This window comes from Mustela erminea, chromosome 9, assembly GCF_009829155.1.
Source record: "Mustela erminea isolate mMusErm1 chromosome 9, mMusErm1.Pri, whole genome shotgun sequence".
In the NCBI taxonomy this organism is placed as follows: domain Eukaryota; kingdom Metazoa; phylum Chordata; class Mammalia; order Carnivora; family Mustelidae; genus Mustela; species Mustela erminea.
Genome location: NC_045622.1, coordinates 55,022,410 through 55,165,826, shown reverse-complemented (window position 1 = coordinate 55,165,826; position 143,417 = coordinate 55,022,410). Strand labels below are relative to the sequence as shown.

Genomic DNA, 143,417 nt, shown 5'->3' with positions numbered 1-143,417 from the left:
TTGTACCAGAAGAGTTCAGGAGAGACATCAAGGGGCTCCCAATGCTCCCACACTTGGAGCTTCCCCAGTTTTTTCTTATGAAAAATAGCAACGACCTTTGCCCCGGCCCCACCTGCACTCCACCCTTGGTGCTTCCTGCCCTGGATGTGCAGCTGGGGACCTGACTTGGCCCTTCTCCCACAGCCTTCCCCACCGGTAGGACCAGCGTGTTCTCCAACCTCCCTCTCTGCCTCCACCTCTCCCTTTTCTCCCACTCAGTCTTCTCCTTTCTGTCTCTTCCCTTGTCACCCCCATCTCTCCTGTGGGGCACCTCTCCTCATCGAGGCCCCTGGCCCTCGTCTCTGTGTTACTCAGCCAGGCCCAGCAGCTGCCCCGGGGAAGAGAGCAGCCAGTGCCAGAGGCCCTGCTGCCCAAGGACTGTAAGGCCTGCCCCCCAGCATCCCCTGTCCATGCCTGGAATTCCTCTGCAGCCGCTACCTCTTTCATTGTCAGGACTGGAAGCATGCTTAGAGACTAGGCACCCCCACCCCCACCCGCAGCTGAGGAGACAGGCGGAGAAGAGAGCTGGTCTGCCCGACATCACCAGGCAGAGTGGACGACAGAGTGGAACCAGAACCGGGGGGCCCGCCTCGCATTCCACTGCTCTTGAGACCCTTCCCACAGCAGTGCACCCACTAGGCTGGACCCCTTCCCGCTTCCAGAGAACTGTGTATTGTGTGGGTGACGGGAGCGTTGGTCAGTGCCACTGCGAGAGAGCGTCCCTGGCAGGAGCATGAGCAGGATGGGTGACGGCCCCGCAACAGCCATTCAGGGGCAGAGCGTGGGAACTGGCGAGGCCTCCTGAGCCCACTCCTTCTAGTGAGGGGTGAGGCGGGGAGCAGCTCCGAGAGACTGTGCTCTTTGCCCAGGGTATGACATTTAGTCTGTGGCACTCAGTCAACTGATGGTACTGACTGTCTGCCCAAGTGGCATGCAGAAGGGGAGAAAGAAACCCACTGGGTCCTGAGGAGATGCTGGCCTCTTTTCCTGTGTCTGTGTGTCCCATCTTTCTTGGTTTTGGTCCCTTCCCTCCCCTCCTAACTCTCCTCAGTCTCCACCCCCCCATCTTTATGTCCTTGGGAAGGGGAGGGCTCTGGGGGGTGACGGGTATGAACAGGTGTTGAGGGGGAAGGAGCAGGCCTGCATGGGGATAGTGAGGGGGGCACCCTTCTTGTTGATGGTTTTGAGGTCATCCTGCTCAAAGTTTTAAATGCCAGAGGGAAAATTTGATCTTTACCCAAAAGGCTGCTGTTGGACTTACAGAGTCAGGTGACAAGATCGAGGCCTGGCTCTGTCATTTACTAGTTAGTAGTGTGATCTTGGGCAAGTCCCTAAACTTCTGTAAGCCTCCATTTCCACATCTGTACAACCGGACTGTAAGAGCATTTCACGTGCAGATTGAAGACAGTGTGGGGCAAGGACCCAGCACAGCGTTTGGCACACACATTTAACCACAGTAAATGGCAGCTGTGTGACTCCTACAAATATACTAGGCAAGACCCTGAGCTGCACCCCATCCCTTGGACCTGGGAGCTTGACCCCACAGAGGGTCAAAGGTGAGGGAGATTCGTTCTCTGTAACCGGCCAAAGAGCTCCCAGTCTTTCTGGGGCGCTAGCCGCACACACACCCAGGAGCTGCTGCAGTTCTTACTGGTGAGGGAGTCACATGTGCCAGGGTAGGGGTGGGTACCCTGGGAGGTTGACACACAGTTCTGGCCAGACCATGTGTTTTTCAGTAAAAGCTCAAAATTCTGTCACAGATGCCAGGACCCAGCCCTGGGCCAGGCCAGAGCAGGCTTCAGGGAGTGACCATAGGCAACACCTCCCCCTGCTCACAGACCCCTCTCAGCAGCAGCCCCAGGCAGCCAGGGAGACTGTCAGGACCGCAGTGCCAATGCCTCCCCTCCCCTGATGATTTGGAGTTGGACCAGCCTCCCCTGCAGCGGCCCTGAATCTCAGGTTCCCCTTTTGTGGACAGAGGTTCATACCACCCACCTGACGGGGTGAGCTGTTCAATGAGACATCATGTATGGAACACACTGCCCAGTGTGGGCAGAGAGGGCTCCCCAAGATGGTGATTAGGTCTTGTGCGGACCTCACCTTCTAGACAGACTGTGAGCCCTCGGAGGGCTACGCCAGGGTCGTGTGTGTGCGCGCATGCGCGGGCGCACACCCCTCTCAAGACCCGAATGGTACCAGGCACCCAAGTGGGGCTTTTTCTGTATCTATTGACCAAATGACTGAATCATCTGCTAACCTGAGTGAGGGAAGAAGGCGAGGATTTGCCATTTGGTGTTTTCACGCGGGTGAGGTCATAAACGATGAATCACGTGTAATTGGATGCCACGTCTCGGTGTGGTTTCCAATTTGTGATCTCATTGTATTCACACAACGCCTGCCCCCTGCCAACCTCATGTCTTGTGGGAGGATTTGGAGAAACTGGGATTGGTCTCCCCAATTTCCAGATGGGAAAACTGAGTTTGGGAGAGAGCGAGTGACTTATCTGGTTCACCTGGCCGTTAATGGCAGGGTTGGGCTTTTCACTTCCAGCCCCAGGGTTTCTGCGGCAGTCTGGTGGTTAAGTCTGGGCTGCTTGGGTTGCAAGGAATAGCGAGCCACTGAGGTACTGTGGGGAGATGGGAGACGGCAAGAGGATTTTGATGTCAGGGTCTAAACTGTACGTCTGCCGGCCTGGCAGGCCCTCCGGAGCCCTCTCCAGGCGCATCCCCAGCTCCCAGCTCAGGCCCTCCTAGTCCCATGGCTCAGCCTTCTGCTCATCTGTACTCTTTTCTGCCCACCCTCTGGGCCTCCCATGTAAGCCCCAACAAAACAAAATCAATTACATCAACAAGCATTTTGGTTGCAGGGACCACGGGCTCTCTCTCAGACCATCTTAGGAGTCCTTCTCTGGGGTGCGGAGGTGGGCCAGAGGAGAAATGCATGGCCTGGAACTGGGAAGGGCTCAGACACCAAGGTCACTCCACACGGCCTGTCCTCCTCCGCTTTCATCCATTCATTACCATGATGGGGCCCAAGCCAGACCCCTGGAGGGAGCATTCAGACAGACTGAGCTATTCACCACTGGTGAGCTGATCACCTCATAGACAGACTCTTTCCAGAGGCCACCTCAGGGCTCCAGGGAAGCCGTGAGCTGGTGCTCTTCCTACCTCTAGTCTCATCGGTGGCCTCCCCAGTGCAAACACTTGCCCAGCAGTGAGTCTTTGAAGGGGGGGTGGGGTAACATAATTGTTTCACCAGAAGGAAATGTTGGGCAGAGAAGGTAGGGCTGTGAATATCCTTAGTGCCTTCAGATTGGGTTTGCCTCTACTGACCATGGAGTCCCCCTTGGGGGCAGTATTCCTGAGCCAGGCCACCTCTTAGGGCAATTAGTCTCCCTTAGGTCTAGCCTAGAGTTGGGTGTCTTTGTCTTAAGTGTGGCTAGGATGGAAGGGGCATATAATTCAAGACTGGCAAGTTATGGGTCCAAAGTGGCCATTTTCATCAGAAGGCACTATACAGGTAGCAGCTCTCTGAGGCAGGGGATGCCTCTCTTTTGCAGATGGATCTCAGAGTCTGTGGGCAGAATGGAACAGCCAGTTTTTCCCTGGGCCCACGGTCAGAGCCCTGTCAGAGCACAAGGTGTGTGATAAATGGGGACTCAGGCAAGCATTGCATCATGGAAAGTTCTGGGCAGCAAGTGGAAAGATGTAGATGTGGTGAGGCAGCACTGTGGGTGTGGGGGAAATGGCTGGAGTGAATGGGCAGGCCCCAGATAAACTCATCTGGAATGAGCCCACTGCAGAGTAGAACTCACTGGGACATCAAAAGAGGAAGAAATGGTAGCCAGGTCCATACCCAGGGTGAGCTTGGGGATCTAGATCGTAGGGGGACAATGCCCCAAGGGCTGTTGTGAGTGACCCAGCACAGCCAGACTCCTTGGAAGGAGGTCACGTGTCTTCATATCTGCTGAGCACCATGACCCCTCCCCGCTATGAAACCTGAATAGGGCCTGTGTGAAGGCCAGGAAGATGACAGCTCTGGCCTTACCTTCCCATTCCAGGAATAAGCATTTGTATGCAGCTCGATGCATCCATGGGGAGAGCTATGGAGAACAGGGTAGAAGCTACCCAGTAGGGAGTAGCCAGCCTTCCCATACCCTCCAGGATCTACCTATGTCATGTGTTCCAGGGGATGCCACTGAGTCTCTTCAGAAACAAAACACAGCAGGGTAATGTGGTGATTCTGGTCATGGGGCCTCCTGGTGCCCTCTTAGCTCTCATCCATGGGGGCATCCAGAAGAGGAGGTTTCCAGGAGTGAGTGACTGGCCTCCTTCAAGCCATCCCCACTGATTTAGAAAGAATCCAAGGCCTCCTGAGGCAACATAGGGAAGCCCCAGTCCCAAATCTACTGGGTGACCTCAGGAAAGTTATTACCGCCTGAGCCTCAGTTTCCTCAACTACAGCCTGGAGAACACAATATGTGTTGTTTTGTGAGTTTATGTGAAAGCACCCTGAACACAGCAGAGTTCCGTGCATACCTGAGCAGTTCTTGCCATTAGACTGGAATAGAGGTTACCAAAAATCAGGGCCTGCCTGTCCAGTTTACCATTGCATACCCAGTGTCTGGCACAAAAGAGGTACTCAGAAAATCTTTTCTAAATAAACCAGCAATGGAAAAGGAGCATTTTGAGCCTCATTATTAATGACAGTCATTCCATCAGCCAGCAGAAAGGCAGGCCTCTGAAAAGGGCAGGAGGTCAGAAGACCCAAGTTTCAGCCCAGTCTTGCCACTGACTTGCTGAGGAATCCAGAACAAGTCATGTCACCAGGCCAGGCCTCAGCCTCCTCATTTGGTCAGTGAAAGGGTTGGATAAGAGGAGTTCTCAGGTAGGTTCTTGGTGCTCTAGTCCTGAGGATTTGCTGGGGGTAACCACGTACTCACCAGTCTGGATTCAAGGTGACCATAGGACCACTCCCCTGGCCCTGCCCTTCTCCCCTTGTGTTTCCTTTCTTCTTCTTGGTATTTTTTACTCTGATGGGGCTATCTTTACTCATAAGAGTTTAAATGCTTCTTTGGCCTTTTGTGCGTATGTACCCTACCACCCCCATCCCCAGTTGGGGGAATCTAACTATGGGCAGTACTGTCTCCCCCACCCACCTTAGGTAAGACTGTCTTCCTCCTCTGCCTGCACGTCCCACCCCATTTAGATTGGGACAGGCCTCATCTCTCTGGGTCTCTCTCCCTAGGACTGGACCCAGAGCCGCAGCCACCCTCACGATGGGTTGGGGAGGGCAGAGTGACATGCTTGCTGACAGACTGAGGCGGTGCTCTGAGGAGAGCAGGCCAAAAGCCGCAAAGGTGCAGCCAGTGCCAGGTGGGCCTTGCCAGCCAGAGCTATTTTTAGAAGACATGTTTGCAAATTTTGTGTTAATAGTGTCTCTGTCCAAGCTCTGGCTCCCAGGACTTAGAGAGGGAGAGAGTCTTAGAGAAACCTTCCCTCCTTGTCTCCCCGCCACCCCCGCCCCGTTCGTGCTCTCCTCCTCACAGGTGGCTGGGATTAGGAGGGAATAGCCATCTGTGTGCAGACCCGTGCACATGGTGGGGAGGGCTGGGGTAGGGGTGGAAGAAGACGCAGGCTTAGAACGCAGGTTGCTAGGGTCCAGTCTTAGAGGGGTGGCAGGATATCCGGCCACAGGTCACCTCTGTCAGTGCCCACGTCCCAAATGGGCACTGTCAATTGCCTGGTCTGTCAGTTCACTGTTAAGCAGTGAACTTGAGCCCCCACCAGGGTTCTGTATCTCTCTGACGACACCCACCATCACCCCATGTTCTCCAGACAGGACTAAACTGAGCCTGTTCTGACCTAGGCTGAGCTCTGATCCCAGTGCATCTTCCTGGCCCACTCCATCAAGGGAGGGGACTGGCAGGTGGCAAAGAGGGAAGCGAGGCCCATAGAGCACCCCCCTGAGAGGCCATGATCTGACCAGGATGGCAAGGACATCGAGCACATTATTACCCCTGTGATGGGTATTCTGAAGGACTAATTGGGTGGGCACTGAGAGAGTAGAACTTGCTCTGAACTGACAGCGGAAGTATGAGCAGCAGTCAGGTGAAAAGTGGGTGGAAGAGAGATCCCTGTGGCCAGAGCAGACTCTTGTCACAGGAGGATGGAGTGTACCCGCCCAGAGCCGGAACCTCAGGTTCAGTGATTCTGTGACCATGGAGGCAGGGCATCCCTCCAACCACATAGTACTTCCAAGAAGGAGGCTCCCCTCTTTTCCTGGTCCTCTCCCATCCACATAGACCTGAACCCCACCCCATCCCCAGTGCCCCAGACAGCCCAGTATGGAAGGGGCCACTGTGGCTAGCCTTTAGAACCAGGACTGGAAGGGACCTGAGAGAGCCACCAGTGGTTGTGTTAGCACTCTGCTTGAATACCCCCGTGCTGGAGATCTCATTCTCATAGACTTCATAAGAGGGTGAGCAAGCTCCGATTAGGAAAATTCCTCCTTACCTGTGAGTTCCCAGCTGGCCCTAGCCTTGCTCTGCTGGGAGACGGCCTCCTATAACTTCTGGAGTCACAGGCTTGGATCATTTGCTTGCACATTTAGAGCTGTGTGACTGTGGGCAAGGCGCTTAACCTCCCCAGGCTTCATCTGTAAAATGGGGATATTAATTAAGTTGGGAGGACTAAAAACAACGAAGTGGGGGGGAGGGAGCCTCAGCTGGGGGCTTGGAACACAGTAAGCGCACAATAAACCTTAATTCTCAGGAATTACTAGGGTAGCATCATGACCACGTGATCCACGGGGACACTGAGGCCCGGAACGGGACGGGACCCGTGGGCAGGGGTGGCCCCACGGGGGCGAGGGCAGCCGAGAGGGGAGCAGCGCGCAGCCGGGCCGAGTGGTGGCGAACGGCCGTGGCCTCAGGGGCCCTCTCCCGGCTCCGGCCCCCCTCGCCGCCCGGGCACCGTTCGGCTGCCGCGCTTTACGAGCAAAAACAAACACGTCCCACAAGCGGCCCCTGTGCGGCGCGGCCCCGCGCCCGCCAGCGCCGCCGCCGCCCGGTCAAAGCCGGCTTTGTGCCCGCCCCGCCGCCCCCGCGGCCCAGGCGATTTTAATTAGTGTCTGGGTCTGCGCCGGGAGATGGAAATCAAAGCCCCCGTTCTTCCAGCGCCCCAGCCCCGACCCCCACCTCCTGCCAGCGGATCCCCAGACTCCGCGTACCCCTGCTGGCAGCCGCGGGAAGTGGAGCCCTCCCGGAGCCACCGCCTCGAGTTCGAATCGCGCCTTCTACAGCGCACGCGCGTGGGGCACGTTGTGGGCGCCCTCAGTTTCCCCCGTAATCATAGCTCTCGTCTCCGGCAGCGGGCACCTAGAATGTTGTTGGGAGGGCTGATGAGGTCTGACTCTGCCGAGCAGCCACCGGAGGCACGGGGAGAAGAAGGCCTTGAGAGGGAAGGCTGCACGTGGACAGCGCTCTAAGTCCGAATTTTTGACCCATATGCTCTTCAGGGCTTCTTAAAGGGGTAGTCCGGTCAGACCTTCCGTTCTGCCTTATTTAAATAAGGTGCCTATTTAAAATGCCAAAACTCGGCCACACTCCACAGAATCAGAATTTTGGGGCTTGAAGCCTCAAAGCCCACAATTTGAATAATCCCTGTGTTGCTTCTGGTACATTAATGTGGGATGTGCAAAGGATGAAGGAGCCATCTCCTGTAAGAAAAAAAATCCTTCCCACCTCCTCAGCAACACAACTGAAGTGGGACATTTGAGCCTACCACTTAGCCTCATTCTGCTCACAGAGAGTCCTCCAGAACCTCAGTGTCCTTGCTCCCAAAATGGGTACAATCTCACTCATCCACCCTCCTTCCTTGGGGTTTGGGAGAATCAAAGATGTTCTTGAGTGAAAAAGGCCATTAGAAGCAGGAAAACTCCTAACAGACCCCTGTCCCACACTCTACCATTAATACCTCTCAAGGCATTTTGGTGCAGGGCTGCTGCTGCTCAACACCCTGCTGTGGTTCCCAGTTGCCTTCAAACTAAGACTCGGACTCCTTATCCGAGTCCGATAAGGACTCGGTGGTGTTGCAAAGTGGGTCCTGGCCACACCTCCTGCCTGCTTTCTCAAGGTACCTGTCTTGGTCTGAAGCTGCCCCCCATTCCCACCTCATCTCAGACACCTGCACTTTCTTGCTTCCTTGAGTTTGCCCAAGCTGTCCCGTCCTTGGAAATATACCTCCTCCCTACTACCCCGCCATTTCAAATAGCCAAATTTTGTCATTTCCTTATGACCCTGTTGAAAAGCTACCTCTTCTATTCCTGCCCCACCCCTGCCCCAGCAGAGTGTTCTTCATCTCCCACGAACTTTTTCAGCACCCTACTCCTCCGATAAGCTTGGGCTTGGAAGTTTGATGTACCTGGTTTGTTACTCCGACTCCACCACTGTGTGACTTTGTGTGGGTCTCTTAATCTCTCCGAGTCTCTTTTTCCTTCTAGCAATAATTGAGGGGATTCGGGGACATAAGGAAAGGGAAGGTACTTGGGGAAGAGGCTGGTCAGTGCAAGGTCATGGTGAAGAGTACAGGCTCTGAACTGGAGTGCACAGGTTTGAAACCACATTCTTTTTTTTTTTTTTCTTTTAAAGATTTTATTTATTTATTTGACAGATCACAAGTAGGCAGAGAGGCAGGCAGAGAGAGGGAGGGGGGAAACAGGCTCCCCGCTGAGCAGAGAGCCTGATGCGGGGCTCAATCCCAGGACCCTGGGATCATGGCCTGAGCTGAAGGCAGAGGCTTTAACCCACTGAGTCACCCAGGTGCTCCTTGAAACCACATTCTACGTCTAGTCATTGGCAGTATGACTAGGTAGGGTTGCGAAACTCTTTGCCTCAGTTTCCCCAGCTATGTAATTTGGAATAATAGTGTGGCAGACAGTCCCTAGCCACCCCCCCCCCCGTGATGTTCACACCTTGTATAATCCTTCTCTTTGAGTGTGGGTGGAACCTGTTACTTGCTTCTGGCAGTGGAATAGGACAAAGGTAAAGGGTTTTTGCAGAATTAGGGTCCCAAATCAGTTGATTTTGAGTCACTCAAAAGGGAGATGATCTTGGGTGGCCTGATTTAATCAAGTACAACCCTTAAAAGAGGAACTGGACCCTCCCTGGAGTCAGAGACTCTAGCCCTTACTTTGAAGAAGTAAACTGCTCTTGTAAGACCAGCTGGTGGGGTCTAGGAACTGAAAGTGGCCCCTGGCTGGCAGCCAGTGAGAAAACAGGGACTTTAGTCCCGTAACCACAAGGAGATGATTTTGCCAAAAACCCGAGGAAGCTCGGAAGTGGGTCTTTTCCCCAGTTGGGTCTCAGATGAGGACCACACCCCTATGGATACCTAGATCATGGACTGTTGAGACCCTAGCAGAGAACCCAGCTAAGTTGTGCCCAGACTTCTGACCTGTATAAACTGAGATAATAAATGTGTTTTAAGCAGATACATTTGTGCTAGTTTGTTACCCAGCTTAGAAAACAAATACAAATAGTACCCCCCTAATAGGGTTCTGGTAAAGATTAAATGAGTTCACTGAGGCAAAGCTAAGGGCTTGGTTCTGGGTCATGGGAGAGACTCAGTGGTAATTAGGTGCCATTGTTATATTTACAATACAGCACTTTACAATAATAAATTACAATAATAACAAATTTTAATCATACTAATTTTAATTAGTGTATTTACAAAAAAAGAAAAAAAAAACCCATAGGATTTGCAAGCCAGAAAACTACATTTGAGCAAACTTTCTAGGAGACCTTCCCCTTGCTGGGTTAAGTCTGTTAGGATGCTCTGGCTGCAAGTACCAGACCTGACTAATAGTGGCGGTCTTGGCTTGGGATTCTTAGAAGCAGAACTTAAGGCAAGGAATCATGTGAAAATAATGTATTAGGAAGTGTTTCCAAGACAAACCAGTAGTAGGGAAGTAGAGAGGTGGGACTGGAGGGGGAACGTGATATCAGGCCAAGTCCCGCAAAGAGGAACTTTGATTCCATCCTACTGAGGAGCTCTGGGGACAATGCAGAGCTCCTCAGAGCTGGCCAGATGAGTGAGTGCAAGGCAGCTGGAGGACTAACACCTCCATACCCATTTGTCATTGGTTAAGGGCCTCTCTTCGGGTAGGGCAGGGGTGTAAATTCCCAGGCTCTTCTGCCTTTCCATGCTCGTAAAGTGGGCTCCAGCAGCTTGAAGGCCATCCTGTGACAAGGAGTAGCAGGTGCTGGATGTTGGGAGGGAAAGCACAGTGGGAGCCGGTGTGTATGAAAATGTTGAAGGGATGAGAGGGTCATTGGCAGCGCTGCTGCGGTGGCATAAGCTATAAGGACATCTGTTGTTTGCTTAACAAGAAACGTAGGTGGTCCCCAGCTTGGCTCAGTGTGAGTCATTGATGTCATGGAGGACTCAGCTCCTTACAGTCTTCCTCAGCACTGCTGGCTTTCATACCCTCAGCCTCATGGTCACAGTATGGCTGCAGCAGCCCCATATCTCATATCCTTAGCTGATAGCATCTGAACTAGGAAGCAAAAGAGGGCAAGCTTAAAGGCTTTCTCCTCATGTGACTTTCTCTTTTGAGGAGGAAAATCCTCCCTTCAACACCACATCAGAACTGGATTACATGCCCAGTCCTAGACCAGTCATCAGCAGAGGAGAGTTGGGTTGCTAAGGCTGGTTTAGATTGGTCAGTGGTTCACCCCGGCTGCTGAGCCCCCATCCAGATGGGGTCCTGTGAGTAAGAAGAAGGTAGGAAAATGGCTGCTGGAAGGGCACCAAGTGTATCTGCCACAGGTCATCACTTTTCCTCATTTGCAAAAGGGAAATATTGGTACCTGCCTCTGAGATTCAGGGTGAGGATGAAATGAATGGATTTTAATTGCTGCATTTGTCCACACTGTTTTTTCTCTGTTGCACTGAGCTCGCTGAAGGCAGGGGCCATCTCTGGCTCACCCTTGCTTCTGTTGATTCTACCCTCTAAATAGTAACCCTATCTGTTTCTCTCCCTGTGTTGCCACACCCTGGTATGGACTGCCACCACCTCTCTCACGGGTAGCTGGGACGGCTTACTCATGGACCGCTCAGCTTCCGTTCTTGGCTCCCTCTAAGGGCTTTCTCCCACAGAAGCCTGACAGATCTTTGTAAAACACAAATCCGATTGAGTTATATTCCTGCTGAAAATCCTTCCAGGCTCAAGAAAAAGGGCGGATATGGGCCGGTAGTGATAACTCTTTGTAAATACTGACTTGGAACAGGCCCTGGGCAGTCAGAATAGGCACCAGCATTGACAGCCATGTCGGCACATCCACCCTGAGCATCAGTCCTGTTTGAAGGGCCCTAGGAGAGCTGGCCTCTGCCTACTTCTCTTGGCTTCTCTGGAGACTGTCTTTCCCACCCCCCCACCTCCCTGCCTGCACTGGGCCAGCACAGCCCTCCTGCTGGCCTCATCTGCTTGCCCTTCCCCAAATGTACCACTTGTCTCCAGGCTTCTGAACGTGCTGTTTCCCAGGATCAGAACGTGACTTCTCCGCATCTCCTGGCTACTTCTTTCAAGCCTCTATTTGGATGCCCACTCTTCCAGGAGGCTTTCTCTGACTCTCCTCTCGCGTGGCCTCATGGCCACTGTGCTTTCTTCTGGCAGAGCGCTTGTCAGTCCGTTGTCATTGTGGATCTCTCTTTCTCCCTCACCGGAAGGGGATCTTCCTGAGGGCCCAGTGGGATGCACAGGACAGCTGCATCCCCTGTGCTGGTAGTAGTAGGTGGTGGGAGTGATGGTAGTGACAGTGGAGGGCGGGACCACTCTCAGACCCACGCCCCACTCTGACCTTCTTTCAGCTGCACCCTGACCCACAGCACAAGGAGTCCATGGGCTTCAAGGAGATGTGTGCCCCCACCCTCTTTCCCCACATTCTGTAAACCCAGGATCCTGGAATTCTCTGCCCCAACAGCCCAAGTCTGTGTCCGGGACAGCATAGTCCTCTTCTCTAGGTCTGTCCATTAAGCCAGAAGGGATAGTTTATCCAGGGGGGAGGAGTGGGGTGGCCTTGGATGCAGCTTGGACGTTGTTTCAGCTGGTATCACTAGGTAACAAATTACCTCCAAGCCGAGCAGCTTATGACAGCTGTTTTTTAATGCTCATGAGTTGTGTGGGTCAGGAACTGGAGCAGGGCACAATGGGAATGGTCCATCTCTGCTCCACTATGTCTGGGCCTCCACTGGGAAGACTCAGTGTCGGGGGCTGGAATCATCTGGAAGGGTGATCAGATGGATGATGCCAGTAGCTGGCTGGGAGCTCAACTCTGTGGCTGTCCACTGGCATATCTCTCCGTGGCCTCTCTGGGTGCATGGGCTTCCTCACGGCATGGCCACCACAGAGTTCCTTAGCCCTCTTACATACTGGTTTAGATGCCAAGGGCAAGTAGCTGATTAAGCAGAGCAGTAGCTTTATTACCCTTTGTGCTCTAGCCTTGGAAATCACCCAGTGTAATTTCTGCTTCATTCTACTGGCTAAAATGAATCACAGCCCACCCAGATTTAGGGAGAGAGGACAGGGGCCAGAGTTTTCAATGTGAGGAGTATAAAAGCATCCTGGACATGTAAAAAAATATTTTATTTATTTATTTGTCAGAAAGAGAGAGACCCCAAGCAGTGTGGGTGGCAGGCAGAGGGAGAAGCAGGTTTCCTCCCGAGCAAGGAACCTGATGCAGGGCTCCATCCTAGGACCCTGGGATCATGACCTAAGCCAAAGGCAGACACTTAACTGGGCATCCCTATTTTGGACATGTTTTAAAAACCACCAAAGACATGCAGATTGGGGTGTCTACTTGTGTGTGTACTGAGGCCCTTCACATTCTAGGACATAGCTGAAATGAGAAGAGAGGTGGACCAAGAACAGGAAGTCAGGAGCCACCGGTTTAGCTGTCTGTATGTTTCCATGTTCTGGCAAAGAAGAAGTCAGAAAATTTAAGTTTGAACTTGGCCTTCTGAGTCATTAAGAAGGTACATCTGTCAAGGTAGGAAGATAGAACATGTTTATTTAATAGTTTGTTAGTTTGATTCATAACTTTTAAATATTTAGGTTATGATGTGCAGGCTCCATTGGTTTTCTAGCCTGGGCCCTGCAGTGCGAGGGGTGGTCCTGGTAGTGGAGGATGGTAGTGGCAATGGTGGGGAGGGGAGTAGCAGTGATCATTCAAGGCTCAGTAACTACTTACTGAGCATCTACTCTGTGTCAGCAACCAACCACATCTCACCGCTGTTGTCTTCACCATCCACATCGTACCTCCTTCCGTCATGTCCTTCTTCAATAAGCATGCAGTGAATACTGCCTGTGGGCGAGGGGCTGGGAATGCAAAGATGACCGCCATTTGGTCTTTGGCCCAAGAAGCTTACTGTCCAGTGGGAGAAAGATCATTGAAATCCAAAAGCATGTGTTTGGTTACAGAAAAGCAAATAACACTGGGGCAGCAGAGAGGCTCGGGGAGGGATTTTTCTGAGGAGGACTTGGAGCATAAGCCGGAGTACTACAGGAAGAGGCGAGGGAAAGACATTCCAAAAAGAGGGAGCAGCATGTTTAGGGTGTGGAAGGGAGGACACTGGTTTCAGAAGCTGTCTGAAGTTGTAGCGATGGTAGCTGGGAAGGGGGGGGTCCCGTTACTGACCATGTGTGTGCTGTCTGCCTCCTTATTTGAGGAATCTGCTCCTCACACTTCAATCTTGGTTCTAATACCTTGTTCCTGACCGCCTAGGATGGATTATGTACCCAAGATGGACCAACCAGTGTCATGCCCCAGAATCTTTCCATGGGAATTAGAAGGGCCAGAAGGGCAGCTCCTTTGTGCCCTGTCTGACTAGAGCTGTTAGGAGCCCGAGCAGTTGGGACCTGGAAGAGTTGGTTGGAAAGAACAGACTGGTATGCAGGGTACAACAGAGAATGTCTTGATGGAGTTGGATCCCATGATCAAGGTCTTCCCAGAGCCTGGTCCATCCCACTTGGTGAGGCAGAGCAGCAAACTGGATCTCAGAGTGCTGCTGGGAAAGACGATGGGGGAGTTGGACCAAAGAGGCAGGAGGAGCCAGATCCTGAGAGGCCAGGAGGGAAAGCATCGAGGAAAGGGCTTGATGAGGGGAAGCAGGGTAAGATTTGTATTTCTGAAAGATCACTCTGAGTTGACAGACAAGACTTACTGGGAAGTGGAGGGGCATGGGGCGGGGGTGACAGCAGAGGAGCGGTGAGAAGGCTGATTTCATCCCTAGCCCCAGACATCTTAGGGCACAGAGAGGGCATGGACGTGGAAGTCAGACCCTGCAGGCTCTGTAAGGGTTCAACTCTAGATCATGTTGGACCTTGGACAAATCTTGTGGCTCTGTTTTGTGCTGGAGGTGAAAAGGTAGGACTGGGGAGAGACATCAGATATCATATGGTCCTTCAAGCAGCCCTGAGTTGGAGCAGAGATCCAGGTCCTAATTCCCACTCTAGAAGGTCGGAGATAACTCCCTGTCTGCAGAAATGCAGGCCACCCCACCCCCTTCCAACCTCAGTTAGCGTCGTGCAGCACCTCCTGTTCACCTTTCACGATGGCCTTGTGGCAGGGGAAGGCAGGCAGGGTGTCTTCCAGGGACCAGGGTGAGGGGAAGGGGGGTGGGCCTGCCTTGCAGAGAGATGCCAGTGTGCCTGATGGGGCCCCAGGCCTTCCCTTACCCCCAGGACAGCCCCAAACCACAGGCCACGTCCTGTTTCTCAGAAATAATGACATTTCCCAGAGCCCAGGGTTCGTGGAGGGACAGGGGGAGGTGGCTTCTTAGCTGCTGAAGGAGGAGGAAGAAGCCTCCCCAGGAAACCCGGAGGGCAGGCTTGGCATCAAAATAGGAATCTCATGTTTGGGGGCCAGGAAGCTACCTGGGGAGGGGGAGGCTATGAGCCCAGGTTGGTTGCACCTGCCCCAGCCCGGGACCTGGCACCTTCAGTGTTCTAGGAGCCATCAGGGTACGGAATCGCCAACCTTAGCTGGAATCCAACCCCTCCAGTTACCAGTACGTGATCTTGATCTCTCCCTGTGCCTCAGTTTCCTCATTTCTTAATGTGGTGGACAGTCCCCATCTCACATATTATCCTATTGGATCAGACAAGAGAAAAGACTTGGATATGCCTTGTTAGCTAATGGCCAGCCTGTGTGAGGGGATGCCGCCACTCCTACTCCAGCCTGTGCTTCCTGGCCACCACGTAGGACTCCCTGCTGGAGTCTTGGGGAGCCCTGTGAGTGGAAGAACAGGGCAGCCTTGGGAGACCACCCCTTCCTTCTCCCTCATCACACTCATGGGGAGAACAGCAGGCTTACACAGGGAGTTAGTGGCTGAGGAAGAATGGATTTCAACTTGTCCTTAAACTTCCCCTCTTCCACCCACACTCCTGTTCTACTTTCCTTGGCCTGTGAGGTCTCCTCATCCTCATCACTAGGACTTGCTTACATCTCTCCCATCTGAAAAGCCCTCTTCTTCCATCCAGCTCCGCCACCAGTCACTATCCTGTCTCTCCCCTCTCCTTGACCAACAAAGTTCTTCAAAGACTTGTCTGTTTCCTCACGTCTTTGATACCACCTCAGCCCCCCAAAACCTCTTCCTGCCTCCCCGCTCCCCTGACATTGCCCATTGCCACAGGCACCGGAAGCCCCCTGGTCCCTGGGGAGGACCCTTCCCAGGCTGTGTGTTACAGGACCCTCAGCCGCCACACCCTCCTGGCTTATCTCTTGCCTCCACAGGGAGTCATTTGCTGAGGCTCTGGGGTTCGCTGTACAGTCTCTCCCAGGCAGTGTCACCCATCTTCTGGCTTCAGTAACCATCTGTAGGCCAACAGCCCCCAAACCCCTACCTCCAGCCTGGCCTTCTCCCCAGACCCATAATGTACCCCCAAGAGCCAGGGTATCTCCTGAGACTCAACGTGTACTCAACTGAAACTTCTGGGTTCTCTCTGTAGTCACCACGTGAGACACTACACACTTTCCCTCTCGCTTTCCCTCAGCCCTGTATGCCGTCTGTCATCTGTGCTGCCTTCCCTCCGGGCCCCATTGCCTCTCTCCTGCCCCAGCCATTGTCACAAGCTACCAGGCCATTCTTCACCCAGCAGGCAGGGCTAGCTCCCTGACCCACAGATCTGACCAAAGCACTGAAACCCTTCCAGGGCTCGAGGCTGCTGTTGGGATGAGGCCAGAGCTTCTCAGCTGGGGGTTCAGCCTCACCTCCCTTTGCTCTTTGCCTCGGATTATACCAGCTGGCAACAGTGAGGTATTTGTGATTCCCCCTAGAACATGCTCTGTTTCATCTCCCATGTACCGTCTCTTCCTGTGCCATCTCTGTCCCCCCTTTTCTTGTGATCCTTCTCACCCTTCAGATCCTGCTGAAGTTATCCTCCATATTGGCAGGCCCGTGCTCCACATAGCCCTGCTGTCACAGCCCCTGGCACTCATGGCGTTATGATGCCCTTTCTCCCCCTCCAGACTTTGGCTCCTTCAGGCAGAGCTGTATTGGGTGCTTACACTGTGTTGGTCATCTAGCATAAGGCCTGTCCCAGAGCAGCTGAGAAAGTGTTTTATGAGTGAATACATGAAAGGGGAAGATGAGTCTAAGAGGTATAAGCCCATGGGAAAGCTGCTGAGAGGTTCCCAAGGCAAGCCTTATGTGTACATCCTCAGAAATGTCCAGATCAAAAGGAGGGGGTGCTGATACACCAGAGGTGCCTCCCATGATGGAGAAGTTTGGGATGAACATCACGGCTTCAGATAAGTCCATCTATAAGACAAGGAAGGCAGCTGGCCCTCGACACCAGGAGAAGGACACAGGGAAGTCCACTCCCATCCTGAGGCCTCAACGCCATTTCTGATTACCTAGTCCTGCCTCCGACCCCGTTCTCCAGCAGAGGGGAGGAGCTGTTGGGCAGGGACAGGGCTGGGGGTGTCCAGGAAAGCTTTACTGAGAAGGGACATCAGAGCTAAGTTGGACGATGACCGGAGTTCCCCAAGTGAATGGCGAGTGTTCAGATTCCTGTGCTTTGAATGTGAGATGCTCAGAACTCATCCAGTTAGTAGGGTTAACTCATGCTTAACCCTACGTGGTGAGCAAGCCAGGCCAGAGTGTTGTGTCTTCTCTCACAGCCACAGGTAGAAGCTGTGAAGAGCTGATGTCTTCTGCCTCAGGGGAGGAAGGGGAGGTTCTAGCCACATTCCTCAAACCCCAGCCTCTCATACCAGGCCCCTGGGAGTTGGTGGGGGCGTGGGGGGGGCGTTTGGGGAGAGTGGCACTCATCCCTGCTCAGGGAGGGTGGCACTGGTAGGCAGCTTCACAGACTTCCCAGACTTCTCAGACACCCAGGTACAAGAGACCAAGGCTCAGGGGACAGTCATCAGAGCCCGTTAGTGGCTGGAGGTGGCAGAACTAGAGCCCTTAGGCCATCTTACACTACCTCTCCACAACTTCCGCTCCAGCTTGGGGAGGAGGGCAGTGCTGCACTGGAGGGGAACCATTGGTCTGGGAGGTGGTGGGCCTGAGTTCTAGCCTGGGCCTCCCTCACTGTCACTGTGAGGCTTTGGGGAAGACAGTGGCCCATCCTGATCTTCTGTTTCATATTCTCTAAAGTTTGGGTAATTCCTACACTATTCATTTTACATGGAATCGTGAGCATTAAAACATCTTTGAAATTGCACGTAATTGTACATGTAGGGCAGGACAAATTATTAATGTTGTCTTTAATTGTAACTGTTAGGCTCTCTTCCCAGATTGTGGTGCTGGGGTTGGCAATGTGACTGCCAAGTCTTGGAAATCCTCAGAGGTGAGACTCTTTGGGCTTATGCCATGGGTCACGGGTCTGGGCAGACCAGGGGGAGGAGTGCTAGCCTGGAACAGCTCGCCCCCAGCTCGGCCTCCGCTCCTGCCCTGCCCCCCAGCTCCCAGCAAATTACCGCTCCTCACAAAATTCAGTGTCCTCATTGTAGAGCGTGCCTGACATTTGTAAGGATCCCTGGAAGATTTGCTGGGGGAAGTGCCTTGAGGCTCTCTTTACCCCTCCACTGGCTAACTGGAGTCAGTCCCTTTCCTAGGCTCAGTGCCAGTGAGCTCCAGGAGGTGGCGGGCGCATAAAAGCAGGAGGAGCCATAGCAGTGGGGCAGGGCAGGGACAAAAAGCAGTGCAGTGCAGGGGAGAGGCCCCCGAGGCAGACAAGGACCTGGGCAGGGAGGCTGGGGGAACTAGCCCTGACTCTGGTAACAATTACTCTCAAGGACAGGGGCCAGTCTCTACCCCTGCTGCACCTCAGTCTCTAGCCCTGTAAAATGGGCATAACCAGGCCTGCCTTGCAGTCCCTGTGGGAACACGCGGAGACTGGACAGGAACTCAGCAGACAGGGTTGAGGGGTAATGCAACTTATCATTTATTAATATATAACAACAAAAATTATAAAGCTCATATCTGCAACTGTTTAGGTCTTTGTTATAGGGTCTTGGTTGCTTTGTCTGGACTGGCTGTGACCTTCAGCTCCGGGGTCTGGGCTAGGAAAACATTCCAGTGACCTGCATAGAGGAAAGCAAAAGAGGGGTGTGGGGTGTGCGTGTGTGCATGCGTGTGCACAGTGAGGCAGTGACTGGGGTAGGAAAAACTTAAGAAAGATGGTGAGAGCCTGGGTTTGGAGTCCACAGGAGGTAGGAGATGGGTATTTCCATCATACCCCCATCCCAGTCACTTCTTGGCACATGACCCCACCTTCAACCAAGCAGCATTTGGGCCTAGGCTGGTTTCCTAACACCTGTTGGTGACACTCCCATCTGTGACTTCCTTCCCCATCTGAAACCCCACCTGGGTCCATCTTCCTCAGTATAGGGTAGGGCAAATAAGGGGCATCCGAAGGAAAGTGGTTAGGAGGGTTTCAGTAGGAAATGTTCCAATAGAGAGGGGGTAGGCAGCATGAGGGTTTGGGGGCTCAGGCTTCCCTCCTCCACAGCCCTGTCTCCCCCACTCCCAGGACCAAATCCAGATGGTTCTGCTTCACCTTCCCAATCCCAAGTGCCCTAAATTGAGAAATCTCTGGCCCAGACGCCCACTGGATTCCTGTGCCGGGAACTGACGTCTGTGGCCGACAGCCACCCTGCCCCCCTCCCAGCACCAGCAGCCGGGAGCTCCCCGAGAGGGCCTGGCCTCTGGCCCGGCTTTCTTCCCAGGCCCCAGTCCTCAGCCTAATGTCCCACCTTCATGGGTGCCAGTGAGGAGCCGGAAGTTCTGTGCCTCTTTCTGGAAGTCTTGCTTCCTGACTTTCTTGATCTGAATCAAGTGGAAGATTCCTGAAGGCAGAGGCAAGGGCATGAGCAGGAAAGGTGAGGCCATGCAGTCAACGGAACAGGATAACTTAGAGATGCGACCTAGTCACCCCTCCCCTCCCCTGTCCCAACCAGACACCAAACCCTGTGGACTAAATTTCCTCAGTATTTTGAACCTACCCTCCCATCTCCACTGCCAGTTTCTCCATTCTTGCCTGGTCACATCTTGCCAGGGTCACTACACTAGACTTCTGACCCCTCTTACGCCCCCTGCAGTCTGTGATCCTAACTGCAGTCATTTAAAACCATACATGACCTGTCACTCTCTTTCCCTGATCTCTCATCCCCTCTCTGCTGACCCTCTCACACTACTCACCTGTCCACAGTGTGGGGGTGGGGGAGGAAGCCCATATGGACTGGTCGTGCTTTTTTTCTGGTTATAGAGTATATGATAAGAATCGGTAGGTGTGCTTATCAGACTCCCAAGGAACGTCAAGTGTCAGAGTGGTAGGACCCGTTTCAGAACGAGGCTCTTCACCCAGCCCCTAGTGGCTTTCCTGTGCTCCAGCCCTAATGGATTACTTAAAGTACCCTGAGGTCCCCAGCCTTTACATAGCCACCCCCGCTGCTCCAACTCCTTCTCCCGTTGACTTCTGTTTCTCCTGCGGCCACCAGATGAACTCCTATGCATCCTCTAAGCTTTGGCTGGGAAGTCTTCCTTGATCTCCCCTCCCTGGGGCACCCACAGTTCTTAGCTTCTGTTGGTGATTAGACCTATTGCCAGTGTGCTCTCATCGTGTCTGTCCTTGCCTCTTCTGGTTACTCCTGCAGGGTTTTCCTCTCTGGCTCCCCTGAGCCTGACCCACATTAGTCATGTGGGACAAGTGAGTGAATGAACAAATGAGTGAATGATCCCTCAATGAATGGATGGGTAAGGAAACATATGAGTACCCCGTCTAGCCCGGGCCCTAAAGGGAACGAGGCATTAGCTGGATCTCCTGATGTTTGTGTCCCATGGGAAGCTGACCACAGGCACCACACCTGGCCCTGAGGTCCCAAGCACATGGGCTATGAAGTTGCACCAGCTGTGACTGCCAGGGTCTGTGGCCAGAAAGAACAGATGTGACAGCAAGGCCTCTGCTAGGCCAGCACAGCTCTCAAGAAAACTAAGAACTGGCCTTGCTTACGGAAATCTGAGTAGGATGCCACTGAGGAGAACGTTCAGCACTAAGGTCCAGGAGGCTGGGAATGTCTAGTGTCATTCTCAGGACCCCTAGTCCAGATGCCAAGGACCAGGCTATGGGAGAGACTTGCTCTGGAGGCCCAGGCTACATCACAAGCCCGAGATAGCAATAGGTCCTTCTGCCCAGGCCTGCTGCTGCACACACCCCGGAACACAGATTGGAGAGGAGGTGATTGGGATGAGGGGAAGTCTTCACACTGTAGCCTATAAAGCATGAGCGTAAGAACTGAGCTCTTGGATCTGGAATCGAGAGCTGGCCTGAGGAGCATGGCCATGCCATTGGAGGGTGGGCCAGGTCTGAGGGCAGCTGGACTCTGAACGCCCAGAGCAGAGATGGTACCGGCAGGCGAGGCTCAGCTCAATGTGAAGACAAACCCTTTATAGGTGGGGACAGGGGCTGGAGACCATCCGGGAGGCCGTAGGGGGCTTCCTTCCTAGACAGGGGGTGGAATCAGGATCCCTGAGGTCCCTCTACTCTGAAACTCCAGAATCGAAAGGCTCTTCACAATAAGCCAGTTTCTGGGGCCTGAGGCTGGCCCCATGGTGGCCTGGCCTCCCTGAGTCTGGGTGTCGACATCTCCAGGCCAGTTCACCTCTGGGTGAAGAAACAGGGTTTCCCACTGACGGGCCTCAGGAGTGTTTGCTTTGACCCCCACAGTGTGGGGTAGAGAGGTGACTGGTGAGGCACTTAGGCCCCCAGGAGATGGGGGTTGGGGGTGTTTGCCAGTGACAGGAGGGTAGAGCCTGGCACGGTGAAGCTCAGGAGTTCCTGCCCCCTACTCCTTTTCTGCTGGGTCTGGTGGTAGTGAGATTGGCCTTGAGCTACAACGCTCTAGTCTACACCATCCTGGGCACATCTTGACCTTCCTTAGGCACCTCTCTGAAAGCATTAGGTCACCTCTGTGGAGAGTCAGACCTGGGTTTGAATCTTTGCTTGACCGCTTAAACTGTGTGACTTTGAGCAAGTGGTTTTACCTTTCAGACTCAGTTTTATCTGCAGGATGGTACATTCATACATATCCCTCAGGTTTCTTAGATGGATGAAAATGAAACACATTAGCAAAGGGCCTACTACACCCTACTACACTGCAGGGGAGAGCAGAGCGCATGGAACCCGAGGCTCTGGGGCCTGAGGCTCTCGCTGCCACCCTTGCCTGCATTGTGCTCCTCTTGCCTTCCTAATGCCTCCTTCTCCACGAAGCCTTCCAGCCTGACCAGCCCAGCTCCCGGGGAGTTCCTGCTGCATCCAAATCACTAAGTCCTGGGTTCCTACGGACAGAGACTGGGGTCTGTTGCTCTTTGTGGTCCCAGTACCTTGTGGGGTTGGGGGAAGGTCTGAAGTAAACCTGCACCTATCCAGGGATTGAGGGGACCTCAAGGCACAAAACAATGATAAGTGTTCCTGAATCTAACTCCTCGGCTGTGGCAAAGCCCCCACCAGCTGCTGCTTGCACACCCCTGTGAATTGAGCTTGCTCCCTCCCTTCTTTGACAGAAAGGGTCTAAGTATGAGAAAGTGCTTCCCCTCATCGGTAGAAATATGCTTCTCTGTAATTCTGAGTAGGTGGGATGAAGGTACTAATGTTGTTAGCACCTACTATAGGTCAGGACTGTACCCATGTTATTTCATTTAATCCTCCAAAAACCCTCCTTCCCAATTAACAGAAGAAAAATTGAGGCCCAGGGAGGTCAAGTGATTACCCAAGGCCACACAGCTAAGAAAGAGCAGAGCCGGGATTCAAACTCAAGGCTGTCTGATTCTCAAAGCCCCTGCTTGTTGTTCTGACCCTTGCAGTCACTCAGAACCCAACTGCTCCCCCTGCCTGGGTCAGTCCTTCAGAGCCTGGAAGCCAATGGTCCTGTCCCCCTGAGTCTTCTCTTCTCCAGGCTGAACGGCTCCGCTTTCTTCGTCCATTCCTCCTAGGACAGGAGGCAGAGTAGAGCAGGGAAAGAGCCGCATCTGACGCCACAAGACACAGGCTCTAGCTCCCGTCCTCCACTTACTGGCTGTGTGGCCTTGGGCCAGGTACTTCACCTCTCTGAGCCTCAGTTTCCTCATCTGTAAAATGGGGATAATAATACCTAACTCTCAGGATCGTTGAGGATCAAATGAGATCATGAATGTGAAGCACTTTGTAAACTCTGAAGTGCTCCACACATCGGTTATCCTCCTGACCATCAGTATGACCATCCCCTCGCCCACCCCCACCCACTCCAGCCAGACCCAGCGGGAGAGAAAGGTGACCTTACAGCTAACTCACACTTAAAGGTTTGGTTTGTTTTACTCCACCCAGGGCATCTATGTTTGGCAAGAGGAACCTAAAAGCCCAACTCTCAGCAATTTTCTTCTCAATGACAACGCCTCTTGACCTTCAGCTGGTGATCTGAGCATCCCGGTGCCGCCGGTGAGTTTCTCACAGAACGAGAACTATGTTTTGACGTCAACTTATTGGAAGGCTAGAATCCCCCATACGGAAAAGGCTGAATGAGACTAGCCTTCAGGCAGGCCCTCTTGCCTTGCGGACAGTGTGAAGGCCTTTCTGCCTGAAAAACTCTCCCCTCACTGTGTGCTAACCCTCTACCAGGAAATGTGCCTCTTTGCTCCCCCACCCCGCCATAGGCATCACCCTTTTCCTGGCTTCCTTGCAAGTGCAACAACCCCTTCCACCCAGGAGAGGGAGCACTTCGAGTCCCTGGCCTTGGCAAGTGGATGAGCTTATCAGAACTGTCAGAGAATCACAGGCCCAATCTCTGTCTCTCTCTCTCTCTTGGAATTGGAGACTTAAATCTAGAAGGGTAGCCAGAGGCGGGTCTTCCTGCGCTGGAGGGCCCTTGATCCACAAAATGCTCCTAAGGCGCCTGGTAAGGGGGACAGGCCAGAGGTAAGCCCAGCTGGGAGGGGGCCAATGCTCACCTTTTACCAGCTTCCAGAGGTAGATCTCCACCTGCTCAGAGGTCTCATGCTCGAGGGCAAAGCGATATAGGTTGTCTGGGCTTGGAGCTATTGATGTGTGGACGAGGACATGGCCTGGCACCTTCGGACACCTGGTAGCACTGATGTCACTGGGGCCAGGGTCTGCCTTGTCCTCTGGGGAAGACAAGGAGATCATGAACACTCTGCCCCCTCCCCACCCCTGCCTGGTGAGCCCAGGAAGCCAGGCCACTGGTCCCACTTCCCCTTCAGGTCTTTAAAGTTCTGGTGCCTCTGGCACCAGATTGACTGATTCTGTGTATACGTGCTAGAGTCTCTGAATTGGTTCTCTAAGGCCAGTATTTTGTGAGCCAGGCATTTTCCGCTCCTGTATGTCTAAAGCCCCTGCAGCCTGACTCCTCGTGTTGGAGATGTTCCAAGTACCTGTGCCCCGGGGAGAGGGACTCTGCACCCACTGCCTTCCCTGTCCGCAGCATCTCTTTGTACCTGGGCAAATCTTGCAACACTTCCCGGCCACTTTCTCAGGGCGATGGCAGGGGTACTCCGTGGGACAGGTCACCCGTTGGCAGTCCTGGCGGCCATCCTGACAGGTGCACAAGATGCAGGGCAGGGGTCCAAAGGAGCGGAAAGCTGGGTGCCACACCTCCCCATGGGAGTATGTCTTCCCACTGTGCACACAGGCTGGGCCAAGGAGGGCGGGAAGGGAGGAGGGTCAGTGCCACGGACCTGGGCCAGAGTCCCAGGAATGGATGGGGCCAGGAACTTGGGGAGCCCCTGCTCCACCGGACTGGCCCAGCCACACTGCCTGCAAAGTTGAGGCCGGGTATAAAACTGGTCACTGGTCCCTGCCTTCTCCCCTGCTGCAGCACTCAGGGCTGACCCCAGCCCAGTATGGGCCCAGTGTGTTCTTGCTGAAGAAGGAGAGTTCTCCCCCTGCCCTTCCCAGGCACCTCTGGCAGGGGGAGTTCTTAGACCCAGTTCTGTTCCTACCTGGCAGTGTGAGCTCGGGCAGGTCCCTTTTATTTCTTAGCCTCAGTGTCCCATGAGTCCGGGGCTGTGACAGGTAGCTCCACAGCTGTGCCCGCTGCCCCAGTGGGAGCCCTGCACTGAGCCTGCTTTCCTCCCCTTCTGCTGCTCCTTCTCTACACCATTCTGCCCATCTGCCTGCAGCTTCCCTCCGCTCCCTCCTTCCTGTGTCTTTCTCTCACAGCTTCCTTCTACTATATTTATTTCCATGTCTGAAGCCCCTCCAGGACAAGGACCTCTTTTCATTTCTCTCTTCTGTGCCCTCGATTCCCAGCAAAGACATGGCAGAGGCTCAGAAAATACTGTTGTGCTGCCCCATGGTCTTGGTTCTAGGGATGGTTCTGTGTCTCACTCAGTACTCTGAACCTCAGTGCCCTTTCAGGACACTCCAGTTTTGATATTTTAGGAATCTACAAGTTCCTTGCCAAGTTGAGATCAGGGAAGCACTGAGCTAGGGTCGGGGGGCTGCAGGGCTGGAAGGCAGGAACAGTCGGGGCCCCCTTTTCCCACCTTAGGGATCAGAGGAAGTTCCCATCCCCACCTTTCTTATGTTTCTCCTTCAGGACAATCTTGACTGTCGTGCTGCCTGCCCCCTTCGGTCGGAAGTGGCGAGAGATGAAGCCCAGAGGAGAGCTGAGACCAGTGGGGGCTGGGGTGCCCAGGCCTCTCTTTCTCCCACTGTCCCCTGAACACGGATCCTGGGAATGTCTCTGCAAATGGCAGGAGGGATAAGGATCACTGCTGGGCCCGTGCCCGCAGAGGAGCAGCAAGACAGGCTGTGGTGAGGCCTACTACAGTGGACACCACCATCACTTCCTAGTAAAGAGAGGCACACACTAGGGATGAAAAGATCTGGATGTGGCCCAAGATGTTCTCAGATGGTGAATCTTTGAAAACTCTCAGAGGACGGTGGTTTGGAAATCCAGCCTCCACCAAGCCCTTCTCAGGCCTGTCAGAGCCAGGGCCTTGGGGCTGGAGTGAACACAGTGTGCTGAGGTCTTGATCTGGGAGACACCTTGATCAGGGACCTGGGAAGCTTCATATTTAAGAAATGGAAGGTGTGGCTGTGTTGAGTCAAGAGTCGGGGAATTCTTTGAGGAGATTTTGTTGATTGGGGAAAGGATGGGCCTCTGAAGATCTCACCAGGCCCCAGAATCCCACAGGGTGGAAGACTTAAAGCAGGCCCCACCTGGAGACCCTTGGTCCCCAGAGCCTGATTTCTTGAGCCCCTGGAACCTAAGATCCTGAGACCCCGCCCCTCCAGACCAGATCTTGGGCAGACTGGCAGTGATAGCAAAGGGTCTGTGGTGAGGGCTGTGTAATGAGGCAGGAGCAGCACAGCTCATGGTTAGAGGACTGGGCAGCTCCAGGCCAAGGCAGAGGACCAAGTGGGCTTACTACCCCCCTCACTGATACCGAGTCATTCATATTCCTTCTTCTACAGCCCCTTTCTGCCCACATGATCTCTGAGTCAGAGACTGGCCAGACAGCCTACAGGAGTTCCCAGGAAACTATCTCAGGCCCGAGAACAGGCACAGGTACATAGGAGGCTCCCAGGAAATGCTTGTCAAGTGGAATAGTGGCAAGACGGAATCGAGGAGCCCAGCCCTCTAATGGGACTTGCTCACGTCATGCAGTAAGTAGCTAATCAGGGCCTGGAACCAAGCCTAGGTAGGCTTCTCTTAGCATTTTGCCTCCTAGGGAGAGGATGGAATGGCAGAGGTAAAGGGGGAGCTCGTTAGTTCAGACCCCTGGGGAGTCCCCAAGCATGGAAGGCCAGCCTCCAGTCCCCCAGGGTCCAGGTGACCCAGGCTGAGAGAGGAGGTGGAGTTGTTCCCCTTGTAGACACAGCGCAGAGGGCGGCTGGGGACTTCAGTCAGTGTAGAAGCCCATCCTCCTACCCCTTTCCTCTCTGACCAGAGAAAGCGGGCCAGTTTAGCTCATCCTAACTCCAGACAGAGATGGAGAGGGGCCAAGACAGAAGGGAGGACAGAGAGGTAGCCACCAAACAAAGAACCAGTACCTCAGGGGCTGGGTGGGGAAGGCTGGAGAGGCCATTTCCTTGGGGGAATGTGCTGCCCAGAGGCAGCCTGAACTAAGGACAGACACAAGGTTATCTAGCCTCCGAAAAAACAGTGACACAGTGTTTCTTAGGAGGGAAATCGGGCAGTTTGGGGCCTGCTCTTGTACGGCATGGTACTTTCTCCCAGGCCCCTGTTGACCCAGCAGCCATGATGGGAGACTGGGGAGAGGGGCTGGAACATGGTGGACCTCATGTTGCTGACCTAGGGGACAAATGAAAAATGAGGACAGTAATGGTACCGCCTGCCCCAGAGTCCTGGGCTTTAGGCCGTGGCTACCAGCCGCCCTCACCCCCTCTCCCCACCTTGTGCACTCACCACCCCATGCTGCGACTGCGTAGTGTCCTCTTCAGCTGATCTCTCACCTGACCCATCTGGAAACCCAAAGGGAAGTTGGGTCAGCCTCTACCTCCTCAGCCTTGCAGACCAGAGCCCTGCAGGCCTTCAGCCCCCCAGGCCTCACGCCACTTCTGCAGTCCCTGCACACCAGCAGGTCCCTCTGCTCCTCTGGGGCCTCATTCCTACTTCCCATTACAACCTCTCCTCACCCTCGGGTTGACCCATTCCCCACAACTGGGTTACTGCCTCAGTTTCCCCACACTGACCTCCTGGTCACCATTAGGACTGAACTTGTTGGCTGGGCCGGCGCATCTTATTCAGTGCCCATCATGGATGGCCCACGGGCCCACGGGCCCAGCATCACATCCCTGCAGCCTTGCTTGGTGCAGCCCCCTGGGAAGCCACCCTATCCAGCCATGCTTGAAGTCACCAGGCCTTGGTATACTATCCACTCTCAGGCACTGACCTCCAGCCCCTCTGTCCTTTCAGTTGGAACACCCCAGGACTCTATCTTCCACTCTGCGGGGTCTCACAAGGCCCTGAGAGGGATTCTCTCTATCCAGCCCCAGCCTCACATACAGTCTGGTATTCTTGGTTCAAAGACCAAGAACACTGGAATCAGACAGTCCATTAGGAATCACCGAGGTCAGCCTCTCAGTGCATATGTGACACTGCTGAGGCCCAAAGAGGGGAAAGAATGGGCAGGAATTAGCTGGAGGAACCGGGACTAAACTGGAGTCACCTGATTCCTGGTCCAGTGCCCTTCCACAATACCAACATCTGGAGAAGCGTTCTACTATGAAGCCCTCCCTTCCCCCAGTGCTGCCTCCTCCAGGAAGATTTCCTGAACTACCTCAACCCACAGGGTACAGTGTGACCATCTGTGCACTTGTTTGTGCGCAAGCCATTTGCCCTTCACTAGCTGAGGTTCCTCCGCCTCTGACAGTCCATGGCTAGGGCCCTGGGGTGGGCTGGGTGGACACTCAGATCTAGGGACAGACTCACCTTTGCAGGCCTGGCAACAGGAGGCGGGCAGTGGTAGAGGTGCAGGGCAGCCTGGTTCTGGGCAGGTCATGAGACCGCAGTAGATCTGGCCTTCCTGACAGAGCAAAGGGGAGATGAGCTCCAATGAGGAATAGCCTCAGGGTTAGGAGAGACCCTGCCCTGGGGGCAAATGGCCTTGAGGTGTCCTTTGAAGTGGGTGAAGAAAGGAGCAGCAGAGCCTCCTGGGCAAGGCCCAGCCAGCTCAGAGGAGGGTCCCCTGTACCCTCCCCAGATGGTCCCCGGCCCTGAGGTAACATACATCCTTCAGCTTCTAAAGGGTTTTCAGACCCTGTCTCTCCCACAGCTCTTATAGCAACCTGGTGAGGTGGGATTCTTCCATCCTACAGATAAGGAGGGCCCGAAGAGGGGCCCGAACTGCCTGAAACCAGAAACCAGAGACGCAGCCCAGAAGAGCCGACTGGAGCCCAAGCCTGTTGACTTTCTGCTGAAGTCAACACCCTCCTCCCCTGACCTGGGACAGGGGATCCAGAGAGAGGAGGGAGATCCATGGGACACCCGTCGAGCTGATCTTGCTCTTACTGAAAACCCTAGGTCCCCAGCTTCAGGACCCAGCCTGGAGAGGCAGCACTGCTGAGGAAAAGGCCTTCTGGGAATCATTTGGTGAGTCACTTCTCTTCTCTGGGCCTCACTTTTCTGCTCAGTGGAACGGGAGCCCTCCCATCTGGGTTGTAAAGAGCAACTGGGCGGGTAGTTGTGAAAACCCTTTTCAAATCGGAAGGCATGATGTCCCTGGCAGGAAGTGATATCACCTCGAGTCCTTTCCCTATGCCTTTTGCAGTGAGGCTCAGAAGTAGGCCAGGAGTCAAGCCAGTTCTATTTAAACAAGGGAGAGAAGAAGGAAGGGGAGACCCCAGTGTCCAAGGAGAAGGGACAAGGAATCATAAGAATGTTCTCACTACCCCACCGCCATGCCATCATTCTGTCTCCTCCCACAGACTCCTCCTCATCCAGGCCCTTGTCCTTTACAGGAAGCAGCACAATACAGGGAAGAAGGGAACGTGAATTTTGGAGTCTTGCGGCTCTCCTCTGAACTCTGGCTCTGCCACTTAACTAACTGTGTGACCTTAGGCAAGTTACTTAACTGATCTGTACCTCAGTTTCCTCATCTGAAAAATAAAAACGGTGATTGCCTGCTCCTAGGGCCTTGGGGTGCTGTATGGAAATACAAGGCATCTCCATGAACCAGCAGATACGATATATTAGACTGCTGGAAGAGGCTCATGCCCTATAAAAAATAATTGCCCTCTACGTTGATTTGTAAGTGACCACTTTTTAGTATTTGGAAGTTGTTTGCTCTGCTGCACAGATACCTGAAGATTCAGAATCTCAGACGAATAGGATGGCTGAAAGCCACCTGTCAGCCTAAAGCAGGGCCACACTTGAGCCCACCAAGGAGGAGGGTGGAGAATTTCCAGATCAGGCCCTGCTTGGTTTCAGTCTCTGTCCCCAGGGAACACTGCAGGGTCCGTTCTTCCTGGGCCTAGACCCAACTCTGACCACAGAAGGAGGAGCTTAAGCGAGTTCAGATTAAATCCATTTGCAACGAGCAGTCTGAACCTGTCTCTGTACCCCAGCACTGATCATTCACTCATTCACTTATTCATTCAGCAGTCATTATAGACACCTGTGTGCCAGGCCCTGAGCCGGTAGCAGCAGAAGATACAAAAAGGAACTGGGCATGGTCCCTCCATTCGAGGAGTGCAGAGTCTAGCGGGGAACACAGAGATGGGCAAATGCGAGTATACAAGGTAAGCGTGCGGCATCAGGCAGCTCATGGGGATGCAGAAGGTCAGAGACAGGCAGGACATTCTGAAGCCCAGATGTTCCCTTCCCCCGGAGCCCATCTACTCTCACTTGGCTTTGACCAGGAGGAACGCTATTGCCCCCACACCACACCACCGTGTCTTTCAGGCCTCTCTGTGCCGGCCTGTGCTTAAGAGAACGCAAAAGGACTTACGGTACAGCTGCAGAGGACACACTGGTTGGGCAGGCGGGACGGGAGTAGCTCGTGGGCACTGAAGATCTCTCCGTGTTGGTACAGGGTCCCATTGTGCTGGCAGGACTTTGGGGGGGCCCGGAGCCCAGATGGGGTGTGAGGTTCTGCAGTTAGGGGAGGGGAGAAGAAAATGAAGTTTTGCATTGCTCCAAACGCTTTGTCAAAATTCACCGGGCCACTTTCCTGAAGATTCAGCATCTTATTCTATCTTGGCACTTCAACGAAGTTCTGGCCTCAGCCTTCCCAGCCAGTCTTCATATTAACCAATCGAGAGGTCTCGCTGATACCTACATCTGACCATGTCACTCCCTCTCATGGGTCCCCACCATGGCCTTTCAGCCCCTCAGTGTCTGAGCTGGCCCTGACAAGAGCAAGAAGGCAAGGCCAGAAGCCTCAGCTCCACCGAGCCCAACTTGGTGGGGACCTTTGTTGTTAGTTCATTGCCTTTTCAGGGAGCATATCCAGGAATCCCCTGTAGTGCCAGGCACTGTTCTAGGTGGTGGGGATACAGCAGTGAGCAAATTAAGGTCCCATGCTGAGTTAGAGCCTAGTGGATTCAGCTGGAATGATCTGGACTGGCCCTGTGCTTGGTGTAAGCTCCATCATTCACTGGCTGCCACAACCCCACTCCTCAGCACCTGCCAGTTAGCCTGTACTCATCCTGCCAGGTTGTGGGGTTTAAGTTTCCAGTCCTGAGAGAACCCACTCATTCTCTCGAGACACCTTTACTAAGTGCCTTCTGTGTACCAGACACCAGGCTAGGCATTGGGAATGGAGTGCAGAGTAAGACCCAGGCCCTCCCACCTAGAAACTCACAATCTAATTGGGTAGAGAGATGCTCTACAGACAGTGACACTGGTATGGTAAGGGCTAGGGCAGATGGAAGCATCAGTTGTCAGCTCAGACAAGGAGCTCTTAACTCAGGAGCTGGGAGCAGGGGCTGGGGGCTGGTCAGGGAAGGCTTCCTGAAGGAGCCGATGGCTGAGCTGAGTCCTGGAGAAGCACTGAGCCAGGCAGGCAAAGGGACAGGGTAGGGACAGGGAGAAGGAGAGAGGAGCATGGAAGAGGTAAGGGGCCAAGGCACAAAGTAAGCAAGGGGAGGTCAGGATTCCTGGAGTGAGCCTCTACCAGAGAGGAAACATGATACCCCCCTCACCAGCCAGGATGAAGCTCAGAGCTCCTGCTCCCCGAGGGAAGCCAGACCCAAGGACATCTATGACCCAAGTCAGAACCATGGTGAGATCCCTACTGGGCTCCCGCATGGAAAATGAGTCCCTTTACACACATACGCCACGCAGGTCCCTAGCTCACCAGGAGAGCCCTGGTTGCAGAGCCTGGAGACCATAGTCTGGAGCCATGTTTGATCACCTTCCTGATGTTTCTAAGCACTGATTTTCCTCTTGAAATGGTCCCCACTGGGTGCCCCTCGTTGGCCATTTGGTTACCTATACACTCAGTTATGCCAATTCCTTCTCAGACTGCCTCTCTTCTCCTCTCTTTTACCTCTGTTTCCTAGAATTCCAGTCTCAGATGCTCTTAGAATCTTAAAATCATAGACATTTAGCATGAAGACGTGTAGAGTACCTGAACCTCAGCACTGCGGGGGTTGTCCGGGGACATGCGCTCCAAACTCCTTGGGTCATTCCCAGCCCCAGGGTGGAAATCCTGGCATCTCCCTACAGGGCCTGCCAGCCCTGGCTCCCTCGTGCACTGACACAGGACACGTCGACTCCCTCTAGCTCTGGTCAGCCAGAGAGGGTTGGGGCCCAAGCGTGCCATCCTTGGGCCAACCACACCCCTGTTGCCTTAAGTCACTTTCTACATTTTCTCCCTCCTCCTGCTAAGCCCAGTTACTTAGGAATGAGAAGTTTGCTGCTACCCCAGCCCTCCTTGGGGATCCAGGATGTTTCTTCCCCTGAGTACCTTTGTAGCCTCCAGACCTCTGATGGCTACAGTCTGCCCCCGCTCATTCCAGGAGCCCCCCTCAGCCAGAAGCCCACACTGGGATAGAGATAAGGGTCAGTGAGCAAGGGGGAGGAAGGAGGCTACTTACCCACACACCGGGGACAGCACTGCTGTGGCTCGGTCACAGGCTGGGGACAGTGGACAGGTGGGCAGTGGAGGCGGTAACAGCTCACATGGGCACTCTGAAGGGGACACAGGGGGGTGGTCCTGATTCCAAAGAACCGTGGCCTCCCACAAGAACCCATCCTCTCCCCAAACCCCATCCCAGCTGTGGAACACTATGCTCATTTTAAACCTGTGACAGGAGAAAAGCAATCTACTCGATTTGTGCAGTCCCTCCCCTTCCCCTACTCACATGCCCCACCATGGAGGGGACTGCAGTGTGCATGGATTTGCACAGAATCTGTGTCCCCTTCCTGGTGTTTGAGAAGTATGAGTAAAAGGCTGGAGTTAGTTTGACTTTGATCTTGACTGTTGTTGTTTTAGCTCGGGGACTTCATTCTTTTCCCTCTGGCCTGAGCTTCATGGTTAAGAGAGGGCAGGTGACAGGGATGGGGACATGACTAGAAACCTGATGTGGAGAAGACTCAGGGATTCGTGAATCTCTGAAGAATCTCCCTGAATCTCTGGGAAGTTTGGGTAACTTTATGCGAAGCTTCAGAGCCGGCACCAGCGAAGGAGGGGCCCAAAGTTATGCTTTTTCACATACAACAAACAGAAGAGACTGGGGCAGAGAAACAGAGAGCTAGAGAGAGAGAGGGATGAGCAGAAAGAGAAGAGCTGAAGAGAGAGAGGCTACTGCCCCTGATAGCCAGGGTCTGTCAGCCCAACCACCTGACTCTCCCCTCTGTGTTGCAATGAATCATTTTCATCAGTCTTGTCTATTCAACTGCGGATTCCCAAGAACAAGGGTCAGTCCTGGTCTCTTCATCTCTGAATCGTCAGCTCAGGGCCTTGTTCCAAACCAGTGCCTGTTACAGTCTGGATGAAGGAGGGAGTGAATAAATGAGAGCCAGGAGAGGAGTGGTAGAGGGCCTCTTTGTTAGATGGAGGGCGCCAGCTTTGTCCAGCTGTGAAGTTGACAGGTTTGCTTCCAGGCCCCCTGCCCACCGAGGTTCCCCCCAGCACCTCTTGCCCCATGGAAAATCCTGGACCAGACGCCAGGCCCTCTGGAGTCACTGCTACTCAAGATGGCCAGATCGCAAGGACTCATCAGCACTAAGGGGCATCTCAGAGTCTGTAGAATTAGTCTGAGCCCCAAAAGGGGCCTTCTAGAGTCTGAGCCCCTCAATTGAGTAACTAGAGTGGAATTCAAGGAACTGTGTGACCTGAAGAGTTAGAATCTCTCTCTCGATTATGGTCTTAGAGGAGCCAAGGGGTAGAGACAATCAGGAACATACAGCCGGAAATAAGGCAGAGACAGGCAAAAGGTTGAATGGGCAGGGGACCAGCCAGGAGGCCTTGCAGCTAGATCAACTCTCAGAGAAGTCATAACTACCATGTACTGAGTGGGCATTAAGTAGAGGCTTTGTCTTATATATAAATATATGACCTCTCTTTATCTTCTCAGCAATCCTCAGGGTAGGAACAGCTCTCCACACTTCCACAATGAGAGAAGAGCCTCTGTCCTAGAGGTTAAGTTGCCTAAGACCCCACAACTGATGAGCACTCTCTCCAGGATCTAGGTCCTTTCCGTGATGCTGAGCTACCTCTGATGGCTGGGCGGGGCGAGGGGTGGGGAGTGGCACTTGTAGGCTCAGTATCTACAGTGTGACTGCTGGGTGCCAGGCCCTCTTCTAAGCTCTGGGGACATAGCAATGAGACCAACAGTTTCTGCTCTCCCAGAACTTGCATTCCTAGGAGTAGGAGAAAGTCTCTAAAAAAATAAACAAGTAGGAACAAGATCATTTCAGATGTTAAATTTATGGTAATAATAAAAACAGGGTGGTGGGATTGAGTTAACAAAGTTAGACTCTTTCAATAACAGCTATCAAAGAAAGCCTCATAAGGGGTCATGTGTATGTGACGGATGGCAAGTGGAAGGGACCGTTCCTGAGAAGATCTCATGGGAGAAACATCGAGGGCAGGAACAACCAGGTAGGACTGAGATTGAAGTGTTGGTGCAGGTGGGAGACGCGGTCTGAGAAAAGGGCAGAAGGTAGCTCCTGCAGTGCCCAAAGCAGGAAATTTAAAATTTTATTTTAGGAGCAATGAGAAGCTATTAGAGGGTTTTAAGAGTAGAAGAACGTGGTCAGTTTTATGTGCAGAAAAAAATCATCCTAGCTGCTGTGTGGAGGACAGACTTAGAGAGGGAACAGGGAGAGCCCTTGGGAGGCTGGTGTAGCAGCCCAAGGAGAGATGAAGGTGGCTTTCATTAGGGGAGCAGTGATGGTGGAGAGAAGTGGAGGGACTCAGGGTATATCTTGGAGATACCCACACAGCCCCTTGGGTTGGAGAAATGGTGTGTGTATGAATTCCGCGGAGGGAGAAATGAATTAATGCCAGTGGATCACAGAACTTGGACTTTGTCAACTGGACCGCATGATATGTCTGGAATTTTCTGTTATGGTTTTCTTTCTGCTCTCTGGCTATATTTCATAAAGTTCTTTTTGTAAAGGCTGATTGGCCTCATATGTGCTAAGGAGAACCAAGGGGAGGCAGTTGTGGGGGGGTTGTGTCCACGCTGGAACCAGTGTTCTGCCTCGGGCCAACACAGGAGAAGGAGTGGAGAATCTGTGGGACAGATCCCAGGAGGAATGAGACCCCAGTGATCAGAAGCAGGAGAGGGGCTGGTCCGCCCACCTTCATTTCCTAGTGTCTTCTCAGAAGCTCTTCTCTGCTCTCACATTGAGGATTGTCTTAACAATCTTAAGAGACCTCCTGCAGTCCTCTCTTGGCTTTGTGCAGGGAAAGACAGGCACCAAGGGGCTGGCTCCAGGTAGGTACCCTGTCCCTCCCTCCCCACCCCCAGTACCAGCATCCAGACAGAGAGAGCTGAGGATCTCACACCAACCAGGTTGGGCCCCGGGCAGCTGGACTAGAGCTATGGGTGTTGCAAGCCCCCCAAATCACTCCCCCTCCATCCTTACTCCCCCACCCTCATACCTGGCCTGAGAATTCTGGACCACATGGGGGTCTTAGTTATTCTGCCTAGTTGGTAGTACAAGGCTCTATGGAGGGTGCTGGGATGGGATCATGGGGGGTGGGGGGGCTGAGGGGAGGTGAGCCAGAGGATCTGGTCTCTGTCCCCGTTCATTCAGCCTCTGGCAGCAAACTGGGCCTGAGTGAGCACCAAGGAAGGTCTGCCCTCAGGGACTCCATGTAAGGAGGGTCGGTGACTGACAGGCATGGATAACTGTTATCCTCGGCCAATAGTGATCAGGAGGAAGGGACTGAGAAACTTATGTGGCATCCCAGAAGAAGACACCCTTGCGGGTGAGGCATCAAATAAGGTTGTTGGTGGGGGTGACTTGCAGGTGAAGCCTTGAAGGACCAATATTCGAGCTAGTGGCCTTGGGAGGACACATCCTAAGGCCGGGCGCAAGAGAGATGGCTGGAGAAAAGGGCACAAGGAAAGAGAGGTCAGGGCAGAGAGGCTCTTGTCCTGGGACACAGGTGAGGCTGGCAGCCGCAAAGGGGAAGGAAGGCTGGCTGAAAGGTGGAGGGCCCCAGCTCCCCAGCCAGGTCCCGCCACTGACACGCAGTGTGACTTACCTCTGGCAGGTGCACAGAAGCTCCCATGTATTGAGTACTCGCTGGTGAAGCGGCATGGCCCCCCCTCCCTCTGGGCCGGCATACCCGTCACAGGGGGCCGAGGGGCCAGAGGAACTTACCTCAGAACAGGTACAGCGCAGGCAGTACATCAGGCCCTGTGGCTCCAGGTAGGGGTGCCAGCTCTCACCAGGGGCGTATCTTTTCCCATGGAAAAGGCAGAACATGTCTGGACCTGGCAGACCAACCCGTGCTTTGTCAGTCCCGGGAGGCTCCAGCCCAAAGACCCCGCTTCGTGCCTCCTTGTCTCTGGCTCTGGAAAGGCTGTCATCTGGACCAGATAGGCAAAAGAGAACCCACCAGACATGCTCTCCCAGTCAGGGGCCCAGAATAGCTGTCCATCAACTTGATTACACACTTGCTGTGTGACTTTGGGTATGTCACTGCCCCTTTCTGAACCTTAACACTTCTCTCATAGGGCAGTTAGGAAGGTCAAACTGCGAAAGTACTTACAGATTTAAATTGTGGTATAAATGTTATTAGATGAATGATCTAAGGCCCATAGAGGGTAAATTACACCTTTAAGGTCACAAAGGAAGTCCGTCACTGAGCAGGATGGTAGCCCACGCCTCCTGAATCTCAGCTCAGTGCTCCTTCTGCCCTCATAATCACTTTGGCTTCCTCTCCCTTGGTCCCATGTTGCTTATTTATTTACTACATCTCTGCATGTGTACACACACACACACACACACAAACACACACACACACACACACACACACACACGCGTCTTCTCTCTGGGTCCTGTGACCCACCTTTTCAATAAAGCCCCTCACAGCAGCTTTCCTGTTTTTACAGTCTACTGTGTCCTTATTCACTGTGATGAAAGGGTTTGAATTGGGAAAACAAGGGCTGCCTAGGGCAAGGTTCTTAGAAAGCCGAGTTTTAAATATCATTGAAAATAGTCATTGTTACTTCTATGACTGCACGTCAATTGGTTATTTTTGTGATCTGCATCTCAGTTGTTAGTCTGCAAGGGATTGCTTCCAAGGACGATTGAGGAAAGATTGTCTCATTAGGTTAGATACCTCTCCTGCAAGGCTGCTTTCCAGAAACCACCTCTCTCTAACTTCTCACAGCCCATCTGCCGTCCAGCACCCCCCCTTACCCATCAACACCCAGCCTGGCTCCAGGTCGGACTTCCAGCCCCACGCCCCACCCTGCCGCCCCTCCTCCTCACAGGTAGGGTGACTTTTACAAGCTGGAAGGGATGCTACCAGTGCTACAGGAAAACTCTCCATTACCTAAAGGATAATCTGAGCTCTTTTAGGGTGGAAGTGGGCTGCCCAGCACAAACTGGCCAAGAGTTTTGTGGAATTAAATGAGATCAAGGTATGGAAAAAGGAGCCAACATTTACTGACTCTCTTCCCTTTATATAAATTACTTAATTACTCCATTGACATTATTGTTTTGAGCGTTAAATTGGATAATGCTTGTCAAGTGCCTACTTAGCCCAGTTCCTGACACTTGTTGAATGTTATTGTTATGAAATTGTGGTTACAATGACCTGGCTAGATGGGTCTTCTTGAATAGATGAGCCAGTCCCTCTCAGCTGGGTTATTGAGATTGTTACCATCCTTATGAGAAAACCAGATGGAAAACTGAGGATGCAGAGCCTGAGTGACTTGCCTGGGCCAACCAGCTAGCGATTAGAACCCAGAACTCCACCCCCAGGCAGAACTCCTGCAGTTTACCTCCCTTCTTGGCTTTGCTCCCCATCCCAGGGCCCGGGGGCACCTCTGTCTGCCTCAGAGACCACCATACCCTATTCCCTATTTTCTTTCCTCGTCCCCTAGCAGTCTAGAATCTACAGTTGGCCTTTCCCACCTCCTCCTGCCCACTTTCTAGATCTTTCTCTTAGATCTTTTCTCTAAGTTTGAACTCATAGAGTCGCAGAGGGCTGAAAGCAGCACACTAGCTGGACAGCTGGGCAGGAATTCCCTCTCAAGGAGAGGAGCTCCAGGGCTAGTCCTAACCTTTAGAAAGCTTCCCTTGTAAGAAGCTGGAACTGGCCTGCCCCTGGCTCCCTGCACGGCTCCTCCTGCTCAGCCTCTTGGACTCCCAGAACAAAGATTTGAGGCCACAGTCATGATACCTCCAGAGTCTGTGCTTCTGTGGCCGCTGGGGACCCTAAGAGTGCATGGCTTAGCTTCCTCCCTGCCCCCTTCCCAGCTCCCCAAAGTAGAGGGGGGAATCAGACAGCAGATCCCTTTCCCAGCAAGGCCCCAGCAAGGCCCCGAGTGGGGCTGGCCGGCTGGCCCGTATCAAATGAGCTGTGTTTATCTCTCGGGCCTCCACTGGCAGAGAGGGCGGGACACAGCCCCGGCTGGGGTGCTTGTCAGAGCCAGCCCAACTCTCCAAGGACTGAATAATGTCTTTCTTCCTCAGTCCCCTCCCCCCACCAGGGAGGGGCCGATTGCGACACTACCGCAGCTTTAGGTCTCAGCCTTGTTGCTGAAGAAACCCTCTCCCACCTTCCTTGGGGCAGCCCTGCAGCCTGGCTCCTGTGCCAGTTGGCACCCCACCCCCTCACTGCCTGCTCAGAGCATGGAGACAGAGAAAATGTCTCAGCCTGTGCCCAGGCCGCCCCACCAAAAGACCTGGCAGCGGCTGAGAACATGGGGGACCTGGCAGGCCTGTCCTGCACCCCAGGAGGCTTCCTGTGGCCACAACCCCACCCCACCACACCCTCCAAGGTGAGAGGCATTGCCTGGAGCTCCCCCTTATACTAGTGAGGTGAGTGACCAAGTCCATGCCAAAGCCAGGCAGAGGGAGGAATGGCCAGGCCGCAGCCACCTCCATCCCAGCAGTCCTGGCATTAGCTCTGATCCTTGCTAATGGCTGGTGGAAGGAGCTGTAGCTCCTTATGCCACAGATTCACTGTGTGACAATGAGGAAGACTCTTCCTTCTCTGAGCCTCAGTTTCTCCTCTGCAAATAAGGGGGAAGGTGAACTTTGATCTGCAAAGATTTCTGCCCAGGTACTGCTTATGAATGCATGATTTCACAGTTAAAGACCCCAAGGCTCTAGGTGTCAAAGATTTAAGATTTGAGAGTTCTGTGCTTCCAAGAGTCTACGTTTCATGAGAACATGAAGCTTCTAGAATTGTACATTTTGTGGCTCTAAGATCTGATCATTTGAAGTTTCCATGGTTTAGGATGTATTGATGGTCTCATACACCCAGGTGCTCAGGGGTTCTGACATGGGCTAGGATAAGATTCAGGGAGCCAGTGGGGCTGATCCTGGATAGCACAAAGCAGGGGCCAAAGTTTGCTTCTCACATCCACTCCTTTCCTATCTATTCCTTTTGGTCTTCTGTGACCTTCCCATACCTACCTTAGCCTTGATCCTGACATGTTTCCCTCTCCATCCACCACCACGCGTCATCCCAGCCTCCCTCTGCCCAACTCGGGGGCACTAGGCCTTCTCTCAGGGATCTTTAGGAGTTAATGGCCCCCAGCAGTGATGTTTAATCCAGGAAAAAAAGACAGGAGTGGAGGAAGTTTTCATTTGAAAAGAACAATTGGCCCTCATCCAGGCTTGAGATAGAGAAAAATTAAAGTTGGACAGGTCTCATACTCCCTCAGTGGCAGTGTGTGTATCGTCCAAAGACCCTGGCTTTGGAATCAGATAAGTGGGGGTTCAAATTAGATTTGGCCTTTTTGGGGGGAGAGGGGCCGAGGGAAAGGGAGACAGAGACTCTTAAGCAGGGTCCACACCCAGTGGGGAGACCAACAAGGGCTCTGTCTCACAACCCTGAGATCATGACCCCGAGCTCATGACTGGAGTCCTGAAATCAAGAGTGAGACACTTAACCAACTGAGCCACCCAGATGCCCTGGATTTGGGTTTTATCTGCAGCCTGAGTTTAGACAAGTGACTTAATCACTCTAGGCCCCAGTTTCCATAGCTGTTAAATGGGATTCATAATAATCTCTACCGCTCAGGGTTATTGTAGAATTAGATCAGACAATATATGTAGTATGCCTGGTGCTTGACACATATTAGATGCTCAATTACATGGTAGGTCATAAACAAAAAGCAGATCTAGGTGCTGACCCCCTACCTCCCTAGCAGTCTCTTTCTCACAATATTCCTTTTACTTCCGCAACTCTGTGGGCAGCCCTCAGGCACCCATTAGGGCATGAATGTCATGGTACCTGCCACCGAGGTCAAACCTCCCAGGTATCATTTCCAACCTTACCAACCCTGTTCCCTATGGCTCCGTACCCTCTTCTAGCCACTCACAAGCCAGGCTCTCCAATACCTACTCTGCTTACCCAGACCTCAAGGCTGGGATACAGAGATCAAACTGGTCAGGACAGGCAAGAGCCTGGAGATCAGTCCCCAGAGGGAGGGAGAGGCTCATGAGGGTCCTTGAGAGCCCAGAGGGCAAAAAAAAGCCCTGGAAAAGTTTTAAACCTTTAAACCGGGGCATGCCTGTGGTCAGGTTTGCACTTTACCATTATCACTGTGGCCATGGGAGTAGAGAATGGGTCAGAGGGGTTGGAGGGCAAAACTGGAGGTAGAGGCCAGGAGAGGCTGTTGCAGTTGCTGGTTTTGAGAGCATGCTGGCCTGGACCAAGACAGAAGCACAAGGGCAGATTTGGGGAATATCTGGGGAATACAGTGGGTGGGCTGTAGGGCAGGATGGATATGGGTGGGGAGGGAAAAGGAGTAGTCCAAGATTGCAGCTTCAGGCCTGAACAACAGGTGGACGTGGGGCATCTGACCCACGAAGTAGGGACTGTTATTATCATTCATTATGACTTCTTATTATTATTTGGAATAGCGATGTCACTGTCTACTCTCCACTCAGTTAGTGAGCTTCTGTGTTTCAGGTCTTCTGCCCAGTGGGCCGGGGGCATGAGTAGGCAAGACACAATCCCTGTCCTCGAGGAGCTCCCAGCCTAATGCAGAAGATGGATAGAGGAAATACATTTGACCCCAAACAACGTGGGTCTGAACTGTCCAGGTCCTCTTACTAGTGGATTTTTTACAGTACAGTATGTGTATTTTCTCTTCCTTATGATTTTCTTAGTAACGTTTTCTCTAGCTTCTTTGATTGTAAGCTTACGCTGTAGAATACATATAACATACAAGAGATGGATTCGTCGACTGTTTATGTTACTACTAAGGCTTCAAGTCAGAGTGGGCTATCTGCTATCTGTAAAGTGTTGGGGGAGCCAAAAGTTCTATGCAGATGTTTGACTGCCCCAACCCCCACCTTGTTCAGGGGTGAGCTGTGTCTACAGTGGGACAAGTTCTATGACAGTGGAAGCCCAGAGGCTTTTAGGGAAGGCATCCCCGAGAAGATGCCGGAGCTGGCTGTTGCAGGAGTTAACAAGGTGCGGACCAGACACAGGGGAAGGGCTGTCAGCCCACAGGTGGAGTGACCGTGATTCATGCGAGGAGCCCACCCACTACAGGTGGCTGACATGGGCTGGGGGCTAGCTTCCCTTCTTGCCTAAAGCATCCACTTGGATAGGCTGCAGCCAAAGCTCTTCCCTAGCTTTATACTGGTTGGACTGAAAGTGGTTGGATTTAGCTGATCTAATCTGAGAGGGCAGCAGTGTTTACTAGGCGTACTCTCCATGTTCTTGGGTCCCTCTAGCCCATCGTGAGCTGGTTCTTGTCTGCTTTTCCGACAGTGCTCACAGCGGTGGCCTCGTGCTGAATTTCTCTTGCTGAATTTCTCACTCCTCCACCACCCCACTGGGCTCTTTCACACTCCCGTGCCTTCCCAGGCTGTTTCCTCTACTTGGAATGTGATTCTCCATCTCTGTGTTGGGCCGCTCAGTCTCGTTCTATAAACGCCTGTCCAGATACCATCCTTCTCTGGGAAGCTGCCCCACCCTGCCAGGCCAGCAGCCAGTCCTTCCTCGGGGGTCCCACAGAACTGAGTTCAGCCCTCTCTGACAGCTCTTGCCACTGGATTAGAAGTACTGATCAACTGCATTCTTCTTTCTTACTAAACTGTGAACATCTTGAGAACAGGGATTGTATCTCATGAATTTGTGTTATCTCTGAGGGCTCTGTACAGACCCCACACTGCGTTGGGTGCTCGACTAATGAGTGCATCATGAAAGCATGGAGTCGATGGAGAGGGAAGGTTCTGGAAAAAGAGGTGACTGATGGTCCTTAATCCTGGAAACCTCTTTTTCACAAAAAGAACACTTCATCCTCTGATAAGATAGCCAAATCCCTCTTAGCACTACGACCTTGCTACCTACCAGGAATTAACCTTTGACCTTCCCTTTCCAGGTCTCACCATCTGCCATCTGAACTCACAAACCATACACCATGTACAAAAAGGTCAGGTGCCTGGGCAGGTAAGGGGATGAACAATTCCATGATCTTCATATGTAAGTAAAAAGTTCCAATCTGTCCCATCCAAGGCCATCCCATGTTCTGCCTTGAAACCCTCATTTATGCTAAAGGCCTCTGAGGGGATAGTTAGGAGTGGGTAACGTGATTGAGAATTCTTCCAACTGGAAGCAGAAAAGACACCCAGAAAGAAACTGGGATACAGGGGAAGCTGGAGGGGACCAGGGGGTGTGGGGTGTGAGAAAAGAGCCCCGGGACTGTGGCGGGCTTGTCCCCAGCCAGCAAGGACCGGAGCGAGCCAGCTATGCAGGAACTTGAGAACGTTCCCATCTTTCCCTTGCATCCACACAACCATACTTTATTTATTTATAGTTCCCTCTCACACAAACAAACTTGCTTCCCTCTCAGACATAAGCTTTGCTCTGGGCTCTGGCACTCAGTGGAGAAGGGAATCAGAAGTGAAACCTCAGGTCTTCAGCGGCGAAGCTGGGCGACCAAGGGAAAAAGCCCTCACTTCTCTGAACCTGACTCCTCTTCTCTGGCACATGACAGATGTTCAGGAGCACAGCAGTACCTCAAAGGAGAGCACTTTCTTTTCTTTTTTTTTTTTTTTTTAAAGATTTTATTTATTTATTTGTCAGAGAGAGAGAGAGTGAGAGCAAGCACAGGCAGACAGAGTGGAAGGCAGAGGCAGAGGGAGAAGCAGGCTCCCTGCACAGCAAGGAGCCCGATGTGGGACTCGATCCCAGGACACTGGGATCATGACCTGAGCCGAAGGCAGCTGCTTAACCAACTGAGCCATCCAGGTGTCCCAGGAGAGCACTTTCAAACCAGGAAAGGCAGCTCTGTTACTGGCAAGGGTCGGGGGGGTGGGGGGAGGACAGAGACGAGACTATTTACATTCTTTTATGCCTTGGACACATGCATTTAGATTCAGAGTATCTTAGAAAGTTAGGGACTGAGAGATGATGTCCAATCCTTTATTTTACAGATGTGGAAACAGTCCTAGAAGAGGGTCAGGAGTCGCCTAAGACATTGATTTATGCCAGCACAAACTCGAATGGCAGTCTTTGGATCTTTGGGGGGCTGCTTATGGGAATATCTTCCCCCTAAAGGGGCAGGACTGGAAGAAAAGCCTTTAAATTGCAAACGGAAGGATCCAGGTGAGCCCTAAGGAAGAATCCTGACTATAAGAATGGGTATCAGAAGAGACTGGAACGGCCTTCCCTGGTATGAGATAGGATCCTGTCTAGGGGCTTGTCTGAAATGATCTCGGCACTGCACCTCCCAGGGGCACCGCGCTCACGCCAGTCCTTCTCTTTGGGAGTCCAAAGGATTCAGGATCCCTCTCCCAGAGGCCGGCGCCGTGGCTAGTGGCTGGGGGAACTTGAGAGGGCAGTCCTGGAACAGGTGCAACGGCTGGAACAACTGTGCAGCTGTTGCCCGGCTCCAGCTCGGCGAGTGAGTGAGACAGAGACCTCTACTGGTGGGAGAGAGGAGGTGCAGAACCACCTAGACCCACCCAGGGAGGGGCCTGCCTGGAGCCAGATGCCAAGACTTTACCCAGGTGCCCCCCTACCCACCATGTACATCTGGACAGGTAGATGCGGACGCAACTAAGCTGAACCCCACTGGGTTCTTTCACACTCCCGTGCCTTCCCAGGCTGTTTCCTCCACTTGGAATGTGATTCTCCATCTCTGTGTTGGGCCGCTCAGTCTCGTTCTATAAACGCCTGTCCAGATACCACCCTTCTCTGGGAAGCCGCCCCACCCTGCCAGGCCAGCAGCCAGTCCTTCCTCGGGGGTCCCACAGAACTGAGTTCAGCCCTCTCTGACAGCTCTTGCCACTGGATTAGAAGTACTGATCAACTGCATTCTTCTTTCTTACTAAACTGTGAACATCTTGAGAACAGGGATTGTATCTCATGAATCTGTGTTATCTCTGAGGGCTCTGTACAGACCCCACACAGCGTTGGGTGCTTGACTAATGAGTGCAAGGGTCCCTACTGGTGGGTCTCCCTCCACACTCACTATTCTAGGCCTTCTAGGTATGCTGTCTGGTGTCTGAGGAGAGGAGGACAAGGCTCTAGATCAAAACGCCCCCCAATTCCTTTTCCAAAGTCCATAGCAGACTCAGAATCAAGGCAACAGCATCTCTGGATCTTAGAGTCTTAGAAGCACAAGATGTTAAAGCCAGACCGGTCCTCAACAGTGATCTGTTTGGGTCAACCAGCTCTATTAACAGCTGGGAAAACTGAGAGGCAGAGCATGACAACTTGTCTGGTGTCACAGTTGGAATGAGTAGCAGAGCCAGACCGAAGCCCGGACCTTCTGATTCCAGTTTGTCCACCGTCTGTGCCACCTCACACAATGGGAGTTCCCTTCCTGCCCCATCTCTACTTCTGCAGTCTGGCATCCTGTCACCTGAGGACAGAATCTTCGATTCCTACCGTACACATGATCCTTGGAGAGAACATAGAGATTGATGTTTTTACTTGATAACTGTCTCGTGAAAGCAGGAACGGACAACCAGAGGGAAGAGAAAGCTGAAGCATGTCGGACACTTTAAGGATGGGGGTGGGAGGGACCAATTAGTAAGGGAAGCGCACAATAGAGAGGCACTGACATAGGGGCAGAGCACTGGAGAGGGAGTCAAGATACTCCGCAGGTTCTCATTCCAGAGGGATGGGTGCCCAGACTGATGAACATCACACATGTCCGTGGCTCTGCCTGGGGCTGGGATCAGTATCAGTCAGTGACCAGGTCATGGACCCGGAATCAGGGTTGGATCTATGGTCAGAGTTTTGAGGATCGGGACTCAGTCTATGGCCAGAGTTGAGACTCCGTCCAGGTTGAACTCAGTCTGTGGCTGGAAACGGAGACAAGGACAGAATAACCTTTGCTGGAACAGCTTCTCGCTGTAACCGAGGAGCAGACGGCTCTGTGTGCTCGCAGGCCTTCAAATCCTGCAGGGCTGAGCCCTCGGGAGTCTGACAAGATATAGACCTGCGAACTCCCATCTGGGGGCACCACTTCTGAAAGCACCTGAGGTTTCACCAGGAGATTTCTTAGGCAAGACAGGCCTGGGATCTTACTTGAACTAAGACAAGGACCTTCCTAAGAGACCCCCAAATAGGACCCTGGCAAGTGATGCTAGAATAGGATTGTTCCTAGATTCATAGAGAGTTAGCACTAGACAAAGTGAAGCTCAGAGAGGGAAGTGATTTGTCCCAGTGGGCACAACCAGTAAGTGACACATCTCTTGATTCTTTTCATTAATACATCTGCAGTATGAACTTGGGCAAGTCTCTCCCACTTCCTGGGCTTGAGTTTAACTCTAAGGATAGCAAAATTGCAGGTAGAAGCAGATGATTTTCAAAGGCTCTTTCAGCACGGACATCCCAGAATCTGAACACGCCCCTCTGAATGCCAGTCCACCTCCCCTTAATCCAAGTCTGCTCTGAGTTGTTTTCTCACGTGTGTGGAGCTAAGCTCCAGGCTGGAGGGGAGATAGAATTCTGGCAGCACCTGGTGAAAGGTGGCCTGAAGGCCAGTGGAGGCACGGAGGAAGGAGATGGAAGGGGCGTGAGTGGTCAGGGAGAGTTAGCTGGAAGAAGTGTGACCCAGCAGGGTGATGAAGGGCTGGCAAGATGTGGGAGGTTGACAAGACGGGTGTGGGTAGGACATCAGCAATCATGCACAATGATCTGATTCTGGGACATCTTTCACAGATGCAGCCAGGGCAACAATGCCTGGAGAAAAGCCTTGGGGGCTAAGAAGGCTGTGCCAAGAGGAAGGGAGGCAGGTGTGGAGGGCATTCTGTGGTAAGTCCCTTTCAAGAAACAACGGGTAAGTGTTAGGAGGAAACCTTCAGGGCCCAAGGAAGGGGAGGAGACATTTACTGAGTACTAGGCATTGTGCTGGCTAATTTAGCACGGTCACCTCCTTGAATCCTCCCAAGAACCCTTTGGGTTCCAGGTGCATCTGTGTCTCAGATGAAGAAACTGAGGCTCAGAGAAGTTGTGATGTATGAAAAGTCACACAGCTGCTGAGGGCCAGAGGCAGGACTTGAACCCAAAACTGAGTTCTTTCCATTACTCGTTAACTAAGGACTTCTATGAGTCTCATGCTGCTGGCAGCCCAGAGACGACCAGACACGCAGCCTGCCCTCACAAGCAGAGACAGGAATGAAACAGAATCCAGCCCCGCCAGCTCCAGAAAGTCACGTGCAAAAGAAAGGCAGCAAAAGAAAGGGGGAGGTGGGCTGTGGAGAGGACAGAGTGCTAGGCTGGAACTTGGGAAACCAGGGTCTTCATCCCAGGCCCCGTGCTGTGTAACCTAGAGCAGACCCCTACCCCTCCTTGTCCTCCGTTTCTTTATCAGGTATTTTAAGATTTGAACTTAGCTCCTTCCTTCTCATTAAGTGAGTTTTTGGTTTTGTTTTCCATCCTCACAGCATTCCAAGAGACTGGGGATGGGGAGGGCATCCACCAGCCTTTTGCAGGGGCGGGGGAAACTGAGGTTCAGAGAGATGATTTAAACTGTTTGAGGTTACAGGGCATCTAAGTGGAGGAGTGTGAATTAGGAGACTGATATTTTTAATGACACTACCATGAACCAGCTAGTTGCTGGTGCTAGTTGCTTCACTTATTTTCTCCAATTTAATTCTTACAACAGTCCTGGGATTTTAACTCCCATTTTAAAGATTAGGAAACTGAGGCTTAGAGAGGTACCCTCCACTTGCTGGTGGTATTAAAAAGATGAGGGATAGGGCGACTGGGTGGCTCAGTGGGTTAAGCATCTGCCTTCGGCTCAGGTCATGATCTCAGGGTCCTGGGATGGAACCCTGCATCAGGCTCTCTGCTCAGCAGGGAGCCTGCGTCCCCCCTCCTCTCTGCCTGCCTCTGCCTACTTGTGCTCCCTCTCTGTCAAATACATAAATAAGATCTTAAAAAAAAATAAAATAAAAAAAGATCAGGGATTGTGAAGACTGGTCTATCTCCCTGTGCCTTTGTTGCCTCCCAGAGTCTTACAACTCCAAATCAGGGTTCCTTCCAGATGCTGAGGGGCAGGGGAGAAAAGCAGAGGATTTGGAATTGGAGAGCTCAGGCTTTGGATGGCTTACTAGCTCTGAAAACTTCAGCAAGTTTCTTCTATCAACCTGTTTTCTCATCTGTAAAATGCAAATGACAGTACCCACCTCATGGGAGTGTTGCGAGGATCACAGGGGGTAACAGAATGAGGTTATCTAGTTAGCTCTTCTGTCTTTCCATGGGCTTCTTTTTGAAAGCAGTAGTCTACATCTCCATCACTTCCATCACACCCGTGTAGGCAGACATGCCCAGCTCTCTCTTGAGAATGTGAAGCACCACCAGCAGCCAACACACACACACACACACACACACACACCCAGTGTCCTGTCCTCTCTCCCACCGCCCTCAGTACCCCCATCCTCAGGTCCAGGGCAGCAGTCCCCCACTCTGAGTTTTGCCAGCCCCCCCCAGTCCCCCCAGTATCCCACACTCATCAGCCCCATACTGGTCGGCAGAGGAGTCGCCACTCTCCCCACACAGGTGCTGCCCGCATGGCTATCAGAACAGTTTCGGGTCTCGAGTCCTGGCACTTTCCCCGCACATCCCAGGGGCTCAAATCCCTCCTCTGCCTACCCAGCCCCACCACCACCCCTACTTACGAGCTCGAGCGTGGGAGTCCAAGGGGAACCAGAGTAGCGCGAGTCCCAGCAAGGAGGAGAGGACCCTTACCTCGGGAACCATCCTTCCTTCCCCCAGGGCCAGGCCGCCAGGCACTGAGCCAGGAGGGGCGTTGGGAGAAAGTGAGATGAAGACACTGAGGCACTGGGGCACAAAGCAGCCCGCAGACCCAGGGAGGGCTGCCTCTATACTGGAGAGTCAGAGAAGGGTGGAGTAGGTGGTGAGGACAGCAAGGGAGGTCCAAGGTGGGAATAAGAGGAAGGTGGAAAGAGAACAAGGGAAGAGGAGAGAGAGAGATGGAGAGATGGAGGAAGGTGCGGCAAGAAGGGAAAACAATAAAAGCAAAGAAGGTGAGATGGAGGGGAGGTGGAGAAAGACGGGGAGGACAGGGGTCTGCAGAGCGCGCAGCTTTGGGCGAGGCGCGCGGGACCAGCGGGCGGATCCGGGCGCGCCGGCTACAAGCGCCCGGCGCCCTCTGCTCGGTGGGCTCGGGGTAAGGCTGCGGGGTTCTGGGGCCCGGCTGGGCGGCGGTACCGGCGGCGGCGACGGCGCGGCGGCCGCGGGGGCTGGCTGAGCACGGGCCGGCTGTGCACGCCAAGGGCGCCAGGCGCCGCGCTCGGGCGCATTTGTACTTTGCCGCGGGAAGCAGGCAGCCCCGGCCTGGCGCTGGCCTAGCACTGGCGCCTCCTCTGGGGCACCGCGGGCTCGGTGGATTGGCCACCCGAGAATCAGGCCCACTTTTCCCCTCCTCTCTCGTGCGGGTCTCCGGGACGCACGCTCCAGGCGCGGCGCCGAGAGGAGGCGAGAGGGCTGGGGAGGGGGAAGGGGCCACCCGGACCACGGGCTTTAACCCCTGACTCTCCGCGGCGCCCAGGGCGCAGGAGGGCGCAACCCAGTTAGGCTTCAGGTGGAACTTTCGCGTGGGGAAGGATGAGGTGTCGTGGTGGGAGAGGGGAATCGGGCTGCGGGAACCGCAAGGCGCTCAGGGCTGGGCGGTGCGTGCACATAACTGGGGATGAAATCAGGACACTTGCCATTCTTAACTCTGTGGTCTTGGACATGCCACCTCGGAATCTAAAATGGGGATCTTAATATGTTCCACATTTTTTCCGAAGATGAAATGAGATAATGAACGTCAAAGTACTCGCATCTCAAAAAAGAGGGGGTCATAATTCCAGGCAGCTGGAATGACCTTACCAGTTCCCCCTTGATACCCTTTTATGCGCTCCGTGCCTACGTTGAAATCCAGTCCAGCGGGATTCTTGGCCCTTCCTCTGGAAGTCTTCCTCTGCTATTCCCCCTCTCACTCCTGAAGCAGGATATGATCTCTCCTTGGTCTCTGCATGTAAGGTCTGCACCTCCCTGAGAGCGATGGCCAAGTTCAGTTCTCTCCCCTGAGAGCTGGTTGTCAAAGTGTCATCACCAGAAGGTGAGCTCCCTGTGGTACAGCCCCACAACCCCATGATTAGTGCTCTATTCCTTGTGTCGAATGAGTGCATGAATTAGTAGGACTCCTGAGCCTTCCTGATAAGAAACACCCAGGCTCTGAAGTCAAAAGGGCAGGGTCCTTCTCTCAGCTCTCTCCCTAACTTGCTGGGCCATTTTGATTAAGTTCATCCATGTGGCTTTGGACCTCACCTTCCCGCCCAGCTTCTCTTGCAGGGGAGGGGAGAGGATGAGAAGAAGAGGTACGATGGGATACTGAGGCACATGCCCTCCCCCCATCCTTTTCAGCTTCTCACACTTCTGGCTGGCTGGTTGTAAAGAGATCTTCTTACAATAAGGCTGGGCTTGCCACTCCCCTGTGCTGCCAGGCTAGCCCCCCCAGAACAAAGGGCACTGGGAAGAACCAGGGGTCCCCAGAGATGGAGCTTCCCCAGGGCTCTCAGAATCAGGGACAACCATGATCTACCCCCAGGGGCCCTCCAGACTTAATTTCTCCCACTTCAATCTGGCCAGTCTCTTTGTCTTTCCTGAGTATACTTGATTCTAACCAATAATGACAGCTATAAGGAAGCATGTCATCATGCTTCCCTTTTTTGCCTTGGATTTCACGGAGCTCTGACTTGAGTGTAAGGCTTCATTGCAGAGATAATCTCATCCCAAGGATCTGGGACAGAGATCTTTCCTTTCTCCATCTTTGGTTTAAGTCTTCTGTTCACATATATTCATGTCTTAGATGGGCGAGGTGAATTAAGATTGGCCTGTCCTATGTCCTGGCTGTTCTACATAAGGAAATATCTCTACCCTGAAACCCAAACACACCTCAGTCCTTCTCTCCATCCTCACTGCTGTCAGAGTTGGGGCCATTGTCATCCCTTACCTGGGCTTTGCCAGCAGCTTCTAAGCGAGGCTTCCACTAATCTGGATCCCTCCAATGTATTTTCCTCACATGTGCCCTAAGAATTCTGCTGAATGTTTCTACTGACAAATCTGATCACATCACTTTCTCCTTAAAATCCATCATTGGAGGGGCCCCTGGGAGGCTCAGTTGGTTAAGCAATAGACTTTTGGTTTCGGTTCAGGTCATGATCTCAGGGTCTTGAGATCTAGTCCCGTGTAGTGTCCCGCTCCGTGCTCAGTAGGGAGTCGGCTTCTCTTCCTCTCCCTCTGCCCCCACTCTTGCTCTTGTGTGTGCAAGCATAAGCACTCTCTCAAATAAATAAATATCTTTAAAAAAATCCATTATTGGAAGCAAATAAATAAATACATAAATCACATTAAATGCGATGTGGTATCCTAGACCAGATTCTGGGACAGTCAAAGGACATTAGCGGAAAAACTGGTGAACCAAGTCTATAGTTTAGTTGATAGTTATTACCAATCTTGGTTTCTTCGTCTGGGAAGAGGTTCCTTGGCTATGTAAGATGTTAGCATTGGGGAAAGCAGGGTGGAGGATATAGGCTTCTTAGATAAGAACTCAGTACTCTGTCACTTTTCTATCAATCTAAAAGATTTCCAAAATGGAAAAAAAAAGTTTATTGAATAAATAACAGAAAAAAAAATGATAGGCTTCCTATCATTTACAGACTAAAATCCCAAATTGGTAGCATTGGATTCAAGGCTGCACATTTTGCTTCCTACTTCTCAGTCCCATCCACCCTGCACTCCACTCGCTCACTTCCCCAAACCGTCTGTGCATTTTCGCACCTTCCTATGTTTGTATGTGTTTTCCTTCTGCCTGCACCATCTCCTTCCTCCTCTAGCTAGTGAATTCCTTTTAACTCTTCAAAAGTCAGCTCTGAGTGATTTTCTCTCTGAGGCCTTCCCAGAGTCCCTCGAATCAAAACAGATTTTTTGTCTTTGTGTTTCCCAGAGCACTTTGTATAGCAACTACTGGGGTGTAAATATGTATTTGCATTTTGGAGTAAATATTTCTTTATGTTTCTACTCAGTACTGTGGGGAGCAGGGTCTTTTTTCCCTTCATATCTGTACTTAGCACTTAGCAAGGTCCCTGACACACAAAGAAATAATTGCTTCATGAATGAGTAGAGACCTCAGTGGTTTAAAAAGATATTATTCTTCAATGGGGGAGACTTCCAAGTGCCTACTGCTGTCGGTTTTAATCAATGATTGACATAAGAAACAAGCCCTTGAGGGAAATATCTGCATCTTCTGTGGAATTGTTGTTGAAATGGTTGTTCATTAAGATAGTTGTCCTTTTATTTTATTTTTTTGAAGATTTGTATCTACTTATTTGACAGACAGAGATCACAAGTAGGCAGAGAGGCAGACAGAGGTGGGGGGAGGCAGGCTCCTCGCTGAGCAGAGAGCCTGACGTGAGGCTCGATCCCAGGACCCTGGGACCATGACCTGAGCCAAAGGCAGAGAGGCTTTAACCCACTGAGCCATCCAGGTACTCCAAGATGGTTGTCCTTTTAGAAAGGAGATTTGATAGATTCTTCCAAAATCTAATTTAAAAAAAAAAGGTATCTACCCATAATAATTTGTTGCACCAAGTTTGGTACCTGTTACTTCCCTCTTAGGAACTTGCTCGTTGCCTGCCAAGGCAGCCAGCCAATTGCATTATTGGACATCTCTTTTAGAAAGTTCTTTAACTGATTATCTGATTCTCTGTGACTCCCCACATTGCACCCATCTCCCCACCCCCCCCCAGGGCTGGGCAGAACAAGCCAACTCTTTTTGTCTCTTCAGAGCTCTGCAGAGACTTGAGACAGAGAAACCCTCTTCCATACTCGCATCCTTACGGGTTCCAGCCCCTGGACTCCTCGCACTACATTAAACTTTGTCTTTCTTCAAATGCACTGAGCTCTTTGGCCCTCCCGCCCCCATACTTCCGCATGTACTTCACTAATGCCCCCCCTCCACCCACTCTTATCTGGCAGCTTTATTTTCCCAGGATCAAAATCGTTACCTCCTTCGTTCATCCAACCCTGTGCCAGGCACTGTGCTAGGTGCTAGGGACACAGTAGAGAACAAGACAGACACTGGTGCTTGTGGGCCAAGTTCTTACTGAAGTCTCTTTTGTGGTGTCTGAGTTAGCTGTCTCCTCCATGCTTCTGTATCTCCATTAGAGCAGTAACCACTTACCACACTGCATCATCAACGGTTTCCGGTCACCTCCTCTAAAGGGAGTTCCTGTCTTCCGTAGCCTTCACCCAGCTTTGCCCACATTACCTGCTAAATAAAGGTTTGTTGAAGAAGATCCTTCTTCCTTCAAATAGTCCTCTTGCCACAGGTTATTTGTGGCTCAGGCCTCCTTTTGGGCCCAGTCTGCTTGATTATGTAAAATTAGTGTAGTGATAAAGATCAGAGAGATTAGTGTCAAGGAAAGACTTATTAACCCAGTCCACTTAATTCTGTAGGTAAAATTCTAAAAGCAGATTCAGCTAAGAGTTGAAGAGTTTGAATGTTTTGAATATAACTTATTGGCGCGTTTATGTAATTTAAAGTTCAGAATGATCATGTTTAACAACCAGCTTGCAAAATTCCCGAGAACTTAACACTCAGCTCCCCTGAGTCCTTGGAGCCAGCTGGAGGACATAGCTTTTACTTGATGATGCCCTGAACGGTGTGAACAGATTTGAGTCTTTGAAGCCTGGTCCAGTTTGCGGACACTGGGAGGAAAGTCTTGTTTAAAGAAGCTGCCAAAGTTAATTTTCTTATGAACTGAACAATCCCCATTGTGCTCGCACTTTTCAGCCAGGTTGGAGTTACTTATCCGTATAACAAATATTTACTTAAAACCTATTACTTTAGGACACATTCCTTTGGATCTCCAGATATTGTGGATACAGTTGGCCTAAATAAATGTTTGCAGAATGAATGTGAGGTTCACCTGTATTTATTTGTATGGGCTTTTAATGTGGCTTTGTGAACATTTCTAAGTCTTTTTTTCCATCTCAGTGGCTCTTCTCTTCCCAGAACAGCCTGCAAACAGAGATTCTGATGGAGGGGAGCGCTGGGAAACCAGATGGGGGGAAGACATAGCCTTTAATTTCACAGGCTCTCATGAGGGAAATAGTGTGGACAAGTGTCTTCGGAAGCCACAAGCGGGATCAACCTTCGTCCAGATCCTAAACTCTGATACCGACCGGAAGCCTCCTATCTGGTAGGTGCCCTCACTAACCTAGCATGGAGGACTATGGGACTTATGCTACTGCCTTCTCCATGCACAGGTGGACATTTGCAAAGCAGTTTGTCCTCAGAGACTTCTCCCCGTGGGTCTGTGATGATGTGACTAGGGTACCTGAGGACAGTGCCATCTAACTGGCTCTTACAGCCAGATGGTGACAGGCCTTGTGTCCACCCCGAGGCCGGAATGTGTGAGCTATGCTCAAGCACGCTGGACTTCTTTTGCTTCCTGGGATACACGGGGCTGCCTGGACACCTGAAGGGGGTCTGCTTGAACTTTCGGCTTGAAGTTTCTCCTGCTCCAAATGCTTTTTCCCTCAGCTTTTTCTCTGACACTTCATTCAGCTCAAAAATGAGTGAGGTTTCCCTGGTCTGCCCTATCTATGGCTGGCTCCTACCAGTCAGTCATTTTCTATTCTACAGCCTGGTTTTATTTCCTTTGTGTCGCTTATCATTATCTGAAATGTATTTCTTTCTTTCTTTAAAAGATTTTATGTATTTATTTGACAGAGAGACACAGCAAGAGAGGAACACAAGCATGGGCAGTGGGAGAGGGAGAGCAGGCTTCCCACAGAGTGGGGGGCCCAGTGTAGCGCTCGATCCCAGGACCTCTGGGATCATGACTAGAGCCAAAGGCAGACGCTTAACAACTGAGCCACCCAAGTGCTCCTAAGATGTATTTCTTCACTTGTCTGTGTCTGCCTCCTCCATGAGCATGAAAGCTCTGTGGCAGTCAAGGCTTTAATTCTTGGTCACTGCTATAATTCCTAGCTCCTCAGGATAGTGCCCACACATAGTAGAGTCTTACTGAATCTATAATTAATTAATTAACTAATTAATTAAAAATAAGCTCTACATTCAACGTGGGGCTTAAACTCATGACCCCAAGATCAAGAGTCAGCATGCTCCACCCACTAAGCCAGCCAGGTGAGGTGCCCCTGAATGGTTTTTTAAATTGTTGTTTGTTTTAAAAAAGATTTTATTTATTTATTTGACAGAGAGAGACACAGTAAGAGAGGTAACACAGGCAGGGAAAGTGGGAGAGGGAGAAGCAGGCTTCTCACTGAGCAGGGAGCCCGATGCAGGGCTCGAACCCAGGACCCTGGGATCATGACCCTAGCAGAAGGCAAATGCTTAATGACTGAGCCACCCAGGCACCCCCTGCTGAATTTTTTTTTAAATAAATGAAAATAAATGGAAGATAGAATACTAGCCTAGATTATCTGATTCATGTCCTAGACTTAAGACTCCAAGTCCTTGGAATTTAACCACATAAATATTTTTGTCATTATTATTATTACTTCATTTATTATCATCATCCCACCATCATCATTATCTACAACAGTGCTGCGTGGCACATGTGGGTTCTTACCGTTTATCGAATGAATGAATGAATGAATGAGTATACATCAATGCTATAGATAGTCTTAAACTAACTTTCTAGTCTTATTTACTATTCCCACTCCCCCTGTTCTAACTTCTTACACTCCTCCTGCTACTCAGAAGCAATCATTTTCACTTAGCACACCATGTCTTCACATTCCGTGTGTTGGCGTATTCTGCTGTTCCTTCTATTTGGAACTCCATTCCTTTTTGATGAGTTCTCATTCTTCTTTAGGACCCAATTTTGCATCCCATTCAGATAGTTGCTCTCTCTTCTGTGCTTCCCTGTTGCTTTGCCTGCACCACTGTTAAAAACTCATCCCCTGAGTTACAGTTGTGTATTGACATAGCTGCCTTCTCCTTTACGTAGAGAGCTCCTTGAGGGCAGGGACAGTAAATTTTCCTCTCTGTATTCTCAGGCATCATTGCTGGCCCTGGCCTATCACACAGCAGTTTCACAGTATTTGTTGAAATCCGTCCGTGGGTGTAGGCTACCCGCACAGCCACGTGCTAGGTGCTGGAGGAGATGTTCATACTGGTCCAAAACACAGTCCCTGGCCCCGAGAGCTTACAGTCTCATTGGAGATACAAGTCCTTCTCATAGGAAAAAATATTAAAAACCAGTGTATTCTAGAATTAAATACGAGACAGGAGAAAGCTTTGTGTGGTGGAGCAGTAATAGGACTGGACTTCTTTTCTGGTTCCGACTCTACTGTGAACTCATCATGTGGCCTTGACACATTATTTCTCTTCTTTAGACCTTGGTTTTCTTCTCTGTAAACGAATTTATTTGATCAGAAGCCTTGGATGATATCTGGAGCCAGATTCCAGCTCTGACATTCTGAATTTGGCTCCATGGAAACTAGATGAAGCGATGTGGCCAGAGCTCAGTAGTCTCGGTTTGCCCCCTGGTGGTCACTCAGCAACATCACAGTTGGGGAGACAGCGGTAGGTTTTTCCGAGGGAGAGATATGGCCGAGCTCAGAGCCTAGTAAACAAAGAACTGTGGAACAATGATCATTCTAGAAGAGAGCCAGTCAGGTTTCTCACTGGTCACTGGTATATTGGTATAGAATCCTATCCTTCTTCAATATAGGGGAACAAGGGAGATCATGCTCTCTGATCTCAGCCTCCAGCTGAACCCACTTCATTATCTGTTTCTTTACAAACCAGCCAATCTTTGGGAGGCTGCTTTGTAGTCCCCTGACTTCTTCTGCTCCCATCACAGTGCTCTTTTCTGAGGTAAATTCTTCATTCTGGTCAGTATAACTACCTATCCATTTATTTATGACAAAATGATTTTGTTTGTTTATTTGTTTGTTTTCTCCCTCTCACTCTTTTCCTGGAGTAGAGCCATGAGCCAAAGTGAAGGTCATAGAAGGATTTCTTTGGTGGGATGGGGGGAAGAGACAGACTGTGCTAGAATAAGACATGTGATTTACACTGTGATAGGTGATCCGCACTAGCAGAGAAAGGGCTGTCTTTTAGGTGTTTCATTCAAAGTGAGGGTGGGGAGGGCCATTTGCCTATTTCCTATTCTCTACATGTTGAACCTAAAAGGACTTCTTAAAGCCACCTCTATTCCCCACCTCCAAAAACCAAAAACCGAAAACCAAAAAAACCCAAAAAACAAACCTCATAACTAAATCAAAGTTGATGTTGGTTGCTTGGACTCTTGGGCCAGAGCCTAGAGGAAAAAGAAGAGGGACTCTGAGGGTAGGGAAGAGAGGAGGAGGGGAGGGAGGGGCAGAGAGAGGCAGAGTGAAAGCAGTTACTGATTCCAGGGGGATTTATAGGTTTTTATTTTTGTTTTCCACAAATGTGCTTGTTTGTCAAAGAGAATTTTTTCTGACAATGCACTGTGTCTTGAACCTTGCTAAACATTAAAGGTGTGACTAAGGGGATAACATTCATTCCTTCCATGTTATCTGGAACGTGCCAAATACTGTGCTTAAAGCTGGCCCAGCAGAACGGGCTCAGCATCCATACCTCGCCTGCCTTGTTCACTGTTGAATTCTCAGCATCTGTATTATCTGCTACATAACAGGTGCTCAAAAGAGATTTGTTGAATAAATGAATGGTACCTGCCCTGTACTTTGTCCAGTGATATCCCAACTCCGTGGGGGTAGAAGAAAGGCTGCTTAGATTATTTTTATCCCTCACTGATAAGGATGGGGTTGAGAATTATTCTTATAAAATATACATCCACATTACTCCTTTGGTCCAAATGTTAAATCTTTCAACAGTCCCCCAATAGCCTGAGTTTCTCTGTAAAATGGAGAGACTATCATACACACCTCACAGGGTTATTTTAGGTCTCAATGAGATAGAATATCATTGCCTAGCATGTTCCTAGTGTGTAGTTGTTCAATAAATTCTAGTTCCTGTTATTCTCTAATTTTCTAGCCTAATATCCAATCCAGTGTTCTAGACACATTGAATTCTTTATGAGTCCCACACAGGAATGCCAGGAAGGCCACCCTCTCTGTCTACCTGGTGAACTTCTCATCCTCCAGAACAGAGCTCGAATGTCCCCCTCTTTTGTGAAACCTTCCTCCCACCCCCTCTTGCTTTCTGCTTCTTCATTACCCTATATGTGTTTCAGTTACAGAGCATGCAATTCTGTTACAATTTTTTTTTCTGTTGTAATTATTTACTTACACTTTTGCTTCTCTGTTAGGCTGTGACCTCAGGAGTACAGGGACCAAGGCTTGTTTGTATTTGTAGAGTGTTTACGAAGAGTCTGGAGGAGGTGGGAAAGATAACAGGAGAGCTAGCTTTACAAAAAAAGAACCACTTCTTTCTCCAAAACAAAAGGGAACTAACAGAAGATGAATAATAGTAAGAATGTAGCAAGAATCTTTAAAGGGGAGAGGAGGATTCCACATCTCAAGGGGAAATCTGGTTTGAGGGAGGAAGAAAACAGGAAGAAGATGTCATCCCAAGAGATGAGGAGGGTAGGGGAGAGGTGACATTGGCATGGTCTGATCCTTCTTCCTCCCTAGATGTGTCAGGTCTCAGGATGGGCTCAGCACCTGGGCTGGCAAGAAGGGGTTCTTGGGCCTGCAGGGAGAAAAAGCCTGTCCCCCCTGAAGGAGGCTGAATGGCCTTGCTTCACATCTGAGTCTTTCAGTCCAGCTGGAGGAAGCTGGAGCCTCTGGTTGCTGGGACAGTGATGTGTACGAGGAGTGCTGGAGGATTAGAGGGGAGGTGAAACTGTGGGCGCATTAGGAGAAGGAGAGCAGGGAATTTGGGCAGCAATGCAATCCCCAGAAAATATGGTAGGAGTGGCAGAGCAAAAGCAACTGGAGAGCCTTGGTATGGAGGTTGCACTGCTACTGTTCCAATTGGCATCTTTGATGACTGCACCATATTGAGTCTGTGAGTCCCTCTTCCCTTGGTGCTCCATGGTACAGGTGGGAGCTTAGAAACAAGAACACAGGCAGCTCTAGCGCATTCTACTCTAGGCTGTCAGCCTAAGCTTTTACATGGTTTTGTAACTTAGAAAGCACCCTTGTCAACCGTTTTCGGTGACACTTAGAAAACAACAGACCAGTATCTCTGTCAGAGTACTTGGATGCAAACCCCTGAAATTGTGAGAAGTTCAAGAAAAAAGAGAATTTACTGGAAGGATACAGAGTTGACAGGAAGGCTGGAGAGTTGGATATGGAAAATGGGTTGTAACCTAGGAAGGCCAGGCAGCAGGCACCACAACCAAGTTTGTGCCTCAGGAACAAACTTTCCATTGGAATGGAGCAAACATTCCATTCCATAATGGCCATCATCACTACGGTAGGGACCCCCACACTCCCAACCTCTATGAGGGACCCACTGTGGTTAGACACCTACTGTCTCTGTTGCTCTGAATAATTCTAAACTTGCCAGTAGGTCTCGTGTCATTCCCTGAAGATTCAAAGTTTAGAGAGGTGTGGCTAGGTGGCCGAGCCTGGGTCATATATCGGGTTCTAGCCACTGGCGGGGGGGGGGGGGGGGGGGCAGGGAGACTATCTCCCTGCTTCAGCTTCCCTCGTCTTAGCTATATTGTAGATACTGTATAGAATGGGGCACTCGTCGAAGTAAGGACTTGAAACACTGGTGGTAAATGAAAATAAAGCAAAATGTCTACCATGCCCTCATCTTTCCTATTCCTTTCCACTTACTCTGTTTTTGTCAGTTGTCAATTGTGATCATAATCTCAGGCTCCTAGACTTAGAACATTAGAATCATCCTTATCGCCCTCATTTTCCCACACAGTGAACAACTCTCCAGATTTCTTAGGTTTGCTTTGCCTTCTGTGCCTGCTACTGCTTTAGTAAGATTACTCTGGCAACGGCATAGAGGAAAGAACAGACTGGGAGAAATTGGGAGTCAGACTTCTAGAATGGAAGAGCTAAAAGAGACCTTTGAATTGATCTGTTGTAGGGAGTGTTCATAAGAATTCCTATGGCATTAAGGAAATATACCTGCTGGTATTCCATCTTCAGTTTTGGGGTTCAGTAGATCTGAGGTGGGACTTTGTTGTTGTTGTGTGTGTGTGTGCCTTTCTGAGGTGCATCCTGGGTTGAGAACTGTTGAATTCCAATAAACAAGGAGACTGAGGCCTACAGAGAAGTTACCTGTTTGAAATCATATAATGAGTTAATGGGAGGCGTAACAGGCCAGGACTGATCCTTGATCTCCTGGCTGTTGGTCCAGTGCTACTCAGATCGCTTATTTTTTCCTTCTGTAAAAGGAAGTTTCCTGTCTTTATTTGTATCCAAGAAAGCATAGTGCATGCCTATGGTTCAGTTCTTCCAACAGTAAATAGGCTTCAGATTAAGAGCCCCAAGCTGTCAAGAGTGAGCCCAGACCAAGAGCCCTATTTCTTTCTTTCCTTTTTTATTTTTTGTTTTTTAATAAACATATAATATATTTCTAGCCCCAGGAGTACAGGTCTGTGAGTCGCCAGGTTTACACACTTTACAGCACTCACCATAGCACATACCCTCCCCAATGTCCATAACCCTATCTTTCCTTATTATTTTTTTTTTAAGATTTTATTTATTTGACAGACAGAAATTACAAGTAGGCAGAGAGAGGACGAAGCAGGCTCCCTGCTGAGCAGAGAGCCCAACGCGGGGCTCGATCCCAGGACCCTGAGATCATGACCTGAGCCGAAGGCAGAGGCTTTAACCCACTGAACCACCCAGGCACCCCCTTTCCTTATTTTTTAAAGAGAGAGAGAATGAGAGCATTTGTGCACATGCGCATGCTCAAGCAAGCTGGGGAGGGGCACAAGGAGAGAGAGAGTATCCTGAAGCAGACTCCCCAGTTAGCACAGAGCCTGAGCAGGGCTTGATCCCAGGATGTGGAGATCATGCCCCAAGCTAAAATTAAGAGTTGGCTGCTTGACCAACTGAGTCACCCATGCACCCCGCCCCCCCACAAAGGGCCCCATTTCTTTTTTTTTTTTTTAAAGATTTTATTTATTTACTTGACAGACAGAGATCCCAAGTAGACAGAGGCAGGCAGAGAGAGAGAGAGAGGAGGAAGCAGGCTCCCCGAGGAGCAGAGAGCCCGATGCGGGGCTTGATCCCAGGACCCTGGGATCATAACCTGAGCCAAAGCAGAGGCTTTAACCCACTGAGCCACCAAGGCGCCCCAAGGGCCCCATTTCTAACTGTAGTTGGCTTGATCTCTGGATCACAGGCCTCCTTGTCAGAATGTGGGCAAAGCATATTCAAGGATCTCAACTGGGGAGTGAAATGAGGAGGATCCCTAGATAAAGGACAGTCCAGCTGAAGCCATACTTCCTGTGCTTGCCAGAATTCTGGCAAGACTGGCCCTCTGTGCACACAAGACCTTGTTTCAATTACCCAAAGACTCTTCTTCAATTCTTGAATGTGCTTTAGCCATCTGGTTCTCATCCTGGGAGTTGACTTTCTTTTTCCTGCTCTCTGACTTCCACCAATCACTTTGGCTTACCACCAGTTCTGACACTGTTTCCAGGCTGTCTCATGAAAAGCCAGGGCCTCTGAGGCTTTCCATTCCATCATCTTGCTTTTTGGATTTTGCTCTCCTTATAGAATGTATGCTTTCCTATAAAGATTCCCAACAGGAAATGCCATTTGCTTAATGTCCTACTGTTCTGGATCTACCTTGTGCAAAGAAAGCAAAGGGCAGGAGAATTATTACAGTAGAACCGTCTGTCAGAGGGGAGCCATTTTTTCCCCCTCCATCCCCTCTGCATCTAGAAAGGGGGCTGGCATCAAAGTCTGAGCACCTCATTTGGTAACTAGCCCCAGCAGGGATGGCACGGTCACAGCTGTCATTTAGGAAGCTGTAGAGGATGGATTGGAGGAAGAGAGGCTGTGAGCAGGGAGACAACCTATAGGAGATACTGCACTAATCTAGGTGAGAGATGAGGAGACATGAACTGGGCAGTGGGAGTGCGATGAAGAGGAGAAGATAGGTGGGAAAATAGTCATTTTGTTGGGAGAATAAGAAACTGACAGATGTGGGAGATGAGGGAAAAGTAAAGAACACTAGGTCTAGAGCTTGAGGAACTGGGAGGATAGTACCTTTAATAGGATATGGGGAGCAAGAAATAAGCTGTTTTGGAAGTAGGGTGGAAGACAGTGACTTCAGTTTTTTACACGAGGAATCCAGACATCCAAGATTATGTTTCCATCAAGTAGTTGAATATACGGTGCTGAAGTCAAGAGGTCTGGACTGCAGATATCAATTTGGGGGTTTCAGCTGGAAGAAAGTGTGAGGTGAGGGTGAGGTGGCATCCAAAGAGAGAAGAGGAACTGAGGCCTGAGCCTAGAGGAATACCCACACTTAAGGTGGAGGGCTCAAAAGAGTAAGAAAGAGCTGAGGCGTTGAGAAAAAACCAGGAAAGTATGGTTTTGCCAGACAAGGGAAGGGAGTTCCGGGAAGGATGTGGAGAGGGAGGATATGGAGATGAGGACTGACAAGAAGCTGTTATTTTTGGTAGTTGCTGGTCACAGTAGGCCTGGTCACAACATCTACCTTCACATCAAATGAAGCACTGAGGGAAGGTTCTGGATACGTCACATATTCCCCACTCACTTTAACTTTAGTTATCAGGGTATTGCAGGATAAATACGTGTAATTACTTCATAAAGTTTAATATCGCTCAGAATTTCCAAATCCCCTCAGTCCTCAACTTCATCTGGTTCAATAAGAGGAAATTGCAGACTGGAGGGCGAGGCTGAAGACTGCATATAGGGTAACTCATAAATATCAATGAGCCTCCGCTTTTCGCCAATCAGACCCGGAGAAAATCAGCCCCGGGTGTCCCTGGAGCCCCGCCCCCTCATAAATATGTAGCCAGCACCGCCCGCCGCGCTGCCCCGCCCTCTACTCTTCTCCCTCGCAACGGACTCTCCCTTCAAACGGGAAACAAGATGGCGGCGGCAGGTCCGAGTACGCGGGCCTCTTCCGCGGCGGCAGCGGCGGCTCTCAGTCGGCGGGGCCGACGGGGCCGCTGTGACGAGATGGCGGCAGTCAAGACTGGGGCCCCGGGCGCAGCCTCTGGCCCCGCGCTGCTGGTGTTGCCATCACCGCTGCTGCAGCCGCCGCCACCGCCGCGGCCGGAGGAGTCGGGCTGCGCCGGGTGCTTGGAGACCCCGGGGGAAGCGGCGGCCCTGCCGTGCGGCCACTCGCTGTGCCGAGGCTGCGCCCAGCGCGCCGCCGACGCGGCGGGCCCGGGTTGCCCCCGCTGCAGAGCCCGCGGCCCTACTTGGGCCCGCCGTCGGGCCCGCGACGACGGCCAGGCCGACGCGGAGGTGCAGGGCGAGCGCGCCCGCCGCGGCCAGCCGGAGCGCTGCCGCCCGCGCCGGGACGGGGGCGCGGCCGCCGCGGGGCCCAGGCCGGAGCAGGAGCCGCGCGCCGGGGCCGCAGAGCCAGGTGGAGCTTCCCCTCCTCCCCTTGGGGTCCGGAGCGAGGCCGAGCGCGCCCGGCCTGGCCTGGTTAGGGGGTGGGGGAGTCCCAGGCCGTACTCGAGCGGCCGTATAGAGTTCTCGTGGGGTTGGAACTGGGCTCTGTCCAGGTGCATCTGTTTGTGAATTTTGAACTTCAGAATGAAGTACGGGTGGAATGGATTTGGAACGGCGGTGAGGGGATCCCGCGCCTTACGGAAGTCAGAAGTTTGGAGGGAAACAGCATTCTTGGAACAAGTTAGGGCCAGGTTGGAATGGTGTGTGGGAGAAGGGTTCCGAACTTTGCAGGGGCCCTTGAGGATCGGAGAAGTGCTTGGTTTAGTGTTGGGTGAGGAGTTGGGGCGCGAACTGCGTGTAAAGAAGTGGCTCCTGGGCCTGAATGGATCAGTGAGAGGTATGGAGTATCTGGAATTAAGGGGACGGGTTGCACTTGAGGATGTGAAGGGAGCTTTTCAGACTTGAGTGTAAAGTAGGTTGAGAGAATGAACTCACATGTGCAGTTTTCACAAAGTCTTGAAAAATGCATGCGTAGAACAGAGTGAGGAAGCAGTAAATCAGGGTTAATTATATTTATAATAATTCCAGAAGTTAATAAGCTCCAGTAGTGCTGGAGACAAAACAAAACAAAACTGGATGGGGTATAAAAGTTTCGTAAATGGAGATTGGTTGGCAGGGGCTGCTTCTACCTCTATGGAAGTGTAGGTTTCCTGCTATCATCCTGGGAGTTAAAAGTCTGTTGCAGGACTGTTGCTTTAAACTTCTTGCCTTCTTTACATTGCATACCTTGCCACTCTTTGGTGCTGAACTTGACATGGGAAGTGTCCTGTAAAAACCACAAAACAAAACTCTTGTAACTTCAGACTCTCTCTCACACATCCAATTGATACAACATCTACAGCTATTTGATAAGAAATGTTTGCCTAGGAGGAGATTTTCAAGAAGCATAATTAGGAAAGGCCAGATATTTGCACTTTCTGTGTTGGGAATTCTGTGTGGGGAATTCAGTAGGGAAAAGAAGGCGTTGCTTGTGTATGAAAGTGCAGTCCCCAGAAACTACAGGTTCCAGAATGCAGTCTGTTGTGATTTGAGCGGACACCTGCCACTGTCCAGGATACTTTACTTTTTATTTCTAAGTCTTCTTTTCTGTGTTCCTTGTTACTCCTTTTAAGCTCCACAACATCCTTATGAGATAGGTACTTTTATTTCCATTTTACAGATGAAACTGAGACCCAGAGAGGTTAAATAATTTGCCTTAAGGATGAAAACCCAGTTCCATCTGATTGCTGCTCAAATCAGGCAAGAAGGTCTCCTCAGATGTCATCTAATTTATGGGTGCTGTATGATGTTCTCATATGCTCTTTAATTTGCTTCACATTCTGAGATTATGGGAAAGAAAAGCATTTCTCATGTTTCCCTACTAGTACTATTGATTTTATGGTCAAATAGGATAGAAATTTGTATTCTTATTTCTAAAGTCTGGACTTCTCAGTGAAATAGTCTGAAATTTGATCCATGAGAGGGAATATGTGCAAACTTTTTCCCTTGAAGAAATTTGTCATAAAGTGTATCATAATTAAGGAAAATTATATAAAATGAGATTCCAAATTAGGATCTATTGAATCACTGAGTATTCACCAATTACTTTATATGTTTATGAGGACTGTGATGAAAAATGTTTTTCCTTAAATGTTCTTGTGTGAGTGTATATAATTACAGGCTTATTAAGTCAAGTCATTATAGAAGAATATTGCTGAGCAGGGTTTGGGATTTATCTTCTAGCTTCAGTGGGTCGCCTGGACTTCTTGAAGTTATATACAATTTTTTTACTTTAAAATTTTAGTATGCAGTGTATTGACATAATGCAAACAAAAATATAACAAAGTATGCAATGGAAAGTTTCCTCCTATCCCTTTACTCATTTTCCACGAACATCAAAATTCTCGTTTTTTCCAGTTTATGTTTATATATAAAAATTCAGGTATAGTTTTTGATCTTTTTACACAAAAGTTTGCATATTGTATACACTGTAACTTGCTTTTCTTCATGTAACAATACATGATGGAAATCTTTTCATATCAGTATATGAAAGATTTCTTTATCCTACTTACAGCTGCAAGGAGTTTGTTGAATGGCTGTAACGATTTACTTAACCATCAGTTGGTAGACATTTAGGTTGTTTCCAATCTTTTACTATTGTAAATAGCTGTTCATAAAATTGTTATATACACATGTATGTGCACTGTTAAGGAGAGGTCACCTATAGCTTTCACCAGATTCTCAAAGGGTTGAAAAAGAAAGCGAGGAACCATTGTTTTAACACAGGTCCCTCATTCTACAGAAGGGAGAACTGAGGCCCACAACAGAGTAGAAAGTGACCACAGGCACCTGGGTGGCTCAGTTGGGTAGGCTCCGGTTATGATCCCAGGGTCCTCGGATCATGCCTGTCTCTCCCTTCCCTCTACTGCTCCCCCACTTGTGCTCTCTCGCTCAAAAAAAAAAAAAAAAAAAAAAATGTAACCAGCTAGTCGTCATTATGAGTGAATAGCAGATAATCAACTACCAAAAGGGTACCCCCTAAATAACCCAATAAACATAGTCTGATTCCCAGTTAAATGCTCATGATGGCTTTTAATAGGGAAAACTAAAGACCAGTTTTATAAGTATTTACATTGTGTTTTTGAGTGGGAAACAGCAATAGAATTAGCAATTTTAGGTATATTCAGAGGTATATTGCTTAGCAATATTCTTTTGGCCTAGTTAGGCCAATTGATAAAAGAAAGGTCAAGCCTGCTTTATAATACTGGAAATTAAATTTTGTAGTAAATGCACTGGTTTTTAAGTGAAATTCTTAAAATTTAGTTGTTGAAGCCTCATGGCTCTTTTAGAATTGAATTGTCTATGAAATAAGTGTAAGAGTTTGTGCTTGTTGAAAATTTTGGTTGTGTTGGTGACATTTTTGTTTTTTGCCAGCTTCTTGGCAAGCTTTAAATTTCAGGACCTTAAGGACTCTTGTGTAAAATGTTTTGTTTTATTATATGCATTGTCAGTTTGCTTTTGGATACAGTATCAGTTGATTTGTGCAACATTGTGTGAAGGCTACTTCATGTTTCTCAAGGAGCTGTAGCTCGTTGTATATACTGTTATAGTATTTGGACCATTTTGAGCAATATTCACAAGTATGTAATGAATGCCTTTGCTCTGCCAGCCAGGCACTGTTCTAGGACCTTGGGAGACATTAGTGAATGAAATATTCAAAGATTTCTTTCTTGTGGAGCTTTTATTCTAAATGTAGAGACAGTCTTGGTCCATTGATTAAAAAAAAAAAATAAAGGAACACACACAGACATAGATAGCCTTTGCAGCTGCCGTAGATCCTTGAATAACAGGAGTTTGAATTCTGTGTGTCCACCTATAAGTGGATTTTTTTTCAAAGACATTACAGTGCCATAAATGTATTTTCTCTTTCTTAGGATTTTCCTAACATTTTCTTTTCTTTAGCTTTATTGTAAGAATATAGTATATAATTCACATAACGTACAAAATATATGCTAATCAGCAGTTTATGTTATTAGTAAGGCATCCGGTCAGCGGTGGGCTATGAGTAATGTTTTGGGGAATCAGAAGTTACTGTGGATTTTTGACTGTACCAGGGGTCAGTGCCCCTCACACCTGTATTGTTCAATGGTCAGTTGTATATACAACAGCAATACTTAAGTCTCATTGGTAATAATTATATTTTTATAATATATATATAATATGTAATATATATATAATATGTAAAATAGTATACATAATATTTTATATAATGTGTAATATATCATATTAAATATTATAAAATATGATTATTACCAATGAGACTTAAGTATATATATTACATAATAATGAATTTTAAGAATTCATTTAAATTTAAAAAAAAATTTTTTTTTTTTTAAGATTTTATTTATTTATTTGACAGAGAGAAACCACAAGTAGACGGAGAGGCAGGCAGAGAGAGAGGAAGGGAAGCAGGCTCCCCGCTGAGCAGAGAGCCCGATGCGGGACTCGATCCCAGGACCCTGAGATCATGACCTGAGCCGAAGGCAGCGGCTTAACCCACTGAGCCACCCAGGCGCCCTTTAAGAATTCATTTAGTTTTGATTTGAAATCAAGAGTGATCATTCTAAATTACACTGCCTTTGAACTTGAAACCAAGACCTTGGGGTGCCAGTGGATTAAGTGTCTGCCTTCCGCTTGGGTCATGATCCCAGAGTTCTGGGATCAAGCCCCATGGTGGGCTCCCTGCTCAGCAGGGAGTCTGCTTCTCCCTTTCCCACTGCCCCTCCCCACTGCTTGTGTTCTCAATCTCTCAAATAAATAAATAAAATATTAGTAAGAAAGAAAGAAAGAGGAGCCAAGACCTTTTAGGACAGTTCTTTTTCTTCTACCATGGGTAACAATTGAAAAGTTAGACAAAGGCCAATGAATGTTTTAAACTGGCAGTAGAACTTTCAAAAAATTTTTAGTGTTAAAAGTGCATTGCAGAGGGGCGTCTGGGTGGCTCAGTGGATTAAGCCTCTGCTTTCAGCTCAGGTCATGATCTCAGGATCCTGGGATTGAGCCCCGGGTCACAGGGAGCCTGCTTCCCCCCCCTTTCTCTGCCTGCTTCTCTGCCTACTTGTGATCTCTCCCTCTGTCAAATAAAATCTTTAAAAAAAAAAAAGTGCATTGCAGAAATTGAATAGTACCTCATTTATCCCTTCATTGTAATCCTACCCAACCTTCCTGTTCACTTAGGGTTAACATTATACATTTTTAAAATTTCCTCTTTTTGTGACAGACAAGTAGTTCTGGTTTATTACTCAGTTGGCAGACAATGTTTGCTATGTGTGCAGCCTAAATTGCATTTAGGACTAATGAATAATGAAATCATGTGATTATAGTGTAAAAGGACAAGAATTCCCCTCATCTTTAAGGATTTGTTTTAAAATGTGTAAAATGAGTCAACTTTTTATCCTTAATGAGATATAGTCCAGAGTTTGAGAGTGTCTTTATGTGTTATACTAATGCAGGAAACAACTCAGAATGAGATAACCTCACCAACTAAACATTAATTGCCATTGGAGGACCATCTCTATTCTATAGAATTCAGGATTGAGCAGCAGGAATTTAGGAGGTATTTGTTTTTGTCCATTCATATTTCCACTCCTGCCTAACTTCCAGTTAATCTGGATGAGTTGCTTATTACCCTTGAATTCATTTATAGCTGAGTTTTTTTGAGTGTAGGATATAAGATATGTTTGTCAAATAGCATTCCACTAATTCAATGAGCATTTTTGGAGCATGTGCTCTGTAAGATAATACAATAAAAAAGATGGATAAGACATGGTCCCTATCTTATGTCTCTGAGATTCCGTAACCTGGTTGGACAAACACCTCACCAAATAACATTACAAAGTGGTAAGTGAGGTGAAAGTGAGGAGAGCTGAGGCATTTGAACTATATGTTGAAAAGAATAGGAATTCATCAGATGAGGGAGGAGGGAATGGCCATTCAGGAAGAAGAACCTGTATGTACAAAAGCATGAAGACTCTTGGCATATTCAGGGACTGACAGGGGTTAAATATTGATGGAAATTTGGACTGGAGTGGGAGGGAGAAGAGAAGGGACTTGGAAGTTAGATCACAAAGTCGTGATTAAAGAATTTGGAACTTGGGATGCCTGGGTGGCTCAGTCGGTTAAGCCACTGCCTTCAGCTCAGGTCATGATCCCAGGGTCCTGGGATCGAATCCCACATCGGGCTCCCTCCTCGGTGGGGAGCCTGCTTCTCTCTCTGCCTCTGCCTGCCACTCTGCCTACTTGTGTTCTTTCTCTCTTTCTCTCTCTCTGACAAATAAATAAATAAAATCTTTAAAGAATTTGGAACTTTATCCCGTAGATAATGCAGAGCCCTTAAAGATTTTTTTGAGGGAGAGAGGGAGAGAATCTTAAGCAGGCTCCATGCCCAGTATGGAGCCCAACAGAGGGCTCAGTCTCACCACCCTGAGACCATGACCTGAGCTGAAATCGAGGCAGATGCTTTTTTTTTTTTTTTTTAATTTTAAAGATTTTATTCACTTATTTGACAGAGAGACACACTGAGAGAGGGAACACAGCAGAGGGAGTGGGAGAGGGAGAAGCAGGGTCCCCACTAAGCAGGGAGCCTGATGCGGGGCTCTATCCCAGGACCTTGGGATCATGACCTGAGCTGAAGGCAGACACTTAACAACTGAGCTACCCAGGCGCCCCAAGAGACAGATGCTTAACTGACTGAGACACTCAGGCATTCCTGCCCTTAAAGATTTTTAAGTAAGTGGAATGACATCATCATAATGTGCTTGGTTGGAGTATGGAGGGAAGAGGTGAATAAAAACAAGGAAGGGAGTCCAGCCAGAGGGCTATTTTAGTAGTTCAGGCAAGAGATGAAGAGAGGCTGGACTAAAGCAGTGACTATGAGGGTGTTTCCCTCAGTCATGCATTAATTTAGTAACCATTTGAGGGTCTTCTATATGCTGGGCACTGGAACTACAAAAAGAATAAAAACATGGTTCTTTCTCTTCAAGGTGGTATAGTTGGGAATATTAGTCTATAAACATGCCACTGAAATGTGTAATAAATGCACTTATAACCATAATCCAAGATATAATTGTAGAAGGCAATAAGGTATATATTATGAGAGCCAGTTAACAGAGCAGGATCTGGAGACAGATTGCCTGTATTTGAATTCCAGCTCTGCCATTTATAGCTGTGTGTCCTTGGGTACATTGCTTGACCTTGCCTTGGTTTCCTCATTTAGAAAATGGGGATAGTAATAGCAAAATCAGAAGGTTGTTGTTAAGACTAAGTGAATTATTAGAATGCATGGCATATAAAGAGCTCAAGGAATGTTAGCCATTTCACAATGAAGAGGATCAAACTTGGATGGGTCAGGAATGGCTGCAGTAAAAGTTAGACACTTGACCCTGAGTATTCAGTAGGTGGATGAGGGCAGGATAAAGATGAGGGAAATCAGTATATTTAGAAGCACAGGAGTATGAAGTAACAAGGAGACCTCTAGGGATTGTAAGTAGGAGTTGTTGGAGCAAAAAGTGTGTGTGGGAGAGTGGAAGGAGATGGAATTCCAGAAATAAGCAGTTACTGGATAATAGTGGACTTTGAATGCTGTGCTCAGGAGTAAGGATCCACTGAAGAGTTTTAAAGAGGAGTTCCATCTTTGCATTTTAGAGTGATTACTCCTACGGGGTTAATGTAGGAAATAGATTGGAGAACCCAGATGCTCTTTTAGCAAGATGGATAACTGAGTTAAGAAGACTCCTCTGCTACAAATATCCAGAAAAGCTGGATGATATAGAACTAACAGTTTTTGTTTTTTTTTAAAGATTTTATTTATTTATTTGACAGCAAGAGCAGGAACACAAGCAGGGGGAGCAGGAGAAGGAGAAGCAGGCTTCCCCCCAAGCAGGGAGCTTGATGTGGGGCTTGATCCCAGGACCCTGGGATCATGACCTGAGCTGAAGGCAGACACCTAACCGCTGAGCCACCCAGGAGCCCCTGAACTAACATTTTTTTAAAGTGCATTCCTGAGCTTGCAGGAAATAGAGGAAAATCTCCAGGTTCTAGAAATACAAATGAAACTAAAAACCAGAACTTCAGTAAGCCTTGAGCTCATGCTGTGCTGTCCTGGAGTAGGGTGATGGGGCGGGGTGAGGGGTTATTTCTGGTTTCTATTCCTAATGGACTAAGTTTTAACCATGTAGAAAAAGGAACCAAAACTAAAACTTCTGCACAAAACTGAGATTCTTTTTTTTTTTAAGATTTTATTTATTTATTTGTCAGAAGGAGAGAGGGAGAAAGCACACAAGCAGGCAGAGAGGCAGGCTCCCCGCTGAGCAAGGAGCCCGATGCGGGGCTCGATCCAGGATCCTGGGATCATGACCTGAGCTGAAGGCAGCGGTTTAACCCACTGAGCCACCCAGGCGTCCCCAAAACTGGGATTCTTGATGTGCATTCAAAGTGCAAGGGTGGGTAGAGAAAAATCTTCCCACTGACAAAAGCCAGTAATAAGAAATCTTGTCTTGATTTGCCTGGGTTCGATGCAGAGAGGAAATGGGCAAAAAGGCTTCTCCGAGGAATTGAGGCGCAAGATACATGCCTTGCTTATATTTGAGATCTGAGTTTATATTATATGGTTTAAGTATCACCAGGCTGAGAAGTTAATATAAAAGCTGGCTCCAAACTAGTAATACCCCTGGGTCACCTGGAGAAAGGAAAAACAAGACTCCAAGGGGTACTCCCAGCTTGGGCCAGAAGAGATTCGCTAAGAAAGAATCCCAGCTGAAGATGAACTTATAATTAAATGTGACACATGTGGAAACCATTTTCTAACATAAATGAGAGTTAGTAGATACAACAAGCAAGAGGATTATATCTCTGGGAACCAGCATAGTAGAATAGCAGCTTGAATGATAATTTAAATTAACATATTTTAAGTGACTAAAGACATTAAAGAATTAATTGACATCCCAGAAAATGAGTAAGATGTTATGAAACAGGTACATTTGAAAAAGAGCTAAACATAATGAAAAATATAGTCCGTTAGGTTAAAAAAAAAGCTCAGTAAATAAGCAATAGCTTACACAGATGAAGAGAAAATCAGTAAACTGGGAATTACATATATGGAAATCCTAAGAACAAAACAGTAAACAATGAAGGAAAATCTGAAAGTGGGGAAGAAAAATGAAAGATCAAGAAGACCCAACATGTAATAATAATTACAGAAGGAGAAGAGTAGAATGAGGAGACATGGAATTGAAAGAGATGATGACTTGAGAATATTTCAGAATTAATAGAAAGATGTGAATCCTTAGGTTTTAGACTTAAGAGGCTCTAGAAATAATTAAATGAACAACCACAACAAAAAACCCCCACAACCACACACATTGCAGTGAAACTGTAGAACGACAAAGGCACTTTAAAAAGCAACCAGAAAGAAAAGAGGGAGCAACAGACCGAGATCAGACATCTTGTAATCAACAAGAGAGGCCAGAAGAAAATAGAATAATGTCTTCTAAGTGTTGACAGAGATCTGAATTTTGTATTCAGCTAGATTATCATTCAAGAGTGAGGGAAAAATAAAAATATTTTCATATAAACAAAAATACGGAGTATTTACCATGCTATTTCTGAAAGAACTCTTATGCTAAAGAATGTATTTCAGGAAGAAAGAAATGTAACGGGAGAAAGTAGGATACAAGAAATCATGGTGAAGAGAGAAATTGGTGTGTAAACTAAGCCAAGATTGACCATATAAAACAAAAATAATGATCATTATTTTGTGGGGGCCAAACCCAAAGCGGAACTAAAATATTGGACAAGGATAAAATGTAAACTGGGAGGGAAAGTGGTCAGTATTAAAAAGTTCTAAGTTTCCATATATAGTTCAGGGAGATAGAGATATTGATTAACTTTAGGCTCTTGGATGCATATATTAAAAATTTAAGGGTAACCGCTAAAAGAAATACTATGAATAACTTGATCTGCTGCATTTATAGAGAAACATACCTTTCCCAAATTAGAGAATATGCATTCCTTTTAAACGAATATAGAATGTGCACATAATTAGGCTCATAAAGTTTCAACAAATACCAAAGATTGCTATATAAACCATGTTATCTGACCCCAATACAGTAAAATTAGAAATTACTGACAAATATAACCAATATCCCTCCTAGTCTGTTTGGAAATTAAAAGTGCAAAAACAGACTTATATATGTATGGTAAAAAACAAAATCATGGAAATTGGAATATAATTGGAATTGAGTAACAGTGGAAACAACTCATTCAGAATCTGTGGAATACAGCTAAAGCAAAACTAAGGAAAATTTAAGTGCCTATATTATATTTCATTGAATCTTAGGTTGCCATCTTTTGTAAGATGCACTATCATTTACCAAACAATGCTTTCCTATCACTTAGACCTTTTAACTTTATGCTTCCTGCAAGAGCTCTTATAATAAATTTATTTATAGATTTAACATATGACTAGAGCATATATTTATAAAAGGAAGTCAAGTAATAGATTAGGATATTCCTGTTCATGATTCTTCTAAATCAGGTTTCAACTGAATCATAGAGGTTTGTGTTTTTCTACCTAGTATTGCTTACTGTGTCAGAGAGATCATTGGTGATACAGCATTTCTTAAAAGAGTGCCCTATAGCTATCCTTATCATTTTCTTTGACACTGCTGGCACCCAGCAAGTTTTGATGCTGATGCTTTCTTGAGCTTGCCAAATGGTTTCAACAAAAGCTTTTCAGATGAGACTCATAGTTCTTTGTCAGATAGTCTAAATAGGTTTGTTGGCTAATATTGAAAGATTACAGTTGTCCAATCATGCCACCAGGCATAGCCACCAAATCACTATATTTTTTTTTTTGCAAGCTTATTCTGTAATTATCTACATTTATGTATAAGCAAGGACAGGGGGATTGTCACTGCTGCCTGAATAATAGGACTTAAGTTGTAAGAAACATCCCAATTTCAGAGATGTTAATGTGAAGAAATATACGTCCTAGAATCTGAAGGTATTTCTTTTTTTTAAAGATTTTATTTATTTATTTGTCAGAGAGAGAGTATAAGCAGACCGAGTAGCAGGTAGAGGCAGAGGGAGAAGCAGGCTTCCTGCTGAGCAAGGAGCCCGATGTGGGGCTCGATCCCAGGACCCTGGGATCATGACTTGAGCCAGAGCCCGAATCTTCAAGGTATTTGAATTGAAAGACTGAAAATTATTATTAATTATTATTTTTTGAAGATTTTATTTATTGATTTGACAGAGACACAGCAAGAGAGGGAACACAAACAGAGGGAGCAGGCTTCCTGCTGATCAGGGAGACCAGTGCAGGCCCAATCCCAGGACTCTGGGATTATGACCTGAGTTGAAGGCAGCCGCTTAGTGACTGAGCCACCCAGGTACCCCTGAAAATTATCTTTTAAAGATTTATGTATTTATTTGAGAGAGAGACTGCAGGGGGTGAGGCAGAGAGAGAGAAAGTCTCAGGCTCTGCACTGCGCACAGAGCCCAATGTGGGCTTGATCTCATGGTTCTGGAGATCACCACTTGAGCCGAAACCAAGACTGTGCCACCCAGGCGCCCCAAGACAGGAAATTATTGAGTTAAGCGGCCAGCTGAAGAAGGTAGGAAAGTAACAGCAGATTAAAACCAAAGGAAGTAGAAGATCAGAATTATAAAGATAACAGGAATTAATGGAATAGAAAACAAACAGTGAAGAGGATTAATAAAGCCAAAATGGGAATTTCACAGAAGGTACTAATATAAGATTTATATTATAGACAGATCTCTGGCAAGATTGGCCAAAGAAAAAAACAAGAAGTCATAAATGTTAGGAATGAAATAGGGAACATAGCTATAGATATGATAAATATATAAAAATGCCATAAATATAGAATATGGAATTTTATGCCATGAGTTTGAAAAGTATAAATAGTCAACTTCCTGGAAAATGCAAACTGTCAGAGCTTACTCAAGAATAAATAGAAAATATGAATAAAAGTATAACTAAAAAAGAACTTAAATAGTAAAATCTATTTGTAATATGGGTAATATAAATATTATATTTATGTTTATAGTATAAATATTATAAGTAATATGGGGATGTAATAAGCAAAACCCAGAATGTTGGGAGCTGCAGGATACACGGCCCACTTTTTTCCCGCAAATAAGGTGAAGAAGAAGAGGAGAGGTGGGAAGGAAGAGGAAGAAGAAGAAGAGCAATAGAAAGGAAACCTGTAGATTAAAAGATACAACAAATTTAAGTGTATGAACTTATTTGGATCCTGGCTTGAAAAACTATAAAAACATTTGACAGGAGATTGAATACTGAGTAGATATTTGTTGGTATTAAAGATTATGAAATTTTTAATGTGACAGTAGTTTTCTAGTTCCATGTTTTGAAAGAGTCCTTTAGGAGAGATACTAGGATGATATGATATGTGGGATTTGTTTCAAAAATCATTCCTTCAAGGGGGGGGGTGGGGGAAGGTAATGATGGGGATTATATGAAATATGATTGGCAATGAATTGTTGAAGCTGGGGGAATGGATAGGTTGGGGTTCATTATATACAAGTCTCTCTAAAAAATATTTGAGACTTTTCCGTAATAAAAAGTGGAAGAAGAATTCTGTCCATTGAAGAAGCACCAGGCACAGAGTTTTACAGGTTATCTAAATATTGCAGGATGGGTGATCCTTATGCAAACTATTCCGGGGAATAAAAGTGTTCCCAGATTCATTTTGGAGGGCTTTTACAACTTGATATCAAAATCATACTAGGACAGGATAAGAAAGGAAAAATACTGGCCAATCTCCTAAATGTATATTTAAAAAATCCCAAGTGAGATACATGCTAAGTTAGTACATTTAAAAAGATCATAAACAAGTAGCATTTATTCTAGGAATGCAAGTTCAATGTAACATTAAGAATCTAATGTGGGGCGCCTGGTGGCTCATTTAAGTTTCTGCCTTCAGGTCATGATCCGTGGATCCTGGGATCAAGCCCCGCATTGGACTCCCTACTCAGTAGGGAGTCTGCTTCTCCCTCTCCCTCTGCCTCCTCCCCCTTGCTCAAGCTCTATCTTTCATATAAATAAAATCTTTAAAAATGTTATTCACTATATTAATGAACTCAAGGAAAATAAAATCCTAGATCATCTCAACAGATTCTTAAAAGAGTATTTGATGGAATTTGCCACTCATTATTTACAAAGCAAGAACACTTGGAACAGAAGAAAACTTTTAAAAATATATTTATTTATTTATTTATTTGACAGAGAGGGAACACAATCGGGGGGTGGGGGGTGGGAGAGGGAGAAGCAGGCTTCCCGCAGAGTAGGGAGCCTGATGTGGGGCTCAATCCCAGGACCCTGGCTCATGACCTGAGTTGAAGGCAGACACCCAATGACTGAGCCACCCAGGTGCCCCAGGAGGAAACTTTTTAAGGTGGAACTTGTCAATAAGGATGTTTAGTGTCCAAGAACAGTCAAGACTGTTTTGGAACACATTACTTTATCAAATTAATTAAGCTATTATTAAAGCTATATTAATTAAAACAGCGAGGTATTGGTGTCAGGATAGTTGGATAACCAATGTTAAATAATCAAAAATTCCAAAAAAAAAAATAAAGAGTCCAGTAACATGCTCTCATATATTTGAATTTGGTAGATGATAGGTGGCATTATAGATCAGTGGGGCAAAGACACCATATTCAGGTGTTGTGGTTAGGTAGCCAACCTTAGAGAAAGCAGGGGAAAAAAATAGATCTTTACCTTATAGCATATACAAAAAATTAATTCCAGATGAATTAAAGGTCAGACTATAAAGCTTAAGAAATACTAGAAGTATTTATATGAAAATGGGGTAGAGAAGTATTCTTCATACAAACAAACAGCATAAAGGAAAGATTGATAATTTGACACATAAAGGTGAAATACTTTTGTATGATAAAAGATATTATAAAGTAAGAAGATACACCATGGGATGGAAGAAAATATTTTCAATGAAATAACTGACAGTATTTTGCCAGTTATTTCATTGATAATTTTGGCAAAATATATGAGGAACCACAAATCGCTATGTCAGACACCTCACTAGAAAAATGGTGAGGGGATATAGACATTTCATAGAGGAGGAAAACTGAAAGGCCACAAACATCTGGAACAATGCTCACTATCATTGGTAATTTGGGAAATACAAATTAAACCAGTGATGAGAGGCCATCAGATTGGCATGATTTATGATCAGTTATTGATAATTAATAATGGAGAACTACATGCTGCTGGAAGAGTATAAGCTGGTACAACCATTTGGAGAGCAGTTTGGCCACACTTAGTAAGGTTGAAGAGCTACATTTCTTACCATGTGGCAATTCCATCAATAGGTGTCTGCCCTATACAGAAATATGTGTATGACATATATATTCATATATATATATACCTATACACATGACAAGATTTTAAAAAATGATACTAACTATAGTACTGGAAAAAATAATAACAGCTGTCCTTGGTGGGAAAAGAGAAGGGGATGAATAACGGTTAAGACAATTATTGTCTGTCTTTCCAGAGAAATCCAATGTTAATAATTATACATTTCCTGCCAGACTTTACTAGCTTGTTTCCAGTGATTGCCAAGTGTATATGGCTTTTTAATGATAAGAATTAGTAAAAGAAATGGTTTAACTTTCTTTTGATATATTGGGTCATGTTGATGATTAACCACTATGGTGATGAGGGAAGATTCTGTTGCCTCAGGATATCACTCATATATCCTGTGGTATCGGAAGTTCTCTTTAGGTCCCTTATTCTTGTGGTTCTTTAACAATGCAGGTACTTCTGAGAGAGAAATAGATCAACTTGTTCATGTATCGTAGGGAGGTTTTTATCAGACTTCTGCATTCTTCAAATTAGGATGGTTTTGGAGAGGGAGTTAGCATTTATGGAATTTACTTTGTACTAGGTCCCATATGTTAGGTTTTACAGTTTATTTACTAGACATTTACAGAGTACCTCATCTGTGTAAGTCATTGAACTAGATACTTAGAAAGGATGGACTTGAAGAGAACAAGAATGTCTAGAGGAGGAACACTGAAGGAAGAAGGATTATCTTTCATACTTAGTAACTGTGCCTCAGTCTAATTTAGAAGATTAGATTAAAATAAGTGTTAGACAATTGTAATGAAGTTATGTAAGGGAAGAAGAGTGTTTGCTGATATTCATACTGATAAAGATGATGCAAGACTGTCTAATTTCAACACCTCATTATCCTTTCTGGTTTCCAAAGGAAATGGATAGTATTACTATGAAGATAGTTGTGTGCAGAAGCTGAGCTGGTTTATCCCAGGTTTATACTTCCCATGAGGCTGGTATTAGCTGTTTTGATTGGAAAGATCCTTAGTTCTTTTTATCAGATTATACCCATTCATTGAACTTTTATAATATGCCTATATTATAAACTGACCCTGGGGAACCTTGGAGGTCCTTCTTGGTGACTTTATTAAAAACAGTTTAGAGAGTGGTGAAACAAACAAACAAAAAGGTCCTATTAGCATGGGTTAAAGTGTGAAAGGAGAAACTGAATATACTCTCTACTCTTTGGAGGGCTCTGGTGTAAAGGTGGGGGCAGGAAAAAGGCCAGTATCTGGGACAAGAGCTCAGGAGTGTTTTTCTTGTTAAGATGATATTAAGTCATGTTTGTGTATTAGATTTGTGTATTTTCATATTAGGGAGAAATTGATGGTGCTGGAGAGAGTTAACTGATGAGCTCAGGTCATGAAGAAGGAAGAGAAGATGTGATTTGGAACACCAGGGGGAGATTGATCTTACACGTGAATAGGGATACTTCTACCATTCTGGTGACTCTACTCATTGCTGTCTGTATATGGAGAGTTTTAATGGTTTGAAAGTTAAGTTTTCTAGTGAATTAAAATCTGCTTGCCTAGTTCTAATATTCAGGTATTTAAAGAACATGATTATTTCTATCTGAATTTTTAGGTTGAACTTCTTAAATTAATCTCTTTGGTTCTCTTCCTCCCTTTCCAAAGGTTCTGGCCATAAGACATTACTTAGTGATCTAGTTAATGGATATGCTTTTTGGATCCTTTTTGACCTTTTGTCACCTATGCTTACTCTGCCTAGAAGACACTGTCTTCCTGCTAAATTATACTCATCTTTTAAGGCCCAGGTGAAGCATAAGTGCTTTGTGAAATTTTTTCTCACCCACATAGGAGTCAGCTACCTTCCTTTGTGCCACCACATAAGCATGCCTGTCACTCATGTCACTGGACTTCAGTTCCTCATTTGTGTATCTGGCACTACAGTGAACTCTCTGAAGTCAGAGAAGATGTTTCTTTGTTTTCAACACTTAGTATAGTACTTGGAATGTATTGGATACATAGACAATGCTTAATGAAGGAAAACGATTCCTTAGAAAAAAAATCCCTAAAAGTTTTTGATTATATGTGATGTTTCCTTTACCCTTTCAGAGGAAAGTATACCCTTATACTTTAAATAATGCCCAACTAGTGCAGAGTGTAATGGGGTGGACTGTCTCTCCATCTGGATGCTAGATTCCTAATACTGCTAAAGGTAGCATTAGCCTTACTCAACTGAATTTATCAGCAACAAAACTGGCTTGTTTGTTATTGGCGTGAGCTGCTATCAGACCGTCTTCCTCGTCACATTTACCACAAGATTTTTAGGCTTGAAGATAACTTATTTCCAGTTTTGGTTTGGTTTTTATTTTCTGAGTAGCAGTGGACCTATTTTCCTTTTACTTCTATTTTGCTATTTCTCTTGTGTTTTGTCCAGTGTTTGGTTCTGTAGAACTATTAAAATAAAAACCTCAAAAGATTGGACTCTATTAAAGTTTACCTTTGCCTTAACTGTAAAGAAAAGCTTTACTACAATTCCCTTCAGACAGTACATTCTTTGAAAGACTTTAGTACGAAATGGTGCTAATAGTATTATTTCTGAAGATTTTATTTATTTATTTGACAGTGAGAGAGGGAGAGAGCGCAAGCAGGGGGGCGGCAGGCAGAAGGAGAGGAAGAAGCAGGCTCCCTGCTTGATCACAGGACCCTGGGATCATGGTCTGAGCCAAAGGCAGACAGTTAACTGACTGAGCCACCCTGGTGCCCCAATAGTGCTAACGGTATTAAAGATTGTTCTCATTGGTTTATTCAACAAAAAATTTTTAAGCCACTATCTTACACTAGGACAGATACCTGTTTTCAAGATCATCCCTGTTTTCAAGGAAATCTTCTAGTTTGGGGAGGCAGAGGCAGAGATAAGTAATTATAACACAGGTAATAAATGCTACTACCATTGAGTTAAGTCCAGAATGTTATGAGAGCCTACAGGAAGCTAATGCCATTCTCTCTGGGTTAGTGAGAAAAGCTTCACAAAGGAGAGGGCAGTAGGCAGGGTTTTGAAGTAATCATCATCCTCTCATAGAGGAGACAGGTATGGCATATCTCGTTATAGTGAGATGTGTTAAGGCTGGAGAGGGGATGAGTATTGCAGGAATGGAAGAATGTGACTGGAATGGTAGATTGGGTCCTGGTTATAAATCTTGGAGGCAGAGAGAAGCCAATAAAAGTAAGCAGGAGAATGATAGGGTCAGGAGTTTGTTTATATTATGAAGAACCAAGAAAGGAGTGTTGATGATAGATGTAAAGACAAAAAGAGTTAACAGGCCAGTTAGGCTGCCATTTAATACACACAGAATTTGTAGAGTAGATATTGGAAGATTAGCTGAGAAGAACAACCCTGTTAAGCTAGATATGACTCCCATTTTACAGATGAAGAACATAGACTTCGTAAAGACAGTATTTATCTGGTGGTGGTAGATTTGAATGTATGTGGTATGGTTCCAAATCCTGTACTCTTTCTAATTTTGGTATCATTTCACCTTATGGAGTAGTGTGAATGATTCTTTGCTTCCAACAGAGCAGAAAGTAAATCCAAAGGATATGGTGGGGGCAATCATATGGCGGTCTTTTCCTGCTTAGATCTACAGGGCCTTCATCTCTGCAGCGTTCCTATACCTGTGTTTGCTTCTGTGACCTCTTTTATTGTGTGTCTCATGTTGCTTTGACTGGGCTGATCCAGTGCAGGCTGCCTAGCTGTCTTTTTTTTTTTTTTAAGATTTTATTTATTTATTTGAGAGAGAGAGAGAGATATCAAGATCACAAGTAGGCAGAGAGGCAGGCCAAGAGACAGGGGGAAGCAGGCTCCCGGGTGAGCAGAGAGCCTGATGCAGGGCTCTATCCCAGGACCCTGGGATCATGACCTGAGCCAATGGCAGAGGCTTAACCCACTGAACAACCCAGGTGCTCCCTGTGTCTTATTATTTGGGCCTTTTCTGGATTCCACAAGGAAACTTACTGCTTTCACTTTGCTCTTATTTCATACCTGCTTTTGCAAATCCTGTGGGTCTCTACTCTTACTCTGTCTTTCTCCCATCCATGTGTCTTAGTCAATTTGGGCTACTATAACAGAATATCATGGACTGAGGGAGTTACAAACAACAGAAATTTGGGTGCCTGGGTGGCTCAGTCGGTTAAGTGTCTGCCTTTGGCTTAGGTTTTGATCTCAGGGTCCTGGGATTGAGCCCCGCATTGGGCTCCCTGCTCAGTGGGGAGCCTGCTTCTCCTCCCTACTTGTGCTATCTCTGTCTCTGTCTCTCTCTCTCAAATAAATAAAATCTTTTTCTTTTAGAGATTTTATTTATTTATTCGATAGAGACACAGCAAGAGAGGAACACAAACAGGAGTGGGAGGGGGAGAAGCAGGCCTCCCACTGAGCAGGGAGCCAGATGTGGAACTGGATCCCAGGATCCTGGGATCATGACCAAGCCTAGGGCAGATGCTTAACTACTGAGCCACCCACTTGCCCCTCAAATAAATAAAATCTTAAAAAAAAAAACAAAAAAACACCAAAACAGCAGAAATTGGTTTTTCATGTTCCCAGAGGCTGGAAAGTGAAAGATAAGGTGCATATAGTTTAGTGTCACACTCGAGTCCACCTCCTAGTTCATCTTGCTGTGTTCTCATTTGATAGAGGGAAGTGGGAGCTCTCTAGGGTCTCTTTCATAAGAACACTAATCCCATTCATGAGGGCTTTGCTCTCATTACCTAATCGCCTTTCCAGGGCCCCACCTTGAAATTCCATCACACTGGGGATTAAGTTTCAGCATATGCATTTTGGGGGGATGCAAACATTTAGTTCCAGCGGTTGGTAACTAGAGTCAACAGGTCAGATCCAGACTGCTGCTCATTTTTGTAATTAAAGTTTTTTTGGAACATAGCCATACTCATTCATATTGTCTATGACTGCTTTCATGCTACAATAGTAGAGTAGACAGTTGTGACAGAGACCTTATGGTCTGCAAAACCAAAAACATTTAATTTCTGGCCGTGAGTCTATAGCCCCAGGCTGCTCATTATTCTTTCCAGATCAAGGTACAAATCAGATTAATTTTTTAAGCAAAGGGAGCAAGATATAACTTGAAATTTGAGTATTATCGTTCATTTTTTTAAGCAATTAATTTAGTAAGTACTTTTGAGTTGCCCCACTAATATATAGAAAAAAAATCTTTTTTTTCCCACTGAATTCCTTATACTTCCCTACAATTCTAAGAAATTTCTGTCCCTGAAAAATGTTAAGTACAATATTTCTTTCTCCTTATGGGGAAGTTTCTGACATTTAATAAGTATTTGTTATATAGCCAACACTGTACCAGACACATTACATTAAATCATGTTTAACCACTCATAATGGTTCTGTTGAGGGAAGCACTATTATCCTTTTGGGAATAGGGAAACTGAGGGCCAGAGAAGTTGTAGTGTGCCCAGTGTCACACTGGTAAGTGATAGTGTCTAAGTGTTCTCCTCAGCCCAGGATGTTTGTACTTGTGGAATCAGGCATACTCATGTGGCTGGTAATATGCTATTTTAAAAAAGCAGACAGACAAACAGATATTTAACTGAGTGACCGACACAGGTAGACACTATGATAGAGTTCCAAAAGTAGACCCTTCATATTCTGTGCAGGGGAGATTCTCCCCAAATTTGGCATTGTTTTCACATAAAAGTAAAGAAAACCCTATTCCCCAGCCTACCTATCTGACCTGTACATCTCTTCCAAACAACCTTTCTGCTCTAGCAAATCATATTCATTCACTGTCCAGCCTTCATACTTTGTGCTTCATTATTCACATGCATTGCTCTTTCTCCATTTCTGGACTTACCTAAGTTTTACCAGTTAGTTTCTGCTTGGTCCCATCTTTAAAAGCCTGCCTCTCTTTCCTGGTTCTCTTCCTCCTGTGCAATGGGGATGTGGGGGCTGTTGATTGCAATGTTTGCTTGTAAACTTCATTTAGCAATTGTTTACTTGTGATATTCTGTCATTGTCTCTGTTATTTAAATATTTTGAAAAACTATAAGCCCATCTTCACTTATAAGCTTGGCGAAAGGGTCTTGTGCCTTATTTTGTGTGTATTTTCTTTTTCCACAGCAACTCCCTTTTTCTTTAATGATCATTCCTGCTTTAATTTCTTAATTTCTGGAAACCTTTTTTCTTATTCTTACATAATTTTGCAGGGTAACTTGATATCTAATTACTATTTTTTTTCTTTTGTGATTTCTACAATTATATTGCTGTTCTTTTTCCCTTTGTTATTGCCATTTCTGTGTTTAATTTTTTTTTTTTTTTAAGCAGGCTCTATGCCCATTGTGGGGCTCTAACTTACCACCCCAAGATTGAGAGTCATATACCCTACTGACTGAGCCAGATAGGCACCCCTGTTTAATAGTTTTTTTGTTTTGTTTTGTTTTTTATGTTTGAAATTATAAGGCATTCAGTCTGGCAACTTGCATCTCTCATACCTAAATGGTTTCCTGTCTTATTAATGCAATAGCTCTCATTATTAAAAAGTCTTTCTATATAATTTTCATGGTAAGATGATCAGACATTATATAGACTACCCATAATTGGCCTAACCATTCCCTCAAAATTGGATTTTTAGGTTATTCTCAGTTTTTGTTTTACAATTATGAGTAGGGTTGCAATGAAGATCTTTTTTTAAAAGATCATTTATTTATTTATTTGAAAACAAGAGAGAGAAAAGGCGCATGCACAAGGGGGGTGGGTGGGCAGAGAGGGGGGAGAAAGAGACTCCCCACTAAATGTGGATGGAGGCCAATGCTGGGCCCAGTTCTAGGACCCTGAGATCATGACCTGAGCCAGAGTCAAACACTTAGCTGACTGAACCACCTAGAAGCCCCACAATGAAAATCTTTTTATATAAAAGTTGTTCTGTATTTTAGGTTATTTTATTTGATAGATTCCTGGAAATTAATTATTAGGTCAAAAATTATAAGCATTGTATATGTTCTTAGTATGTGAGCTATGATATTTTGATTAGATTAGTTCTTTTTTGAAGGATAGTTTTAAAATAAAAGCAGGGTAAGTTCTTGCAGGAATAATATGTGGTGTTTAGTTATGGTACTTAAGTAAGTAGCCTTAAGTTTTGGTATTTGGACTATAAACTAGGCTAGGCTTCACTAGTGTTAACAAAGATCACTGCCAGCCTTGAATCAGCTCATGTCCTGATTGGATTGTGAGGTGATCTGCCCGCATTCTCTCTACTTGTGAAGAATGATGAATGCTCGGTGGGAATATAATAGCATCCAGAGCCTCTACAGCTTTTCATACACAATGAATGACATTCTAACAAAAGTTACTGGGTAAACCCAGACACCAGACCAGGAATAAAAACAGACAGTATAGAAAAAGATTCGTGGTATTCCAGTCATCTGAAAATTTATTCAGTCAGTTTCTGACTGAAGGATATTTAGGTTGTTTCCAGTCTTTAGTATTGTGATGATCCATAGTGAACATTTTTATACTATGTCTTTGTACTACGTTTTTGTACTAGGTCTGTGTATGATTTATCTTTAAGATAAAGGATACCCTTACTAACTCTTGTCTTTATCAAATTATTTGGTCTTTACTAATCTGATATAAAGAAGTATTTTGTTTTAAGTTTTTAGTATCTTAAAATATGAGTGACATTGAACACATTTTAATAGATTTGTAAGTCATCTGAGCTTACTTTTTCCCAAAACTGCCTATTCATGGCATTTGCCTATTGTTTTATAGGGTTGTTAGGCTTTTTTTTCCTTTTTAAAAAATTAGGGGCACCTGGGTGGCTCAGTGGGTTAAAGCCTCTGCCTTCAGCTCAGGTCATGATCCCAGGGTCCTGGGATCGAGGCCTGCATCAGGCTCTCTGCTTGGTGGGGAGCCTGCTTCCTTTTCTTTCCCTGCCTGCCCCTCTGCCTGCTTGTGATCTCTGTCTGTCAAATAAATAAATAAAATCTTTAAAAAATTATTAAGTAATCAGGCATAGTAGGTAAGAGCACAGATTCTGGAGTCAGAGTGCTTGGGTTCAAGTCATAGCTCCTTCATTGATAGCAGTATAGCCTTGGGCAAAATAAATGCTCTGTGCTTCAGTTTCCTTACCTAAAATGAGGATGATAGTGCCTTCCCTTTGGGTCATTATGAAAATTAGATAAGTTAATAAATGCAAAGTGCTTAGAAGGTCCTTCCTGAAAAGGATTTTCTCTGTGGCATATAATTTCAGTGCTACATAACTGCCAGCCATCATAGCCATGCTGTGATGCTGATTGAGATGGAAATTACCCAAACAGATTTTTTTTCTTTTTTCTTTCCCTTGCTTTGCTTTTCTCTCTCTCTCTTTTTTTATTTATTTTTTATTTTTTTAAGTAGGCTCCACACCCAATGTGGGGCTTGAACTCAGAACCCTGAGATCAAGAGTTGTGTGCTCTACCAACTGAGCCCACCAGGCACTACATCCAAAGAGATTTTTTTTTTTTTTTTAATTTGCCCAAGGACAAATAGCTAGTAAGTAGGAGTATTCAGATTAGGATCTAGGTCTTCGGATCTGACTCCAAAGTTCTTATTCATCCTGATGTACTGATAAGATACTGAACCTATGGGGGTGAAAACTCAAGCACCGTCAGGTACCAAGACATGATTAACTTTGGCTTTGGAGTTGTTAGGGTTAACATCTTTCCAGTACAGTTGAGTGAGTTTCTCTTTCTAATTTTGTATTGAGTATGGTTTGACAATGATACTTCATTCCTGAGGTTTGGTACAATTAGAAAAATGCCTGTTTTATATTTAGTTTTGTTTGTTTGCCTTTATTAGTAACCAGTCACCCTACCACAGAGAAAATCCTTTTCAGGAAGGACCTTCAAGGAAGTAGAGCTGCTCCTACAGTTCACATTAGACTGAGTGCAGTGCTCAGCTTACGTCACCAGCCATAGGTGGTGTCATTCTTAAGGCATCATATCCTTAGAGAGTTTCTCTTCCTGTTAAACATAGTCATTGTTGGAGGAAAGGCATTAAGAATTCCTACAACCATTGGATTCATTTACAAGTACCAAGATATTCAGCACCTCGGTGACACCTGAAGTAGTTTCTAGCATGTCTTTCTGTGCAGTGAAGGAAGTGTGAGTAGTTGTTTCTGTACTGATAAAATTTGAAAATCCCTATAGAAGGTGGTGGAGGAATTGGGTTTGGGAGGGTGATGGTGTTTTTAGTCTCCGCATTATTGATAACATTCACCAGATAGATTTGTTACTAAGGATGAACTTAAAATGACACATTATAACCACCCAAAGTCTATAGTTTACTTTTAGGTTTCACTCTTGTACATGCTGTGGGTTTGGGAGAAAAAACACATAATGACATATATCCATCTGTAATATCATACAGAGCTTTTTTTTATTGCTCTAAGAATCCTCTGAATTCTGCCACTTCATCCCCACTACCCTCCATTCCTAGCAGCCACTGATCTTTTTATTGTTTCCATAATTTTGTCTTTTCTAGAATGTCCTATGGTTGGAATCATTCAGTATGTAGCTTTTTCAGAAGGGCTTCTTTGACTAAGTAATACGCATTTAAGTTTCCTCCATGTCATGTCATATCTTTAATAGCTTATTTCTTTGTAACACTAAATAATATTCCATTTTCTGTCTGTACCACAATTTATCCATTTACCTACTAAAGGATATTTTAGTTGCGTCCAAGTTTTGGCAATTATGAATAAAGCAGATAAAAATATCTTTGTGCAGGGTTTTGTATGGACACAAGTTTTTATCTCACTTGGGTAAATATTAAGGAGTGCAGTTGCTGGATCATATGTAGGACTATGTTTAGTTTTCTAAGACACTGCCAGATATGTCTTCCAAAGTGGCTGTGCCATTTTGCATTCCCACCAGCAATGAATGAGTTCCTTTTGCTCCACATCCTCCCCAGCATTTGGTGTTGTCAGTGTTTTGGATTTTGACAATTCTAAGAGGTGTGGAGCAGTAGTACCTTGTTTCAATCTGTAATTCTTTAATGACATACAATATGGAGTGTCTTTTTATGTGCTTATTTGCCATGTGAATATTTTTGGTCAGGTGTCTCTTAAGGTCTTTTGCCTTTTTAAAAAAAATCAGGTTATTTTCTTACTTTTGAATTTTAATAGTTATTGGTATATTTTATTTTATTTTTTTTACCTTTTCTTTCTTTCTCTTTCTCGTTCTTTCTTTCTTTCTTTCTTTCTTTTTTCTTTTCTTTTTTTTTTTTTTTTTTGTAATCTCCACACCCAACGAGGGGCTCGAACTCTCCACCCTATTAAGACTTGCATGCTCTACCAATTGAGCCAGCCAGGCACCACTAGTTCTTTATATATTTGAGATAACAATCTTAAATCACCTCTATCTATTGCATGTATTTTCTCCAGTCTGTAGTTTACTTTCTCATTCTCTTGACATTGTCTTTTGCTGAGCAGAAATTTTTAATTTTAATGATGTACACGGATTATGTTTTTGAAAGTGTATCTAGGGGGCACCTGGGTGGCTCAGTGGGTTAAAGCCTCTGCCTTCAGCTCTGGTCATGATTCCAGCGTCCTGGGATCGAGCCCCGCATCGGGCTCTCTGCTCAGTGGGGAGCCTGCTTCCCTCCAACTCTCTCTGTCTGCCTCTCTGCCTGCTTGTGATCTCTGTCAAATAGATAAATAAAATCTTAAAAAAAAAAAAAAAAAGAAAGTAAGAAAGTGTATCTAAAAAGGCATCTCCGGGCACCTGGGTGGCTCAGTGGGTTAAGCCACTGCCTTCGGCTCAGGTCGTGATCTCAGGGTCCTGGGATCGAGTCCCACAAGGGGCTCTCTGCTCAGCGGGGAGCCTGCTTCCCTCTCTCTCTGCCTGCCTCTCAGTCTACTTGTGATTTCTCTCTGTCAAATAAATAAATAAAATCTTTAAAAAAAAAAAATAAAAAGGCATCTCCATACCGAGGTCATCTGGGTTTTTTCCTGTTTCTCTGCTTGAGCAGTAGTATTGCATGTGTTTCAACCACAATTTCATCTTTTGGAGAGGAGGAATCTGACATATGACCCTAGAAAGGCAGAAGGAAATAAAGAGAGTCCTACATCAGCAGACACCAACTATTTTATTACAAATGATTGCTTTTTTTAATTAAAAAAAAAACAGGGAAACTGAAAGGTTAATAATGTTTGATAAATATAAAATTAAATGTTGGTTATATACATGTTCTCCAATCAGTTTTAAGAAACCCCATAGAAGACTCTGATTTAAAAGGGGAGATTTTGGAGCATCTCAGTGGCTCAGTCGGTTAAGTATCTGCCTCTTGATTTTGGCTCAGGTCATGATCTCAGGGTTGTGAGATTGATCCCTGCCTCAGGCTCTGTGCTGGACATGGAGCCTGCTTAAGATTTTCTCTCTCCCTCTCCTTCTGTATCCGCCCCCCCCCCCAGCTCTTGCTCCAAATAAATAAATAAATAAATGGGGAATTTTCATTTTTCTAGCCTTTTTCTGTTCTATTTGTCAGTCGTCCAAGTGGAATGAAACACCATGTTTCATAAAGCTTCAAAGAAATTATTTTGATATTATAGCTACTCTATGTAAGTTTAAAATCCTAATAACATTTTTACCCATCATTTTAGACTTTATTATAGAGTATTTAAGAATTTAGAGAAAGCTATTGAATGGTAAATTAAAATGAAATAAAAATATTATTACTGAATCATTAATTTCAGAAGTTATCCAGTGTGTTGCCTTTGTGTCTTGGGTAGAAACTGAGATCTAAAGATATTTTAATTTTAGTGTATGGTGTGTGTGTGTGTGTGTGTGTGTGTGTGTGTGTCACACTTAGCATGTAGTGTGCTTTTATTAAATGTTCTTATTATAGGGATTCTTCATTGATTACTACTATTTCTATTAATTGTGATCTTCTGCATTCCTAGGAGGTAGGTTGGCCAGTATTTTGAACTTCATTTGATCGATGAGGAGACCAAGGCAAAGAGAAGCCTTGGCACTTAATTGACAGAGCAGGTATCAGAATCTAATATGTTCTTTTTGTAAATCCATAGGAAAAAGATGGGATTTTTTTTTTCCTTGTTGACATTTCTGAAGGGCATTAGTAAAATAGGAAATAGGTAAATATTTAAGTTAATGCCATGTTAGACCAATTCATGTTTTATATTTAGCTATGTAATTTTTGAATTTTTGGATACAATGTCATTTAATGTAGCACAGCTCTGTTGAGGTAAAAAGTGATCTTGACTATTTAACATTTTATATTCTTAATGAATTAAACTTTATTAATCTTAATCCACGATTAAACTAATCTATATCAGTACTGATCTTGTTGAATGTAAATTGCTCCTTTACCTCTACCCTACTGTTACCTTTTACTCTCAAATAAGTCAAGGCATAGTAAGATTTCAGTCACTATACTGAGTTCTACTTGGCCTTATATATGAACTTTGAGATTTCTTAATAGGTATCCTAAAGTGACTTTAACTTTTCATGTAATACACGTGTCAAAGCAATTGGATCATTTATCTCTGTTTCTTGGAAGTTATACTTGCAAGTAAATCAGACCAAACCACAGTTTCTTTCTCTCTCCAACACCAGAGACAATTTTGTAGTTCTTAGATTCTGTTGTATGCCACTCTATTGGCTAAAATAGTTTGTAGTATATTCACTCTCAATACACTCATTTATTGGCCATAATGGCCTGTCATGATGGGTATTATTCTAGTTTTATAGGAGAGGAAGTTAAGACTGACTTATCCAAGGCTCTGGAAACTTCTAAGTTGGGGATCAGGCTTTTTGCATTATTTTACATGATATAATGAAGATGTTAAGTCATTTTTATTCTAAATGTTAGCAAGAACCATTATAGAGAAAGCTAGTTACCCAACAGTAAGTAAAAATTTTCATGGGGTGCTTGGGTAACTCAATCAGTTAAGAAGCTGACTCTTGGTTTTGGTTCAGGTCATTATCTCGTGGGTTGTACAATCAAGCCCCCATGTCACGCTCCACACTCAATGGGGAGTCTGCTTGAAGATTCTCTCCCCCTGCCCTGACCCCCCCCTTTCTCTCTCAAATAAATACATAAATCTTTAAGAAAATTTTTTTCATAATTTCCATCAGGCCATCACTAAAAGATTTTGGTCCCTTGTGTTGGATAGTAAATTTATAAGATTATGGTCCTTATGTTGCTCCCCAAATAAAAATAAAGATACAGAATTTTTAAAAAAATATTTTATTTACTTGACAGAGATAGTGAAAGAGGGAAGACTAGCAGGGGCAGTGGGAGAGGGAGAAGCAGGCTTCTCACCGAGCAGGGAGCCTGATATGGGGCTCAATCCCAGAACCCTGGGATCGTGACCTGAGCTGAAGGCACATGCCTAACAACTGAGCCACCTGGGTGCTCCAGGTATAGAATTTTTTGAAGTAGGTAGGAGAAGTACCTTATACTTTGTACCAGAATAAACTATGATATGTTGGCCTGGGGAAGGTCTTTCCAAATATATAAAATACTAAAGCTGTGAAAAAGAAGTTTGATTAATATAACTACATAAAAATAACCACTACAAGCAAAGTCAAGACAAATGATAAACTAGGAAAAGTATTGCTAGTCATATGACATAAGGCTAATTTGCCTTATAGAAAGCTTTAACAAATCAAGAAGAAAAAGTTAATGTAAAGAGTAAAGGAAATGCATAGACGTTTCATATCAAAGTAAACGCAAATTACTCAAACATGAAAAGTACTCAGTTTTACTCAAAATATGTATATAAGATACAGAATTTCACCTGTTAGATTGACAAAGCTTAAAAAAAAAAATCACACTCATTGTGTGATACAACAGGATACAAGGAGATGACACTCTCTTGCATTGCTGGTGGGACCTAAGTCTGCACAGGCTATAGGAAGGAAGGGCGGCTTGGTATTGTCTATCAGAATTACAAAAGCATGTATGCACATATTCTTTGACACAGTAATTCTGATTCCAGCAATTTAATCTGTGAATATACTTGTAAAATATTATACCTGTAAGATTATTCATGAGAGCATTGTTTGAGTAGTCTTTGGAGATTTGAACTCCCCTTGATATCTGTATTTTGGTCCTCTTTATTCTTAGTATTACTTTGTTGTCTGTCTTTTTTTTCTTAGAGATTGGTTTATGGTCATTTCATAGTTCTGTATAAAAGATGGAATCAGCCAGGTTATTCATTTTAATCAGCAGAAATCTACTCGCAAATTTAAGCAGAAGAAGAATTTATTGAGAAAGAATATTGGGTAATCCAGAATAATCAGCCAGGTAGCCAGAAAACTTGGCTTGGAATATAGTAACTAGGATCCAAGAGCAAAGTCTGTATAATATGAATTCTTTAAAGGTTCTTTGTGACCTGATGTGTTTTTAATTGTTCCTTGTTTACTTTAAGGAATATATATTCTGTTTATTATCCACACACACACATACATACTCTATACATATATATATATATATATATATAAATACATTAGGATCAAATTTGTTAATTTTGTTCAGTTTTTCTACATTTTTACTACCTTTTGGTCTGCCTGATCTGTTTTTAATTGGGGTGTATTAAAATTTCTTGCATTATTTTGGATTTCTCAATACCTCCTTATAATCTTAATTAGTTTTTGCTGTGGTATATGTTCATACAAGTTCATGATTATTATATCTCCTTTTTGGGTTGCCTTTCTAATCATTATGTAATTTCCCTCTTTATTCCTATTAATGCTTTTAGTTTTGCCATGTACTGGTTTTGTGGCCAGAGGCAAGTCATTATCCTCTCCTTTTCCTTATTGTAAAATGGGTTTGAGACCTACCTTATAAAGTTTCTGTGAAGATTTACTAAGGAAATATATATGAAGTATTTTACATCTGATAGTTTCTCCATAAATGGATTGAAAGTACTTTTTTGCCTTAAGGGTTCTTTTTCCTCTCTCCTTCTCCTTCTCTATTAAAGTATCAGATTTTAAATACTATTTGCCTATAATTGGAAATGTGCTTAAGGGATGTGATTAAAATAGTCGTCAGGACTTTTTTTTAATAAGTGAGTGAAGGTGGTGGAATGTTTGCCTCCCACACCAACAGTCTGACAATTCCCTTGTACTTGTAGGCTTTAAGTTGCTGTTCCCTGCCTTTGCATTAGATCCAGTGTTTCTAAGTCTCTTCCACATTTTTCAGGTGTATTAAATAAGAGCCTTTCAGAATAGTTGAGACAACTGAAAAGGGACAAAAGTCAACTTTCTAGGGAGCCTGCTTTTCTACAACAAATATTTATCATCTTCAATGGGGTATAGAGTTCTTAGTAAGTCCTAAAATTAATACTATATTTTGATCACTGCAGGTACATAGAATTTTATAGAAGTGTCATGTACATTTAAGGAGGCAGAAGTGTGTACTTCCCCCCTCCTTTTTGATAGCATTTAGAACTTCTCTCTTATTCCTGTTCTTAATTTGGGTTTTAATCGTCTATTTATATTACTGACCTGTGTTGTGTGCCTCCTGCAGTCCTGAATATCTTGGATTTAAAAATATGTAGAGATAAGGTGAAAAAACAATGTCAGCTAAGAAAACAGAGCAGAAGGTTTAAAAATATATGGCATGTATCTATTGTAATTGATAGTCAAGGTTTAAGAGATCTAATGCTGGAGAAAGAAGAAATTGTGATGAAGTTGTGATCCATCTTTGGAGAGCATTGAAACAGGTTGAAGAGTTTTGACTTTATTCTCTAGGCCAATAAAAACCACAAAGGCTTTAAGGATTAAAAAAAAAATCAGGTTCCGGTGCTTGGATGGCTCAGAGGGTTAAGCCTCTGCCTTCAGCTTGGGTCATGGTCTCTGGGTCCTGAGATGGAGCCCCACATCCCGCATCAGGCTCTCTACTCAGCAGGGAGCCTGCTTCCCCCTCTCTCTCTGCCTGCCTCTCTGCCTACTTGTGATCTCTCTGTGTGTGTGTTAAATAAATAAAAATCTTTAAAAAAAATCAGGTTACATACCAAAAATATCTACAGGTTATATGCAGGAAAATACTCTGCTGGCGATATTGAAAAAGAGATAGAAAAATACAGTATTATGAATAAAACTTTAACTCATTTAAAATGTTACTTGGTAACATTAAATATGTTTTTTCCTTAAGGTCCTTTAACATGTGACTTTATCAGTGAGGCTCCATTCTTTATAAAATAATCTTTTTCTTTCATCCTACATTTATTTTTCCCCATAATACTTTGTCCTCCTACCAGTTCTATTATATGCACACACTTGTTTACTTATTGTTTGTAAGATTGTAAACTCCCTGAGAGCAAGGGCTTTATTTGTTCAATGCTTCTTCCCAGTGCTTAGAATTGTGCCTCGTTTATACCCTTTAATAAATATTCGTTAATGAGTGAATGAAAATTCAAACTACGATGACCGTAATTTTTTTTATGTGGTTTATAAGGTGGGACAGCAGTAGGTGGGGTTTTAGGTTCTTTCTTAGAAACTCCTGTTAAAAAGTGTTTTCTTTTCCCTTTCCTCCAGAGTTTATATTCAGAGCACCAATCAAATTAAGCAAGCCTGGGGAACTTCGTGAGGAATATGAAAGCCTGAGAAAGGTACAGTGTATGCATGATCACACCACTCGTTTTCTTAAAGTAAATTAAAATGATGACATTAAAGAATACTTAGAGTTTTTTAAAGTTTACAATGTAGCGCCTGTCTTTCTCCATATCACCTTATACTGTAGCTATAATAGACGTAGAGTATACCTTAACTAAGAACCCCTTTTTGGCTGTCCTTTCACAGATGAAACTGTAGCTCACCTGGCCTGTCTTACACCTAACACAATAACTGACCACCAACAGGAGTAGTCTTGGCATTTAGTTAGTTACTTACTTATTTAAATTTATTAGAGAGAGAGAGAGAGAGAGCAAGCACAGGCTACAGTGTAGGGAGGGGCAGAGGGAGAGAACTCAAGCAGACTCCCAGCTGAGCCTGGAGCCTGCCACAGGGTTGGGGGGATGGAGCTTTATGTGGGGCTCCAGTCCCACAGTCTGTGAGATCATGACCTGACCTGAGCCCAAACCAAGAGTCAAATTTTTAACCCAGTGAGCAACCCAAGTGCCTTTATTTTTGGCATTTAAATCTTGGTTAAAAGCCAACGTTTAAGCTCTAATAATAATAGATTGTATTATTTTTCCTTATCTTGCAAGGTTCCTCTAATTACATGAAACTGGTGTTATCTTTGTTGCCTTTACTCTGTTATATACTGCAGAAGAACTATAACTTAGGATAGTAAGGGGGGTAGTAAAATAATTTCCTAGGTAGAGAATGTTTACCTCTAGGAAAGCTTTTAGCTATGTCCCCATCATCTTATTTGCAATGTTTTCAAGCTAATTGTCTGCAAAATCACTTAGAGAATTAAGGTGTCAAAAAGGCTGGTGATAGGTATGTTATAAGATTTGTGTCATCATTCCCTAGCACTTTCCCTGTTATCTACCTTTGTAAATGATTCTACATACGGATATTTAATATTTTATAAAGGTAAATAATCCATTTAATCTGAATCAGACATCATCATAAAACAGGTGAGATAGTAACATTATTGTGGCATTTTACAGTGAATGAAAAAAATGTTTAAAAAGGCCATATTAAAGAGAAAATAGAGAACTTTGTTTAATTACTATACATTCTTTGACTTTCTCTTTTAGATGAGAGTGTCATATGTTAACTTGGGTCCTCATGCTCCTTTCATATTGGTATTGTGAGGGTTTTTTGGTTTTTAAATCACTTACAAAGCTTTTTTCTACATAGGAAGAAATGCTTTATAGGGACCACTTCAAAAAGAAACACAGATTTCTCTTAAATAAAATTCCAGAATCTGCAGATACTTAATTCTGATATACCTTTTTACAAACTTGGAGAATATGGAAAGCTATCAGCTTGAAGATAAAGAGAAAACAAGGAATTGAAGGTAGAAAAATGATTAAAACAGATTGCATAGTAAGAGTAGAGGTTTTTATAAGCTTTGGGAGAGAGAAAGAAACCTTGGGGAACTGTACTTTTACTCATTTCAAAAGGGAGGACAGAAAAATGGTTTTAAAAGCATTTTAAATGGCAGAAATTATGTTAAGTGAAGCTAGGACAATCTTATCCTATATAAACTGGATTGGGTTTGAAAAACATTCACCTGTGTCATTTGGGTTAAATAAATGACATATATAGCTCCTTGCCTACAATTCCCAAGTTGCTGGCATCCATGGTACAACCTGGAAAATGGAAATTCAAGTCAGAGAATCGAAAGACCTTAATGTGTCATATCTATACAGTGAAATAATATTCAGCAGTAAAATAGAATGAACTATTAGTACATGCTGCCTCTTGGATGAACCTCAAAAAGATGCTAAGTGAAAACCAGATACAAGGGACCACATAATTCTATGAGTCCATTTGTAGGAACTGTCCAGAATAGACAGATGTCATGGAGACAGACAGGAGACCAGTGGCTAGTTGAATTAGTGGGTGGGAATGGGGATTAACAATAAAAGGGCATGAGTGATTTAATTGCAGTGGTGAAGATTTTTAAAACTGATTTCTGGTGTGTTCCACAACTTGGTAAATTTCCTAAAAGTCATTGAACTGTACATTTGAGGTGGATAGATTATATATATAACATGTAAAATGTGTCTCAATAAAGTTGTAAAGAAGAATTAAAAAGCACTAGACATTCAGATGGAGAACTTGATAGAGAAAAGGTTTCTCGTAGAGTACATATTTTCTAAAACAAAACAAAGTAAATATCTAGATTATTGGATGAATATCTAGGGAAGGAAAATCCTTAAAAGTTTCTATAAGTGGGATCCTTGGGTGCCTTTGGCTCAGGTCATGATCCCAGGGTCCTGGGATTGGAGCCATACAGTAGTGCTCTGCTCAGGTCTCCCTCTTCCTCTGCCTCCTCTCCCCTACTAATGGTGTTTCTCTCTCTCTCTCTGTCAAATAAATGAATAAAATCTTTTAAAAAAAGTTGCTACAAGCAAGGGATGGTGAGTGGAAATTAGTTCTACGCAACTTATCATTACTATTTTGATGTATAACATGCTACTAACATACTTTTTGTTTGGTATATTTTATTTTGTTTAAGTGAGAGTAAAAACTTTTATAAGGGCTACAAAAAGTTAATAAGAAATTTTTATTCTTCTAATTCTAGTTATTTTTTTTAAAAGATTTTATTTATTTATTTGACAGAGATCACAAGTAGGCAGAGAGGCAGGCAGAGAGAGAGGAGGAAGCAGGCTCCCCACTGAGCAGAGAGCCCGATGTGGGGCTCGATCACAGGACCCTGGGACCATGACCTGAGCTGAAGGCAGAGGCTTTAACCCACTGAGCCACCCAGGCGCCCCTAATTCTAGTTCTTCTAAAAGATATTTCCTTAGTAATCATAGATCCTCCTACCTGTAGGTACTGTTACACTTACTAAGGTTACTGAGTTTCTAAGTTGTATGATTCTATGAGTGGATTTATATTTTTGAATATGTTTAAAGCTTTCTTCTTGCCATATATCATAGGTAATTTTGTTTTCGTAATAAGAAAAACAAGAGGGGCGCCTGGGTGCCTCAGTGGTTTAAGCCTCTGCCTTCTGCTCAGGTCTTGATCTCAGGGTCCTGGGATCAAGCCCCGCATCGGGCTCTCTGCTCAGTGGGGAGCCTGCTTCCCCCTCTATCTCTGCCTGCTTCTCTGCCTACTTGTGATCTCTCTCTCTCTGTCAAATAAATAAATAAAATCTTTTAAAAATATTTTTTAAAATAGAGGAATATGTAGAGTAAAATGTGAAAGTTCCTCATTTCCTCATTTCTCATTCTCTTCACCATGGTTAACGAGTATCAGCAGTTAGTGTATTATCTTAGGTCCTTTATATACTTACACACACACACACACACACACACACACACACACACACACACACACACGCTTTAGTCTTTTTCAGTACTAATGAGATCATGATGTATATTGACTTACACATTAGATATTTTTTGTGTCCTGTGTGCCAGGCACTGAGGAAATAGTGCTGAAGAAGACACTCAAGGCCCTTTCCCAGGGAGATTCCATTCTAGTGCAAAAGACAGTAAATAAGCAAACAAATAATTACTATATATTAATAAGGTAGGATCAGATAGGATCAGAAGAGTTATGGGAGAATGGAGAGGAAACGTGAGGAGACACAAAAAGACTGTTTTAAATAGAGTAATCAGGAAGGTCTCTCAGAGAAGTCACCGTTTGAGTTGCTGCCTCAAAGAAATGAGGTAGCAAACCAAGTAAAAGTATGAGGAGAGAGGATTTTAGGCAAAGTAGCAGCAAAAGCAAAGATCCTGAGACAGAAACAAGTTTGGCTTGTTCAAGGAACAGTGTGGGTGTGCAAGTGGTGGGCAGGGTGGTATGGGGATATGGTAGGAGATGAGTTGGGAGAAATAGAAGGGCCACATCAAAGAAGGCCTAGTTGACCTTTTAAGGAACCTAAATTTATTTTAAGTGTGATGTGAAACCAGTAATATGATCCAGCTCATACTTTTAAAGGTCTCTGGTTGTGCTGTAGGGAATAAACAGTAATGCACCTAGGAGTTAGGAAATGTATTTACTGTGAATAGTAGAGACCCAAAAATAACAACCCAAGCAAATTAGGAGTTTTATTTTTCTCAATTAACAAAAACCAGATGTAGGCAGCCCAGAGCTGATACAGCAGCTTCATGACATCAGGAAGTCAGGTTCCTTTTGTTTTTCTGTTTAGACATCTTCAAGTGTGCCTGTTTCCTTGTACTGTGGGATGGCTGATCCTTCTCTAGAATCACATCTAGACAGAAGGTAGGGGAAGAAAGGCACATGTCAGCTGAATTTTTTTTTTAATTAAAAAATAATTTTAAAATCTTTATTTATTTTTTAGGATCTTATTTATTTGTCAGAAAGAGAGAGAGCACAAGCAGGGGAAGCAGCAGGCAGAGGCAGGGGGAGAAGCAGGCTCCCAAATGGGCAAGGAGCCTAATGTGGGACTCAGTCCCAGGACCCTGGGATCATGATCTGAGCCGAAGGCAGATGCCTAACCGACTGAGGCACCTGATGTCGTTGAGGTTTTTTTTTTTTTTTTTTAAATATTTTATTTTTTTTCCTGGTTTCCTTTTTTTTTTTAAAGAGTTTTCTCCAAAACCCAACCAAGTGACTTCGTGTGTGCTTCATAGTCCAGTGTCAGACTGTCGCTAGCTGCCAGGGAGTCTGGGAGGCAGTGTTTTAGCTGGGTACATTAACTTTCCACGTAAAATCTGGGTTCTCTTGGAAAGGAAGTAAAGAACAGATAATGGATTAGGTGGCTAGCAGTCTATGACTCATGGGACAAGAATGGAAATAAGACCAATTAGGGCACTTTTGGATTCAGCAGTATGTTGGGTTTAAGCAGAGTTAGGGTTTTGCTTAGAAGATGATGGAAGGAGAGATGCAATGGATAGGAAAGTGTATACAAGGAGGGAGGTTGTTTCATTTTGGACCATGGTTTTTGAGGAGGTTATTTAAGGAGGGAATTGAGATGACTACGTGATGGACAGTGGTTGCGCAGTAGGGTCAATGGATCGAGGTTTTGATGGCGATAGAGAATTGTAAAAATAGGGTCACTAGCATACCAGTCAAGCTGGAAAGCTAGGAAGTTGTGGTCTAAATGTGAGAATCTCAAAACTGAGACTGGGAGGTAGTTTAGTTACTAGACAGGAGAATGTTCAGAGTATGATCAGAGAGTAGACACTGAAGTAGGATGGAAGAAAAGACTTATTTAGGAGGAAGTAAAGGAACTGAGAGTATACTAAGGCTGAATTCTTTAGGAATGATCATTAGAGTAGTTGGAGAGAAACGTAGGTGCTAAGTTTTTCTGTGAATAAGGGGAATTGACAAAGATTGGTGGGTGTCTACCACAAAGAGCGGTTGTAGGTGTTATAGTCTGGTGGTAAATATTTCAGAGAAGCTAGGTTTTTTGAGGAATAGTATGATCTTTTCTGTAACTTGCTCTTTTTTCCACTATAATGTGTTTTTAAAAAAATATTTATTTATTTATTTGACAGAGATCAGAAGTAGGCAGAGAGGCAGGCAGAGAGAGGAAGGGAAGCAGGCTCTCTGCTTCTCTTTTTTAAAAAATTTTTAATTTTTCATTAACATATAATGTATTATTAACTCCAGGGATACAGGTCAAAATTTCTTTTTCCACAGAAGTAGAGACATGAGAAAAATCATTACAGCTAAAAATGCTGGTGAGATGGTAGAAATATCCTTTCACATAGTGCTATGTTAGAATAGTATTTGAGAAGGCAAGATTCCTTAAGTCCCGGGATTTAACAAACTTAATGATTAGCTCCGTAGCATAAGGGGAAGATAGGGATTCTCAAATCTTTAAGCTTTTATTACTATTTTTTTAAAGATTTTATTTATTTATTTGACAGAGAGAGAGAGATCACAAGTAGGCAGAAAGGCAGGCAGAGAGAGAGGAGCAAGCAGTTCCATGCTGAGCAGAGAGCCCAATGCTGGGCTCGATCCGATCCCAGGACCCTGAGATCATGACCTGAGCCGAAGGCAGAGGCTTTAACCCACTGAGGCTTTAACGCACTGAGGCACCCCAATATATGTTTTTTTTGTGGGAGGAATGCTTTCATATAGACACTTTTTTCATCCTGAACGGTATTTCATAGTATGGATGAGGTATAATTCACTTAACTATTCCATTCGTTAGTCATTTAAATTCTTTTCAATTTGTCTCTCTCTTTTTTTTTTTTTTTAAAGATTTTATTTATTTATTTGACAGAGATCACAAGTAGGCAGAGAGGCAGGCAGAGAGAGAGGAGCAAGCAGGCTCCCTGCTGAGCAGAGAGCCCAAGGCGGGGCTTGATCCCAGGACCCTGGGATCATGACCTGAGCCCAAGGCAGAGGCTTTAACCCACTGAGCCACCCAGGCACCCCCAATTTCTCCCAGTTTTAAAGAGATGTTATGCTGAATACACAGGAACATATGCAAGCTAGTACTTCCTTTAGTTTAGATTCCTAGAAGTGAAAGTTCCAGGGCAAATGGGATGTGCAGTTTGTATTTTGGTGGATATTAACAAATTGCCTTTTATTTTTTAAATTAAGATTTTATTTATTAGATACAAATCAAAACCACAATGAGATACCACCTCACACCAGTCAGAATGGCTAAAATTAACAAGTCAGGGAATGACAGATGCTGGCGAGGATGCGGAGAAAGGGGAACCCTCCTACACTGTTGGTGGGAAGGCAAGCTGGTGCAACCACTCTGGAAAACAGCATGGAGGTTCCTCAAAAAGTTGAAAATAGAGCTACCCTATGACCCAGCAATTGCACTACTGGGTATTTACCCTAAAGATACAAACGTAGTGATCCGAAGGGGCATATGCACCTGAATGTTTATAGCAGCAATGTCCACAATAGCCAAACTATGGAAAGAACCTGGATGTCCATCAACAGATGAATGGATAAAGAAGATGTGGTATATATACACAATGGAATACTATGCAGCCATCAAAAGAAATGAAATCTTGCCATTTGCGACAACATGGATGGAACTAGAGGGTATTACGCTTAGCGAAATAAGTCAATCGGAGAAAGACAACTATCATAGATCTCCCTGATATGAGGAAGTGGAGATGCAACGTGGGGAGTTTGGGGGGTCGGAAAAGAATAAATGAAACAAGATGGGATCGGGAGGGAGACAAACCATAAGAGACTCTTAATCTCACAAAACGAACTGAGGGTTGCTGGGGGGAGGGGCATTGGGAGAGGGTGGTAGGGTTATGGACATTGAGGAGGGTATGTGCTATGATGAGTGCTGTGAAGTGTGTAAACCTGGTGATTCACAGACCTGTACCCCTGGGGCTAATAATACATTATATGTTTATAAAAAAGTCAAAAAATTAAAAAAAAAGATTTTATTTATTAGAGAGAGAGCCATCACAAGTCGGGGGAAGAGGGACAGAGGGAGAGGGAGAAGCAGACTCCCCACTGAGCTGGGAGTCTGACATTCAGCTCTTGATCCCAGGACCCTGGGAAGCTGCTCAACCAATTGAGCCACCCAAGGGCTCCAACAAATCGCCTTTTATTTATTTACTTATCTATTTATTTATTTATTTATTTATTTAAGGATTTTATTTATTTGACAGAGAGAGTGAGATCACAAGCAGGCAGAGAGGCAAGCAGAGAGAGAGAGGTGGAAGCAGGCTCCCTGCTGAGCAGAGAGCCCGATGCAGGCCTCTATCCCAGGACCCTGGGATCATGACCTGAGCCGAAGGCAGAGGATTAACCCACTGAGCCACCCAGGCGCCCCTAAAAAATTGCCTTTTAGAAAGACGTTTTTTCAACTAATGCTCTCACCATCAGTAAAAGAGAGTCCCCTTTCTTTAAATCTTTGCCAAACTTTTATCATTTTTTAAAAAAGATTTTATTTATTTATTTGACAGATGGAGCTCACAAGTAGGCAGAGAGGCAGACGGGGAGAGAGAGAGAGAGAGAGAAAAGGAAGCAGGCTCCCTGCTGAGCAGTGACACCGCCCCCCCCATGTGGGACTCGATCCCAGGACCCTATGATCATGACCTGAGCCGAAGGCAGAGGCTTTAACCCACTGAGCCACCCAGGCACCCCACTTTTATCATTATTTTTAGTATTTTATTAATCTGCTAGATAAAAATGATATCTCATTGTTTTAATTTACATTTCCCTGATTACTAGCTAGGAGGAGCATCGTATATTTGCTGGTCATTTATACGTTTTCTGCACATCACTTGTTCACAGTCTTTGAACGTGAAAACCGGTTCTATCTTTTGAGCATTTGTAAACTTGACTACTAATGGCATGCTTCCTCCCCCCCCACCCCCATGCTTTTATAGATGTATTATATATATATATTTTTAAAGATTTTATTTATTTATCAGAGAGAGAGAGGGGGAGAGAGCGAGCACAGGCAGACAGAATGGCAGGCAGAGGCAGAGGGAGAAGCAGGCTCACTGCTGAGCAAGGAGTCCGATGTGGGACTCGATCCCAGGATGCTGGGATCATGACCTGAGCCAAAGGCAGCTGCTTAACCAACTGAGCCACCCAGGCGTCCCTATAGATGTATTATATTGATTGAAAAAAGTTCCTGGCTTCTTTTTTTCCTTGACATTTTATGGGGTTTTTAAGTGGAAAGAGAAAATTAACATGTGCTCAGTCCTCTGTCTTGTTACATTGCTTAAGGAAATAGTTTTTTTTTTTTAATAGTTTTGTTGTATTCATTCTTGAATACGTATGTGTATGTACATGTGTATATATAGGTGTGTGTTTTGTGTGTGTGTGTATATAGTGTGTGTGTGTATATATATATATTCTTGTTATATTCTTGTCTATAATGTTGAAATCAAAAAATTTTAGCAAATTATTTCAATATTGATATCTTCATGTTTCTATTCTATGTAAGACTGTTAGTGATTTTTGTCTTTTGAAATAATTGATTCCTCTCTGTAAGTTCTATTTATTGATTGGATTAAGCTTATTTTTACACCATTATTTCTTCTGTCCATATAGTTTTTAGACCACATGTTTAAATAGTTGCTTTATGTCAGAGTTAGGAAACCTATAATCCACATGCTCTTGTTTGCCTTCTTTGAATCATTGGACTCTGAGAGGTTGAAAGTAGGGGAAAAAAACAACCTCTGCTTCTAGACTGCTTATCTCCCTGGTTTTTGTAGTGGGAAAGATGAACTGCTCTCGGTAATTCTGTGGGTCACATGAGTGGTTTAGGCTTTCTCTGAATTGGTTTACTGACCTATCCATTTTCTTTTTTCTCCCTCCCTACTGGTTTCATTTTTGAGGAGTATTTTCTCCCCATTGCTGGCTGAATTATTCAAGTAGTATGTATGCAGTTCTTAGTCCTCAGCCAGAGCACAGGGTAATCAGATATGGTCAATGGGTTACCAAAGTGAACACTGTCTCTATAAGGCAGATCCTAACTTTTGTGAAAGAATTTTTTCAAGGTAAGTAAACTTGTAGAAGCTAATTGATTTTGAAATTATGTATCTTTAAAGTCTCTTTTATTATTTTTATGCCATGAACTTAAAATATAATGCACTTTATTAAATCTAGCACATTTCATGCACACCTGGGTGGCTCAGTAGGTTAAGCTTCTACCTTCCCCTCAGGTCATAATCCCAGAGTCCTGATCAGGCTTCGCGCTCATCGAGGAGCCTGGTTCTCCCTCTGTCCCTCCCCCTGCTCATGCTCTCTGTCTCTCTTTTTCCTCTCTCTAGAACATTTAAGTGTATTTGGCTATTCAGTGCATCACGAGCTGAATGTTGAGCTGGCCTTCAGCAGCCCCACCCCCCCACGCCTTTTTAAAAATTCCATTTATTTTAAAAGGAGCTTGTATTTACCTAGAAAGTTTAAAATATGTTCTGGCATACTGTCGAAACAGCAGAATGCTCATTTAAATTTTTCTTTCCTATTAGATTGTAAAATTTTTCAAGGTGGATCTGTTTAGTCTCTTTAACTCTCCACTGCGTGTAAGATAAAGTCATCCCACTGATCCATGGGACATACGGTCCATGACTCCCAGTGGGTGCCGGAAATTGTGGATGGTACCAAACGCTGTATATACTGTGGTTTTTCCTGCATATACATACTTATGATAAAGCTTAACTTATAAATTAGGCATAGTAAAGTGGTTAACAATGATAACTAATAATAAAATAGTTATTATAACAGTATATTGTAATAAAAGTTCTGTGAATGTGGTCTCTCCCTCTCTCTCTCAGAATATCTTCATGTACTGTATTTACCCTTCTCCTGGTAATGTAGGTGATGAAATACCCGTGTGATGAGATGAAGTGAAGTGAGTAGGCACTGACTGTGAGGTAGAGTTAGGCTACTGTTGACCTGATGGTATGTCAGAAGGAGGATCTTTTGCTTCCAGACCATGGTTGACTGAAACTGCCGGCACTGAAATCATGGGTGAGAAGGCAGTGGGAGCAGTTTACTGTAGGATCTTGCACAGAGGTATTCACTGAACGATGATTGAATCCATTGGTCGATCATCTAGTTTCAAAGCTCCTTCTTTTAAGATAAATGGCTTGTGTGGGGCACCTGGGTGGCTCAGTGGGCTAAAGCCTCTGCCTTCGCCTCAGGTCTGGATCCCAGGGTCCTAGGATCGAGCTCCACGTCTCTCTGCTCTGCAGGGAGCCTGCTTCCCCCGCCCCCCCCACACCCCGCCTGCCTCTCTGCCTACTTGTGATCTCTCTCTCCCTGTCAAATAAATAAAAAATCTAAAATAAATAAATAAATAAATGGATAAATGGCTTGTGTAGGGATGTAGAGCTGGCTCACAATAGAACTAGATATGTTTTTAAAATTTCTAGAATTCTTTTTGCTGCAATATTTGTTATTTTTTTCTTATTCCTCTGAAATATTATTGTGTAATCTTTGAGGAAGTGCCTGCTTTTGGCAGGTGCTGATGTGCCTATTTCTAGAACCAGAAAATAGGTATAGTATCTCATAGTACATCTCATAGTACATAGTACCTTAAGGGAAGGTAAGCTAGGTGGTATTAAGAAGGAAAAACTCGGGCGCCTGGGTGGCTCAGTGGGTTAAGCCGCTGCCTTCAGCTCAGGTCATGATCTCAGGGTCCTGGGATCGGGTCCCGCATCAGGTTCTCTGCTCCGCGGGGAGCCTGCTTCCTCCTCTCTCTCTCTGCCTGCCTCTCTGCCTACTTGTGATCTCTCTGTGTCAAATGAATAAATAAAATCTTAAAAAAAAAAAAGAAGGAAAAACTCAAAACAATAAATTGTATTTTGACTGCCTGAGGGAAGAACAGCTGTTGCTGAAAAATCTAAAAATGTTTAACCTGGTTGTTTTCTTTTCTTTTCTTTTCTTTTCTTTTTTTTGCTATTTGCAGCTATTCAGACAAGATCAGGAGCAACTTTATCACCTAATAGCTTTTCAAAGAAAATAACATTCAGGAAATGCAAAGCCTGATCAAATGTAATTATACTAATAGGCTATTCAAGTGATTTCTGTGATGTGCTATCTTTCCTTATCTTTTTGATTTGTGAGAGGAGAGGATCAGTAGTTATAAGATTACTGTATTAGTATAATAGTTTTTATAAAGTCATTTCAATACCACCTATGAAAGCCAAACTAGGGAATTTTGTAGAGCAGTTGCAACTCTTGTTTATAAAACTCTTACAAAATAAAAAATATGGATGAATGAAGATTTTAATAAATTAAATTTTTTTCCTGCTTATAAAAGTAAACAGAATTATAAAAAGCGAAGAAGTTCAGGTAGTGAAAAGATTTAAAGAAGAAAGGAAATATTACCAGTAATCTTGCCACCTTTAATAATGACATTTAAATGTTTATCATAAAGCCTAAGACTTTTCACAAAATAGATTTGGAATCATATTATACAAGCCATTTTCTTAATGTAGTTTTACTCATTTATTTTTGTGAGAGAGAGAGAGAGAGAGAGAGAATGAGCAGGGGGAAGGGCAGAGGGAGAAGCAGACTCCCTGCTGAGCAGGGAGACTGTGTGGGACTTGATCCCAGGACCCTGGGATCATGACCTGAGCCAAAGGCAGATGCTTAACCAACTGAGCGACCCAGGCAACCTGTACAAGTCATTTTTTTTTTTTTAAGATTTTATTTATTTATTTGACAGACAGAGATCACAAGTAGGCAGAGAGGCAGGAAGAGAGAGAGAGGAGGAAGCAGGCTCCCGATCCCAGGACCCTGGGATCATGACCTGAGCTGAAGGCAGAGGCTTTAACCCACTGAGCCACCCAGGCGCCCCTGTACAAGTCATTTTTACTGATATTTTTATTCCGCATATCATGTGAAACTTTCCGTATCAATAAATTTAGAAGCATGCCAACATTTTTATGATTATATTGAATAACAGAAAATATTACCGTAATATATCACATATATACTAACATTTTCCTTAAAGCCAAAAACCATTCAAGAATGAAAAATAACTTTTAAAAATGATATTTCAAAAAGATTTCACAAGATAATTTAAAAAAATTTCTTCATCTCTAGCCAGATTTGTGTGAAAATTCACAAGTAATCTGCTTTCAATGGAATTGCAAGCATTGTTATATTTTTCTGGATACAAATGAGAGTTTAAAATCTCCTTTGCGGGATACCTGGGTGGCTCAGTGGGTTAAGGCCTCTGCCTTCGGCTCAGGTCATGGTCCCAGGGTCTTGGGATCGAGCCCCGCATAGGGAAAATCTCTGCTCAGCAGGGAGCCTGCTTCCTCCTTTCTCTCTGCCTCCCTCTCTGTCTTTTCTGAGATCTCTGTCAAATAAATAAATAAAATCTTTAAAAAAAAAAAATAAAATCTCCTTTGCTGCTTCTTATATCTGAGACTCAACATTTCTGTTTATCTTAAACTGAAAAAAAAAAAAAAAGCATGTATTCTACAGGTAACAATACAGATGCAGTGTGGATAATTTATACTACGCCGAGCGACATTATATTAAAATGAGTAAGAGCCAACTGTCTGAGTTCAGATACTGGCTCTGTGTGTGAATTTGGGCAGGTTAGTTTGTCTCTCTGTGTCTTAGTTCTTAAGCTGTAAAATGTACACCATAGTACTTAGCTTATAGGGTTACTATGAAATAATGCCTGGCACGTAGTAATCCATATATAGGGATTATCATTATTCTTCAAAATTTGGAATTCTGAAATATCTAGCACAAGTAACCCCCTCCATTGCTACCATTTGTTCATTTAAGTAAGCAGTGACTGACCATGGAAAAGTCATAGTTGGAGAATGGAAAGTTAGTGGTATGAATCAAATGAATTCAAATTTTCTTGAACTTTGGACAGTGAAGAAGTCTGTCTTTGCCTTTTCATAATTGATTACTTAGTGACCTTTCTTTCTACTTCTCATAGGTGAGTTCCCTGTAATTCATTCGGCCTTTTAGCTTGGCAACTAAACATCTGCCTTCTACAGTATCTGCTGGCTGAATTTACATGTCAACTTGAATGCCTGCAGTTACTTTTATATGCATTTCTGCATAATGCATGTAATTTAAAACCTATTCGGAGTAATTTTAAATACCTTATTACATAAAGGAGAAAATTTGTAAAATGTTATCTAGGCATAAATATTTATAGGTGCTTAATTCTAAACATAACATTTAAATTGAAAGGTGTTTGAGAATTTAAAGTTAAGGGAGCATAGTGTCATCCATATGATACCTTTAAAATTAGGGAAGAATCATAAGAGCAAGTCAGTTGCTTTGGTGCTATTTATGTGATTGCTCAAGTAGAAATCAAGGCTTTAGCCTTGTATGCAAGAGATCATTTGTTATGATATCGGATGCTTTGAAACGGAAACTGCGCATAGTTCTAGTTTACCCCAAATGCTTTTTTTTTTGGTGGCAGCATCAGCAATAATCACCAGTTAGACCCTATAGAAGTGGTAGCCATTAGTATCAAATGAGACTCTAGGAACCAGATAGAAGATGTAAAGCACTGACTTCTCTAGATACCAAAGTAAATTAAAATGTTCTGACACTAATTTGATTAACAGGTTCATTATGCTTGAAGTAATGGTTCTGAAGCAGTGGTACTATACTACTTTATCAGCTTATATTCCTTTCATAAGCTCCCTAAGAATTGAAAATTTTTTCAATACCATCAATTAAAGAATAAGCCCTAGACATCAACAAAAATGTATTCGACCCATTTATTGAGATGGTGGTATTTAGTGGTATTTACACTTACAACCTTATGGGCTGTAAGTGTATGATCTGTAAGATTGTTAATCTTTTTGTTGAAAATTAACTTAAAGATTCCCATTACCACTTTTGTGGATATCTTAGGGGTCTAGGATCCCAGTTTGAGACCCTTTGGCCTGGAGATAACTAGAAAATGTAGGAAATGAGTTACATGTGTGTAACTCTTATAATTTACTGAATGTTTTCTTTTATCATCATCTTCATTTATAGGAAAAATTTGTTATCACTTGTTGGTAGGAGGCAGATAAATGAAACACCGTGAAGGAAGCTTTATGGTCCTACAGTTGTCACAAACTATTTCTGTAGTCTGTCATTGGGCAGTGGACCATTATACTAATTCAGATAAGAAAATGAGGAAATTACGGATGAATGAGCCGCTTGTCTTTAAAAAGTGTCGGGCAGCCCTCCTCCCACCAGCTCTGTGTTTGCTCGGCTGGTTGGTTGGTTACCTTTTGTTGTGCAATTGAGAGAAGCTTCCCCAAAGCATGGGGACTAGTTGGTCACCACAGCAGTACAATTTGTATCACAGAGAGTATTTGTTGGAAGGACCTTTCAAAATTGTTTGGTCCAACCTTACTGTTCACTTCACTTGCATTCTGCAAGAATGTAAGCCCAGTGCGAACCACTTTGTCATTGTTGAGCAGAGCTATATCCTCAGCACTAAAAATATGCTGACACGTAGCCTCTAGTACTCTGTAATTATTTGTGTAACTGAACTTTCTGAACACAGATACTAGTCTAGAACTCAAGCAGGAGAGAGGAAATCAAGAATCAGTAGGACACAGGGTGCCTGGGTGGCTCAGTAGGTTAAAGCCTCTGCCTTCAGCTCAGGTCGTGATCCCAGGATCCTGCCGCAACGGGCTCTCTGCTCAGCGGGGAGCCTGCTTCCTTCTCTCTTTCTGCCTTGTGATCTGTCAAATAAATAAATTTTTTAAAAATCTTAAAAAAAAAAAAAGAATCAATAGGACACAGTTCCATGCTCCCCTTCAAAAGAAGCTCCATAGTGTCTGGGGGTCAAGAGATTTGAAAACAAGTAGCTAGATGCCGGTAATTTATTTTAGAAAATCCATAATAGAAGTACTTTCTGGATGTTATAAAAGAGACTTGAAAATATTTCATATGAAATAGTGTGGTATATGTATCTGTTTTATTTTAATCTCTAAGCATGGCTAGTTAACATTCAAAGTACTCCTAGATAATACACGCTTTGGAGTAGTTATATAGCCCTCGAAATACTATGATCAGAACCTTCACTTCATAGGCTCTGATAAGCCCTTTTATTTCTATAATCATCTAGTGCCTGAGGTTTGTTAACTAGCGTAACAGATGTTAGAAATGATTTCAAAATTTCAAATTTTTGCAATATTCAAACAAATATAAAAGTGGAGAGAACAATAAAATGAGTGCCTGGATATTGATAGCTAGATTGTACAATTTTGAAGATAATTTTTCATGGTGAAACGAGTATTAGCTGTTCAAGACAGATGAATTAGCTACAAATACTGTACAGGCATTTCTGAACTCGCATGAGTAGGGTTTAAGAATCCAGTGAGCTCAGTAGCCTGTTCTATCTCTGGAACGTTGCCCTGTGGCTAGGAATTTTGTTTGGCTTTGTGTTTAGCTGTTAGGGGAAAATTCACTTACCTGGTTCTGACCAGGAGATTAGTTGAATCGTGTCTCTAAAATATTGCCTAGAGTGAACCTGTCATGCAAGGTATTTATTGTAGTATCTAAGAGGATAGAAAGCTAGCTGGAACTTAATGATACTTACAGAATAGGTTATATGCCACTTAACATTTTTTTTTAAAGATTTTGTTTATTTATTTGACAGACAGAAATCACAAGTAGACAGAAAGGCAGGCAGAGAGAGGGAGGAAGGGAAGCAGGCTCCCTGCTGAGCAGAGAGCCCAATGCAGGGCTAAGTCCCAGGACCCTGGGATCATGACCTGAGCTGAAGGCAGAGGCTTTAACCCACTGAGCCACCTAGGCACCCCAACACTTAACATTTTTTTTAAGTGCTATTAAATATATATAACGTAAAATTTGCCGTTTTAGCCATTTTAAGTTGTATAGTTCAGTGTCCTTAAGTACGTTCACAGTGTTGTGCAGTTGTCACTGCTCTCTTTTTTTCATCACTCCAAACAGAAACCCTGTACCCATTAATCAATATCTCCCCATTTCTCCATTCCCCTAGCCCCCGGTAACCTCTAACCTAACTTCCTATTTCTACAGATTTGCCTATTCTAGGTATATTAATGGAATCATACAGTATTTGTACTTTTGGTCTGCTTATTTCACATAGCATAATGTTTTGGAGGTTTGTCTACACTATTGCATGTCTTAGTATTTCATTTCTTCTTGTGGCTGAATAACATACCATTGTATGGACAGATCATATCTTGTTTATCCATTCATCTCTTGAACACTTGGGTTATTCCCACTTTTCAGCAGTTGTGATTAATGCTGCAATACACCCTGGTGTACCAGTATTTGTTTTGAGTTTTGGTTTTCAGGTTTTTTGGGTATATACCTAGGAGTAGAATAACTGGGTCATATGGGTGATGGTATGTTCAGTTTTTGGAGAAATCGTCAAACTTTTCCACAACAGCTGCACCATTTTACATTCCTACCAACCATGTCTGAGGGCTCCAGTTTCTCCACATTCCTGTTGGTACTTGTTACTTTTTTAAAAAATGTTCTTGTGAGGGGCGCCTGGGTGGCTTAGTGGGTTAAAGCCTCTGCCTTCGGCTCAGGTCATGATCTCAGGATCCTGAGATTGAGCCCGCCTCAGGCTCTCTGCTCGGCAGGGAGCCTGCTTCCTCCTCTCTCTGCCTGCCTCTCTGCCTACTTGTGATCTCTGTCAAATAAATAAATAAAATCTTTAAAAAAATGTTTTTGTGATAGGGGCACCTGGGTGGCTCAGTGGGTTAAAGCCTCTGCCTTCAGCTCAGGTCATGATCCCAGAGTCCTGGGATCAAGCCCCACATTGGGCTCTCTGCTCAGCGGGGAGCCTGCTACACGCACCCCCCCCACACACCGCCCGCCACCGCCCTCTGCCTACCTCTCTGCCTACTTGTGATCTCTGTCTGTCAAATAAATAAATAAAATCTTTTAAAAAAATGTTTTTGTGATAGTCATTTTAATGGTTATCTCATAATGATTTCGATTTGCATTTCCCTTATGAATAATGATGTTGAGTACCTTATTGACCACCTGTGTCTCTTCTTTGGAGAAATATCTATTCAAGTCCTTTGCTTAATTTTGAACTGGGTTGTGTCGTAAGAGCTCTTTAGTATGTTGAGTATGAAATCCTTATAAGTTATATGATTTGCAAATATCTTCTCCCACACTCTTAGTGTAGATAACTCTTAGGTCATCTTTTTACTTTATTGATAATGTGTCCTATGCACAAAGTTTTTAATTTGGATGAAGTCTAGTGTGTCTCTTTTTTCTTTTTGTTTGGCTTTTTCAAAAAACTCAGCAAAATTATATTGAGATTCATTCACTGTGTTGCCTGTATCAGTATTTTATTTTTTTATTGCTGAGTAGTATTTCATTGTATGCATATGCACAATCTGTTTACCTTATATGCCCACGGATAGACATTTGGGTTATTTCTAGTTCTTGGCTGTTATGAAGAAAGCTGCTATGAACATTCATGTATGTCTTTGTATAGACAAGTCTTTTTTTTCTTAGAAGGGTAAATGTGTAGGACTGAAATGGCTGGATCATATGGTAGATGTGTGTTTTGTTTTTTAAGAAACTGCCAAACTTTTCCAAAGTGATTTTACTATTTTAATTCCTACCAATAGTGTATGAAAGTTCTGGTTTCTCTCGATGTTTGCCAACATTTGGTATGGTTAGTCTATTTCATTTTAGCAGTTTCAATTGTTATGTAATGGTATCTCATTTTGGTTTTAAAATTTGCATTTCCCTAACGACTAATGATCTTAAACATCTTTTCATGTGTTTAGTTGCTTTCCATATATTTTCTTTGGCTTAATGTCTGTTCACATCTTTTGCCTTATTTCTAAAGTTGGTCACATGCTTTCTTGCTTTTCAATTTTGAGTGATCTTTGTATGTTCTGGATACAAATCTTTTATCAGGTATGTGCTTTGCAGATGTTTTCCTCTCAGTCCGTGTCAGTGTTTTCATTCTCCTAGAGTCTTTTGAAGAGCAGAAACTTTTAACTTTCATGAAAGATAGTTTATAGTTTTTTTTTCTTTGTAGATTGTACTTTTGGGGTTATATTTAAGAATTCTTTGCACAGCCTAAGTTCACAGAGATTTTCTCCGGGAGCTTTATAGTTTTAGGCTTTACATTTAGGTCTATGATCCATTTCGAGTTAATTTTTATACCTGATGTGAGTGTAGATCCAAGGTCCTTTTTGTGCATATGGATATTCGATTGTTCCAGTACTGTGTTGAAAAGACTATCCCTTCTCCACTGGATTGCTTTCATACCTTTGTCAAAAATCAGTTCTCTATATATTTGTGAGTTAGGTTCTAAACTGTATATTCTATCTGTACCATTGACCTATTTATTTTTATACCATTATCATGCTGTTTTGATTGAATGTTGTAGCTTTACAACAATTATTGAAATCTCATAGTGTTAATTATCCAGATTGTTCTTTTTCAAAGTTATCTTTGTTCTTCCTTCTCTATATATTTTAGTATCAGCCTGCCAGTTCCTCCTCCAACAACAACAACACCACCTTCTAGGATTTTGATTGAGATTGCATTGTACCTGTAGATCAATTGAGGCAGAATTGGCATCTCAATAATATTGAGTCTTCAGACCCATCAACATGATATATCCTGTTTTGTTCTTTTTTGATACGTCAGCAGTATTTGTGGCTTTCAGTTTCCACATCTTTTGTCAGATTTATCTTAAGTATTTGATATTTTCGATGTTACTATAAATGGTATTTTTGAATTTTCATTTTCTAGTTGTTCATGTGAGTCAATGAAGACATAATTGATTTTTATATTTTGCTATTCTATCCTATTACCTTGCTAAAACTTCTTCAGTATTTCTAATAGCCTTTTTGTAGATTCTAGTGGTTGTTCTAGATGGAGCATTATTTGTCTGTGAATAATGAATGTTGTTCTGGGGGACTTTACTACCAGATTTCAAGAATTGCTATGATGCTAGTCACTGAGACAGTATGGTATTGGCATAAGGAAAAGACATATAGATAAATGGAATAGAATGGAATATAGTGCTGGAATAGACTCACTCATATATAGTCAACTAATGTTCATCAAGGCACAAAAGTAATTCAGTGGCAAAAGAATAGTCTTGTCCACAGTCGTGCTGGAACAAACTGAATATCCTATGAATATGTAAAAGTGAATCTTGATCTCTATACAATATACAAAAGTTGGTTCGAAATGGTCATAGACTAAACTTACAAGCTAAAATTATGCAGAAGAAAACACAGAAGAAAAAAACGTTGACCTTGGGATAGGCAAAGATTTTCTAGACAGCAACACAAAAAATCCTAATCACAAAAGAAAAAAATTGACATACTGGACTTTATCAAAGTAAAAATTTTTACTTGTTGGGGCACCTGGATGGCTCAGTGGGTTAAGCCTCTGCCTTTGGCTCAGGTCATGATCTCAGGTCCTGGGATCGAGCCCTACATCAGGCTCTCTGCTCAGCAGGGAGCCTGCTTCCCCTGCTTCTCTGCCTGCCTCTCTGCCTACTTGTGATGTCTCTCTGTCAAATAAATAAAGAAAATCTTTAAAAAAAAATTTTTTTTTTACTTGTTAAGGAAATAAAAGGGCAAAGCAAATACCAGGAGAAAATATTCTCAAAATGTGTGATTTGTATCCAGAATTTGTAAAGAACTCTTGCACCTAGCAAACAATAAGGTTAATAATAATAATAATAATAATAAGAGTGAAAGATTTGACCAGATACTTTACAAAAGAAGATATGCTTCTACACACATGGAAAGACGCTCAGTGTAATTAGCCCACAGGGAAATAGTTATTAAAGCCACAGTGGAATGTCTCCTTACATCCTCTAGAATGGCTAAAATTAAAAGGCTAACCATTCCAAGAGTGAGAATGAATATGAAACTATGAATCATCTGAAACTCTCATGCATTGCTAGTGGGAGTATAAAATGGTATGACCACGATGGGAAACATTTTGACAATTACGTTTTAATTTTAAACATATACTTACTAGGGACGCCTGGGTGGCTCGGTCAGTTAAGCGGCTGACTTTGATTCAGGTCATGATTTGGGGGTCCTGGGATTGAGTCCCACGTCAGTCTCCTTGGTCAGCGGGGAGTCTGCTTCTCCCTCTTCCTGCTGCTCCCTCTGCTTGTGCTCTCTCTCTGACAAATAAATAAAATCTTTAAAAAACAAAAATAAAAAAATCCATATACTTACTATGTAACCCAGCAGTTCTACTTGTAGCTATGTAGCCAGGCAAAATAAAACATCTGTCCACAAAAAGACTTGTTTTTTTAGCAGCTTTATTCATAATACCCCCAAACTAAATACTACCCAAATGTCCAGCACTTGAGTGGATAAATGAATTTTGGTGCTCTCAGGTATACCAGTTTAGACACATGAAGGGGGCACCTGGGTGGTTCAGTCAGTTAAATGTCTGCCTTGGGCTCAAGTCATGATCTCAGGGTCCTGGGATCAAGCCGGGCAGGCGCCGGGCTCTCTGCTCATCGGGGAGTGTCTTCATCCCTGTGTTCCTCCCCCTGCTTGTGCATGCTCTCTTTCTCCCTCAAATCAATAAATGAAATCTTAAAAAAAACTAGTGAAGGCAAAGTAAAGATATTTTCAGGAAAAAATTACATGGTATTTCGTGGTAATGTGACTGGGTATGAGATGAATGTACAGAAGTCAGTAGTTTTTCTCTAATAATTAGCATCTAAAAGAGGCAGTAAAAATCATTGCTTTTACAGTTGTAGGCAGCTTCACTTTGGCGCAGCTTGAGATCTCATTTAGCTCCTACTGCCTGCCTCTTGATGTTAGCATTGGGCTTCTCTGTTATTGCTGTGGCAGTGCCCACCGTGGGAACTTGCTCAAGTTGTACAAGCCAGCGTCAGGGGGGTTTAACACACTGCGGAGCGAACTTCGGTCCGTGGGAGGTTGGAGTCAATTGATCTGTTTCCCTTTTTCTCACTTCACACTGATAGTCTTGAGATGTGTTTCATGTGGTTTCTCATATTGTCCTTTGTAGCCAGTTACTGGACCAACTGTCACACCACTTTTATTGGCTTTCTTTCCGTGTTATGTTACTCTGTCCTTAACTCCTGCTCCCAAATAAGGTATTTATTATGCATGAGCCTTCTTCTCAGACTCTGTATAGCTCCCCCAAAAAAGTACCTATGTGGCCCCAAGTACTGAGGTTGGGAAACCCTGATCTCTGAAGCCAGTGGTTTGCTTTAAAATCCAAGCTCTGCAGTATTCAGTCTCTGCAACTTTTAACTGCTGAGTGTTAATATTTGGGTCTGTAAAATGATAATGATGGATACACACAGAGCCCTAAATGTTTGAATGAGGATAGCTCTATAAACCTAATGCCTGGACAAAAAAAAGTTCAGTACAGGGCAGCTGTTGATAATTCTTACTCAAGTGTATATGCTACTTTCTGACAGTCCCTGAGGCATTTTCCCAGAATATGAAAACTCTTTCCTAGAGACCCAAGTTCTTAAGTCCTTATGAAAAACTATCAGAAGGGACAAGAAAATAACTTCTACAGAACCCAGTATGCTCCATATTATTGGAGCTTATTTGTGGAGCATATTATTTGTGGAGCACTTATTTGTGGAGCATAACAAATAACATGGAGGACATCGGGAGATGGAGAGAAGGGAGCTGAGGGAAATTGGAAGGGGAGGTGAACCATGAGAGACTACGGACCCTGAAAAACAACCTAAGGGTTTTGAAGGGGTGCGGGGTGGGAGGTTGGGGGAACCAGGTGGTGGGTATTGGGGAGGGCACGAATTGCACGGAGTACTGGGTATGGTGCAAAAACAATGAATACTGTTACGCTGAAAAGAAATAAAAACAAAAACAAAACAAAACAAAAAGAACCCAGTATGGAGAAGACACAAACACGATTCGAGTGAAGATTTAAATCCATATGTGGGTTTTTCAAGTTTAAAATTTTTAGCTGTGTTAACATGACAGTGTTAGAGACTCAACATTGCAATGGAAAGGTGGTTTCACCAGCCATAGTGGTTGTCAAAGTTCATTGTCAAAAACTTTGAAAGCAACAATAAACATTATTAGGAAGCAAAAGGATATACTTTAAAACACTGGTAAAACCAGAGGACATAGTATGCAAACTCTGATAACCACTAAACAAAACGCTAAAATATATAAAATAGGAAATTTAATAGTTTCAAAAAAATGACAATGTTTGTGTATGTTATTGGGGGCTCTCCAGTGCATTTAAGAGGTTTAGTAGCAATCCCTGGCTTCCACCCACTGTCTACCAGTAGTATGCACACCCCACACCCTCAGTGGTGACAACGAGGCATTCATTGTTAGATGTACCCTGGGAAGTAAAATCATCTTCAGATGAGAACCACTGAGATAAGCCTAGATTTGAATTCTAGCTCCAGGACTATGGCTCTGTGAATTTGAACACATTACCGAATTCCTAGAACTTCGTTTTCTCACATGAGATAATGTACGTTATGTATGACACCTTATACCTAGGACTTGGGTAAATGATAGCAATTCTTGCAATGCTAAAACTAGTTCTATTTTTTGCCACACTGCCTGTTCATATTGTGAAAATGAAATACCCATTTGTGTAGCTGTTGGCCAATTTGTTGAACGAGAATTTCTCATCTAGTATCATCAAAAGGCATTGAGCTTTCATGTGGGCAGTTAGCATTTATGTTAGGCTTGCTGTCTCCCTGGCTGTGGATTTGCTTTTTTTCCCTTTGTGTTCTTGTTTGACTTGGGGCAAGTTGGGAGTACGTTGTTTCTTTTGAGTCCCTTCCTGACATAACATTGTGTATGGTGTTCTTTGTATATTGGTAACCTCTTGAATTAGACTCAGTGTGTTAAAGACTAGTTCAGGCCTGTAGGAATCAGACCTATAGAAATTGGAAAGATAAGACTAAGTCTTATTGTTGTTTATTGTTATTGTTGATTTTGCTTTATAACCCTGAGGCAACAGCCAATGAAAAATATTTGTTCTTTAGGTTTATTTATTTTTTATAAATATGATTGAAAATATTAGTAGCCTAGAATTGCTTTGCTATTCATTGTGGCATTTAAGTTTTATTAAAACCCCAGGCAGTGAAGAAAATAAAAGGAGATTTGGAAAGGAAACTTTTAATGTACTATAAGGACACAGCAAGACACTACATTAAGTACTTCATATTATCTCATTTATTTCTTAAAACAGTATCTGCAAAGTGAGTAGCATTATCTCTATTCTGTAGGTGAGAATATGATCCTTTCTGATGCTTCATCTGCCCAAGATCATATAGCTGGTAACTAAGTGACAGAACCACCAGAACCCAGGTTTTTATTCCAAAGCTCATCTTATTTTCATAATGCCTTGCTCTCTCCTCTATATTAGGAGCATAGGCCTCTACCTTAAGTTTCTTTGTAAACCATGTAGTTTTACCTACCCTGTGGACCACAAGATAATAGCATAAATTGCAGAACATTGAAACTGTGATAATTTTTTCTGTTGCCTCTAGGACTGAAGAACTGCCTTGCCTCGCCCGCTTCTCTGGCCTTCTGTAGCTTCTATCTGGGCTCTTTACACTTAACGCAGTTAAATCAGGTTTATGGGAATAAGGAACGTTTTTAGGTTCAACCTTTTTTGGCTAAGTGAATCAATCTTATTTTTTGATGATGTGTATTATCTTGGCTTTTATAATTTCAGATTGCTCAAGAATGCAGAGCATTTAAATCTTAAGCCATGCAGTGTATGTTCGATAAGAATCAAATAAAAGCAGACTTACTTAAAAATTAAGAGGGCTTTACATCTAGTAAGAAAAATAGTCCCAGACTGCCATGTGATCTGTTCTGTTCGTTCTGATATACTACTGAGTAGATGTTTTGAAGTCTGCCGTTGCCTAAAACTCTCCTTCACGGTGTGATTTGTATTTTTAGCTGAGAGAGGAAAAGTTACAAGAGGAGAAAACCTCTGAAGATCAAATCCACAGGCTGTTATCAGAGGATATGGAAACGGGGAAAAGGAAAATGGATGACCAGAAGAAGAGAGATGAGCCATTAGCACTGAAGACAGATCTGGAGCATGTAAGTAGATCACCATCTTGATGGACAGCTGTCTCAAAATCAGTCGTTAGCCCAGGTCACTTGGGTCTGAAAACCTGGGTTGTTGAGCTATGAGGGTGGTAACAGTTGCTGACCGTGTAGTATGCAAGTAGTGGAGAACTTAGTTTCCAGATGAGAGCTAGAGAGAATAATTCATGAGTGGGACAACAGACTTGGGTAGAAAGAGTAAGGGAATAGTCAGAGAAAAAAAATGAGTGAGGGGAGGGACATAGTATAGAATATTACTTGTGCAAATTTTATACGTATGTTGTCATTTTGACCTACGTGTTGTTATTTGATGTTTGAGTTTTGTACATCTTACATCCTAAGCTAGGTTTCCATAAAACTTGGATTTGATTTCCTGCTATTCTTTTTAATGCCTTAAGCAACATAGTGCTAGATATTAGGTAGGTCTTCAATATTAGATTACTTAGTTTAAACTAACCCTAATTAGACCTCTAATCTTGCCAAATCTTGCCTGAATTTTTTTCGTTACTTATTTACCAAGCAAATTCCTGGAAAAGGTTGTAGGTGGTATATTTAATGTATGTAAGAAAGCATTTTTGGAAGGCTCACTGGATGCTCAAATGGATAATTATAATTGAGTTTTTTTCTTTAGTATATCATACTGGATCAGACATTTTCTGTGGCTTGCTGTGTGTACTTAAGATAGACTTAGAGTTGTAATCTTTTAAAATAGTTTTTCACTGGGGCGCCTGGGTGGCTCAGTGGGTTAAGCCGCTGCCTTCGGCTCAGGTCATGATCTCAGGGTCCTGGGATCGAGTCCCGCATTGGGCTCTCTGCTCAGCGGGGAGCCTGCTTTTCTCTCTCTCTCTCTGCCTGCCTCTCTGTCTACTTGTGATCTCTCTCTATCAAATAGATGGGTAAAATCTTAAAAAAAAAAAAAGATTAAAATAGTTTGTCATTTAAACTTGTTAGTATTTCAGGTTAACTTTCTAATTAGCTGGGATTAATAAAGCTTTATTGTATATAAGATAGATAATAGAGAATAGAGGAAAAAATCTCTGCACCAGAAGTTAGCCTTTTAAACATGTCCCAGCATTGTAACAGACTGTACAACTTTGGCCAGCTTAATTTCACTGTGCTTTTGGAAATGCAAAGGCATTTTTCCTGAACTTTAGGAAATGAAATTATTTAAGCTTTCTTGAATCAGTGGTATTTGCTGTTAACTGTGCATCTTTTATCCCAGTTATAACAATAATAATTATTACTTACTTACTTACTAAAAGTAGTCACTTAGATTTTGGAGAGTTTCACCCTTCTAAAAGATTCAGTTTAACAAACCTGAAATGTTTGCATTCTCTTAATCCTCTGTTCATTGGGAGCTACAAAAGGAAAAAGACTGGAGAGGATGCAATTTAGCTAGGAAGGTGAGAATGAAATATGATAGCCTTGTGCATACAGTGTGTTTTCTGACTAATAGCCCCAGCCAGCCCCAACTGCGGTCTGTGATCTCTAGACTACAGCTCTGCCTCCTCACCCCAACAGGGCCATCCTTTAGATCCCTTAAGCAAAATGACCCAGAAGGACCTTTCTCTTTAGGACAAATGGATCTTGACAAAGAGAGCTTACCCTCCACTGCAGTCCTTTGATATAAAGAACCTGCTGTTTTTGGCCTTGCCAGATCCAAGTTTCCTCCAGGAAATGATCTCTAGTATTAATTCATGTCAAGGCGAGGAAATGGGTCTAATTAATTTTTCTTTTGCCACTACTGGCTTTGAAATAGAAATCAACTGCATTTTGTAATCTTAAAAAGAATTGTAACCCAATTGTAATCTTAAAAGTAATCAGGAAGTATAAATCCTCAGACTTGGTGGGTTTTTGTTTGTTTGTTTGTGTTTGTTTTTGTTTTTTTTGGTAATAGCCAGTTTCACAAAATTTTATATGCAAAAACACATGGAATAAAAACTGACTTATGAACACTTGAAATTTTAGACTTCTGTGATTTTACCTCTTTTTCTGTTTGCTTTTGTCTTTTTGAGGATTTTTAAATAGCTCTGATTTTGCTTTAAATGTCTCTTAAGAGTCTTCAGTATTGGAAAAATAATTTCGTCTGCCAAGACTGCATTAAAATTGGGACCGAAGAGAGGCTCCAAGAGAGGCTCAGTGGAAAGCCAGCTGAAGGGATTGTATTTTATATAAAGAACAATATGATTAGAGCTGAACTGATTGTTTTACTTTTCTGCACCAAAAGACACCCCATTTCCTCTGGAATTATTTATTTACTTGACAGAGATCACGGGTAGGCAGAGAGACAGGCAGAGAGAGAGAGGAGGAAGCAGGCTCCCTGCTGAGCAGAGAGCCCAATGCGGGACTCGATCCTAGGACCCTGAGATCATGACCCGAGCTGAAGGCAGAGGCTTAACTCACTGAACCACCCAGGCGCCCCTCCTCTGGAATTAAACGAGAATTCTTTACCCCAGTGTTCAGGTCCTTAGTATGGTTTGAACTGCTCTTCCCATCATTGTTCATACCCCCAAGTACTAGAAAACAGAGCTGTTTGAGTGCCCCCAAATATATAACTTTTTCTTTTCCTCCTTAGTCTTTGCTCTTACATTTTCATCTAATTGAAATGCTTCCCTGCTTACCTGTTGAAAGACTATTCATCTGCCCATACCCAGTGCAAAACCTGTCACCCTCCTGGAACTTCGAGGGATTCCTCATTTGTTTCTCCCTCCTATTATTTACTCTCGCCCCTCCCAACTTCGTAAATTTACAGGACCAGTTTCATTCTCCTTTACATTATGCTTTTGTATCTGTTTTTCTCTACTAGGTTTATAAGTTTGTTGAGTAAGAGAAATGTATCCTAGCTATTTGAAAATCTCCTACAGTGTCTTATACATCATGAAGTGTTTGATTCATGTTTATTTATCAAGTTGAATTGAAATGGAGGAAAGTGCTTTTCCTAGAAGAAGATTTACCATCTGTTGTTATCAGTTTGGAGTGGAAATACAATGGACATGGCAATTTATGATTTGTTATGATACAGTTAATACCAATAACTGTGAATTGTTGGAAAACAATGTGGTATAACAATTTTCGTTACAGCAAAGAAAAAGTGAAAACTTGCTCATCACCCAGCAACTTAGAGATAATCCTTATGAACATTTTTGGTAACCATCCTTCCAGACTTCTTTTCTAAGTGCATATAAAGAAACTTCAAATGTAAATTGAAAAACTCAAAAAAGGAGTCTAAAATAAAATGAAGGTAACTGAATGAGTATCAAGAAAATGGAAAAAGCTGACTCTAGGGGTATTTAGAAGCCCTTGCGGAGAAAGTGGCATTTGAGATATCCCTGAAGAGCTAATGAATATTTTTTAGGCAGGTAATGGGGCACAAAGAGCTTTAAGCAAAGGGAATAATAGCATGCCCAGAAGGGAGGCTTTGAAATGCTATGATGGTACACGGAGAGTAGAGTGATGGGATTCTATCCGTGTGCTTGATGGTATGGTAGGATCAGAGGGAAGAGAGGCCAGCCGAGCAAGACCAGTAACTAGATTTTTGCAACAGTACAGGCAGAAGAGGATGAGAATCTAAGGAAAGACAGTGACAGTGACTATACCTGGGAAGAGTTAGATCTGACCGGCATTTTTAGGAGTGGAGTGGAGTAGAGTGGAACCGGCATGGAAGCAGTTTGGAACCGGACATTCTGAAGTCCTTGTGTTAGCTACTTACTAACTCTACAGTCCTCTACATTAACTGTTCTAAGCCTCAGTTTGCCACATAGAGAAGGCGGGTCATCTCTTCTTAATGGGGCTGATATTAAACACAAATGAAATAAACTATCAAGAAGTACTGGGTGTATTCAGAACCTCCATACGCTGTTATTATGACTTTGAAGAAAGGGAAAGGAGAGAGTAAGAGATGGCATTGAGGCTTCTAGCTGAGTTGGTAGTGGGGCTCAGAGAAGAAAAGAGTGAACTGAATTTTGGCTATATTAAGTTTGAGCCACATTTGGGATATCCAGATTGGGATCTTTAAGAGGCAGTTGGAAACACAGGTGCTCAGAGAGACATGACCTACACCAGCTGAGAAACAGTAGCTTTGGGAGAGTCCGTGGACCCACCAAATTGTGTTATCTCCCTTGTCTCTTGCCAGTGTCCTGCACGCCTCTCAGATTCGGAGAACGAAGAACCTTCCCGAGGCAAGATGACACAGACCCATCGTTCCGCATTTGTTTCCAAGAACAACTCCTACTCCTTAGCTTTCCTGGCAGGGTAAGAGACTGGTACTGAATTCAGTTGCGGTTCTTTCGTTTTATAGTATGAGACTGAAGGGGACCGGGGCAGGAGGGAGCAAAAGTATTTGTTGCAGCCACTTTGTGGGAGGTGGGAAGGGGGGAATGATGTGGGAATTGGTTTTCCGATATCCATTTGGAACATGGAGCTGATCTGAAAGGAAGTTTTACATATTTCTGGGATCCTCAGGGTAGGATTATGCTAATTTCTGTGCTGTGAAGTGTGGCCTTTCTATCCTAGGAGGGAACCACAAAGATAGCTTCTTTTAACAATATCCAACCATTCTCTCAGTGGACTTTTTTCTCTTTGTAGGAAGTGAGGCCAGAGTTCATTTTATTTTCAATGCCTAGAACTAAAATATATCTTGAATAGATTTCAAGAGGGCAAACTGAAAAGTTTCTAAGGCCTTCCTCAAGGAATCTCTTGATCCTTTAGACTTTGCAGGCTGTGGGGAGGAAAAGGAGGAGGAAACAGATGGATGTTGATGATGGAGGAATAATGAAGGACTAGATGGAAGGAAAAAGGAAAGAAGGAGGAAGGATGGAAGGAAAAAGGCAGGAAGGGAGGTTGGGGGGGCGGGATACATAAATAGGACAAAGGGAAGAAGAAATGGAGGAGGGATGGCAGAAAAGAATCATTCACTCAGGAGGCATTTTGTGAACAGCAACTATGTGCCATGCTCTCTGTTTTAGTTTAAAATGAAAAGACATCATCTTATGCCATTTTGTTGTCTGTTTCTGGTTAAGACTGGCATTGCACACCCTTACGTCTGGGGTTCCTCTCCTCCTTCCCAGCAGCCCCATAAGGTAGATCTCTCCTTCTTGCTGTCCCTGTGGAGATGCACCTATTTATTCTTTTATTCTGAGGCTTTTTATTTCTAATCACTAATAAATGTGACCCCCAAAAGCTTCCAAGTTTACAAATTTTATACATTACAAACTATTGTGACCCTTGATGTAGTTTTTATATCTGAATCTCTGAATCTTTTTTGTATGTGTTCTTTTGGAGCCGTCTGATTTTCCTGTTATTTCTGAGAGTAAAATTCACTACCCCACCCCACCCCCGCCCCGCTCCCTTAAATGCCTTCCCTTCGCTAGGTAATGGTAACTCCTTTTTCCAGGAAGGCACTTTCCTAGAGTATTTATTCATTCATTTGACATTTGTTTAATGGTCACTATATTGTAGCCACTTAGGTCTGATTGATGTAATCAGAACCCAATAAGAAAGATGTAAGCCAGGGGCGCCTGGGTGGCTCAGTGGGCTAAAGCCTCTGCCTTCGGCTTGGGTCATGATCCCAGAGTCCTGGGATCGAGTCCCGCGTCGGGCTCTCTGCTTGGTGGGGAGCCTGCTTCCTCCTCTCTCTACCTGCCTCTCTGCCTGCTTGTGATCACTGTCTGTCAAATAAACATATAAAATCTTAAAAGAAAAAAAAAGGAAAGATGTAAGCCAGCATATTTTCCATTTATGGTAAAGATGAAACTCTTACATTGTGCATATGAGCTTGAACTGCAGATGCCCTCTAAAGTTAAAAAATTCAAGATTACCTAAGAATTTTTCAGCTGCTGATTGTATGTATGGAGTTCCCCGTTTACAGCAGGCATATTTTAATGATTATAAGAGAGATCTACTGAAAAGAGAAAAAGATTGTATCATTCATTCCAGTTAAGTCATTATAAATACTCCTGAAAACAAGTAAATATTGCTTTTAGGCAGTTATGACTAGCTAATTAATATCTCATAATTTGAAATGACTGAGAAAAAAGAGAACTCTTTATTAAAATCCAAGTATGATGCCAAGGCCAAATTGCCCCAATTGGTTATCACCAATTCCAGTCTGTACTCTTACAATTCGTTCTTGTAAAGGGGGTGGCAGATTAATATGTCATTACTTAGAACCGCCTTGCAAGGAACTTAGAAAATTCTCTCTAAGGGATAAAATGTAAAGCTCTTATGAAGGGGTTTGCTTTTTTTAAATTTAAATTTAAATGTTTAAAAAGATTTATTATTTATTTGGGGGAGAGAGAGAGAGCGCGCACCAGTGGGAGGGACACAGGGAGAGGGGGAGAATCTCAAGCAGTCTCTGTACTGAGCACAGAGCCTGAATTGGGGCTCAATTCCATGATCCTGATATCACGACCTAAGCCAAAACCAAGAGTCAGATGCCCAACCTAGTGTACCACCCAGGTGCCCAGGGTTTGCTTTTGATTATGTGTGGCTCTGGAATCTCTGTAACATATCTTCTTTTCCTTCTCCTTGGCCCACGCTTGCCCTTTCTCTGTTGAGCCACAATGGGACTACTTTATAGGAAAAGAGTCACTTAAAATTTTACTATTAAGGAGTGTTTGCAATTTGTCTTACACATTTCAGCATTCATTTCCAAATATCCAAGGTTGTGGAGTGAGTTCAGTTATTAGTACAATTATTAAAACAATTCATTGGTTTTGGTTGGTAGGCATATATTTTTAGGATATAGTTCGCTGATGTCATGGAAAACTTAGATTGGAAGATCAATTATGGTAATACTGTGAATTGCCTCTTTTATGTAGTCAACATGCTTTTCTTCCTTAGATAAGAAAATATTTAAATTTCGGTTCCAAAGGATACTTAGAAAAACGATATGGACTTGTTAGTGCTGAAATTGTTGCCAGGTGAGCTGGTGAGATCCTCGGCCCTGAGGCCTGGACCCAGCCCATCCCATCCCAAAGATGTCGCTGAAGGCTCGGGGTCTCCTTGCAAGAAAGAATTCAAGGATCGATCAGACAGAACAGTTGAGCGGTGCAAGTAGGAAAATTTATGAAAGCGAGAGTCCACTGTTGAGATGTGAGGATGGGCAAGCTCTGGGAGAGTGCCCTGGGGTTGGGTGTCTGTCTCTTTTTTTTTTTTTTTTTTAAAGATTTTATTTATTTATTTGACAGAGAGAAATCACAGGTAGATGGAGAGGCAGGCAGAGAGAGAGAGAGAGGGAAGCAGGCTCCCTGCTGAGCAGAGAGCCTGATGCGGGACTGGATCCCAGGACCCTGAGATCATGACCTGAGCCGAAGGCAGCGGCTTAACCCACTGAGCCACCCAGGTGCCCCTGGGTGTCTGTCTCTTATTGACAGTTGTTCACCAGGGTGTGGGATATTTATTTCTTGGGAGCAGGATTTCACACCTTTCCTCCCTACTTGGTCTAGGTCTCTGGCCTTCTTTGTCTTGGATCTGTCTGGTTTGATCTGGCTTCTGTGGCTTTGTTTTTGGAGCACAGCCAGGATGGGTCTCTAACTTTCCCTGATAGCAGTAGTGAGCCCTGATGTGCCTCCCCTTCTTGGCTGGCCTCCAGGCATCCTGTTAAAGCCTAACTAACTGCCTACTCTAACAAAATGGGATGTAGCTTTTGGATATATTAAAAAATAATTAACATGGCGATGGTTGCACAACAGTGTGACTGTAAACTTAAATGGTTAAAGTGGTGACTTTTATGTTATATATATTTTACCACTGTAAAAAAAGTATTAAAAAAGTATTAGCATTTTTAATAGTTTTTGGATATGTCACGTGACTTTTTTTCCATGTGTTAAGCAACAACAAAAGAATGGGTTTTTGGAGCGCCTGAGTGGCTCAGTGGGTTAAGCCTCTACCTTCGGCTCAGGTCATGATCCCAGAGTCCTGGGATCGAGCCCCGCATCGGGTTCTCTGCTCAGTAGGGAGCCTGCTTCCCCCTCTTTCTTTGCCTGCTTCTCTGCCTACTTGTATCACTGTCAAATAAATAAAATCTTAAAAAAAAAAATAGGTTTTCTCCGTTAATTTCTTATCCTAAAGAGAGGTCATATATAAAAGGTTTGGAAGTTTTTACAACTGTATTTAAATCAAATCAATCTGCATTTGTTTTACTTATCTACTTCATAAGTGTTTCTTAAGCCCAAAGGCATGGAGGTAAGAGTGAGTAGGCCTAATAGGATGGTTATTTTGGAAGGAATCCATTAATTGGTTCTGGTTATGAGTCTTGCCAACAGCTCAGTCTCTTTCTATGTGAAAAATTCAAAGCAAAGAGGGCTGTAAAGAACTGTTTGTAAACTTTTGCAGTCCTATTGAAAATGAAACTTCTTGATGGGAGGCAGAGTAATACTTAATCCAAGATCATTTCTAAGTTAATCACAAAATATATGTTAATTGGAAAAAAATGAACTTGAAGCATAAGATATATCATTGTAAAGTTAAACTTTTATTTTAAATATTGAGAAACTTTTTTGTTTGTTTATACTTATTTCCCTTCAGTCCTCATTCCCTTCTTCCTCACTAGAATCAAACAAAAAACCTGATTTGCAAATTCTTCCAAAAGCTCAGGCTGAAAAAACTTTCTGTGTTGAGGTAGTATCTTTTCAAAAGGCTACATATCTACTTGCATTCTCCTCTTTGCTTTGGCTATCAGGAGGTTTAGAATTAGGACAGGGTTTTTAATTCAGTCATCATGACTTTCCAACATGGCCTATTAAAAGAAAAAACAAAAAAACTTTCGGTATAATACTTTTTCTGTATTTATTACTTGATGTGATCTCTGTCCTCCGTTAAGGCTCAGTCTTAGGTATTTTTGCAGTAAGTTACTTTGGATTCTTCTTGGAAATAGGAATAATCATAAAAAGGAATATAATTCAACCATCTATCCTCTTTCCAGTTTAAAAAATGAACAACAACAAAGAAGATAGTAATCCAGCATTGCCAGTATTGCCATTCCATATAAAATTGTATCTTAAGTATACAGCGCCTAGCAGGATTTCTGGTACATGATAAGTTCAGTGACTATTACTGCCACTCTTTTGTTACATTCTTTTAAATATATATATTTTTTATTTAATTGACAGACAGAGATCACAAGTAGGCAGAGAGGCAGAGAAGGGGGGAAGCAGGCTCCCTGCTGAGCAGAGAGCCCAATGCGGGGCTCGATCCCGGGACCCTGGGATCATGACCCGAGCCGAAGGCAGCGGTTTAACCCACTGAGCCATCCAGGTGCGCCTGTTAAATTCTTTAAGAATGTGGACTCTTGGGGGCGCCTGGGTGGCTCAGTGGGTTAAGCCTCTGCCTTCAGCTCAGGTCATGATCTCAGGGTCCTGGGATCGAGTCCCGCATCAGGCTCTCTGCTCAGCAGGGAGCCTGCTTCCCTATCTCTCTCTCTGGCTGCCTCTCCATCTACTTGTGATTTCTCCCTGTCAAATTAATAAATAAAATCTTTAGAATGTGGACTCTTAGAGCTGGAAAAGATTTTAAATATTATCTAATTCTTTTGTTTTACTGATGAGAAGACTAAAGCCTGGAGAGACAACATGGTTTGCTAAATTGTAGATAGCTAGAACAGTAGGGATCTGAGAACTGAGGTTTCTTGGCTCTTCCTACTCTACCCCATTGTCCCCCATTCCTTCGTATGGACCCCTCTGCACCTCTGCCTGTCTTCACACTGGACTTTAAATCTTTTGTGAGCAGGGACAACATCTTATAGTTGCAGTGCTTAGTACAGTGCCTGGCCTGTAGTGGAAGCTCAAGAAATACTTGGGGAGTAATCGAATAAGATAGCTCTTGTACCTGCGGGTAGGTTAAACCGGAGTTTTGTAGAATCAACTGCCAGACTTGCGGCATTGGAGGGAGGGCTCTGGGAGCTGTTGAGGAACAGACGGGCTGGTGGCTATTTTATAGACTGGATTCCATAGGATTAATATGGGATTTGAGGAGTCTAGTGACCACACTGATAAGGCTTATAGAGTATAAAGTTGCTTTTAGCCTTCTAATGCATTAACAGCAGCTTATGGTGATACTTTTTATAGATTGTATAAAAGAAAAATCTGTTTCTCATTGAGTAGTAATTAAGCTTTAATTAAGTAGAAACGAACCACATTATTTTGTTTTCTAATGTCCAAATACTTTAAGCCTGAGTCTGTGGTTCAGAGTGGGACATATCAAGAGACCTTAGGTGCTTACTATAAGGTGTGTTGGTGGAGAAATAGTTAGTGATTGACAGACTCAGCAGTATTAAATGTGCCCAGTCAGTGTTGGAGTAAATTAAAATAAGCAGACTTGTCCCTCTTCCTTAAAATGAACAAATGAAAATATAGATGCTTTCCAGTAACAGATACCATACATATATGAGTGTTATGATATTGGAGGAATAGCTCTAGAATGGATGAAAGAAGGCAAAGCCAGAGAGGTGGGGATGGGGAGGCTGGTCTAGGGAGATGGTAGGGAAGTAGGAGTGTGAGCCCTGGTAAACTCAATTGACCCCCTTCTGTCTCATGTATATAAAATTCAGGTTGTTTTGGTGACCTACTGCTGGGCAGGGATTTTACTGAATAGTTTAAGATTCTTTCGACCTCTAAAATGGAAGCATCTAGAAGTGGCTTAAAGCAGAATTTTAAAGAGTGGAGAGAATGAGGCTGTGGCATGAAAATAAAGGGGGTGATGGTAGTTGGAAAGTTCTGTAAGAATCTAAGGATTAGACATAGCAAGTTGTATGTGGGGAGTAGTCCCAACAATAGCCATGGGGGAGTGGAGACTGAGAGAAAAGATGACATAGTGAGTTACAAGAAGCCACAGACTTGGTGATGGCATGGGTCATGTCCTGTGCCCGTGTGTGTGTGTGTGTGTGTGTGTGTGTGTGTTTGGGAGGGATAAAGGAATTGAAACAAATCAAGCAGATGGGCTGGTTATTAAGAGGACAAATCTTGTTAAAAGTAGTGGAATCTGGTTGAAAGGGAAGCTAGCTTAAGGAGAAGTGATGTGGAATTTAGGGAGAGAGGCAGGATTATAGGTGTCAGTAATCTCTGCCGCACCAGCACAGAAATACTTGGTAGTTTTCAGAGGGCAGGATGGGGAGTGGTCGGGGTCTCTATCAGGGGAGCTAGTTTTTCTTCGTGCTTCCTGTCACGTTGAGTACTTTACATTCCTCATTTCATTTAGTTCTCACATTAATTCTACAAGTTTTATAGTACTGTTTCCAATTTACAGCTAAGAAACATGCCGCTCAAAGACGTTAAGTAAATCACCCAAGAGCTTCTCACCTCATTAGAGTGACAGAGATGGAACTGAACTCAGGTCTCTCTTTATATCAAACTTATGCACTTTCTCATCAAACCATTGTCAGAACCCTTGTGACCAAAGACTCTGCACTTGGAACCTGGTTTTGAAATGATCTACTTTTGCAAAGGAAAGCTGCCTTCCTTCTGTTGGTTTAATTTATACTCTGTCCAGTTCTATCAGAGGTAAACAGAACCTGTCCAGTTATCCTGCCATTTGAGGGGTCTGAAGTGATAGAAATATTCTAAAATTGATTGTGCTAATAACTGTGAATTAAAAACTATTAAACTGTACACTTAAAAAAAAGAATACTAGCGTACAGAAGGCAGATAACCCAGATCATAAATATATAAAGGAAGGATTATAACAAAATCTCACCCATATCTGAGCCTAAGGAAGCTGCTGCTTTCATTCAAGTATGTGTGTATGTGGTGGTAGTTGGGAGGGCTCATACATGCAGGTTAGGGACTCAAAGGAGTCTCCTGTCCAGCCTTTAGCTTCTTGGTTGAACTCAGCTCTACCAGACTTGAGAGTTTAATTAAAAAATTAATGTGCTTTGGATATGTGAGAGTGATGATTGAACAGTTGAGAGCATGAGCTGTCTAATGTTTTATACCCTTTAAGCAATGTTTTATAAGCATTAAATCTTCTAGCTTTCCAGCTGCATGTTTATACTGGCTGCCCCTCCTTTTCTTTGTAAGTCAGATTCATTGTGGTTGTTGGTATTTTTAGCCTAACTCTACATCCCAGAAACCATCTGGTCTCTTGGCAATGGAAATTTTAAGCCAGTTGCCTTTCAGACAATGCTGCTTTCTCTTGTTTATGACTCCATTATGTTTTTGGAAAAGAGAGCTTCCCTAGATGTGCTGGGTCTGTTCTGTGGCAGAGTAGAATGAAAGATCAATATGTTGTGGTAGAAAGAGCACAGGCTTAGTATCTATAGAGATATGGGTTTAAACCTTGGCTTCAGCTGTGTGACCTTGGAAGATCATTTCCCTCAGTTCTTTGTCTGTAAAATGAGGATGATGATGCTTGTCTCGTAGGGTTTCTCTATGTATTAAAAGTGATAAAATATATTTAAAGCAGCTCAGTGCCTGACAGATACTACATTCCTAATGAATGTTGAAGTTTTCTGGTTTTGTTTTGTTTTCGTAAGGAGGAGAGAGGTGTTTCTGTACATAATTTTTGTTCATTTATAAGAAATTTTTAAATTATATCCACTGTGTTAGGGTTTGGGGGTACAAAAATGGATGTGCACAAAGTAGTAAGAGTAGTTACTTCTTTTATTTTTGAGTTCTTCCAACCCTAACAATATTATCAAGTTCACTAGTCCTGACTATTCTTAGTCTTGAATCCTGTTACTGTGACCAAATACTACAAGAATAATACATTTATGGCTATAAGATGCTTTTACCATCATGATTTTTGTGGCTCTTCATGTAACAACAATGTAAAAGGGGAAGAATAGAGTTATATAGAACAAAGTTTTTGTATGCTATTGAATTGCTATTAATTTTGAAATAGATTCTGCTATGCTATTAATTTTGAAATAGATTTTGTAAATTAAGATGTTAATTGTAGTCCCCATAGCAATCACTAGGAAATAACTACAACATATTTAGTAAAGTAATAAGAAGAGACTCAAAGTAGTACACAGAAAATATCTAATAGAAAAGAAGGCATTAATGGAGAATTTAGAAACAAAAAAGGTATAGGACATAGAGAAAACAAATAGCAAAATGGCGGAAGTAAGTCCTTCCTTATTAGTAATTACATTAAATGTAAATGACTTAAACTCTCCAAATAAAAGAGATGGTAGAATGGTTTTAAAAAAAATATGATCCTAGTGGCTCCTGGGTGGCTCAGTGGGTTAAAGCCTCTGCCTTCGGCTCAGGTCATGATCCCAGGGTGCTGAGATCGAGCCCCACATCGGGCTCTCTGCTCCCCTCACCCCGGCCTACTTGTGATCTCTGTCAAATAAATAAATAAAATCTTTTAAAAAAAATATATATATATATATAATATGATCCTAATAGGTGTGCCTGGTGGCTCAGTTGGTTAAGTGTCTGACCTGGTTTCAGCTCAGTTCGTGACCTCAGGGTTGTGAGATTGAACCCTGCGTTGGGCTCTGCACTGAGCGTGAAGTCTGCTTAAGATTCTCTCTCTCCCTCTGCCTCTCCCCCCCGCCCCAAAATCCAACTATATGCTGAGACCCCTTTAGATCCAAAGACAGAAATAAGTTGAAAACGATAGGATAAAAGAAGATATTCTATGTAAATAGTGACCAAAAGAGAACTGGCTGGAGTGGCTTAACTAATTAGACAATGTAGACTTTATGACAAAAATTACTACAAGAGACGGGACAGGCATTGTATAATGATACAAATGTCTATCTGTTAATAAAATATAACCATTATATGGGGCACCTGACTGACTCTGTCAGTAGAACATGTGACTCTTGATCTCTGGATCGTGAATTTGAGCCCCATGTTTGGTGTAGAGAATACTTTAAAAAAAAAAAGGAAGATATAATCATTGTAAACACATATACACCTAATAATAAAGGCACAAAATATGTGAAGCAAAAATTGACAGAATTGAAGGGGCCAGTAGGAATTTTAATGATAATACTTGGAGACTTTAATACCCACTTTCAGTAATGGATATAATATACAGATGAAAGGTAAACAAGGATATAGAAGATTTTCACAACACTATATACCAAATAGACTTATCATATATAAAGCACTTTCCTACACAACAGCAGAACACACATTTTACTATAGTGCATGTGGAACAATCTCTAGAATAGACCATATGTTACAGCCTAAAGCAAATCTCAATAAATTTTAAGAGATCGGAATAATACAAAATACCATTTTTGACCACAACAGAATGAAGCTATAAGTCAGTAACAGAAGAAAAATTGGAAAATTCACAAATATGTGGATATTAAAACAATACATTAAAAAAAGCAATGGATCAAAAGAGAAATCACAAGAGAAATTAGAAAATACCTTCAGAGGAATGAAAATGAAACCCACCATACTAAAACTGTTGGAATGCACTAAAAGTAGTGCTTAGAGGTAAATTTATAGCTTTAAAGGCCTAGATTTAAAATGAAGAAAAATGTCAAATAAATAACCAGATCTTCATCTGTGGACCCTCCCACCTGACTCACAGGCACTACCAGCACATTGTACACGTTATTCACACCTCCACCTTGTCGCCTGCTTCCAGTACATATTCCCAGTGGTAGTGAGAGTGAGTGTTGGTAGATGAATACTGTAGAAAGCCAGTCAGACTCTCTGGAGGAGGGAGAGACCACAAACTTGATCTTTAGTGCCACCCTTGGAAAAGCAGAAGGGATGCTTTGACCTGGTATGTTCCAGGATCAAGAAAAGTCATACAAGCTTAAGATTTCTGCCACAAGAGGAAGCAAGAAGCAAGGAACAGGAGTACCCATAGAAGGTCTAAGAAAGCCTCAGAATCCCTACCAAGGCTGATGGAAGATACTTCTCTCCCAAAGGCAGTTAATGAAGAGGAATGGAGGAAGTGACTGCTACTTCAGATGTGAAGACAGTAATGCAACATTTCAAGAAGCATGAAAAACCAAGGAAATATGACACCATTAAAAGATCATAATAATTTTCCAGTAATGAATCCCAAAGACATGAAGATCTGTGATATACCCAATAAAGACTTCAAAATAGCTATTTTGGGAAGCTTAGTGAGCTACAAGAAATACAGAAAGACAGTTCAACTAAATCAGGACAACAGTACAATAAAAAAAGGAAAGAGAAATCTCACAAAGAGAAATCTTAGGGAAGAACCAAACAAAAATTCTGGAGCTGGAGAATACAGTGAATGAAAAGAAAAACACAGCGGAGAACATCAACATCAGAGTGGATCAAGCAGAAGAAAGGAGAATGAGAAACAAGTGAAGAAAGCCAGTATGACCTGTGGGATAGCATCAAAAGAAACAATTTGCAAATTATTAGAGTTCCAGAAGGAGAAGAGCAGGAGAAGGGAGTAGAAAAGTTATTTAAAGAAGTAAGAACTAAATTTGGGGAGAGGTTTGGCTGTCTATTTTGGGGAAGCTCACAGGTCACCAAACAAACTCAGAGAGTCTTCACCAAATTAGAAAGCAAGAAGTACAATTGTCTTTGTTTGTAGATGATATGCTCTTATATACAGAAAATCCTAAAAACCACCAAAAAACTGTTAGAGCTAGTCAATGAATTCAGTAGTGTTGCTGGCTACAAAATTAGCATACAGCAGTCACTTACGTTTCTAACACTTAACAATGGAATATCTGAAAAAGAAAGAAAACAGCCCCGGGACACCTGGGTGGCTCAGTCAGATAGATATCTGACTCTTGATTTTAGCTCAGGTCATGATCTTAGGGTTGTGAGATCAAGCTCCGCATTGGGCTTTTGCACTCAGCCCGGAGTCCACCTGAGAATCTCTCCCTTTCTCCCTCTCCCAACACACACACTCTCTCTCTAATGAATAAATCTTAAAAAAAAAAAAAAAAAAGAAAAGAAAAGAAAAAGAAATAGGTGGCTCAGACATCTGCCTTTAGCTTGGGTCATGATCTCCAGGTCCTGGGATTGAGGCCTGTGTCAGGCTTCCCGCTCAGCAGGGAGTCTGCTTCTCTCTCTTTTTCTCTCTCTCTCTCACACACACTCTGCCCCTCCCTCTACTTTGTGCTGCTCTCTCTCTCTCCAATGAATAAATTTTTTAAAAATCTTAAAAAAAAAAAAAGCAAACAGCCCTATTCACCAATAGCATCAAAAAACAAAAAACTTGGGAATAAATTTAACCAAGAAGGTGAAATATCTGTACGTTGAAAACTGTAAGACATTGGTGGAAGAAATTGAAGACACAAATAAATGGAGAGCTGTCCCTGTTTATGGATCAGAGGAATTAATAATAAAAACTCTATACCAACCAAACCACCTATATCAATATTCTGTTGACCTTTTTCATAGAAGTAGCAGAAACAACCCTAAAATTTGTATGGACCCATGAAAGACCCCAAATAGCCTTTGTTCTTGAGAAAGAATAAAGTTGAAGGTATCACACTTCCTGACTTCAGACTGTATTACAAAGCTATATTAATCAAAACAGTGTGGTACTGCCATAAAAAATAGTCCAAAGAAATAGAAGCGAGAGCCCTGAAATAAACCAGTGCATGCATGGTCAGCTAATGTTAGACAGGGGAGCCAGAAATAGTCAGTGGAGAAAGGACAGTCTCTTCAACAAATGGTAGTGGGAAACCTGCATAATCACATGCAGAAGAATGAAATGGATGCCTATTTTTACACCACTCACAAGAACTAATTTGTAATAGATTAAAGACTTAAACATGAGACCTGAAAGTGTAAAACTCCTAGAAGAAAATATAGGAGAAGAATTATTTGATATTGGTCATGGCAATAATTTTTTTGGATATGACACCAAAACCATAAGCAATAAAAGCAAAAAGGGAAATAAGTGGGGCTACTTCAAGCTAAAAGTCTTCTTTACAGCAAAAGAAACAGTCAACAGAATGAAAAGGCAACCTGAGGGATGGGAAAAAATATTTATCAATCATCTGTCAGATAAGGAGTTAATATCCAAAGTATTTAAGAAACTCATACAATTCAATAGCACATTGCACACACCTGCACACACACACACACACACACACACACACACACACACATACCCCAATAACAACAGTAAGAAAACCCCCCAAACAACCCAAATGAAAAATCAGCAGAGGAACTAAACAGGCATTTTTTCAAAGACATGTACATATGGCCAACAGGGGTGTGCCTGGGTGGCTCAGTTGGTTAGTGTCTGCCTTCAGCTCAGGTCATGATCCCAGGGTCCTAGGATAGAGCCCTGCATCGGGCTCCCTGCTCAGAAGGGAGCCTGGTTCTTCCTCTCCCTTTGCCACTCCTCCTGCTTTTGCTCTCCTGTTCTCTGTTTCTCTCTCAAATAAATAGAATCTTAAAAAAAAAAAAATGGCCATCAGGTACTTGAAAAGATGTTCAGTATCACTATTCATCAGGGAAATGCAAATCAAAACCGCAGTGAGCTATTACCCCACACCTGTCAGAAAGGCTATTTTCCTTAAGAGAATAAGAGATGAGTGTTGGTGAGGATGTGGAGAAAAGGGAACCCTTGTGCACTGCTGGTGGGAATGCAAACTGGTACAGCTAGTGTGGAAACAGTTTGGAGTTTCCTCAAAAAATGAAAACAGAGCTACCATATGATCCAGTAATCCCACTTCTGGATATACATCTAAAGGAATGAAATGAGGATCTCCAAGAGATATATGCACTCGCATGTTAATTGCAACATTATGCACAATAGCTAAGCTATGGAAACTCTCGAAGTGTCCATCCATGGATGAATAGATAAAGAAAATGTGCTATCTGTATACACACGTACACACACACACATACACACAGTGGAATATTATTCAGGTATGAGAAAGAAGGAAATTCTGCCATTTGCAACAACATGGGTGGACCTTGGGGACAATATGCTAAGTAAAATAAGAGAGAAAGATGCTGCCTCTATGATATTACTTATATGTGGAATCTTAAAAAAGTCAAATCATAAAAACAGAAGGCAGAAACATGGTTGTCAGAGAATAGAGGAAATGGGGAAATCTTGGTCAAGGGTACACTCCATAGTGAGTTCTGGGCATCATATGTGCAACATGGTAATTAGAGTTAACAATACTGTATTATACTTGAAAGAAAGCTGCCTTCAAGTATACTTGGAAGTTAAATGATCTCACCACAAAAAAATGGTAATTATGTGAGGTGATGGAGATGTTAACTCTACTATGGTAATCATCTCACAATATATAAGTGTATCAGATCAACCCATTGTACACTTTACATGTATACAATATTATACGTCAATGATATCTCATAAAGCTGGAAAAAAGAAAAAGCATCCAGATTACAGAGCGAGAAGTAAAATTATCTCAGTTCACAGATGACATGATATTATTCCTAGGAAATCCTAAAAAATATTAGAACTTTGGAAAAACTATTAACACTAATAAATTTAACCAGTTGCAGGGTAGAAGATCACCACATAAAAATCAGTTGCATTTCTATACTATTAGCAATGAACAATCTGAAAATGTAATTAGGAAAGCAATTCCATTTACAATAGCATCAAAAAGAGTAGAATAGTCATGAGTAAATTTAACCAAGGAGGTACAAGGCTTATAAAGTGAAAACTACAAAACATTGTTGAAATAGTTGAAGAAAGCTTAAATGAAGGGAAAGACCTTCTATGTTCATGGATTAGATTTAACATTGTTAAGATTGGCAATATCCCCCAACTTGTTTTATAGATTCATTGTAATACCTATTAAAATTACAGTCTCCTCTTTTGCAGCAACGAACAAGCTGCAATGAAAATTCACATAAGGAATTGCAGAGGATCCCAAACAGCTAAAACAGTCTTGAAAAAGATCAAGGGCAGAGGACTCACACTGCCTGATTTCAGAATTTCTGGCATACTACAGTAATTAAGAGGGTGGTACTGAAATAAGGGTAGATATATCAATCAGCGGAACAGAATTGGGAGTCCAGAAATAAACCCATATGTCAGCTGATTTTCCGTAAGGGTACCAAGACTGTTCTATGGGGGGAAGAATAGTCTTCATTTAGGTGCTGGGACCACAACCGGATAGCCACATGCTAAAGGAATGCTAAAGGAATGAAGTTGGACCCCAGCCTCACACCAAATACAAGAGAGAAGTCAGATTGCATCAGATACCTAAATGTAAGGGCAGAAACTATGAAACTCTCAGAAGGAAATGCTTGAAGAGTTTAGCTGTACAATTACTGCTCTCTTATAGCACTTCTGTGACATATATGGTGGACTTAACTGACTGGCTGCTCCCGTGGGTCAAGATTCTCTCTCATCAGTCTGTCTCTCTTGCTTTGCACAGAGCTGTTGCTCAGTAAAGTCGGCTGACCAGGCGAATGGGAGAGACAATGGCAGTGTCAGCCATACCGAGGTTTACCAAATAGATTTTAAATCGTCAGAAACTATGTTGGGTGTCCTTGTTGTATACTCAACTCTGCAACTACAGGTTTCCTCTCTGGGCCTTTTCTTTCACCAGAATGGAGTTTAGGGGGCATGTGAAGAGGTTCTCCCCAGATAGGTGGCTGTGATTTGTACATCTGATACTTTGGGCACGTAGCCAAGAGTCTTCAAATTCGACTGCTACTGCTGAAAATACGGATACATGGCCTGTTTTAAAAATTATATTAATCTAATCTTTATTTATTTATTTTAAAGATTTTATTTATTTATTTGTCAGAGAAAGAGCACAAGCAGGGGGAGCAGCAGGTGGAGGGAGAAGCAGGCTCCCCGCTGGGCAGGGAGCCTGATGCGGGTCTCGATCCTAGGACCCTGGGATCATGACCTGAGCCGAAGGCAGATGCTTAACCAACTGAGCCACCCAGGAGCCCCTAAGCTAATTTTTAATTATGGAATATTTGGACCTTAAAGTATGGGTCCAGCCTCAGTTTGAGCACCTGTAATGATATGGAGCTCAGTATCTCCCAAGACAGCTATTGGTGAACCGTTCCAATAAAAGTTACACTGTTCTTATGTTGGTCAGAAAATCCTTTTTCTCTAAATGTCTACTGTTACTCCAGTGGAATGATGTCAAACAAGTCACATATTTGAAATAGTAATGCATTCTCTTTCAGCCCTATGTTGATTCCACCTGACCCAAAGTCTATGTTGTTCACTCCAGCATTGTAATCTGTCATCTACTTAACTTCCAGGCAGCTTACACCACTGACGGTTTCTGTGAGTGGTGGGAATGCAAAAGAATTTCAGTACTGTTCTAGGTAAAATATGAACCAAGCTGATTTTTAAGCAGCTGCCTTTGTAGGGTGATGTTGAAATTTCCTCCCTGTTCCAAAACACATTTCCCACTAGACATTACGATGCTCACATTATTCGCTTAGGTTCAGTGTTGAATTTTCTTGACAAAGTTTAGACATATGCAGGTTGGCCACCATATTTTCTTATTGATAACGTGGCCTAGATGAGTATAGCAGATGGAACCATATAGCAAGGTGATGAGACAGAAGATGAGAGGTTTTTGAAGGGGAGGAACAGCACAGAAATGCTAGAATAGAAGCCACTGAGGGCAGGTAGGACAGGCCTTTGCTAGAGATATGGGGAGAGGAGAGACACCTAGAAATGTACCTTATTTCCTCCTTTGTAAGTTTTCTGAGCTAATCCTAGCATACTGAAACTTTAAAAAAGTAAATCTTTTGCTACAAAAGAGTAGCTATGATGATGTAGTTCATTCTAAAGCTAAATAAAATCATTCAAGGAAATAATTTCCGCTTGGGATCATCCACATCCACCTTGACTTCTGGCAAATTCTTATTGATCTTTCAAAATACATGTGCCACAGGGAGGCTTTTCCAGCCCTGCTCTCACTCCATCCCAGGTACTTCATGACTCTTTCATGCCATTCTGTCTCCTAGACATACTTTTATTGTTGTACCATTTCACTGTAGTATACTGAATTATTTATTTGTCTGCCCCACTGGACTCTGATTCCGTGAAGACCTTAAACTATGTCATTTTTCTCAGTATTCCCAGCGCCCACATGGTGCTTCTCAGGGACTGGCATATAGGAAGTGTATGATAAATGCTTGTTGCATAGAGTTGCAGCACAGGTAAAGTAACAGCTGGACACATTGGTGGTAAAAGCATTTTTCTCACAGGCCGTATATGAGGCACAGATTGGAGGGTAGGAACAAAAGGTGAATAATAAGATAATCCTGAGTTAAAAAAAAAAAAAATTCCTACAGTTCCCCCTTCTCAGCAGGGTAGGTAACAGTCATCTGCATATAATTCTTACACAGTAAGATTAATGTTACCGTTCGGGTACTGTGGGGTTGGGTTGGGTTATAATGTTGCATGACTAAGACCAAAAAACCATGTGTCCTTGAAATGCCTTAAATCACCAGGATTTAGGCCTTCGGAAGCTCCAAGGTAATGAGTTAAGGAAGAGACTGCATTTAATTTTGACTCCTTACTTAAAAGTTTAGTGCACTGCTGTGTATTTTGTAAGTACTTAAATATTTGTTTTGTGGCTAACAGATTGCTTGAGGAGATGTTTGGGCCTAAAAAAAATTTGTTGTTTGTATCGGTGGTTTTAACACTGGATCCACCCTATTAAAGAAGGCAAAGTATCCCTACATCTCTCTAAGCAGGAGCAGAACAGCCTGGAACAGCCTTTTATCACTTAAGCCAGGTCTAGTTTGGAAACAAAGGCTTAAACCAAAAGTACTTTTGACAGGATTTGTTCTTAGAGCATGTTTTTTAGTAAACTAACTGATTTCCTGTTGTAGCTTCCCAAGGGAATGTCTTTCTTGGCACTTGGCTTTGAAAGCACAGAAGAGATTGTCATTTTTTTTCCTTAGTTAGCATATGGGCTCCTTTTGACTGTCTTGTGTTTATTTATTTAGGAACTTAAATTCCAAGGTGGAAAGGAGTCAGAGTTGCAGTGACACTGCTCAAGACAGAGCAAAGAGCCGACTACGAGCAGCCCCAACCAGCAAAACCAAGGTACACCGCCGACACGGGCTTCTGGAGTTCTCCGCTCCCATCTGGTGGCTTCCTGCACGTGGCCGCAGAAGACACTATTCCAGATGAGCAGAGGCACAGTGGGTCCCAGGCATACTGATTATGTTGAAGAAGTTTGCAAATAAATGTGAAGGACGAGAGTTTGAATTAGTAGCCAGATGGGTGGAATTGAAGGCCAGTAGAAGAATTTTTTGAAAGTTCTGGTTGAGTTTTTTTCCCCGTAGGTTTTCTTTTCCTTTTCCTTTCCTTTCCTTCTCTTACCCTTTTTTTTTCTTTCTTTTAAACTTAAATTCAATGAATTAATGAGTAGTGTATTACTAGTTTCAGAAGTAGAGTTCAGTGATTCATCAGTCTTATTCCCCATAGGTTTTCAATTTTATTAATTGTTTCAGTTGTGTAGGAATTTCTGCAAATGGTGTGTGTTCTGGGTAGGGATTTTGCCCCTTTCTTACTCTCCTGTCACCCTTTATCCCTTTTCTTAGCCTTCCCCTGCTGTCCTTTTTCTACCATCATGAAGGAACTGTGAAGAGAGACAGTATGTCTATATGCATGTCTATAAAATCTTTTTAACCTCTTTTAGGTCACAGCTATGGCCCCAGGCTCCAACCCCATCATTGGCGTCCTCCTGTCCACTCAGAACAACCGCTGCCTCTCCGCCCCGGACTTAACGGTGGAAAAACGTCTCCCCTTCAGTTCCCTCTCATCCTTGGCTTCTCTGCATAAGCCAGAGCGCTCCATCAGTCCTGAGAGCAACGACAGCATCTCTGAGGAGCTAAACCATTTCAAGCCCATTGTCTGCTCACCCTGTACTCCTCCCAAGAGACTCCCCGATGGCCGGGTGCTCAGTCCCCTCATCATCAAATCAACACCCCGCAACCTCAACAGAAGCCTGCAGAAGCAGACTTCTTATGAGGCTAGCCCAAGGATCCTCAAAAAGTGGGAACAGATCTTTCAGGAGCGGCAGATCAAAAAGACCCTTTCAAAAGCCACCCTCACATCCCTGGCTCCAGAAACAGGGGAAGACTTAGTAGTGTCCGAAGTTACCCATTCTAGCAAGGAAAAGCCACCTCTGACTTTCCAGACGAGACTGGCGGGTGGGCAGGCCCTCTCTGCGTGTGCCGGACCCACCCCCACTGGCCTCGATTCTTTCCCCTCTGTGAGCCAAACAAAAGTGGAAGCCGGCAGCGAGAGTAAAAGGAGCCCCGAGGTTGCATCCGAAACCCGCTGCTCTTCAGAACCGCGTGTGGGCGCCAGTGGGACTTCCTCAGAGAGAGAGCAGGAGGAAGGGCCGGGGCCCACCCCAGAGGCCAAGTTAGACACCACCTGTCAGAGCACAACCGTGAAAAACCCAGTGGTTCATTCTGCGCTACCCAAAAATAGCGTTCTGGGGGCGGTCCTCAAAACAAAGAAGCAGCTGAAGACTGCGAATCATTTTGACCTGCCCAATGGTGTGCTGGCAGACAACCTCGGCGAGGAGCCCCTTCCTTCCTTGCGCCGGGGCCGGAAAAGACACTGTAAGACCAAGCACTTGGAACAGAATGGCTCCCTGAAGAAACTGCGGCCAAGCGGCGGGGAGGCAGGCCCAGCCCTGCGGGAGATGGAACAGAAGCTGCGGCAGGAGGAGGAGGACCGGCGGCTGGCCCTGCAGCTGCAACGCATATTCGACAGCGAGAGGCGGACTGTGAGCCGGCGGAAAGGGAGCGTGGATCAGTATCTCCTGAGGTCCAGCCACGTGGCCGGGGCCAAGTAATGCCCCAGGAACATGTGACCTGTTTTCACGAGGTCTCTGGGCCTGATCATTTTATCCTGAAGAGCTGGGCGTTCTCACTTTGGGTTTCTTTTCACGGCAAAACGCTGTCTGCTACAGTTTGGAGAGGTCCCAGGGCCTTTGTGGTCTCTGTCCAAGGATGCTGTGTCTCTGCCTCTCGGTGACGGAAGCCAGAAGCACGCCTCACCCCTAAGAGACCCCCAGCCCTGAGGGCTTCTGGGCCAGGTCTGGCAGCACCCACTTGGAACGAGATGCGGGAGCACAGGGGCCAGAGTTAGAGATGGTAGAGGAGGCAGGGGATACCTTCTGAAACGGACAGATCTCCTGACTTCTTCCAACAGGGTGTTATTTTAAATCAGCCTTGCAGATAAAAAGTTCCCTCCCTCTTAGAGAAGTGGAGCAGTGTCGCTGTTTGGCAGATCCCAAAAGATCATGTTCCCCCCTTTCCTTACCTGTGCTGCAAGTAAATACACCTAATGAAATCAGTTGAGTTTACCCTACTACAAAAGTTTACCTTCCCCGTGTAAAAACTAACATTGGATTAATGCTCTGTAGTTGACAGACCACATTCACGGTTATCATTCAGTCTGGTCTTCCTGGGAGCCTCACCTGTAAGTGGGATCAGTGCCATTTTTGAGGCTGGAACTGCAGGGCGGACGTTCAGGTCCTGTCCTTCACTCAGTGGCATAGCCCAGCTGACTGCTGGGGCTCCTGTCAGCAGATCCCAGAGATTTTTTCACACTAACACGTTCGATAGGTTGCCATAATGGACAGCAACCCAGGGACCTGCCAGGGGAGCCTAGGGAAAGCTGACCGAGCATTTGAGTACTGATTGTGCAAGATCCACAGGCAGAGAATTGAGATCGATGGGGGCTATAAAGTACTGTGCAGATATCCACCCTTCTTTGCCCGCCCGGCCCCCCACTTTACAGCTTTCTGTTTTCTGGGCGGGGTTTGGGGGGTGGGGGGGTGGAGGGGATTCCACCTTGTGAGACAAACTACAGTTGAACTTCATTACTACTCTCCACATGTCCAAGGGTTATCTGCAATGTTGATCTAAAATCCCCCCAAATTTGCCCAGAAGTCAGGCAAGAGTGATGCTGAAACTCCATACTGTGGAAACAAGGTATCTGGCTGGATGCAGCTGGTAAATTCAGTCCCATGGACCTTTGGGGTTTACTTTCCTTAGGAGCTGACACCATGTGTCTTTTGCATCCCTGGTGGTGCTTGGTGCTTCTGCCCGTCTGGGCTCATTGAGAATAGGGATTAAGAGATGATTTTAGGGAATCTCGGGCTGGCATTCCCTGTGCATGTACGAGCTGTTCCTATAAAGTCATGTGACTGGCAATTTAACGAAGGTTTTAGAGCTTCTGTATCCCAGTATGCGTTGTCCCCCTTGAGTGGCTCCAGCAGGATACTGCACAGATTTCCAATGATGTTGCCATTGGCAAAAACATTTCTGGAACCGTCCTCAGCATCTAGAAACATCTAGAAATACAGACTCCTAAGATGTTAGAATTGGAAGGGACCTTAATGGTCACCTTTTCCACTGAGATCCAGAATGATGACTCCCCTGGTGACTAGAGATTTCCTGTGTCACCTTCATTTGATTCCTCTCAGGAGATTTTTGCCCCCTCTTCTCAGGGCAGCTATGTGGTGACAGGAGGGAGAATTTTAAGTCTGAAACTAGTCAGAAGCTGTTTGAAGCCTCTAGAAGAGAAGGTTGGTCAGGAGTGTTCAGAGTTACAGACGAGGTCTAGCCATCAAGCAGTTGGAGCCATTTCCTCCTGCGGCTCATGAATAGTTTCCAGAGAGAAGTTCCAGAGATGATGTGAGCGTTTTGGTCATCATTGAGATATGTGGAACCTCCTTGGTGACTACTTA

The 143,417-nt window shown here is 44.5% G+C and overlaps 3 protein-coding genes and 1 long non-coding RNA gene across 7 annotated transcripts in view; 3 read left to right on the top strand and 1 right to left on the bottom strand.

The window, feature by feature from the left end:
* POLD3 (DNA polymerase delta 3, accessory subunit) overlaps positions 1-25,216 on the top strand; it is a 121,561-nt gene extending 96,345 nt beyond the window's left edge. The window contains exons 12-13 of the transcript XR_004289130.1: positions 22,909-23,019; positions 25,136-25,216. The gene's annotated coding sequence lies outside the window, so the exon portion shown is untranslated. The remainder of the gene's footprint in view (positions 1-22,908; positions 23,020-25,135) is intronic.
* Positions 18,476-48,570, bottom strand: CHRDL2 (chordin like 2). Of its 4 annotated transcripts, none has more exons than XM_032357825.1 (11): positions 47,807-48,155; positions 35,852-36,060; positions 32,107-32,200; positions 30,015-30,157; positions 27,998-28,091; positions 26,972-27,027; positions 25,114-25,282; positions 24,033-24,227; positions 23,529-23,702; positions 19,304-19,396; positions 18,476-18,631 (listed from the first exon to the last, which is right to left on the bottom strand). In XM_032357825.1, the coding sequence occupies exons 1-11, from the start codon at positions 47,886-47,888 to the stop codon at positions 18,552-18,554; spliced, it is 1,389 nt and encodes a 462-aa protein (XP_032213716.1). In that variant the 5' UTR covers positions 47,889-48,155; the 3' UTR covers positions 18,476-18,551. The 4 variants fall into 4 exon arrangements, with proteins under 4 accessions (XP_032213716.1, XP_032213718.1, XP_032213719.1 ...); XM_032357827.1 differs by having other exon boundaries at positions 35,852-35,964; positions 47,807-48,147; XM_032357828.1 differs by lacking the exons at positions 18,476-18,631; positions 19,304-19,396 and adding an exon at positions 21,680-22,673 and having other exon boundaries at positions 47,807-48,570.
* On the top strand, positions 37,669-46,949 carry LOC116598665. Its single transcript, XR_004289131.1, has 4 exons — positions 37,669-38,484; positions 42,052-42,119; positions 43,106-43,277; positions 45,846-46,949. It is a non-coding gene; the product is annotated as an uncharacterized LOC116598665 (long non-coding RNA).
* Positions 48,571-62,164: 13,594 nt separating the features above from the next.
* RNF169 (ring finger protein 169) lies at positions 62,165-142,886 on the top strand. Its single transcript, XM_032359585.1, has 6 exons — positions 62,165-62,718; positions 93,273-93,346; positions 117,659-117,805; positions 121,944-122,062; positions 139,648-139,747; positions 140,346-142,886. The coding sequence occupies exons 1-6, from the start codon at positions 62,217-62,219 to the stop codon at positions 141,513-141,515; spliced, it is 2,112 nt and encodes a 703-aa protein (XP_032215476.1). The 5' UTR covers positions 62,165-62,216; the 3' UTR covers positions 141,516-142,886.
* Positions 142,887-143,417: the final 531 nt, after the last annotated feature.

Bases quoted from the DNA above. Each gene is read 5' to 3' on its own strand.
- CHRDL2 (XM_032357825.1), bottom strand. From the start codon at position 47,888: ATGGTTCCCGAGGTAAGGGTCCTCTCCTCCTTGCTGGGACTCGCGCTA. The intron at 23,703-24,032 runs GTACAAAGAGAT...TGTCTTCCCCAG, and splicing joins GTGTTGCAAGATTTGCCCAG to AGGACAAGGCAGACCCTGGC. The intron at 19,397-23,528 runs GTGAGCATTGGC...CTCTGCCTTCAG, and splicing joins CCTCTGGAAGCTGGTAAAAG to GAATCTTCCACTTGATTCAG.
- RNF169 (XM_032359585.1), top strand. From the start codon at position 62,217: ATGGCGGCGGCAGGTCCGAGTACGCGGGCCTCTTCCGCGGCGGCAGCG. The intron at 117,806-121,943 runs GTAAGTAGATCA...GTCTCTTGCCAG, and splicing joins TGAAGACAGATCTGGAGCAT to TGTCCTGCACGCCTCTCAGA. The intron at 139,748-140,345 runs GTACACCGCCGA...AACCTCTTTTAG, and splicing joins CCCCAACCAGCAAAACCAAG to GTCACAGCTATGGCCCCAGG.